This window comes from Lissotriton helveticus, chromosome 1_1, assembly GCF_964261635.1.
Source record: "Lissotriton helveticus chromosome 1_1, aLisHel1.1, whole genome shotgun sequence".
NCBI classification, from domain to species: Eukaryota; Metazoa; Chordata; class Amphibia; order Caudata; family Salamandridae; genus Lissotriton; species Lissotriton helveticus.
Window position 1 is genome coordinate 509777380 of NC_136057.1, and position 144179 is coordinate 509921558.

The 144179-nt window shown below is 45.9% G+C and overlaps 1 protein-coding gene across 1 annotated transcript; it reads right to left on the minus strand.

Annotated features, from left to right (window-relative positions):
- Nucleotides 1–11733: 11733 nt before the first annotated feature.
- On the minus strand, nucleotides 11734–119009 carry FGF6 (fibroblast growth factor 6). The gene is made up of 4 exons (XM_078673964.1): nucleotides 118667–119009; nucleotides 117913–118016; nucleotides 40755–40995; nucleotides 11734–14974 (listed from the first exon to the last, which is right to left on the minus strand). The coding sequence occupies exons 1-3, from the start codon at nucleotides 119007–119009 to the stop codon at nucleotides 40819–40821; spliced, it is 624 nt and encodes a 207-aa protein (XP_078530090.1). The 3' UTR covers nucleotides 11734–14974; nucleotides 40755–40818.
- Nucleotides 119010–144179: the final 25170 nt, after the last annotated feature.

The window sequence follows — 144179 nt, forward strand, 5'->3', positions numbered from 1 at the left end:
GGGCTTGAGGGATGGTGCGTCTGATGGAGACTGGGAGCAATCTGAAGACCTTTCGGAGCATGTGAAGCGTGAGGAAGCAGACTAAGGAGACTATGGTGGGTTTGCTGTCCACGATGATGGAGAGTTTTCAGGCGTGGTCCATGGAGGTGGGGGAGGTCCCAATTCAGCAGGCCATCAGGGTTTGTTCCATGGGAAGGAGTTGTTCCCCAAGATCAGTACTTCTGTCTTGTCTGTTGGAATGTGGTTTATTAGTAGGAGTGCCTACCACTATTAATAAGGCCACAATATAGCGTCCAATCAAGGTCTCAATAAGTTATTCCCTTGCTCAACCCTTGGTAGCTGGCAGCCAGCAGGCAGGATTAACTTAGGAGATGGGTGTATTAAGCATTTAAAAACACCAAAACATTTAATAAGTAAGACACAATACACAAAAAAGTCCAACACCAATTTAGAAAAATAGGAAATATTGTATGATTAAAATGACACCAAAACGATAAAAATCCAATGTAGAGGATTGTAGGTATGACTTGTTTAAGAATAAACACTTTCTAGTGCCAAAAAGACTTAAACGCCACTTTGGGACATCTGGCTGCGCTCAACTGGGACAAAGTCAAAGTTTAAGGCCGACAGTGAAGGAGCGTGGTGGGATACAGCTCGCGGTAGGCCCGGTCAAGTTTATACCATCTGACAGTCACTTATTTGGACCTTTTTCTCTCAACGTCGAGCTAGGCTCCTCGTTAGGCCGACTTTGGGTTCGACAACAGAGGCGTGGCTCCAGACAATGCTTCGGTGAACTCCTGGAAGTCTTGTTGATGACAAAAAGCTGTGGAGTTTCAGCTGTGCATATTTGAATCCTAGGCTGAGTCGCAGTTCTACATCACCGGCTTGACTCTCGATGACAGATCGGTCAACTTAGGGAGCTTTTTGACAAAAAATGTCCAAATCTTCTCAAACTTCCAGATCTTTTTGTATCAAGTCCTTTGGGGTTCCAAAGTGTTCACAACACCAATACAAAGACCAGAAGCTCTAGGTTGCTCCTTGGGATATTGGGACTACGTCTCCCCCAATGTACCTAGCTAAATCCTTTAAAGTCCAGCTGAAGGTGGTCAGCTGGTTTCTTCTTGCTGGAGATGATGCAGGTGCAACTGCTTCAACCAGTTGATTTCAGGGAGTCTCCTACTTCACTATACAAAGTATTTAGGGCTGTAGTGTGCAGTCCTTTAGTGTAAAATCCTCTCTTGAGCAGGCCAGGGTTCCATCAGGGATTTCCTTCTTCTTCTTGTAGTTACAGGCAGTGATCTGAGTTGCAGGGCAGCTCTCCCATATTTATAGAGTGTTCTTGGGTGACAAGCAGGGGTGCACCCCTGACCACCCAGGGGGCCACCCTCAGGTATAACAACTTCCTCCAAAGTGTTGCATGATCTTGTCCCAGAAAGCACTGTTCTTTCAAAATCCAAAATGGAGAAACTCTCTCCTGGAGGTTAAGCTCTGGCTAAGCCAACCCACTGGTGTGGTTAAGTTTCCCTAACACTCCCCTTCCAACTTCTCTGCTTATTCAATGACTGAGGCTACTGTCTGGCTGTGGGTGCAGGATGTGGGGGTGAGCCTGTGTCCTGTCCCATAATTCTCTCTTTGAAGACCAGTTTGGCTACTTCACCCCTATCCTGCCTTTTGCTCTGAAGCTGCAGATCTTCTCCCACCATATGTACTTTGTCCTAATTACAATTAAGTTTCTGATCTCCTCACTCTAATCTATCCCTCTTTCCTCCACTACTCCTAGTTCGGCAAAACTCATGTAGGGTCTCCGTGCGCTTTATATATCCAAATTACAATTACAATTGTCTCTGTGCAAGCCACTTCATACCTGATCAGAACAGTTTGGCTCAGCCTGGCGTAGGCTGGCCCTTCAGAAGAGGCTGCTTGAAAGCTGGGTTTTGTCAAATCAGAAAAGCACCTTCTGTAACTTCATTTCTGGGATAATTGTGATAAAACTAACCTTGGCAAGTTGCTGGATTTATTCTAACTATCATTTTTAATACTTTGAAGTATATTTTGAGTTCACTCCTGTCAGTAGTTATACTTTAAATAAAACATCTTTTAAAACGTACCTGTTTATTTCTACATGGCACCCTAATCTGGGGGCACTTAGGGAAAAACTTAGGGGGGCCTCACATGTAAGAATGAGGTAAAGAATTTGGAAGTACCTTTCATTTCAAAATCGAATTTGCATACAATTGAATTATAAAAGCAGCCTTCTAAGCAGCGCTAACTTTTAAAATGACAGCAGGCCGCACAGCATTGCGCACTTACGTGCATTCAATCAACTGGGCCTCTAAAACTACATGCCTTACCATATACTAGGCTCTTACTGGTAGGTTGTTAGTATAATTTGTAATTATACCTAATTACCATGTACTTTTAATCATCTAGTAGTTAACATGGAGACAAAAAGTGGGGGACACTGCAAAAACCCAGGCTTCTCACATCTGTGTTGAGCTTGAGGCAGTTGCTTTGCATCCAGTCAGCTACGCTATTTATGCATAGGAGGTAGTTGGCCCTTGTGGTGGATGGGTCTTCGGAAAGAGAGAGGATGAGCTGAGTGTCGTCAGCGTAGGAGATGATGTTCAGTCCATGGTTTCTGGTGCTGTGGTTTGCACTGATTCAGGATTGGGGTGCATACAGGAAATTGTTTTTCTTGAGGTATTACTTGGATTGGTGGTTGATGGCCTTTTCAAGGACTTTGGCAGGAAACGGTGATGGATGTGTTGAAGATGTTTGTGAACTTGTTGCGGATGGTCCAGTTGCCGAGGTTGAACACGTGCTGGGGACAGGGGTCCATGGAGCCTCCTGAATGGACAGAATGCATGATGTCTGGGGTGCTCTGCCTAATGAGCTGGTCCTCAGCGGTTATCGGATGGTTAGAGAATGCGACTATGGGACAGAGGATGTTAAGGGTATTAGCAGTGGGGGGTTGGTGTTCAAGTTGTTTGTAGATGGTGGAGATCTTGTCATGGAAGAAGTCCACCAAGGTGTTTCAGAGTTCTGGGGAGGGAGTAATGAAGTTCTCATTTGCTGAGGGGTTGGAGTACTCCTTAATGACGCTGAAGAATTATTTGCTTTTGTTGGAGCTGGCTCCAATGTGGTTGGCTAGCTTCTTTAAGGAGTCTGTGGTAGTGGTTGAGTGATGTCTTAAATGTGGTCAGGTCAGTGTGCTCCACACTAGTGTACCGTTTCCCTTCCAGTTTCTTGCAGTTGCCTTTTGTGGTTCACAGTTCCAGGGTGTACCAGCTAGCATGTTTGGTAGTTCTCTTGAGTTTGGTGGGTTTGATGGGAGCAACTCTGTTGGTGCAGTAGGAGATCCAAGTTGTGAAGTTCTTGACAGCCTGTTCAAGGTTGGTAGTGGTATCATGGTGGGAGGTGTGGAGGGCATCTGTCAATTGGCCTAATACTATTTACAATTACCTCCTTAAGAGGCTTTCCTTGGGACATTGTCGAATAATCACTAATTGTTTTAATGACTTTAGTTGCCAGGATTTCTACTTTGTCATTGTTAGTTGTACTTTGAGGAATAGGTTTCATGTCTCTAGTCAGTCTACAGATACCAGTGGGGATTCTACATTAACTTCATTTGACCCTGAAGCGGTTAAAGGGCTTGGCTTGAACTGAATATTTGAAGTTGGTGGTGAACAAGTACGGGGTGTATATTGTCAAGAGCCCCTTGGATAGTGTTGTGGTTTTCTAGATTAACTTAATTTAATTAGTGTTATCTTGTGGTGATGAATGGCATGTAGCCAGGGCCAGACTGGGAACCAGAACCGGCCCTGGCAAAGTGACCGGCCGTGCGCCCCCCCACCCCCGGGCGGGTTGTGGGTGCCGCTGAGCTCTTCGCTGCAAAAACGGCCCTGTAACAAAAACGGCCCCCAGGGGCCCCTGACCGCTCCCCCCCCCACCCGTGCCGCACACCGGGGGATTGCCCGGTGACCGCTATGGCCAGTCCGGCCCTGCATGTAGCTTTAAGAACATCAGGACAAAGCACAACCTTGCGTTTGAGCATTTCTCTAATTCAATGAACCGCTTTGTTGATCAAGGAATCCTCACTTTTTGGGACAGGGGAGGAAGCTTCTGAACACCTATCATATAAACTATTCCCAGGAGGATAGAATTTAACCTATTTCTGCCATTCTTGAGTTTACCCTGCAGGTAGGTTGCAGAAGGAATATGTTATGGTGACCTCCAGTTTTGCTTTTGCAGATGCGGGGAGTGTGCCCGAGTGAGGGTGAGGCGCAGTGCAGGTTTCTGGTGGGTTGGTGAAATTGTATATACTGGTCCTGTGTAAGTAAGTCTTTATATGCATGCATGAGAAGTTTGAATTAGCTGCACTTGTGAACAGGGAGCTAATGAAACCTCCTGAGGTGTGCTGTGGTGCGGCGTGGGAGGTCAAGTATGAGTCTTGCAGCATTGTTCTGTATGTTCTGGAGATTGTGTAGGAAGTAATTGAAGATTCCGGCGTGGAGAGTTTTGCCGTATTCCAGCCTGCTAGTGATGAATGCTTGTATGACGGTCTGTCCGTAATCGAGGCACCTATTTGAAAATCTTTCGCTGTATGTGTAGGATGTAGAAGCACGAGGTGCATACTCTGTTGACTTGAGCTGTCATGTTGAGCTTGTTGTCTAGGACGAGCCCTAGATTTCTTGTGTGGTGTGTGTGTGTGTGGGTGTGTGTGGGTGTGTTGGTCCTTGTTCTGATGGCCACCAGGTAGAACCCTATGGCAAGTTCTTTCTGCCAAAGACCAGGCATTAAGATGCTTTGCAGCCCCTGTGATCTGCAATGTTACTACTACTTTCTTGGGGAATCGTGGGTTAAGTGATTTCATTCTGATAACCTCATTTTTCAAATCGCTTTGCAATCTCATTTTTTGTTTTAGTGTTTTGAGCAATTTTAGACATCATTATTTAGTATTTGTTTGGCCTCTTCAATTAGGTTATTGATTTCACATAAGGTGCAGTTGTTCTGTAGACGATTGGTGGAATTTTTTTAAACGGGTCCTGTCGCTGGTTTGTCGCTTAGCTTCCCTTTGCCCATTTTCTTCTATTGGCTAGATTCACAACAAATCAGTATTTCTGGATTGGTACAATTGACTGCTAGCTCGTGTACAGGCAGTACAGTACCACACAGTCTACTTCTGAGTATAGATACAACTTCCGGGCTATTGAAAAAAAACATTTGGCTATGGGCATTTAGTTAGTTTGTCAGTTATCATGATACAACACAAAACAATCACAATACAATCATTAAAATAAAGTAACATCTAACGAAAATGTTAAAATACACTAGTCCAGGACAGAAAGTTCTATTATTTAAAAATATATAGTTATTACCTAAAGAAATGTAGTGATTGCTACTTCGCTAATTGTCCATTAAGTCATAACTAAAACGAATTGCTGGTTGTATATTTGAGCTTCTATAAGGCTCTCTGACCCTAGTTGCATTAGCAACCTAGGAAAACAGCATGTGTTTCCTTGCTCGTTCAACCATGCTCAGTGGTAATTAAGAGATTATCAATAACCCCAAAAGCAAAGTAAAGAAGTAAAACACGCAACCTATACAATATTTTAAAAATAAATAGATCGGTTTTTTGCATTGGGCATATGAACCAATTAATTGCACCACAGGACAGAAAGTACCTCAAAATTATTTTCCCAGTTCCGGGAGAAGCAAGGACTAAAGAGAAGGGGCCCAGCCCATCCTGCAGAGGCTGCACTGCAGGAGACACCAGCAATGATTTAATTGTGCCCAAGTAGTGCCTCTTGTCCTGGAGCTATTGCTCCTTGCAGTGAGCTCCTGCTGCAGCCCTGCGCTGCCGGGAGGAGCCAACATTGATTTTATATGTGCCCAAGTGGGGCAAAATAGCAGGGCTGTCTCTTTACCCGGAACTGTTGGTCCTTCTTGAGCTCCTTCCTTACATGCCCCCGCTGTAGCCACACCCTGCTAAGAAGTCAGAAGAGTTAGCAAACTGTAGACTCCACTGCGGGAACAAGCTGCACCGGATTAATGCCGGGCTACCTCCGTTCTCAATGGGGAAACGCCGGGCACCTACTGCACCAACTGCTCGACTGCACTTGGCTGCACAGCCAAAGCTTTTTTTGCCAAACAGCACTGCCTACAACTCCAATTGTCACTGGTCGTGGCCTGCATGACTTGTGGGTAGGGAGGTGGGGCGAGGGGATGTGTGTGGGGGGGTTAATTTAAAAAAATCCATTTAAACTTACCTCTGTCTCCAGTCCTGCATCTGGTCTCCTCTCTGCGCCTAACCCCTACAGGAAGCAGGCAGCCTCCCTCTCCTCACCTAAGCCAATCACAATGCTGCTATAGCAGTGTAGTGATTGGCTAGGACACTGACCCCACAGGTGTCTACGGGGAGGCCATTTTCTCTATGGTGGCTACCTAAGAGGCACAGGGTCAAGACTGATTTGCATATGGCCATGTCTGGACTGGGGTGGCGTGGTGAGCAAAATAACGATGGATTAAACCCAGATCTGTGACTGGTGGTGAATGTTTTGCCAATGTGCAACATTCCGTCCATCACCTTGTGTGTTTTGCTGTTCGCCCTATGTGGGAAAGGTATGCCCAGACGTTGGTCCCGTGCTCACTACGCCACAGGAGTCAAGCTATCCTGGCTGATGACGGATGATAGCCAGAAACCAGTGCTAGGATGCTTGATTACGGTCCAGGGAAAACATGGCTTGACAGTTTGGACTGGACTGTTCCCATGAGGCACAGGGTTAAGACTGATTTGCATATGGCCATGTCTGAACTGGGGTGGCGTGGTGAGCAAAATACTGATGGCTTAAACCCAGACTGAGCATGAATGTTTTGCCAATGTGCAACACTCCGTCCATCACCTTGTGTGTTTTGCTACATGCAGCCTACGTAGAGAAAATGCAGAGTGTTCATGACTGGTTTGAAACAGCCAGCGCCCAGAACAGTGGTCAAGCCACTCCTCCACTGCCTGGAGCAAAAACCCCCACCCGGCCTCCCCCACCAGGCATACCCTTCTGCTTTCTTGCAGTGTAAGAAGCAGAAACATAAAATGCCATTTAAAATACCATTTTATGTTTCTGCTTCTCAAACTGCGAGAAAGCTGTGGCGCGACGCTCCTCTGTCCATGTGGAGGAGACCCCCCTGATTGTCACTGCTGCCAGAACTCGAGCTGGATAACCATGTCTAATGGCTTGCGGCCCCACAAGTCACTCTCTGTAGGACGGCACCACAGGCTGCAACAAATCACTTTCGGCCATGGTGCTACCCTTTTCACAAGTCAAAATGTGCCAAGGGCAGGGCACAATAGACTAGGGGGTGACCTGGCCCTGGGGCACTAGCCACCCGACTTTGTGGGGAGCGAAGGACAGCCACCTTGTGCCCCCCTTCGAGTGGCTGCTCACCTCTAGGACACACTTCTCCAGTGGCGGCTGCGATTGCTGACGGGCTCGACGGGTGCTTGTGAAAGAGTCTGGGCCCCTTCTCTGGATGGCAGGAGTGACCTGTGCTGGATGCACCAAACCCTCGGGCTACAACAACCTTGTGGGTTCACCGACCATCCATCAGGGCCGAGGTGCCATTGGGTTACGGTGTCACATGAACGGTCATGACCAACTCCACATTGGGAGGAGAAGGTTTCCTCCCTTTAGTGGAGCAGGAACGCTGAGTCGAGATCTGCTACCAGGGGGCCAAAATCACTTCTAGCTGAGTCCAGCTGGGTCATTACAGTAATCCAGCAGGCACTGCACCGTTCCTCCGCTCTTTCACTCCCCCTTTTTTAGCCTCCGGGTGCTATCACTCCACTTTCTTTCTCCTGTCCACTAGGTCTGATTCTCTCTGAGCCGTCACTCATGGCTCTCGCACAGCTCCTGCGGCTACTGTGTCTTGCCTGCCTCCTTTTTCGGTCCGATCTCTGTACTCCCTTCAATATCTCCTTGATCTTTGCTCTAGGAGGCACGGCACGTAAATGAGGAACCCCAAGTCAGCCCCAGGTCAATAATGTCAGGTATTTTGTTGCCATGGTGTCCTTGACAGATTTTAATAACAGTATTCCAGCTTCCAGCTATAAAGTTAAAGATAAGAAAAAAGGTCTGTAGGAAGTCTTGTTATAAATTTGATCATGTATCCAGGAGCTCTGTCTCTGAACTGTCATCTCATGACCTGTATATTTGTGTCTTCAATATATTTATAACCGCTTAAAAATGTAAAGCTTTTTTAGTTATTTTAATAGTTTTACATAACACCCATAGCACAATGTAGTTAAGTGAGATGACAAAGTAATGCCATATACTTAACAGAAGATAGAAACAGATTGGAGTAAGAGAGCTGCAAGGGAACAGAAATCAATGCAGCTTATGAGCAGATCATTGACATTCCATAATTAAATTAAAAAAGTGGATAAGCTGGGTTTATCTGTTTTTGGAACTATCAGTTTTGAGATCATTAATTAGGGAAGTTCACTTACACTGTAGTACTTGTGGGTAGTGAGAATGAATTCTGTTTTTGGGATTTGAGAATTTGAAAGCACCTGGATACCCTCACTGGTGAAAAGACCTATTGTTTTTAAGAAGCTGCGTGGGACGTTACCTAGGATATATAGTACATCTGGCTTCTGGGCAGGGGAGCATATCAATTTCACGAACACTGAGGCAAAGTAGTTGACAGCTACTCCATTCTGCCAAGTAGTCAGAGCTGTAGTTTTTATAACAAACTTTTCTTGAGAAAGTTAAAACAAATTCAGCATAAAATCAGACCTTTACTCCAGGAAGTGCCATTGCTTGGTTTGGTGTAAATCCATGCAGTAGTTTTTGAGAAATTAGCATGTAAAAAGTGTTCCTATTTGGACATGAAGAGGTAAAATTCGAGAGCTGTCTGGATTATTATTGCATGGATCCTCCATGGATTTGCAAATCCATGGAGGAATAATAAAGTCACACCATTGAAATAGGGAGCTTTTTCTCCCATTCTCATTTGCAGATTCATGAATTTGCCACACTCTGGTTGGCTGACTGTCACACAAATTTGTATTTGCCATTTTCTAAACAATTATATGTCCTTATATCAGTGAATTGTATTTCACAATTTGCATATGTGTATATCTGAATGCATTTCACAAGGGATTGGAGTCTGTCTGTGTCACAAGCTCTTGTGTATCTTGATGCTGTGTTGTTGTTAGATGATGGCACAGATTACACAGTGGAGGCTCCTCCGCTAAGGCGGAGGAGCGTAGCCCCACTGTTCAAAAGGAAAACAAAATGATAATAACATATTGTTATTATTATTTTAGTTTTCCTTTTGCAGTCAGTGGCTCTTGGGGTGGGGCTGGCCAGAGCAGGAGGGGAACTGCTTGCACTCCCTCAGTGCACACAACTGCTTGGCCGGCCCTCTTGAGCCAGCTAAACAGTCATGCGCACTTCGCATCTTCCCCTTGCATCTTCCCCACCAGGTTGTAATACACAGCCTGGTGAGGAACATGCCCAGCCTCCCAGTCTGCATCTGAGCGCCGATACACAGCCCTTAGACCAATCACAACGTTGCATTGCTGCATTGCGATTGGCTCAGGGGAGCCTGGGAGCCCTGGTGCTTCCTGCTGCCAGACCGGATACAGAAAGAAAAGGACAAAGGAGAGGCAGTCGGCAGCCGTTTTCCGGTAATTGTTTTTTTTCCCTCCCCTTTTACCCCCGCTGCACCACCCGGATCCTGTAGCAGCCGCTAATGAGATTACAAGTTGTATCGAGTCGAGTTCCTGTTTGAAATTCCACTCTCTCTGAACATTTATAAGTTGGCATTTGTTCAGGCTCACAGATGTCTTGAGCATGGGAACACAAGACCTGATTTTAATGGCCCTAAATTTCCTGCTGACAACATAACTTTTTATAGCCCTGGACAATTTCCCGTCCTTTATCCGACCTTTAACCAAGGTATGCTGGAACATGTAAAGCCAACCCTGTTCAAGTAACATGTTCCCCTTCCCTTTCACCCTCCCAACTCTCCTTCCATCCCCGCCTACTTCGCACTGCAGCTCCCACAGCCATTACTTGGGGGTCATACGTGTATGTTATTGTGTTTTTTATCTTACTTAATGTTGGTTATTTTGGTCTGGAAACTCATATTTTATTCTCCATTCCTTTGCTAATTCCCCTCATATTCAGTGATTGTTCAGAAAAGTCTTTTGCTAATTTCCCACCTTGTTTCCGGAGTCCACTATGATGATGTTGAGATGATCCATGATATTTATGTCCTCCAAGTATCGCAGTGTTCTCTTACCTTGTCTGCCCCAGTGATAATTGTCCCAGCTTTTATTAGTTCCGTAATTGGTCTTAACATTGACCTAATTGCCTTAAGAGTGCATTTGTATGCTGGAGTGAACAATAGAGTGCTGCTCCAGCTTTTCCTGGTTTTGATTTTTTATACAGTATCTACGTAAGAAGATACTTGGAGACGCAGCTGTATTGAAGGATAATGCAGTTAATGTGAGTGATTATGTGCTATTCTTTGGACTTTTTTTGCCTGATTTGATATGATTTGGTTTCGATAATGACTCTGTGCTACTGTTTTGTCAGCTCAGAAAGCACTTAGCTGAGTTAATATCATGTTGATCCAGAAGCATTTCAATCTCAAAGACCCACATTTTTTGGGCTCACCTAGTTGGCCAGTAGGATACTGAGAAATTATATTATGATTCTTAACTCTCACTCATCCTCACTGCAGGTCCACCACAGGTGTGAGAATAAACTTGGTTGAAACCTGCAAATTAGCAGGAACTTACCATGCCCTTTTGTTTTGATTCTCTGCGTGAACACGGAGGTTGAGTTGTGGCCACCGATTAAGACACCAAATCTAAGCTCACACTCGCAACTTGGAAGGATAACATGCACTTTGATACCAGTGTTAAAATGACAGACATCTATTATAGCCTTATAGCTGCCATAGCGGGCAACACCGGCCATTAAAGACCCTCTACAGAGTTCGGCTCTGGTCTTTAACCAGGGAGCAGGACTTTAATGCCTGTATAGCCTAGCTACAGAGGGCTATAAGGTTATTAGAACATTCCGCAATTAGAGGGCAGAATGTTCTGACAAATAATACAAAGGCCTCACAGAGCCCAAGGGGAATGAAATCCTCATGGGTTCAGTGAGGACTTTGTTCAAAGCATCGGCTGTGAACAACAACATTGAAATGTTGGAGCTCCAGGCTTCTACCGGCCATTAGAACCCCGAGATCTCCATTGTTTTCAATAGAGTGCTAAACATTCCAATGTTCTAATATTTGTTCTTTACATATTTACATCTCTTAGCATTTAGGAACGTTAGGTCTAGCTATGAGGATACTAATGTTGTGCAAATAAGATAATATGAAAGCATGCAATGTAGGCAGTAAGAACACTTATGGAAAATTTGCAACATGTTGTCATATTCTGGATAAACATGGCTCCCAGTGAAGGAAGTGACTGTCTCTTATATCACCACTGTCTTAGGGGTATCTTTTTAAATAGTTGTGGATATATGAACAGTGTGTCGCTTTAACTATATGATTGTCTCCAGTCTCTTGTTACCCCTTATTATAGCTGTTTTTGTTTCTTCTGTTACCATATTTACCTGTCCTAAAGACATTTTGATGGATAAATCATTAACATTCATGGTCATGATTTTGAACTGGATAGCATGAATAAAATAAAAGGAGCTGTATAAAAAAGGTTTTATTTTACAAGTACATTACACAGTTGTGCACAGCACATACGTATAAAAATAGAAGCATTACATTTTAGAAACAAATATTTGGATAGTTTCAGTTTCCAACAAATTTACAATCTCAATTACAATTGTACTGATGCAGAATATGAGGTATATGTTCACTAAAAAAGATAACGAAATAAAGGCACAGCTTATTTGCAAGACAGATTATTGGAATTTACACAGTTGATGAGGTATACCAAGATTGCTCTGCTTCATTTGTGAGGGGGCCGCATATTCAGTATTCAGGGAACCCGTTTAGTAAATGTATCATTGAAACCAGACATTACACATATTCAACTAAGCCACATCATTTAATACTGTACACAAACGAATGCTATATTATTAATTTTAGCATGTGCAATTTTGACAAGTCAAAGTCAAAATTTGAAACATCTCAACAGTTGGTAATATTTGAAAGCTATACAAATGGATATATTCTGCTGTGAGTAACTAAATCCCTCGCAACATGCACAGAGATTTACGACACTTGTTTAAATCATTTCATAACATATAGTGATTGGACAAGCCCACGAGGAGAGTGATGATTTTCCAGAAGCGTGAATATAGAAGCCAGCATAACAACATGGCATATTCAGAGTTAATGTCTTTGTGGAAGGGATGCCAAACGTTACACTGTTCATGCCATTAAATGTTGTCTCTACCCAATGTTCCTAAAAAACTGTTTGTAGGGGGAATTAAAAGTATATTGTTCTTAATCCTAAATTAAGGCAAAGTTGAATTGAAACTTTGATAGCAGGCTTCAAGATTAATTTCACTCAAAGCAGAAACCAAAGAGATCTTCCTTACCAACACCATACGTAGTCTTAGGCCATATTTTCATCTAATGATTCCCACACATTTTTGTCTTGGATTTTCATGTTGAACATTCTGGGCATGTAACCTGGTCACAGCCATTGAGGATTGGAGTTGGACACCGCTGCTGGTAGTATGTAGGTCCAATGCACAAAATGGAGGCTGTTACGAGAAGAATGGTGAGTATCCTTCGAATCCACACTTTATCCTCTCTAGAAATCAATGTTTTCTATTGCATGAATATGAGTAAAAGTTACAAGCCTGTTCAGGGCCGGCTTTAGGCCAGTGCGACCGGTGCAGCCGCACTGGGCACTGACCTGTTAAGGGGGCGCTGACCTCGGGAGGTGGGTCGCTTATGATTGGAGAGATAAAGGGCACTTTTCCCGATAGTAGTGAGGGAATCTGAGGAGATGATCATGAGGTGTGTGGGCGCTCAAAATGATTGTCGCACCGGGTACCACCAGTGCTAAAGCCGGCCCTGAGCCTGTGTGAAAATACACAGATGAGGCACCCATTCAATAGCAAGACGTAGCATGGATCAATGTCACAACTTCAATACTATTCTCAATATCTATATAACATAACATGTGTATTTGTAAAGCGCATATTCACCCGGAGGTATCTTGGCACTGAATAAGAGATGTTTATTGTTATCCAACTCAATGGTACTCATTTTGTCGACATCAGATGGATGAAAGTCTGAGTAGTACGGCAGGATTTGAAACTGTGACCATGAGGTTGAACTCAGGCTCCTGTAGTGGATGCATTAATTCACTGAGCCATCAGACCTGGAACAAAGCTTTGAGTTGACTATAAGATGTTTCAACAAATGTATGTTCAGAAGTGCTAGGTGATAAAGTGAACAACTCTACATCCAGCCATGGGGATGAGGTTTATCAGAAATTCAGCCCACTTCTTCTGTCTTGAAATGCAGCCTCTCAAAAAATGCCTGTATTCATGGTGATCTTTTTAATTTCAGCAAAGTTAAGAGGTTATCAGCATCATGCTCAAACTTTCCTTTCACCCATACTTTATTCATGTCTTGTGTATGTTCGTTTCTCAAATGAAAAAAGTCCACCAGTATGATACGGCCCTTCCTTACCCACACTTTGCATCCAAAATCACGTGAAAACTTGCTTATTCACCAACTCTTTAAATTGTAAATGTCCTACACACAGTATTTTCATGTAAGAATGTCAACGTTTAATTCTTTCGTGAGCTAAAAATGCAGACACAGCACGTATTCCTTCCATTTAAGCACTGCTAACTTTATACCTTTATGTTTCCAACATCACACTGACCATCAGATATTGTGTTATGTTTATGTCGTGCGGTATTTCACGAAACTCCAAATCGTGTACCCTTTGCAGATCATTTACAATGACACTTTCTTCATATTTTGTATGTATTCTTTTCTGTTGTTTGTAGGTACATGCTACTCTACTGTGCCCCAAATTCCACTCTGCATCATTTGCTCATATGACTCACCCAAGACAAACACAGGTTTTATATTCTCACTACATGGCATCAGATTTAACAGAGCTCGTCATCTTTTTACAAAATGTGCTACATTTATGAATTCGCTTTCATGACTCCTTTCATATCTCTCTCAATTCTTCCTATTCAAGCAACAACAAAATTAAAACATTAAGGTCTGTCTTCGTGCGAGGTGAAATAAAGTAAAAATGCTTATTCCAGTTCTTTTGCTGCTCTTCCTTTGTGAAATTATGTTTATAGTTTAAAAATAATCCACACACTGTAATCCCACCTCTCTGACTTCAAAAACAAAGTATACTATTACACAGCACAGATCATATTTCAGAATCTTTGAGCTGACTTTACGTGTCTGAATCAGACTATAAGAAAGTGCTGAAACAATATGCTTTAGTTGGTGAAGTTGGGATTGGAGATTCTAAACACTCTTTAAATAGAGGTGCGATTTCCTCACTATTAAAACGTGTAAATTGCGGTGTTGGGGATAGAAAATAACAGAGTTTTACTTTAGCGGCATACACCTGTCACATTCTCAAAATGCAACTTTAGACAACTGCACCAAACCCATTAGTTAAGTGGCATTCCCAAGTGTCTACATTGGATTTTTGAGTGAACTGTTTGCACCCTGTAAAAACAGTACAGTGTGTGAACGCTGGAGACAATTTAGAGAGCTTCCTTGCACGTGGCATGAAATATCTCGCAGTCCATGACATAAATAAACGTGTGCTGGTACATGGTTTCCATGCTGACAATGTATGCGCTCTGACATACCGAACCTGGTTTCAAATTTAGGCGCATTCCCCATCCGGGCTGGCATCTGTGATCTTCTGGCAACTACTTATTGGCTTGGGGTCCCAAAATACTTTTAAAGGGGCACTGGCATGAGTGGCCTTCTGGAAAAGAAAAGGTCAAACAAACAATTGGAGGCTGAGTTGTTTCATTCCTTGCACAGGAGGCATGTGCAGCTCTGTTGCATGGCATGTGGAGAGCAGCCTGGTGTTCTTTGCAAACAGTCAGCTCTCTTTTAACCTCTTAAGAACTGGAATTTGGGCCTGTAGACCTGAAGACATATTCCGATTCTGTGCAGCAGGATTTTACCGATGCTGTGATGTGTGGTTCTACAGCTAATAAAGTGTTCTCTAATATGGGAGCTGATTTACTTTGATAATGCCTGGCTGGCCCTTTTGACATGCCATTATGTTACAAAATTTAAACATACTACTGTATGTCAAAAGTTGCTTATTGTGTGTTTTGCCTAAATCCCTGTTTGCTTTAAAGACCGTATAAGGCAAATAAATTCCAGTTCTCAGAAAGGCACATAATTAGATGTAAAACGTGTACAACTTTTTCAATAGTACCGTAGTACCGAATTGAACAATTCTAGAGGAGTGTATCTCGCTTTCATAGTGCAAAACAAAGCTGTCATATTTTGTAATTGCCATCAGGGAATGATACTCACACTGATACGAGCAGGTGCGACAATTACGTTAACATGCACTAGGACATTTCCCCTATCCCACGTAATAAACTTCAGCCCATATTTTCGAGGGCCTTACGTCATGCTTGCACCACGCACATTGCATGACGCAAAGCTCCAACTCATATTTATGGAGCCATGCAAAGCCACTTTGCGCGGTTTTCAATGTCTTCATAAATATGGAGTGATGGAACGCAGTGGAAAACGCAGCGTTGCATTATACTGCGCAGGAGGCATTCCATGGGCTTTGATGTGAGTGTTCCTATGCAAATTCCAGGGATCTTGATGCATTCCCAGATTTACCGAGAGATATGCCTCCCAGGTGAGCCATAACGAGGATAAATATATTTCTTCTCTTTCTATCTGTGCTGCTTTCAAAAAATGCCTCTATGGATTGTTTTCATGCAGAAAAGTGCCCATTCCTGCACAAAAACAATCCTGCCTACAACACAGGAACCCTTCCACCATGGTGCAGTGGTGCCTGCATTGGCACTAGGCTGCTGAAAAGGATCCAGGGCTGGGGTAAGGGACAGGAATGCACCGTATTGAATAAATACTGTGCAGTCATGCCCATTTCCTTCTGGCCCTGTGCCGCAGGGCAGTGCAGCAAGTTGCTGAGCTGCCCTGCGGCACAATTCCTATAAATGTACCCCTTCCTTTCTTATGAAATGGATGCACTTGATTTAGTTGGCTCATCGGCTGGCATTACTGCGATGTAAGGTACATGTTCTGAAATATTCATGCTTTGTTCAGATATCCACTCTCAGTCTGCTTGTCAAATTATTCTCACACCTTTAAAATAAAATAAAACATTTTTTTAAATTAAATATACAACTCCCTATAGAACACCCAATCTGATGACATTCCAGTTTCGCTAGGGTTTACTGAAGTCTGTGCAAAGAACCCGAATTTCAATTCATGATCGCCTTCAGTTGGAGGTCGTTTTCTTGCTTGCCACATTACTTTGTGGTGCTGTTTTACACTCATATTGCGAAAAATACAGATTTAAACTTTTCTACCAGTAAAAGAACAAAAAAAGTGCCAGAAACATCTGATTCAAGAATAAAACATAAATACTTACTATCAAACTGCATCATTATTTGGCCCTTTCTGCTACCCAAATTCGAGCCCCCACATGGGATTGGCTAGTTCACATTGAAAGCTGTTTCTTCAAACTCATATTTCCCACGCGTAATCCTTTCCCTACATTAGCCCGCCTTGCCAGGAAAATGACCTTGGCACAGAGCTGTGACGTCACAAATTCTAAGACAGATGATCTATCTGTAATACTTTGATCAGGCCAAATAACGTACCTGTTGATCAAATTTTTATTCTGGACCCACACAAGATGCAGTATCTCACTACTACAGTAAGTATTGTAGAGGGGCTAATGGCAAAATCTAATTACCCCGCATAGTTTACCCATACCTAATACACGACAAAGGTGTGTAAAAGAAATGAAATACAGTTGGGCATGCCAGATATTTGAGGAGGTGATATGTGCAGTATGCACAACACCACATCTGAACTACGCGTGGATTTAAAAACTCTGTCAAATGGTCAGATGATGTTTTCTTCTTCAAGTGAGCAGTCTGCGGTATGGTCGGGGCTGAGGCCAGCATGTGGTTGTTCCACTGAACTGTGGTCCCAGAAGTCAGACCACATTTCTGCATTTAGGCAGAAATGGTTAATGGTTATAATAAATTAATCAAATAGTAAGTTGTCACGTGTAATCTTGCTCATTGCCTAGGAGTTTCCTTTTATATTACTAAACTACTGTAAAAAAATGAATACATAATAGATGTTAATAAAATGTTGGCAGTAAGAAAAATAACATACAGTGATGTCCAATATTTTAAGTACAAGACATCCTTAAATTCCCGACTTGTGTTCTCCACATGCACTCAAGACATTGCATAAGACCATGGTCCTCTGAAATAGAGGTGTTGCGCTGTTGGTCTCTAACGATAAATATTTGGGGGAGTATTTGTGAGCCCCTTTGCTTCGCTCCTGCACCATGCAACGTGGTGCAAGAGCCACGTAAATGTAAAATGAGATTTATGAAACCACCCAGGCCACCTTGCGTTGCTTCATGAATCTCAAATTATGTAACACAGCACAAATTGCTGCATTACATTACTCTGCACCATGGAGCCATTTCTATTGGTGTTACGGGGGTGCTCCCACAAAACATCCATGAATCTTGACACATTCCCAGATTTACAAGAACAGATCAACCTGGGAATGAGCTAAAAAGATACGCCTCCCCAGGAGAGGTGTAACGAGGAGAAGTATCATTATTGCTACTCATTCTTTTCCTTTTTCTTTGTGTTTTGCATTCTGCAGCACACATAGAAATAGGAAAAAGGCTCTCAGGAATGTTTATGTGCAGGAAGGTGCTCCTTTCTGCACAAAAACAATCCTGCCTAAAACTTAGGCACCCTTTCACCATGGTGCAAGAGTGCCTGCATTGGCACTAGGCTGCCAAAACGGCGCTAGCATAAGGGAAAAGGACGGGAATACACCGTATTGGATAAATACAGCAATTTCCTGCCCTTTAGCTGTCACTCTGGGCAGCACAGTAAGGTGTTCACTTCTGCCTCTTCGTCTCTGTAAGCTAGCTTCTTGTTACCACTTTGGGCCTGATTACGATGGCGGTCAGACAAATGTACCACCGCCATCGCTGCAGGCATGCCACCACCCACCCTATTACGATACAACCACCATGCAGGCTGTAGTAAAATGCCGTGCCTGGAAAAGAGCCGCAGCTCAAGAGGCAGTAGACAATACACTATACAAACATCCATGCACACAGTGCATGGATGTATAGGGGCGCTGTTAGATCTGGGGGTCTCTAGTTGGCAGAGGTAGGTACCACTGTCCAAATAGGGACCCTTGCTTCTAGTCAGGGCAAGGAGATAACCCTCTGAGATAACCCCTGCTCACCCTCTAGGTAGCTTGGCACGAGCAGTCTAGGCTAACCAGAGGCAATGCGTAAAGTATTTGTACCAACACTCACAGTAACACAGTGAAAACACCACAAACTGACTCCACAACAGTTTAGAAAAATAAAGGTATTTTTAATCTAAACTACACAAGACCAAAACGACAAAAATCCAACATACACAGTTCAAGAATATGGTTTCAAAAAGAGTTCTTAAGGTTGCGTTAGAATTCTCTACGTTGCGATAGAATTCTCTACTGATGCGTGAAAAGTTCACAGTTGCGTCAGGTTTACTCACAGTACCTTTTAGTTGCAACAAAGTTCCAAAAGCAGAAGCTGGTGCGGTGGAAAACAAGCGATGCGTTGCTCCTGAGACCCTGGGGAGGCGATGCGACAGCCCCGCTGCAGCAGCGGGCATGTTGCGACGAATCCGGTCTGTATGGGGAGGAAGGCCACTTGTGTGGATTCCGGTGCGTAGGTTCCGTAGGAAGTCTGTTCTCGCAAAGGCACGATGCGACGATCTCGTAGGGGCTGCGACGATCTCCGGGGCGACGATGCGCGGTCCAGCGGGGATCCTCTCTCTCGCAGCTCCTCGATGCGTTGATTCTGCGACGATGCTCGCAGCGACGTGATGCGGTCCGCAAGCAAGCGGTGCGGCGTTCTCACCCAGCGTCGACAGGCTCTGCGACGATACTCGCAGCGATGTTCGACTCTCCCGCACCGGTCTGGTGCGTCCCGCAAACGAAGGATGCGACGTCTCTGGCAGCGGGGTCAGGCGCTGCGACGATCTCGACCTCCGTAGCGGCGGGAAACTTCTCGCACTGTCGGGGATGCGCTCCGCAAGCGAGCGATGGGACACTTTTCAGTTTCAAAAGTCACTCAAGCTTAGTTTCAAGCTTCCCAGCTCAGGTCCAACCTCCAGAGGCCCCACAACTGGATCAAGCACTCTAGGAGGGACAGAACTCTCTCAGCAGAGTTCAGGGAAGCTGGGGGTGAAGTCCTTTTGTTCCTGGGACTTCAAAACAGGGAGCCAGCTCTTCTCAGGCCCTTGGAGATTCCTTCAAGACAGGGGACACAGCTCAGCAGCAAAGTCCTTCCCCTCTCCTTGGCAGCAAAGCAACAGGTCAGTCCAGCAGAGCAACAGCAGGACAATCTTCCTTCTTCAGTTTCAGCTTTCTCCTTGGCAGAGGTTCCTTCTTGATTTCCAGGATTATCTAATTTTCTGTTGTCAGGGGTCCTGTACTTATTCCCCTAAAGTCTTTGTTCTCTTGGTGCATGTGGGCCCTGAGCCCGGTCTAAACCAGTTCTGGGTGGATCCTGAGCACTTTGTTTTGCTGGCTGCATCTTTCCTTTCAGAGTGAGGGGCAGGGTCCTCAGCCGCCCAGCAGGGGGGTGGAGCCAGCATTGTGGAAGGCAGGCACAGCCCTATTCAGCCCAGGTGCTAACTCCTCCCACTACTCCAGTTGCAAATGCAGTCATTCAGCCTAGTGCTGACTCATCCAGGGGAATTCCCTCCTGGGGAATTCCCCAGCCCCTGTCACTCTCAAACCAGACAGTCAATACACAAACAGGCCCAGGCACACAGAAGGGTCAGACAAGAGAACAGCAACTTTCTAAAAGTGCTGTTCTCAAATACAGGATTTAAAAACAACCTTTCCCAAAATATGTGTTATTAAATTCTGAGTTCAGGGATACTAGATACTTATGTCCTATCTTGTTCCTATGGGAAGAAATGCTGTTAACCACTGTAGCCAGCATCCCCCATGTTAACCTATGGAGCAAGATAGCCTTACAGTAGTGAAAAACGAAAATGGCTGCCATTCACTACCAGAGCATGTCACCTGCACTAGTACATGCTCTACCTTTTACATACACTGCACCCTGCTCAGGGGGGTACCTTGGGCCTTCCATAGGGGTGACTGATGTGCACAAAAAGGGAAGGGTTAGGCCTGGTCAGTGGGGACATTGACCAGGAGGACATGGCAGTTCTAAACTGCCCATAGGCACTGCAGTGGCAGGCCTGAGACACCATTTTAGAGCTACTCCTGTGGGTGGCACAATCAGTGCTGCAGGCCCACTAGTAGCATTTGTCATCACCAGCCCTGGCACACCCAGTGCACTTTACTAGGGACTTCATGGTGATACAAATATGCCAAACATGTATATCCAATCAGAATAACAATTTAAACAGAGAGTATATGCACTTTAGCACTGATCAGCAGTGGTAAAGTGCGCAGAGTCCTATTGCCAACAGCCACGGGTCAGGAAAAATAAGGGAGGAAGAAGCAAAAAGTTTGAGGATGACCCTGCAAGAAGGGCCAGTTCCAACACAACCCCCTTCCAGCCTAAAGCCAGGGTAGACCAAACAATACCTCGATGGGATTCCCTGCTTAAGGCGATAGAACACGGAAACTGGCCCACACAGCAGGGCAGTCCTGTTCTACGCCATCCTAAACCCAGTTGGATCACTCTATCCATACTCTCAGGGTCCACAATGCCAATCCATGTATAAACCTTCTCTTCACCTGTGGACACCACCTGTGCAGCACCTAACTTTAATTTCCTCACAGGTGTGTCCCAACAGACCAACAGCAAGCCACAGTGACCACCAACAGAGATCAGGGATGAGACCCAGGCCTCATGCCTCTCAGGGTGCTCAAACCTCTGTGGCATCAGTGGGTGGGGGGCAGTAGCCCCAGGTGCTTGGCACCCTTTGTCCACTCCCTCTCTTGTCAGGTCAGGTCTGACACTCTGGCACTGACCCACCAGTCCTGGACCTGTATCCAGCAGCTGGACAGGAGGCTGAGGTGGGCTTCTCCACACCCGGTCCTCCTCTTCCTTGGGGCTCTGTACCCTCCAACCTGGAGCGGTACCCCCTTCTAGAATAGTCAGGGCACCTGTGGCAGTTGTCCTGTACCATTCACCCACCAGTTCAGGGGTTCTATCCTGCAACTGGTATTCCAGGTCAGGGGGGACACCCCGGACCTGGCCCTCAAACCTAGGCTCCAAAGCCTCCAAGTCAGACAACACCTGAACCTGGCATCCCCACCCAGGGACCAACCCCTGCGGTGGAACACTTGCCTGGCGCACCAGGACTTCCCTCTCGGATGTGCCCACACTAGTAGACAGTACCCACCTGGCCAACACAACGGTGTGGCCCAGTCCACCCCCATGGTGAGACTCTTGCCCTCCTTCCAGGGGCAACCCTGTCCACCAAGACAACCAAGAACACAACTTTCCTACCAGTTCAGGACCTCCCTCCAGCAACTGGTCTCCCAACCTAGGGTTTAACCCCTCAGGTTGTACCGGGGTCAGAGGCGAGGACTCCCTCCCTCTGCACCCCCTTCCAGAGCGCTCCACCCTCCCTACTGGAGGGGTACCCCTGGGAACCATATTGGTCAGGACACTGGTTACAGATGTCCTTCCTTCCAGGTCAGGCAAATCCTGAACCTGGTCTCCCAACCCAGGGACCAAAATCTGCGGTTGTGCATTTGCCTGGCACGCCAGGACTTCTGGGGATTCACATGGTACCCCCTTGAGGGTGACACATAACTCATGTGTCCTGTGACAGTCTGCCTGGTGCAGATCTCCCGACCCCTGTCCACCTGACAGTGCGGGAAGATCCACCAGGACAGAAGTGAGGTCACCATGGTCACTCACTGGGGACTCAGCCCTTCTGACTGGTCCCTGACCCACTGGTTCTCCCACTGGGGACTCCTTCCCCCTCTCACCCCTCAGTCTGGACTTCTGTACGCTCCCAAATGGAGCGGCACTGCCAGACACCAGAACCGATGGAGGTCTGTTTACAGGCACTCCCCGTTCACCAGACACTAGGAGATCCTCCTCAAATGGCCTACAAGTACAGTCTAGGTCCCCAACCTGGTGTTCCCTTAAGGAACCCTCCAGGCCCTGAGACTGGGTTTCAGGCACCGTGAGACACACCGTCCCATACTCACTCCTTCTCCACTGAGACCGGACATGAGCCCCTACACCCCTCCCACTACACTGCGAACTAACTGGGCTACACTGAACCGCTTCCACCTCACAGGTCTGGAAGATATCTAAGCCACTCCTTTTGGGATCACTCCCCAATGCCTCTTCAGACCCTTTGGAATCCACCAAGAGGTCTGCCTCCAATGCAAGCTCTCTGGGGTCAGAGAACTCACACTCCACCGGGTGTTGGCATAGCTCTGGAAAACAGGGACTTAAAATATGCTCTCCAACAAATGAATCACACAGCCCCCCACAGTTGTTAACCAAGCTACCCTTTGCCTCACCCTCCAGTGCCTCACACAAGTACCCCACACCACTCTCCTGATACTGGCAAGACAGTATCTGACTGTCTCTGTCACACAACCCACACTCTTCTGGCTGATCTTCACACACACACACCAAGGTTTCTACCATGGGGGAACCCCTCTCCCTGTACCTCTCATCTAGAGTCAGTAGAGTGTCCCTCCCACCACTAGGAATATGGTCCCCTGTGCCAGTCCCCCAATCTACTTCAGGGACACTGCACTCCACTGGAACTACATCATAAACCTGAACCCCCTGGTGTATGTCGACCCCCTCCCTCAAGTCAGGCGCCACATCTCTGGGTGTTTGTACCTTTCTCTCAGCACTAGATATCATAAACATGCTGCCACTATCTGAGCTGGACTCCACCTCCAACTCAGCAAAGCTCCTTCCTTGAGCATCCCATTTTTATTTCTGGGCTAAGGCCCACCGGATCATACCTTCCTTGTTTTGCCGGTCTAATTCTCTGCACCTTTGCTCAGCAGCAAGGAGCCACTCATCTTTCTCTTCCTCACTATCAGAGAAGTCCTCCTCCTCAGAATCATCTGCTAATGTTGCTTCCCAAATTCTGACCTCATGGGAATACAGGCATGCCTCAAGATCCCTCCTTGTGGAACCTTTCTCCACAGGCAGCCCCCTCTTCTTGCAAAAGGCTTTTATCTCCTCTTCTGTGTAGATGCACAGGTGGAAAAAGTTGACTTCCATTTTGGCAGGATTTTACAGGTGCAACACTAGCCAGAGTCTCAATATCCAAAAAATACTTTCAGGAGGACACCGGAAAAAACAAACAGTATGTGGTGGCGTAGTGGTCTGCACTCACTAGTGATGTACACCAATTACTGTGGGTCAAGTACAAATACAAGTTCAAATCCCACCGCCTGACCACCAATGCTAGATCTGGGGGTCTCTAGTTGGCAGAGGTAGGTACCACTGTCCAAATAGGGACCCTTGCTTCTAGTCAGGGCAAGGAGATAACCCTCTGAGATAACCCCTGCTCACCCTCTAGGTAGCTTGGCACGAGCAGTCTAGGCTAACCAGAGGCAATGCGTAAAGTATTTGTACCAACACTCACAGTAACACAGTGAAAACACCACAAACTGACTCCACAACAGTTTAGAAAAATAAAGGTATTTTTAATCTAAACTACACAAGACCAAAACGACAAAAATCCAACATACACAGTTCAAGAATATGGTTTCAAAAAGAGTTCTTAAGGTTGCGTTAGAATTCTCTACGTTGCGATAGAATTCTCTACTGATGCGTGAAAAGTTCACAGTTGCGTCACGTTTACTCACAGTACCTTTTAGTTGCAACAAAGTTCCAAAAGCAGAAGCTGGTGCGGTGGAAAACAAGCGATGCGTTGCTCCTGAGACCCTGGGGAGGCGATGCGACAGCCCCGCTGCAGCAGCGGGAGTGTTGCGATGAATCCGGTCTGTATGGGGAGGAAGGCCACTTGTGTGGATTCCAGTGCGTAGGTTCCGTAGGAAGTCTGTTCTCGCAAAGGCACGATGCGACGATCTCATAGGGGCTGCGACGATCTCCGGGGCGACGATGCGCGGTCCAGCGGGGATCCTCTCTCTCGCAGCTCCTCGATGCGTTGATTCTGCGACGATGCTCACAGCGACGTGATGCGGTCCGCAAGCAAGCGGTGCGGCGTTCTCACCCAGCGACGACAGGCTCTGCGACGATACTCGCAGCGATGTTCGAATCTCCCGCACCGGTCTGGTGCGTCCCGCAAACGAAGGATGCGACGTCTCTGGCAGCGGCGTCAGGCGCTGCGACGATCTCGACCTCCGTAGCGGCGGGAAACTTCTCGCACTGTCGGGGATGCGCTCCGCAAGCGAGCGATGCAACACTTTTCTGTTTCAAAAGTCACTCAAGCTTAGTTTCAAGCTTCCCAGCTCAGGTCCAACCTCCAGAGGCCCCACAACTGGATCAAGCACTCTAGGAGGGACAGAACTCTCTCAGCAGAGTTCAGGGAAGCTGGGGGTGAAGTCCTTTTGTTCCTGGGACTTCAAAACTGGGAGCCAGCTCTTCTCAGGCCCTTGGAGATTCCTTCAAGACAGGGGACACAGCTCAGCAGCAAAGTCCTTCCCCTCTCCTTGGCAGCAAAGCAACAGGTCAGTCCAGCAGAGCAACAGCAGGACAATCTTCCTTCTTCAGTTTCAGCTTTCTCCTTGGCAGAGGTTCCTTCTTGATTTCCAGGATTATCTAATTTTCTGTTGTCAGGGGTCCTGTACTTATACCCCTAAAGTCTTTGTTCTCTTGGTGCATGTGGGCCCTGAGCCCGGTCTAAACCAGTTCTGGGTGGATCCTGAGCACTTTGTTTTGCTGGCTGCATCTTTCCTTTCAGAGTGAGGGGCAGGGTCCTCAGCCGCCCAGCAGGGGGGTGGAGCCAGCATTGTGGAAGGCAGGCACAGCCCTATTCAGCCCAGGTGCTAACTCCTCCCACTACTCCAGTTGCAAATGCAGTCATTCAGCCTAGTGCTGACTCATCCAGGGGAATTCCCTCCTGGGGAACTCCCCAGCCCCTGTCACTCTCAAACCAGACAGTCAATACACAAACAGGCCCAGGCACACAGAAGGGTCAGACAAGAGAACAGCAACTTTCTAAAAGTGCTGTTCTCAGATACAGGATTTAAAAACAACCTTTCCCAAAAGATGTGTTATTAATTTTTGATTTCAGGGATACTAGATACTTATGTCCTATCTTGTTCCTATGGGAAGAAATGCTGTTAACCACTGTAGCCAGCATCCCCCATGTTAACCTATGGAGCAAGATAGCCTTACAGTAGTGAAAAACGAAAATGGCTGCCATTCACTACCAGAGCATGTCACCTGCACTAGTACATGCTCTACCTTTTACATACACTGCACCCTGCTCAGGGGGGTACCTTGGGCCTTCCATAGGGGTGACTGATGTGCACAAAAAGGGAAGGGTTAGGCCTGGTCAGTGGGGACACTGACCAGGAGGACATGGCAGTTCTAAACTGCCCATAGGCACTGCAGTGGCAGGCCTGAGACACCATTTTAGAGCTACTCCTGTGGGTGGCACAATCAGTGCTGCAGGCCCACTAGTAGCATTTGTCATCACCAGCCCTGGCACACCCAGTGCACTTTACTAGGGACTTCATGGTGATACAAATATGCCAAACATGTATATCCAATCAGAATAACAATTTAAACAGAGAGCATATGCACTTTAGCACTGATCAGCAGTGGTAAAGTGCGCAGAGTCCTATTGCCAACAGCCACGGGTCAGGAAAAATAAGGGAGGAAGAAGCAAAAAGTTTGAGAATGACCCTGCAAGAAGGGCCAGTTCCAACAGGCGCTCTACTGACATGTAAAGGAGAAAAATGTGTGGGGATTCTATGGTGATTCATGTTAGGATATTTGTCAATTGCTGATGGTTTAGCATTATAAAATATTATTACTACCATTTACAAGTCAGAGTGTTACTTGGAAGTAGGAAAACATCCGGACGGGTGCCTACCTGGAAAGGTTCCTGACTGGCTGGAAACGACTGAGGGTGGCTGACTTCTGCTTTTCCTTGAATTCTGACTCTCAGGGTTAGGAGAGCTGACTTCTTGCAGACCAACCAAATGGCTGCTCCAAGATCTTTTAAGAAAAAGCCTGTCTGCCGGGGGCCTAACCTTCTGGGAAGAAGAGCCTGGAAGGTTCCAGAAACAGAGCCTGTTGTACCTCCAGGGAACAAAAACCTGCAAGAACAGTTAAACTGGACTTCTGTCTGTGGTTCTGACTAGATGAAGGGAAATGTTTTTTTCTCACCACAATCTGTGGCCTAGCGTGAGAGTAGTATTCCTTTGGGGGGTGTTTGGAGCTTCAGAACATAACAGTTATTATATTCTTGGTACAAGTTCGGAAGACCTTGTCATTTCTTTTCACTTGTTACTTTAAAGAAAAAGACATTTGCAACTTGAAATGAATGAAGCGATGTTTCAAAAACATTCAGTGGGGGCACATTTCATAATTTCAGTGCTAAAGTTGGATAAACCACACCACCATAGTGGACGTTTCTTTGACAAGCCGGAGCGTTGGTGTGTTCACACATGTATTTTCCAGAGGCTTTACTTAATGCAAAAAACACCATTTTTTTTTTTGCTTTTTATTTTATTTTCCGGAGGGTACATTTAATGCAAAAATACCCCAGTTCCATTTCTTTTAAAAAAGCTTCTCTTTCAATAGTAAGAGCTACTTCATTTTGATCATATTAATAATTAAAATGGTTTCCTTTTAGCAATTTGATTTGGGAAACGTCTTATTTTTCGTAACTGTAATGTTTTTTGATGTTGCTATCCAACTATCACAGACAATTTTCTCTGAAAAAGCCATTGCTCCTTGGGTCAACATAGGAAAGCTATGCATGTGAATTCTCTGGAATACAGGTGCTAGATTGGATTAACAGCGTAGAAGCTCAGCCACAGCTCGTTTCAAGACTGAGGCCTTATTCACTTATAGTCTGATAATATTGGGGCATATTACCAAGGGCCATTATCGCCGCCTTAGCTGGACTTTTTCCCGCTAAAGCGGCGATAATTTTATCGCCCTATTACCTAGCTGTCGCTAACACCAGATAGCGACAGCTAGTAGGAGATAGCGATCATCTTGGGGCCCAGCTTGCATGTCAGCGATATTTATCGCTAATGACATGCAAAGTGGGCGTGCCAAGATGTTAGCGACTGGAAACAGTCGCTAATATCGCTATCTCCAATTATCAACAAAGCCTTACTTTTGGAAATATTCGCGCTAAGCGCGAATATCTCCAAAAGATAACGCCTAGCCAGAGCAGTTCTTAGCCATGTTATCCATTGGAAGGTGGATAACATGGCTAAGAGCATTGTCACGATAATGCATGAATATCGCTGATTTTTCAGCGATATTCATGCATTTCGCAGGATTTTTCCCGCTTTTGAGATAAACCTTGATAATATCAAGGTATCTCAGCGGTAAAAATCGTCAGAGCACGGCGATATTATTTTAGCCGCTAACCATGCATAGCGATAATTATCGCTATTGCTTGGTAATATGCCCCATAGTTTCTTGCAATCCCCTCAGCACACAATAACGCTAAAAACACATTGGGAGGTGGTGCATATTATATTGTCCTCAGCCTAAGAATTTAGACTACAATATACTAGACTCATCAAAATATACACTACATAACAAAATTCCATTTTTGAACATGTTTTTAGTTTTATATTTGTTAGAGTCCCTTAATGGACCCTGCAGTGAGGCACAGTCCTTCATTCCAAGTTTGAGGGTGGTAAGTCTGCGCGGAAAGGTCTCCTGCCATCTGGCCCCCTCCTTCAAGAGAAAAGAAGCAATGAACAGAGTTAAGGTGAGGATCTCTGACTAATTTAGTGGAAACTGGAATAGGGCCATGAACCCAATACTTGAGATCTGAACAGAGTCTCATTCAATACACCAAGGTGGGTATTCTCAAGAACGTGTGATAATTACCGCAAAATTAGCATAACACAACTTTGCACATCGCAGTCTATTGCAGGAAAAGAACACAAGTGTTAACATTGTATTCTCAACCTGGCGGCACCATGCGATAGTCTCACGATAATGAACCAAATGACCGCTTTAAAAGTGACGCAACGCTGAAAAAACGCGAAACATGAATGCGAATAAAGTTGCAATGTGGCCAATCGTGATACAAAAATCAGCAATAACCAGTGAAAGGCCTGCAATGCCCATGCGTCATGCGAGGAAATGCACTATAAAAGCACCAAAAAACACAAACAAAATAATTTAAACTGCGTAGCACCATGGAGGAAACCGGAGCAAGTACAGAGGACGACCAGAACCCCACAAGCCCTCAGGATGACCAGCTTGGGCCCTTGGGCTCACGGAAAGGCAAGGAGAAGAAGATGAGGAAGACGACGTTCAGTCCGCAAGAAAACAGGATCATCATCACGGAGGTGATAGAACACCCCCAACTACTGTTCGTCACCTCCAACGTGTCAACGGCAAATACAAATGCAATATGGCAGGCCATCCTGGACAAGGTGAATGCAGTCAGAGTGAGGAGGAGGACAATTGGAGAGGTCAAGAGGCGCTGGAATGATGCGAAGCTCAAAACCAAGAAGAAACTCGCGGACCACCATCAGGCAGCAATGCAGACTGGAGGTGGCAGTCCAGCAGAACACCAGGAGCTGGATTAGATGGAGGAAATGGTGTCCACAGTCATCAGTGGGGAGACGGTGGCAGGAGTTGGGGGTCCGGACACTGCTCGACATGACCTGACACAACAGCACCAGGGTGAGTACCGAACAGGGACTGAGGGGACGTGAGGAGATGGGCACAATGGCACACATGCACAATTAAGTAGAGCACACTGCACACCCACAATGGCTCTGGATCTTGTCCATAATCCCCTTGGCACACTGCAGCACACATACAAACAGCATGTAGGCCCACTTCCACGATGGGCACAAAGGGCTCCCTCCCCACACAGCTCCAATCTCACAACCAACCCATGCACACATGACCAAACCATCAAAGCTGCGTGTCTGTGAGCCACACTGACAATGCAAGTGACGCTGCATGACGAATAGCATGGCTGCAGTCCAATTATCATGACATGCTGCACGCCACAACACTGAGGTGGCTGAGTGTGGAACACATCCGGAAAGGAGCGGGTCACAGTCTGACACATCCACATGCACATACAACCCCTGATAGCAACAACACATCTGTGGATAAACCATGCCCAAGAGTCCCAACTCCCACCAAGAGCCAAAATTAGCCAAGTCTGCAACATCTCAGCACTGTAGAAGCACAGAAGTCAAAGGGACACCGCCTCAAAGGGATAAGGGGCAGCAAAATCACAGCTGCAGAGGCGGCCTACCCACAACGCAGCACACACACATAGCAACAATAGCACATCAACTTTGACGACAATGTGGTACAGAGTGCAACACTTTCACTACAGAACAGAGAACACAACTGGTTCCGCTTGTGCATAGAAACTGGACACTCACATCTGGCACAGCAGTAAACTGAGATGGGAATGTTTGTGTACAACCTCACATCTGTGATGCAGTTCAAATGTCCACTGTCCCGCATCAAATAGTCAGCTCCTCCCAAACACTCACAATGTACATTGTCATGCAGTCAGTCTGTAAACTTGAACAATACGTCAACATACATGTCAACACAATGTTAAAATGCACCTCCCCTTCACATTGCAGAGGGACAATCAACGAATTCTGCAGAGCAGACCAGACAATTCATCAGTGATGATGAAGAGGACCTTCACACCTTCGACACCGACACCCTACAACAGCTCATAGACAGCTACAGCAAACCACCTCCAGGAGCAGAGCAGCCCAGCTGCATCAAGAAGATCCCACCCCTGCACAGACCACACAGCAGGAAGCACCCATCCACCACGGCTGGCTCCCAGCACCTCACCGAGGAACACATTGCATTCCAAGGCCAGGTGTTAGACTGCCAGAAGGAGGTGGCTGAACAGGTGCGGGTGGGGTTCGACCACATGGCAGCCAAACTAGATGGCATACGTGGGTGGCTAAGTCACCTCAGGGACCACTTGCACTCCCTAACGGACACCCACAGTTCGCTTGATGATGTCCAACACCGCTGGAGTCATGCCTCTGAGAGGAGAACAACTGTCTAGTCATAGTGGTCTCAGTGATGTCAGCCGAGAGTTGGCACGGATGCTGAGGATAATGGAGAACATGGAGCGGATGCATGCGGAAAGAATGGCTGCCACGGATGCACATCAGCAAAAAGTCATTGGTATCTTCCATGCCCTGCAGATCCACATCATCGCATTGCTGCCATTAAGGCAGTCGCTGATGAATGCTGCTGGTACTTCCACACACACATCTCTGGCCCCTGATGTGTCAGTGGCACATAGTGCTGCAGACAAGCACCCACATGTCAGACAGATGACATAGAGGATGAAGATGCGGGAGATTCCACCTTTGTATTAAGAAGGAGCTAGTAGCAATCTTCTCCTCCATATGCCCTGTTTCCGCTTTGTTCTTCACCCTGCATCATGCCCTGTAACAACACCTCCCACTGTCCCCCGAAACACTCTGCGACACTCAGCTTTGTCCTCGACATGGACTGCCATATTCTGTTTGCTTAACAATGACACAGCAATCACACTGCGGACTGTGCTCTTCCTCTTCCGATGTACTTGTCAATCCCTATATGACTCTTGCTGGCCCTCCACTGGGCTACAATGGAATGTGGGGTTTGCATGACCATGTACTGCTCCAGCTCAGACAGTCCACCGAATGTGAATAAATCATTCAAATTTACACAGATGAGTCATGTCTATAATCGATCAAGTATGAAAGTATGGATGAATGTAAGGACATTGATTGCACAAAAAGGTACACCCTGGGAAATGAAAGCAATGCGCATGTGTGACTGTGACAAACATAAACAGTGAGATGACTGGGATGTGTGCACTGGCTGTGGCCTCATTGCTCTGAAACAACAATCACGCAATTTCACAACTTTGCCCAATGCAAAGTTTGGAAATAGGGCTGTGTATGAAATGTCAAAAGTCGTTAGCAGGCCTAAATTAGTGTCCCGCATCACATTTGGCAACAGAACATCTCTTTGCATACCTACTCACACTCAACTGGGTGGACACAGCCTGTAGTTATGGATCACATTGATCCACATTGCAAGAAGTTGGACTACATACTCGCATTGCTGAAGACCCGAAAGAGCACAGGTCTATCAGCAACTATCCCAACCACAATGTCTGGCTCACAGAGGTGGAGCTGGCAATAGGGACTCATCCCTAAGTGAAATGCGTCAGTCAGTCCCTCACTGAGTACGGACAATGCTCATTGAGACACACGATTTGTCATTCTAATCAACACTCATCACAGTTGAACACTAGTGAAGTTGCGTAGGCTTAAGTGGCATGTGTGTGTCAGTAAGGGCAAGTCAAGGGCCACAACATGCAGACCAATGCATCAGGCACTAACAGGAAGCATTTGGTCATGGTACAGTTCCACATGACAGGCGTTGTGCATGTGCCCGGGATGTTCTGCCATTGCGTTGGTGGTACTCGTAGAACCGGCCCTCTTCTGACCTGCGGCAGTTATGTAGATGATATGCCACAGCACAGAGCAATGATTCGTATGTGTGTGCAACGTTTGGACGTATGGGTTGTTGTGTACGTAAGTGTCAAGGGCATTCCTTGCAAGAGTACCTCTAGCAAGGACTTCTGTGTGTGGGGTGTGGATACGTTGCTCTTTCATTAGCACTGCGCATGGTGTGGGAGTTGTCATCTGCTATAGGATCTCTCTCAGGGGGTGCCTGCCGCATGCAAGACCAAGGTCGGAGGAGCCGATGTTCTTCCGCCTTATGTATTGATACAAAGGTGCTTGCATCCCTAATGTTAGTCTGACTACATTCTGGAAATGTGATGTGGCTTTTGTGCTGCAAATGAGGCTGGGCCTTAGGCTTGAGGTGCACCAATAGTGATACACACACAACAGTTGGCTTATATGAGCCAAGAGCACAGAGCGGTCTTGTGCTCTTTGTACAATCCCCTTGTGCGCGTTCTCCCTCCGGGTGCATGCAACACTGCAACATTGGGCCGTGTGTCGCCGAAACTGCGACAGTTGGTTTCCTGTCCAGCCCAGATATGAACCACGCCCAGAGCCCAGGGATAATTATTCACACCCCTACGTTGCCTGGCATATGCAGACCAAGCCCACTTGGCTTACGTATAAAGGGGGGGATGACGTCGCTACGTGTCCCAGTTCTTTCCCACTGCCGGAGGTGACATGGCGGCGACACCTGGCATATCACAAGACTCAATCATAAAGGGTCCATGACTTGCGTTGCACAGACTTGGTGGCACCGGATACACTGCAGCCGGAACAGGCCTACCGCCACGGGACGGGGACTTTCGGTGTACTGAGGTAGGGGCACCTTAAGTGCTGAGCGGGTGTGCAGCTTGCGATGATGGGTCGTCCAAGTGGTCCAGACTGGTAAGGATTTGTGTGGGCCCTTCTGGACCGCAGTGTAGGCCTGAGCCAGTGGGCAGCGCGCGCCTACCGCCATGTGGCGTTGCCTCGCGGTTCTCAGAGTTAGTGGCACCTAAAGATCTGGGCAGGTGTGCAGTCTGCGATGATGCCGTGTGCACTAATATGATCTCTGCCATTGTGAAATCAAGACCCAGAACCACGTGTGTTACCTTGTGGCCCGTGGTGCGGGGCTGCATGATGTAGAGGCTGCCAAGGTCGCGGGCCCCGGGCTTGGAGCTTGCGCCGGCACATGGTGTGCCCTCTTGGAGACAGGCCAGCGGCGGAACGTGAGCAGTGAGGCCTGGGTGCGCATGGGCGGGCAATCATCGCTGGGAGGCGGGAGGGGCTGGGGTGCAGCAGCCTGTGTGCTCAGGGGGGGCAAGCGATGATGGCATGTGCAATGATATAACATCTGCCATTCATTAATCTGGACTCTGTTTCAGATAAAGGAACTGGGGGACTGCAGTGTATACCACCACGGGGTTGGAGACACACCGTTGGCAGCAGGTGAGCGGTGAGACCTGGGTCCGCAATGTCGGCACTCTCTCTCCCTCTCCCTCTGCCCCTTTCACTGTCTCTGTCTTTCTCTCTCTGTATCTCTCTTTCTCTCTCCCTCTCTTCCTTTCACTGTCTCTCTCTTTCTATCTCTCTTCCTTTCACCCTCTCTCTTTCTCTCTCTCTCTTTCTTGCTCTCTCTCTTTCTCTCTCTCACTGTCCTTTGATGAGGGCATGACACACCTTCTTATCTTGAATTTTGTCTTGCAGGCAGTGACTTACAGATTGCCCAAAGAAGACCCGCCATGACTGTTCCAAATAGTTTTATTGAGTTTAATTTGAATAAAAAAATTGGTTTGGAAATCAAAAAATGGATGAATTATTCTCCTTTTTCTGTCCACACATGAATGTTAATTGCTGTAATTGTGCGACATCAGGTAAATTGTTTTGTTCATGATTTTGTGAAGTTGATTTGATATATCTTTGTCGGGTGGGGAGGTGCCTGGGGTAGGGCCCTGGGGGATCCTGGGGGTGGTGGTGGTGGGTGTTGTGGCCCTCTTGGGACTCCGAGCTGCATGATCAGTGGCTCCATGCCATCTGTTGTTCTTCAGGTGTGGCTCTGGGCTGGGCTCCCTTCTCTGGTGCAGGTTGTCGTCCGACTTAACACTAGGTAAGAGCAGGTGTTAAATCCCTGCTGCTAACAAACCTTATTGCATGTTTTGTGATCTTATCGCTGATCTGGCTGGTCATTGAGAATGTTGCGAAGTGGTGTTGTCACACCTACTCTGCATATCATTAGCGTTAGTTGCCGGTGTCATTTGTGGCGATGTTTTTTGCAGCTGCTATCGCAGGAAAACTGGCAATATCGGCTGTTACCACCAGCTTGTGAATAGGGCGATAAGTTTATCGCCACTTAGGCTGCAATAAAGTGCAGATAACTCGGCGATAAGTCCTTGAGAATATGCTCTGTTAGTAGAGATGCATCCTAACTTGTAGATGTAAGTGGATACGTTAAAAGTGTTTTTTCCGAAAAAGGTGTATTTTTAATACAGAAAAATATAACCACTATTGGCAGAGAAATGGAAGAAATATAGGGTAGCTCAAGGGTTATAACTTTGCTCCAGAATCTACACGGTGGGTAAAAAGGTAAAAGGAACTGATGGCTACACTATGTCTGTAAAATAAAATTCCAGGATATGACCAAAGTTCAAGCTACATTTTGTAAACTATAAAAACGCATATTTACCTCCATATTCCAGCTGGAAACTTTGGAGGCAATGGTGAATCTGGAAAGATTCATGAGCCTGGGAGTCAAGCCAAAAATAAAAAAAGCGAATACTTGAAAACTGTGATACATGCTTTTATTAAATTCGGGCTGCAAACTCCAAAAATGAAGAGGCCACTTGCAATTCAAAAAAATGATATTTATTTACCAGATAGGGGGAATAAGTAAGAAATCGAAGGTCTTAGAACTGTGCAGAAGGTCCTATGGGAACTGACCACTGTAGAGATGACATAGTTAAAAAGTGTCTCTCAATAAGGTAAGTAAATACATTAACTAGAAAAAAAAATGTCAATACATTAGCAATTAAACTTTAAAAGGATATAGGGCCAGATGTAAGGAGGGATTTAGCTTTCAAAAAGACGGCGATTCACTAAATCACTGGGTTTGCGACTGCTAAATGGATTTTAGTATAAACTAAACACATTTTGTCATTTGGTACTTACTAACTGGATTGTAAAATTGTTTAGAAAAGCATAGTAAAACGCAATTCGGAAGGGGCATACTTAGCGTAGGTCCCTTCCAAATTATGATTCGGATTGCTATGCATCAGTTATTTGCAACTGCAATTTCACTCGCAAACTATTGGTAGGTTAACAACTCCTCAAGAGAGAGGGTAACCCGTTCGCAAAGAGAAAGGGTTTTTTCAGCACTCCGAAGTATGCTAAGGATAATTCAAGATAGCCCAGGATACCTCCGGATAACTCGACTGTAAGTGAGAACAGGAAGCCTTCCTGGCCCATTTCATCATCATTGTTTTGTCTAAAAAACAGGTTTGAAAAACGATCTGTAACAAATGAAGGCAACTACATAGTTTGATTACTAAAAATATAATCAAAATAGTTCGAAATAAATTTGAGCCAGTGATATGAGGAATTTCAATAAAAGGAGTGCAACACCTAAAGTCCATTCCTTCCTCACCATGCGCCAATCACAGAGCCTGTTATTTAAGTTGCCTGACCTGGTTGCTACTTGTTACTTCTATATATTTGACATGGATGACTCTACTGCAGCTCTATGGTGAAGCCTATGAACCATCAGCACACAACAAACTATCAAGTATAAAGTGTTAAAATAATAGGTACTGTTATGATAATCTGCCCTCAATACTGTACAAAGCCCACTGCAGGTTTGCCCTACTCAGACAGTACTTCCGCAAGCTTAGGCGCAAGCAAACACTGTGAGTAATCAAACTCAGTCTCAACAAAGAACATACATTTAAATTCAAAGCTTAGGACTTGCCTTGATTCTGGCTGTGAACTGAGGGAGTCTGCATGGCATGTATATTATTTGTATTTGCATAGAATAAAAATCGAAGCATGGGCCTCTTGTTCAACTTTCGGCGACAATTCTACTTCTGCACACCAGTAAGAGGTGAGAATTTACAAAGTTAACAAGTTTGCATTACACTGATACTTTTGGACCTCTTGATATATTACAAACCCTGCTTTTGAGATGATAAGACTTTGCCGACATTATCTACTATTTACTGTCATTCAATCATAGTAAGAAGCAGAAAAGATTTAAAAACTAAGCGATACACTTTATTCTTTAAAAAAGGCAAGTAATGAGTGATTACAAAAACAAAACATGCGTGCTGAGGGGCATAACCTCATAACGACTAGGAAAATACACCTCATTTTGTATCCCTTTTCAAATGCTATTACGGCCTAGGGGCTAAAGATGGACCATAAAACTAGGGGTAGCGGAAGTGACATCATGCAGCTTTTGATCCCTGGTGACATCACCCGGCTGACACCTTATCGTTCTCTTACCCCTTCTGTTGGCTGATGAGGTGCTAGGTAAATGAGAAGATGTGCAAACTATAGCAGGCTTCCTTCTGTTCAAGGCACTGCCTTCTTGTCCTGTGAGATCAGACGTAGGAAGTACAATGCCAGGGGGCAACGGACAAGCAAAGGAATGAAGTTACTGCCTCTGCCCCTCCTCCCCCCACCCCCCCCAGTTGACTTCTTTGGGTCAATGGCTACTTGAAAATGTCTTCCTGTTATTTCTACGAAAGCATTGAATATCCTCAAACTTAATAAAAGTCTCTGGCAAGTGCATGGTTTTCTTACCTCTCTGTCACTGAGCATCAAAACCATACATATTTCTCAAAGACCCGCAAGAAAATAAGAGGATTTTCTGTCCTGCAAGGTTATGTCTGCAAATCACATCTTTTAACAATTCTCACCGCTCTTAGAATAATATTTAGAAATCTGATTTTATCATTTTACCCCTCTGTAATATCTTCTTCAGCAAATATCACCAAATCATAAACTAGACAGAAAGCTAGACGTATTTAGAAACACGGAAAAATCCATAGCAATGAAAGGATTTTGTGGCAACCTTTTCGACATAAAATGTATCATACAATTATTTTTAAAAGGGAAATCTAAAGTACTACTTCTCCAGTGGAAGCATGGACGTGGTACATCTTCCTAACTTTCCCAGAAAAAAAAAAGATTGGGCTTGCGTGAGCTTGCTTGACCTCTTTTTAGTTGAAATCTATTTTCTTCTTGAAAAGGGGAAAATTAGCATAAATGGGTTTACTACGTTAAATGTACCAATAAGAACAAAGCATTATAATTGACCACAGTTGGTGTGCATGTTTACAGTCAGAGTGGTGTAAAATCTCCCCAGAACCACAACAGGTCAGTAACGGTGAAGAAAAAATGAGTACTTCATGTATTTTAATAATACACAAAGGAATTGTTTCATTTTTCAGAGTAATGTATTTTGTTCGTGGTATTATAAATTTGTTAATTTTATGTTGGTGAGCCAGACTTATTTTGTAGCATATAGTGATATTGTGTTTGTTTCTTGCTGTTTTGCTTTGTTGGGTTGTTCCTCTGCTTCTCATGGTGTATGCAAAGGAAGATGGGTCAGTAAGTTTGGATTGATTAAGTCAGTTTCTGCTGGTTTCAAGGAGTAAAGGTTGTTATAAGATCTCAGTAAGTCACGACATCAGCCCAACAATTGTGGACCTGTTGTTTGTTTATTTTTGCAAATTGTTTGGATGGCTGCTGGGGTTCTTATGCAGAGAAAGTCATTCTTCAATTTGCATTTTGTGCGTGAGTTCCCCGTGGATAATTTGCTTTATGGGCATTTATCTTAGCTGGTTTATTGGAAATTCAATACTTGTCACAAATAGTTTGAAAGAAAACCTTTAGTATGTTCTGGCTACTGGAGAAACCAACAGGGAAGTTAAACACATAAACGTGTAGATATAGTATATCTTCTGATATGCCTTTCAATGCATCATCCCAGGCTTGCTGCAAAATTGGCTGTTGCAGAAAAGTCACTGCATTGTTCGAAGTAAGTTATGGCTAAACGTGTCCTCCTTCAGCATCAAATGAGTATTCAAAAGTAGCCTACAGTATATAAGAGATATCCATGGAATATTTAGACCTCTTGTGCAACAAATATTCAGAACACAACCAAAATATGTAAGAGATTTAAGCCATTATCTCTTCCAAGGTAGAAGTGGAAGTGCAGCACACAGAGAACTAACTATTCAATCAAAAGTGTTCTGTAATGTTAACACTAAATCGTGGTGCCCTATTGTTTATAAACTCAACCCTAACCAGCCAGACTCGGGATGTAGTAAATGCCTATACATGCCTAAATATAAATACACATACCTAGTAGATCAATAAATTTCTTTTAGCAAATGGTGCAGACCCAAGTCGAAACCTGCAATTTCTACAGTGAATTTGTAGAACAAGGTTTCAAACCACTTTTTAGCCTCTTCAGAGGGTCACTGAGGATCATCAGCCGATCCTCTACAAGTGTAATACATGTTTTATTGTCTATGCTGAAGAAGCATTGCCTGGGACTGACAAAGCCATACATCTTGGTGTCCTGAATAATCTATGGCAAAATCTTTCAAGGTCAGAAGCATCATCTGCTTAATAGACTCCTTCCTAACACTGAAACCAACAATTCGAATTTCTAAACCTCAGACTCCACTCTCAGGAATGTTTTTGCAGGACAACTAAAAGTAAAGTCACCCCTCTATCTTGTCGGATTCAAATCTTCCAGATTCTTTGGATAATGCCTGCCCTAACTTCCAAAACTATCTCTCAGCCATTGTCAATTGAATAAACAGTAACTTCCTTAATATCCAAGAGAAATAATTCTTCTAGGGAAGTCAACCGCTCCCTGGTTACTGATGACCAACAGCACTGGGCCCATTCACCACTCCAGCAACTAACATCAGAAAGTCGGGTGTCTGGCTGGTTGAAAACCTTACCTTATCCATTCAAGACATTACACTTTCTGGCAGGTCTTTTCACCAGCTTCGTTTGCTTAAAAAAATGTGCCAATTCCTAAGGCTTGATTATCCAAACCTTCGTTTTATCAAGGTCTGACTTTTGAAACACACTTAACTGGTATGCCCTCACAAATAATTTTCCCACATTCAACACATTCAAAACTCTGCAAAGCGACTTATCGATGTACCTCGAAATGTTGACATTTCCACTTTCAGGATTCCTTTTCACTGGCTAGCCATCTCAAAACCCATTCTTTTTAAAATCCCATCCATAGCACATCTTGCAGTTCCTGGGACTGGGCTTTTCTACCTTCACACTAAGTTGATTCTCTACAAATCCCAGAGACTTCTCACTATCCAGCTCCAAGTTCTTTGGGTTCACAGTCAAACAATGGACGGTCCCAATCTGTACAACACAGACACTATACAGTTATAACCTGATGTAATCAATATCAGCCTGGTTTACCTAAAACAATAAAAATTGGTTTAAAAATAAAAAACAATTGGCGTCATGCCTTCTCCTAAGTAACACCAAAATACTAGAATTCGGTACCTACATCTGTTTGGTTAATCTCCCTTTCATGAAAAACCCTCAAAAGGATTGGCTTCTCTCACATAATCTCTAATTATCTGGTCTTCTCTTCTTCTGCTGACAACTCAAGCATATCTTTAGCACCAGGACCATCTTCAGGGTAACAACTTGCGCTCTATAAATCCCTTTAGATTGGATTAAGTTTACCTCACATAAACCCTTTGTGTATACTTTCACTCAAAGTTAGATATGAATGTGATTATATAATTGATTAGCTCACATTTGTTCTGTGTCCTTGTATTTAGTGTTCAGTGCTTCTGTGTTGTTTGATCAGTTTGGGCAACAAGAGACTTTTGATACATAAATAAATATGTGCAAGCATAATTAAATCGCCTGCAGGCTCAGAAGGCAAGTGCATCCACTCAAGGGATCTATGTTTGACCTCATTGTCACAGGTTCAAATCCTGGTAGATGCACTCAGCCGTTGTTCACCCTGTCGAGGTCAACAAAATGTGTAACATTGAGTTGTACAACAAGCAACGTCTGTTATTTCAGTAGTAAGAGATCCTTTAGAGTGAGCATGAGCTTTACAAATACACTTGTTATATTTATGTTATAATGTTAAATTTCACTGAGGTTGAAAAGCTACACAATTTCTTTTTGACTATGCCTCACACAGATCCTCCTTCATGCATTAGGGACATGAATGTAAGTTTACTGTGTCTCCTTGACCATATATGGTTCACATATACATCAATGTTGCTGAAAATAAATATGATCTTATTAAATATATTCTACCAGATCTGATAAGTCCCTTATTTTATCATTAGAGCCAATATAACATAACATGTTTCTACCAACAGACAATATAACCTTACATTTATATCAACGATGTGAGAGTGGAGGCACATACTCAATGTCACAATAATCGTGATCCATGTACCTCTCCTTGTCATTGAAATAAAAGTGATTTTACATGGTCCATTGGTACGTACATTACATTTAAATGCAGGTAAATACATTCAAGTGCATATTTGTGTGCACCTGTATACATATGTATGCGCGTACATGCACATATAAAGTTGCTCAACAGAACAATAGATTGCAATTGTAATAAACTGTTGCATGTCTAAATGTGTAAAATGGTTCAGGAATATGACGGGTTACATCAGTACACCACCCTTAACAAGCAGTAATATAGCATTCATTTGTGCAGCTTGGATTACAACAAGCAGCAATATAGTACATAAGTAGTCAAATGTATCTTTTACAAATACTTCAATTCCAATATACATATATCTACAATATTTTAAATACTTTACCTGGGAGATTATTCACATGTGCAAAATTAAATATACATAATGCAGCACTATGCGCTACTCATTTTCATATTCTTGGCAGGAAATGAGTTACTGTCATGGCCGGCGAGATCTTGATTCCCTTTTTCACTCTGCCATATTTGCTTAATCCTAAATAAGCTCCTCGGTATGTTGTAGATTCATATGCATTATAGTTGTTTGCCAGTAAAATCTCGTTAAATTTGCATTCATCTTGAAAAGATTCCTGAAAAAGAAAATGATTGTTTTTTTACGCTGGAAAAAGGAAAGGAATAACAGTAAAATGTTGGTATGATAAACATATGAAAAGTCGACAGAAGGTCAGATCCATGATGCTAGTGGGTTACAATCGGATTCTAAGTCAGCTATGAATTCATTAATGAATCCATAAACTTCAGTCTGTACTTCACTCATCATGCAAAACAAGTGCAAATATCCCCTTGAACCAGCACACCACACTCAATTTTTCTTCTTTTTTTGTCTAATTTCTTTACTTCCGTTATGGAATGTCTCCACTTTAAAATAGATGTCCGGGTATCCAGAGATTTATGTAGTAGACCTGTAGGTTAATTAATGTTTCTAGCTCAGCTGGTGGCAGAGGTGACAATCCACCTTTAAAGTATTAGTATGGCACCCGTTTCCTCTGTAAAACTGTTGTTGTGCAAATGTCCTTGTTTGTTAATTGGGACCAGGGCTGTCTTTAGATGGTGGAGGTTGGGCATGAGCAGGACATGAATAGAATTTTAAGTGAAATGAGATGACATTTCCTTTTTTCCTTGTTGGACTTTTTTGGGCCAGACTCCCACTTCTTTCCTCCATCTTAGATTCCTTTTCAACAAGGCTGGTACGGGTTCTTGTATAATTGAGTTTGAGTGTGTCGATGCATGGACTGCCAGACGCCACATTAACCCATAGTTTACTTTTTCATTCAGGGTAAAACGTTTGGAGGATTCTGTTTTTGATGAGTCCTTGCTGGAAAACCTTACACAAAGTACAACCAACAACCTGAAATTCCATAGCTTGGGTAAGATACAATTATTTTAAATGATGTTATGAGATTATGGAATGGCCAAACCACAACCTGTCAGTTCTCTATAAGATGTCTGGCTATCTTATAGCTTGTTCATAATTGTTTATCATAGCTCAAGAAGACTTGTGCCAGATCTGTGCTAGTGAGTTGTGTAGAAACTATCCAGTATTTTCCCAGATCATCTTTTGTGAAATCTGAATACTAAAGAAGATATGAGCACATATCTTGGAAACAAACTTTTGAAGATGTATGCAGGTTCATATAACTTTCCTGAATAGTAAGATATCTCCATGTCCCTCATTTATTCCCTATCAAAGTATCTGTGGGAGCTAAGATTAAAAACATTTTAAAACACTATCATATGTTTGCGTGAGACACTTATAATATCAGGATTTGATTATGCTAGAACTATTTAGGCTGAAGGCAATACGTACCTAATAGTCTAAACTAATACTTATATTTCTCCTAACAAAGATGAATGAAGAATAAAGGGATCAGGGACTTTGCAAAAGTCATATAAAACGAAGATCAATTCCACACTTTTGTTCTCACTTTAAATTTGGTTTCCATATAAATAAAATTCTTCACAATCCACAATTTTTCTCATAAAAATACACCCACCCATTTTCAAACTTTCCATTCACACATCATCCATACCCTCCGCCCCTCCCCAACTGTATAACATCTAACTATCATTACACAGAGTTTGGTTTTCAATTCTGTTAAAAGTGCAATGGTCAAGTGCTATTTCAAAACATCAGCACAGCGTTTTGGTGGATTCATATTGTTGGCATCCACACTTATCAGTACACTCACAACATTTTGTCTCCTCCTTAAGGCGATAAATAAGTGAATATACTGGGGAGGGGAGAGCCATTGTTTTTAGAGTCTCAAGGTACACGTTGTTGTGATTTTATTGTTATAATCTTAGTTTTCTTCCTTCCTCTACAGGATCATATACTCATACTGAGTGCATTCACTTTCTATATTTAAACTCTTTAGAGCAAACGTAGAGCACATCACTTATATTCCTCTGTTAAGTTAGACTAAGCATCGACTCTTACAATCCTTCCTGTCAAAACCCATTTGAAAGGGCCACGTGGGGCAAGCAGGAGTAATGGAGCCCAACTGTGGAGGTTATGCTCTTTTCCGCTTGATGCCCATGGCCTGAGCTACTATGGATTCTGAGTAGGCTTGGCCGAAATTTAAATTACATTAGCATAATTCACATACATTTAGGTATTTCACTTTATGTATGCGAAATTCCTGAAATTATGCCATTTACAGCACTTTGCACAAGAACGTCCCATTAAGTGTAAAGATTTATAGTGAATGGCGCCTTAACACACGAGAACAGCAGATTGAATGTTGTTTGTGTTGCTTTTGTTTATGTGTATCTTCACACAGAGATACATTTCCAAAACTATTGCACTACATCTGAAACTAAAATGACATTCTATCTGGATTATTCCAGATTTGGAATTTATTAGGACATTTTTGAGGGATTGCTGTTATTTGATTCCGCAACATGAGAGTTCGTTTTTCGGTCCTTGGGTGCCAGAATTTGTTTGACTTCTGAACCTATTAAAAAGCTGATCTGACATGGATTAAGAATACTTTTGCTTCCCTCAGAAAGTCCAACAGAGAGGCCTTTGAAATGCCAAAAGGATCTATTTCTGTACATGCTATCCTTAAAACGACCTTGTTCATCGAACCATATATGAGTTTTTGTCAGCAATAGTTTTCATTGTTATCTTTTAATTAGGTTTAGGCTAGGCCGGGTACATCATTTGTTGTCTGTTCCCAAAGACCAGACCATGGTTGAAAACCTTGGATCCTGCAGCTGTGATATGTGTACGACCCAAGAGACTCTGCATTTTGGTTTGTTTTGTGATTTTTATTCTGATTTATGTCGCAAATTTCTTACCTTCCCACAATAACATGAATTTTACCCGGGCGAGCCCTGCTCTTATGTATTTTACCAATGCTGTCTTTTAAATGCTCTTTTTACCATATTGTAGGCTTTCAAAAGTGCGCGTTAAAGAAATGATTAAGGTTGGGAAATTATTTATTTGTAATCATCCCATTATGTGAGGAGTGACAGATATTTTATTTTTTTAAATATTTAAATTAGGACCCCAGTATTGCATTAACGTGAATGTAAATATAAACATAACTTTCAGTAAATACTAATCGTAAACACATCATACAAGTAATCTATAAATATTAATATACACACATATTTCATATTATGTAACTTAATAAATACATAGGACATAAGAAATAACCCAAAAAACTGTTATCAACCAAAGCGCCTGGGGCATACATACTATACATGCAGTTGACTTAAAGGCAGATAAGAAACAAAGAAGACTCATAAAGTGCTTAGCAACAAGATGCAAGAGAAGAGCTTAGATAATTTAATCGGCCCCTTTAAACTCATCCTCATTCTTCCGATATGAAATATTGCCCCCAGACTTTTTCACATTTCTTGACTCCCTACCCACGTTCGTATTGCATATAGCTGTTCGCAGGTTCTAACACTCCTCATTTTCTGTAGCCAGTCCTTCATTGTAGGAATCACCTGAGTCCGCACATTTTGAAGTACAAGAAACTGAGCTACAGCTGTTGCTATATATACTAATTGTACCCATCTGTTGGGCAGACCTAGTAATTAATTATACCCCAAGACTCTCATCCAAGTGGGTGAAGCCAAATTATTCTTCCATTCATTTACAAGATACTGAAATACTCAGCCCAGAATCCCTGAATGGATATGAGCAATGACTAATCACGTGTGTCCAGTTGGCTGGCGAATGACCTAAACATCGAAAACAATTTCCAATGAGACTTGGGTTAATATGTGTTAAAAAAGCCGGAGTTCTGTATAGAAGCTATTTAGGAAAAAAGCATGATCTTTTATTTCTGTTTTAGCTTTAAGTAGCTATGGTTTTGTTGTTGATTCTGTATTTATTGTGGATGTGTTTTTTAACCTTGTATACTGTTTTATGGAACTTCTTTTCCAAAATAAACTTATTTGACTGACTTACTGTGTCCTCATGCTAAAAACTGATGCAATACCCATTTTGTGTTAACAACCGATTTGCATTTATCGTAATTCTTTGTAATTTTTTTTATTTTGCCCATATTTTGCGTAATTACAAAAAATGTAATTACGCAGATTTCACATACCTGGGCCAAGTACTTTCAGCACTTGACTATCACTAGTAGCACAGATTGAGCAGTTTAAGGCTGTACTTGTGGAGGCAAGCACAAGGTATGCATAAGCTCATAGCTCAAAATACCCCCAGTGATCTCAATAATTTGATTTTTCAGTACAATACTTCCCGCAATAAAGCATAAATACATGCCAACACAACACACTAAATAAATCACACAGACGTCTCTCAAGGCTAGTGGCCTTGCATGAAACGATATTGTGTCTACCTCCCTTTCTCCTCACGCTAAACACTGCATCCTTGGTGGATTTTATAAAGTGACCCTAACTGCGGCCCACACTGGTGGTGTTCGTTAGAGTTTGACTTTTGCCTTGTAAGTTCTGGTCCCCAGTGGTTATCCGGCAAGCTCTCACAAGTCTACCTGTAGCAATGGTATTATTAAGGGTTCCCCCCTAGATACAAGCTGGGGTGGTTAGGAAATGTATCAATTGATAGGTAACTGTCAATCGTAATTAAGAGTATTTGTCACCATTGGCTCCTACTAAGATCAATATTTCGGTAAATTATACAACACGTAGATCAATTTCTTTCCTCAATATTGTTGGGGGGTCAGGGGTTAGTGGAGTCTCTTAGGGTGTAATTTCATGACACCCAGGAAGTTAGATGGGAGGGGTGAAATGTGGACAGCATGGGTCATAGGGTCTTTTCCACATTTCAAGGGGTGGGAAGGGTGGCACAGCAGGAAAAAGAGGACACAAGCAGAAGGTTCAGAAAGTCTAGGTAGGGCTCAAAGAAGGGTTTATTATGGAAACCAGTAAATGTAGGATCCTATCAGTCAACACTAATGGAATACTAAACAAAAGGAAATATGGCGCTCTTATTAGATGGTTATCCTCTTTAAATCCCCAAGTTCTGTTTTTACAGGCGACGCACTTGAAATCTAATTCTCCAAATTTTATAGCCAAGATTTTTTCTAAAGTATTTTTTGCATCTTCTGGTTTTGCGGTTAGAGGGATAGCAATCTACTTTTCTAGTAAACTTCCCTGGGAATTTAAACAAGTACACAGGGACATATATGGGTGATGGTTATGGGTATTAGCCAAGTTACAGGGGAAAACATTACATTTCATAAATTATTATGCTCTAGTCTCAGATGATATTGTACCCCTGACTCAGATTAATGATTTTTTGATAGGATCTCCCGGACATGTGGTAATTGGCGGAGACTTTAATTATGTACAGGATATAAGGAAAGATACTTTGAATAAAAATAAACAACAACTAAAACCAAATACAAAAAAAATAATGGGAACCATTATACAAGAACCATTATACAAGAATATCAATTGATGGACCCATGGCGGGAAGCCAATTTAGATAAGGAATTTTATACCTGCTACTCGCACCATTTTCGGACGGCATCTCGAATAGATTATTTTCTTACTTCCAGATCCCTTCGGGTTCACGATGCCAGCATGGGCTGTAACCCTTTTTCGGATCATGCCTATGTTGGGATACATTTGATGCTTGGGGGAAGAGATAGGGAACATCCCAGGTGGCAGCTGGATCGTCTCCTATTGCAAAATGAAGATTAGGTTCAGGGAGTTAGAAAATGGATTCTGGAATATTTTCTGACTAATGAGAGTACGGCTGTCCCTTTCTCCGTGTGGGGGGATTTAAGGCTGCAGCCCGTAGACAGATAATAGCTTACACGGTTGCCCAGTCCAGTACCCGGAAGACCAAGATAGCCCAATTGCAAACCTAAGTGGATCGAGAATACGCTCTCCAACTTCAGCTTCTCCCAAACTTATAGGAGCAGGCAGGAACATCACTGAGGTCTGCAACTTTCCAACAGAGGGTCTATGAAGAAAGCCAGTTAATTGGTAAATTTCGGGCAAATTCCACAAGGAAAAAAGAAGAATCAGCTACAATAACTAAAATTATGGACCCTTGGACTGATCAAGAAATAGTTGATAGTAGTAATATTTCACAGATTTTTGTGGACCACTTTCGTCAGCTATACTCTACTGAGTATTCAGTGGAGGAGGAGAAAATACAGGAATATTTTATAAATGTCAATGTCCCCAAGCTATCAGCTAATCGGATTGGCAAATTAGGAAGGGAATTAGAAGTTACAGAGATTTTAGCAGAGATTTTAGCAGCTATTAAATCAACACCCGGGTAAAAGCTTGTGGGCAAGACAGCGAAGTCCCAGATGTTTTTTAAGAAGCAATTAGTGTTTTTTTTGTTAAAAAGGATACAAACCCGGAAGATGTGAATTCATATAGGCCCATTAGTCTGTTGAACTCCGACTATAAAATTTTGATGAAGGTATGGGCAGAACGTTTTTTAGTTGTTGCCCAAGAAAAAATCCATAGAGCTCATACTGGCTTTGTTGCTGGGAGATCAATGGCGGCCAATACCCAGTTTTTAATACATGCACAGGATTATTTTAATACAAATTCCATCCCGGCTAGTATTGTAATGGTTGATGCGGAAAAAGCCTTAAATCTTTTGAATTGGAAAACTTTGTTTTTTACTCTGGGCCGGTTCGGGTTTCCTGCACAGGTAGTTAATATGTTACGTAACATCTACCAGGGGGCCACTGCCCAGGTTATAATTAACTATAACCGTGCAGGAGCCATAAATATAAATCGTGGAACTTGGCAGGGCTGCCCGCTTTCGCCATTACTTTTTACTTTTTTTATAGAACCTCTGGTTTTAAAGATCCAAAATAATGCTGCTATCCAACCCCCGATACCCGGTATGGCTAAATTAAAACTTTTCGCTGATGATATTATTTTATACCTGATTCCCGACAGAGAGAACCTCGAAACAGCTCTGAGGGAATTCTCGGAGTTTGAGCAAATAGGCGGATACAAAATAAATGCCAATAGAATCGAGGTTCTAGCTCTTAATGCTGATTTGAATTCTTTTCCTTCCTGCTTAAAGACACAAGCAACAAAAACAGATCCTATAAGATACCTCTGGATATATGTATCTAATCAGTTTCATCAGTTATTTGAGTTGAACTACTTAAAAATGAAGGGCAAGATTAAGAAGCTGCTGGAACAATAGACACTACTCCCCCTCTCGATCGTGGGTAGAGTTTCAATGATTAAAATGTCTGTTCTCCCGCTGCTTTTTTTTTCATTTTCTAACGTCCCGATTAAAATAAATCAGTCATATCTTAACGAAATTGATAATCGACTCAGGGAATACATCTGGGGTAAGAAAGCCCAGAGGGTTAAATTAAATGTAGTTCAATTACCCATAGCAAAAGGGGGCTTAGCGCTACCTCAATTGAGAACTTACTATGACGCTGCCTTTTTAGATTTAGTGTCTGGCTTGATAGGATCTAATTTTATTAGTGACAGTATTTTATAGATAAAATGACACAAGAAATTGGATCTCAAACCCGAGTGTTTTTAAAAACGTCTAAACTTCCTAAAAAACACGTTATAAGCCTTTAAAAGATTATTTTTTTAGACTCCAGTCTTTTTTTTAAAAAGATGGGCTCATCTGGTCTCCAATATTTAAAATTAAGAGAATGTACAAGTCTCGGCCTCCAGTTGCAATCGAGACATATAAGTATTTGGGAAGGCTGTGGATTCTCCGAGTTAAGGCATTTTATAGTTCAAAATAGGCCGATATCCTGGCAAGAAATTATGGCAAGGTCAGAAGGCCACCAGAAACCTGGGGTTTTTGTTTAACTGGTATGTTTTGTGATGTGAAAATTGAGAATTGCCCACGCCGCTTGTACAATTCGATTTGTCTTATGGATATACCACCTGCTTGCCTCCTAGATCGAGGAGAATCTTTGGAGCTGATCTATTAAGTGCCTCAACATTATGGTTTGAAATGTAAAGGATTATGGAAGACACCGCAATGTAAGCCCATTTTTACACTGATATAGGGCGTGCACTCTAATATGTAGATCTGACAGTGCGTAGGTTTACACCTTGTTTTTCTTTATTATTGTTTAATTTGTAGACACATTGAGGATTGACGGAACTAAAACAGTTTTTCTATCATGAGTAAGGTAAGAAGCGTGAGCGCCGTGGGGGTGCTTTTATGCTATTTGTTGACATTATGGTGTCGATTAGGATGGCGGACGGACCTGCGTCTGTCCGCCACCCCCGAGGTGGAGGGACCGTCCGCAGGGGCAGCGGCGTTCCCTCCATAGGAATTAGGATGTGACCGCCACCCTGGCGGTCACATCCTGTATATCTAACATTGCGGCGGATGCTGCTTAAAGCAGCACCCGCCGCAAAGTTAAAAATGCATGCTTTGCATGTGCATGTACAAAGCGGCAGGCACCGCGCGGTGCCTGCCGCTTTGTGCATGCACATGCAGGGGGTACCATAGGTACCCCCAATGTGCACCCCCCACCCCCCAACACCCTGGGGGACCCGCAAGGGGCCCCCAGAAGCAAAGGTCCACATGCTTTTCTTGCAGACACCGCCACCATATTGTGGTCCACACCCCGCGGATCAGCGGCGGACGGACCTGTCGTCCGCCGCTGATCCCAATGCCATCATAATCTGGCGGTGGGTGTTTTCAAGGACCGCGGCGGTGAATCTGCATCCTCCAGGCCGCCGGTGGCTTCAACTGGCCCGGAGCATGCGGATTCACCGCCATCATAATCGACCCCTAAGTTGCCTGAGTAGTAAGAGTATGTGTTTCTCTTTCTTTTATAGATTGTGATGGTCCTGAGGAGAAGAACCCTGTTAGTCAAAGGGTTCGAAACGCGTCGACCTTGCGCATTTTCTAATCAAACAAACATATTTAGAATTTAGTTGGTGTTTGTGATACACTGTAACATGATTCTTTATTTACTCTGTTGATGTTTTTGTGCATTGCTTTATTTAGATTGTTGTTTAAGTTTGATGTTGTTTGGCCGTGTGCGTTGTGTTCCCTATTGTGTTTTGCCTTTCCAAAAATTGTGTAATTCTGGGTTAACCCTTAGGTGAACTTGTGGGTATGTGGAGTTGGTTATGTGTCTGGAATGAATGTTGAATGGTTGAAGGAGAGCATTGAGTGATTGTGGTGTCTTTTTGTAAGTCGTGAAATTGGGAAAAAGTGTTTTTTGTATTTTTTGTTTTTGTTTCCTTGATCATTTCTTTGTATCTGTATGTATTTATTGGAAATATGTTAAAGATTTAAAATAAAAAGAAAACGTTTTTTGAATTGAGTTTCCATGGAACCTGTGACAGACTTACATTGGTACCAGTGAGCAAGTGGATGGTAAATAGTGTTCAGTATTGGCACTTGTTTTGGTTTTTAGTTTTCTAAAAGTGGCATTTTAAGAATTGTGACATCAAATCTGACTTTACCATTAAAGAGGATGCCATTTGGAGGTATGTACATGCATGGTGTGCATGCTTACAAAATGGACCAATAGGCTGTTTTTTATTTAGCCAGTCTGCGCAGCATCTGGGATGCTGTTAAGGATAGCTAAAAGCCTCAGGCAAGACCTATTGGCTTTGCTAATGCTTACTTATGTATGTACAATTTGCAACTTTGGAACCAATGACAATTTATACAAATTAAATAATAAGAGAAAGGCTGAGTGAGTAATGATGCAACGTCTTGAAAGTGTGTGAGTCTACATGAAAGCTACTGCTTCTGAGGGAGTTGCTTCAGTGAGAGCTTTTGATTCGGCTGTTTGATTTGTGGTAGCCGTGTCAGACAGAAAGACAGAAGCGTTGCTTGCCGATTACCAAGAAGAACTGTCCTTGAATGATAATTGATTGAAAATAAACAGAGAATGCGAAGGGAAATCTTTAGAGAGAAGAAATAACATATTTGTACAAAAATCTCTAGAGCAAGTTTAAGGATTTAAAAAACACAAGGAAAAATGAAACAAGGGAAAGTTACGATGACGATGCTAGCGAATGTTTTATTCTTAGAGCGCACCTATTTAAAGATATGTCGCCAGCTCAGAAAACGAGACATGATTAATAAGCATTGGCCAAGTCAACAGGTTTCACTGGCAGGACCTACTGGATTTGTCAATGGTTGTCAATTTATTCGGGAGATTTTGCTTCATAGCCTTCATACCATTTTCTTGAGCTGCATCGTGATCACACAGTGGCTCACCAACTGCGCAAATGACCTTGCACCACTGAAGAACCCTCCCAGCAGACTCGGCAGCAAGAAAGCCTCCTGGTTCACCGACGAACTCAAGAACTCCAAGAAGAACTGCCGCACCCTCGAGAAAGCCTGGCGCCATGACCAGACCACAGACAACATGACTGCCCTCAAGCACGCCACCCGCAAACACCACCAGCTGATCCGCACCACCAAGAAGACAGCATTCACAGAACGACTGGACAACAACGTCCACAACAGCAAGGAACTCTTCAGCATCATCAAAGAGTTCTCCAACCCCAGTGCCGGAAACAACGACATCACCCCCTCGCAAGACCTCTGCGACTCACTCGCCTCGTTCTTCCACCGCAAGATCGCCGATATACACAACAGCTTCGGCGCACCCACCACGCACCCAACCACCGAACCAACGCCCCCCCACCACCACCCTCTGCGCCTGGACCCCAGTCAGCACCGAAGACATCACCCTACGATGGACACCATCCATTCCGGATCACCAACCGACCCCTCCCCCACCACGTCTACAACAAGGCCAACTCCATCATCGCACCCCAACTCGGGGACGTCATCAACACCTCCTTCAACACCGCCACCTTCCCGGAGACCTGGAAGCACACCGAGCTCAGCGCCCTCCTGAAGAAACCAACTGCAGACCCCACCGACCTCAAGAACTACCGCCCCATCTCGCTCGTCCCTTTTCCTGCCAAAGTCATCGAGAAGACCGTCAATAGACAGCTTGCCGCCTTCCTCGAGACGAACGGATCCCTCGACCCTTCGTAGTCCAGCTTCCGAGCCAACCACAGCACCGAGACCGCCCTCATCGCAGCCACCAACGACATCAGATCCCTGCTCGACAACGGGGAAACAGCGGCCCTCATCCTCCTGGACCTCTCTGCAGGATTCGACACTGTGTGCCACCGCACCCTAGTGCAGCGCCTCAGCAACATCGGAGTCCAAGAGAAGGCACTGGAGTGGATCATCTTGTTCCTCGCCGGAAGAACCCAGAGAGTCCGCCTCCCCCCGTTCAGATCCGAGGCCACCGAATTCATCTGCGGCGTACCACAAGGATCATCACTCAGCCCAACCCTCTTCAACGTCTACATGAGCCCTCTCGCAGCCATCGCACGCAAACGCAACCTCAACATCATCTCCTACGCCGACGACACGCAGCTGATCCTCTCCCTCACCAACGACCCCGCCACCGCCAGAACCAGCCTGCACGAAGGGATGAAAGACGTCGCCGAGTGGATGAAGAACAGCCGCCTGAAACTGGACTCAGACAAGATGGAAGTCCTCATCCTGGGATCATCACCCTCCGCCTGGGACGACTCCTGGTGGCCCCCTGCCCTGGGCACCACTCCCAAGCCAACGGACCACGCACGCAACCTGGGCTTCATCCTGGACTCCTCCCTCTCGATGACCAGACAAGTCAACGCCGTCTCATCATCATGCTTTAACACCCTGCGCATGCTCCGTAAGATCTTCCGATGGATCCCCACCGAAACCAGGAAGACGGTCTCCCAGGCACTCGTCACCAGCCGGCTGGACTACGGAACCACAGCCAAACTTCAGAAAAGACTCCAGCGCATCCAGAATGCCTCCGCACGACTCGTCCTGGACGTCCCCCGACACAGCCACATCTCCGGCCACCTGAGAGACCTGCACTGGCTCCCCGTCAGCAAGAGGATCACGTTCAGGCTCCTCACCCACGCACACAAGGCCCTCCACGACCTGGGCTCCAAACACCTCAACAACCGCCTGACCTTCTACGCGCCCACCCACCGGCTACGATCGACCAGCCTCGCCCTCGCAGGAGTACCACGCATCCGCAAAGCCACCGCCGGAGGAAGATCCTTCTCCTACCTGGCAGCCAAGACATGGAACTCCCTCCCCATCCACCTTCGACTGACCCAGGATCACCTTTCCTTCAGGAAGCTCCTCAAGACCTGGCTCTTCGAGCAGTAGCAGATCCCCCCCCCCTGCCCCCACCCCCAGCGCCTTGAGACCCTACTGGGTGAGTAGCGGGCTATACAAATATCCATGATTGATAGATAGATTGATAGATTGATTGACTGATTGATTGATTGATTGATTGAATCTTAATTATTTGATGTGCAAACTATTTTAAATAGGAGACAGGTTCACTTTGTGAATGATGCATCCCAGGCTGATTTGGATGAGGGTCTGGTTTGGGACTATGAAAACAACCTTTCTTTTCTCTAATTGGCTAATGGCCTCGATAAATCATCACAACCAGGAACCATTCCTTTATTCTTTTTTAAGAGGAAAAACGTGACACAATTAACTTGGTAATTAAGCTCTGAGGAGACATCACCTAATACTTCTTGTGCAAACAATGGATGCATGCGTTTTAAAGTTTTGCTTGCTTACATAGTTTGGATTTTATTTTTGCTATGCTACATAAATACACTTGCTGTGGCATGTCAGACTTCAGAACTTCAACTGACTACAGAATTTCCGTATCAGCACTACCATGGACTATGACTGGGGCTAGCAGGGTCGAACTGGCTGTAGCGGGCACCGAGTGTTTTCCCAGTGGGCCGGAAAGGGGGGGGCTGTTTTGGGCTGTGGGAGGGCAGATTTGTTAGTGCAGGCTGGTTTTGCAGCAGTGTGCAATATCGCCCCCTGTAAAAAGTGTGAGCGCTGCCTCTCACTAGCACCCCCCTGCCACCCTCTTTCTACTGGTCCAGCAGAATGCCAGAGCTGGTTGCTGTTCGCAGTCTGGCCATGGGTCTGAACTGTGAACCCAAGAAAACAGAAGGATCGATTCAGACCCACAAGTACCAGACAGCAGATCAGCCACATGTTTTTCTGCTACAAACCCTCACGAAAACTCTACAGTCTTCATCAAAGTACCTGCTTCAGATTCCTAAAATAAGGAAAGTCTGTCAAGGGTATAGCTATTTCGCCTGTCAGATAGCAGCCCTTTGGAATGCTCCTTCTTTAAACGTGAACCACACCAACCTGTCTGAATTTAGGAAATTCCTCAAGACATGTCTGTTTACATCAAAGGCGAGCCAGGGTGTTAGAGCACTTTTTCAGTGCTAGGACTCCTTCATGTAATTGCATGCCCTAGAATTACTTAAAATAGAATAAAATTAATACATATGCATATTATGCTGACCTTATTAGCAGATTATTCTGTATCAATATTTTTCTTATTTGTTATTGGTGATTTGGCATCTACATTCCTACTTTTGTTTGTCTCATGGTGTGAAAATGGACTTACATATGAACGTACAATGCCTGCCTATTTGTGGTGCAACATGTGGAATTGTCTTGCTAAGGATATGCCCAAGCAAATGCTCACAAATTGCAAAGTTGTTATATATATATATAGATATATATATATATATATATATATATATATTCTGCAAATTGTCGCTTTGGTAAAGAAAAGTTCACCAACAGTGTCCAGCAACAAAGAGTCGACCCAGAAGTGCTGGTGCAAGGTGATATTTATTCACATAAAGCCAGCGCTGCCGCCATGACGCGTTTCGCCTCCAGGGAGGCTTGATCACATGACAAACTACACATGGTTAGCAAAGCTATTTAAAGTGACAGTGCAATCAAGTAAATCATAGGCATGGAAAAAATACTATACATTAAAGCGCTGCCCGTGTGCAAATAGTCAAAGAATGCCCAAAATAGAGCAATTATTTCAAAGAAAATAGCACAATCTATGAAATCATGTATATATATATATATACACACACAGTCTTACTTTCTTTTACTTCGGTGTCCATAACACTGATCTAGAGGTTACAAACATGATGTGGCCGCAAACTGCACCTTGCACAGACACCGTACTATCAATATTTACAACAATTGAAAACTTATGGTCCAGAAGAATGGCAATAATCTCATGCTATATTTGATCATTTCAACAAAATGTGCTAGATTAAAAACAAAATCATGTCCTCACAATTCCCAAATTTTTACAACTTCATCACTGAGAACCACCATACAAAAAAACAAGTACTTGAGATGCAATAGGTCTCCCTCTTACGCAACACCTACTGCATTGCAAATAGTAGGCATCACGGGCAATTGAAGAGGAGGCGGTAGTAAGTAGGGACTAACAAGCCCATTCACTAATCAGAAGCCAGCATTTAGAACAGTCAATTACACAAACAGCAGGCAAATATGGCCGGAGAGTGGGAGGGGTTTCTGTTCCCTACTCCACTACAATAAGTCTCTCAGAGCAGCGCATGTGTGCTGGCTCTAGGCTCGACCTAAAAACACATCAAGGACTGTATTACATAAACAAAGCTCTGAGGGGGACTGGTGTCATAAATAGAAGAGGTTGAGTAGTGCTGTTTCACTGCCTTAGACACTGGTAAATGGTTGCATGTCCCAGGAACTTAATAAGAACGTATTATTTTTGTCTCAAAATATAGCTTAATTTGTCAAATTGATTTTATACCTGCTTGAAGTACTCCCAAAGCCTTTGCCTAATTGAACATTAACATACACTTTAAACATACTGTCATCATGTATTCCAATGTTGTACACTCCACTCTTAAAGTAAGCATAGCCTCTCTTTGACGTTGGGATAGACATGTGAGACCTACAAGTTTATTAAAGTCAGCTTTCTACCATACCATATTGTATCAAGTCTTCAAGGTCTTTTAGCATTCATCCCATGAGAAGAGCAAGGCACCTGGTTATTAGCTGCTATTTAAAGTTTCAAATAATATCACATCCTCCACTTGCTGTATTATAGAAATTGTTAAAAGGAAATATGGAATTGAAGTGAATTTAGCACTGTGTGCTCAATTCAATTCAATAGAGACTTTATTTCGGTTTGATTCAACCATAAAAGTACACAAATCATAAAGTACAATTGTTTAAAAAGAGGCATAATCATCATTGGTAAAGTGCAAATATGGTGATATAATACCCTGTATACATTAATTCATTGGTGGTCTAATACATTAATACAGTAACATTCATTGGTCCAGGGAATTTCGCAGTCTAAGAACAATTTTAAAAATTCAGTCACTTGAAGAATACTGTTGGTATGCAATAATTGTAAGTATAACAAGGCTGGTCGGATCTGTTTAAAATTAAGTTTCTTTAAAAGGACAATCAGGTAGCGTTTTCGCGGGTATTCATAAAAACCACATAAAAACATAAAATGCAGCATATCCTGTGGAGACTTTCCGTCGCTGCCACAGGGTGCTGGGGTTTTACTAAAATAATCTTTCTTTGGACTGATTAGCAGATGATGGAACAGGTTTAACCTAAACCTTGTTAACAGGAACTTCTCATGAGTGCTCCATGTGCCAAGTAAGTAGGGCTCCATTGTTAAACAAGTTTTAATCATGACATATTTTCTTACACTTGTTTTCTGTAACTCTACCCCTTCCCTCTGGGTCTTCCTGTCCAAAAGGAAAGCTCGTTTAATTAGCTCAACATCCCCCTTAACAATTTTGTTTGGGTATTCAAAAAAATCTGGGCGGCCCAACCCAGAAAAGCATGATTTCAAATATTTTAACCAGGGAGTGCCCATTGCATTATCGTGAGACAGAAAATCATTTACAATCAGGTGTGTCAATGGAATATCTTGATTCAGCCACAGGTTTAACCAGCAGGTTAACGGGCGTAAGGAGAAGATATCGCTCAAATATTCCGCCCCCAACTCCTCGTGAACTACAAAGTTAGACGTGCCAGCCGGGACACACAGGAGGCGCTTCATAAAGGCATTTTCTGCGATCTGTAGTTGTTCGCCAGCCACATACCCCCATAATTCACTGCCATAGACTGCAGTTGCCACTGATTTTGCATCGTAAAGTTTCATCATGGCATGGGTGGGTTTTTTTCCCCAGTTTTGATGCAAAGTTAAAAATAGAGGCATTGACCCTGGTCACGTCACATCTCTTTTTGGCAAGTTGGGGTCCCCAAGTTAGGTTGGAGTCAAAGAGAACACCTAAATATGAAAATGTATTTGACAATGGAATCACTACATTGTCTAGTTTAAATGTGTAATTCCTTTTTGGGCGATTACCCACTTGCATGATAAATGATTTTGAGTTATTGACCAGTAGGTCTCTGTCTGTCATAAACAATTTAAAAGCGTTAAGCAAGGCTTGGAGACCCAACTCAGTTCTAGAGATTAAAACCGCATCATCTGCGTATAAAAGTACAGGAATACTCCGCCTGCCGACTCTGGGATAGTCAGCCTGCACATCCTGCAAAACGCTGTCTAACTCATTTATATAAAAATTAAAAAGAAAGGGGGCCAAGATACAGCCTTGGCGAACTCCCTTACCTATAGTAAAATCATCAGTTGTGCACAGATCCTGGGAATACCTTACATTGGCACTAGTGCTGCTATGTAGATCCACCATGAAATTAACAATCCCACTGTCTATACCCTTCTCCCTCATGGACTGCCAAAGCTTTCCTCTGTTCACACAATCAAAAGCAGAGGATAAGTCCATGAAGGCAAGATGGACAGTACCTTTTTGGGCAATGGTGTATTTGTTAAGGATTAAAAAGAGATTAATGCACTGCGTTATAGTTGATCTACCACTACAGAAACCATACTGGGAAATGGACATGATGTTATTGTCCAATACCCATTCTGAAAGTCTCTGTAGTATAATTCTCCCCACTATTTTGACCATGGAATCTATTAAAGAGATGGGCCTGTAGCAGAGTGGACTATCCCTATCCCCCTTCTTAGAAACCGGGACGATGGTAGAGACCCCCCAAGATGGTGGACAGCCAGCTGTAGCAGCCGCATTAATAACCGCCTCAAGAATCGGTGCCCAAATGTTCGGGTCAGATTTGTATAAGTCAGGGAGAATCCCGTCAGTTCCAGGCGCTTTCCCAGCTGTAAGCCCCTCTATCCCAACAGTAACCTCGCCTCTGTCAAACCTTATGGATCCTCCCCAGTTGTCGGGGAGGGGATTTATAGTGTTATTCAGCGTACAGCAATATAGTTGCTTGAAGTGAGCTTCCCACTCCTCCTTTGTTATAACGCTCTCCAGCCCATCTCCTGGGTCCTGGACCAAAAAAGGTTTCTTAACTACCGCCCAAAATCTGGAGCTATTGCTTAACGTATGAGGGTCCAGAATCTCATTCCAGGCTTCATTTCTTAAAAAATCTTTGCGGATGGCAGTGATTAGTTTGTACTCTTTACGACACCCTTGGACTGTCTCCTTAATTCTAGGTCTAGCTGCCAAGGCAATTCTTAGATTGCACGCGGCTTTGGAACAGTCCAGATTGAACCACCTAGGTCCCCCTCTCACACTCTTCTTAACTGGTGCTGTCAACAGATTAGAAACTTTAACTGATAGGCATTGAAAGGCAGTTAGGACCTGGATTGGATCAGAGCCCTCATCAGTGCAGCTCTTAATTTCGTCACTACAGGTGTCTTTGATGTTTTTATATAAGAGATCAGGGGTACACATGGACCATTTGGGGCGGCGTCTCCCGTCCGTTGCGCGTACCGTACCCACACTAAGATTACAACTTTCTTTGGCCACCCAGGGTCCCCTGAGATGGACAGTGAGCGGATTATGATCGCTGAATTCACTGTTTTCAATAACAAAGGAATCCGCAAAAGCCTGCATAGGCAAAGGGAGCAGTACATAATCAATAAACGTTCCTTTCCCATGGCCCTTAAAAGTTGGAATTACAAAACGCTTCTTTGGATCATACAAAGCCATTGACAGGGTTAGATCATGGTCACTTAAGAAATCATTAAAAAAGTTCTCCCTCCACTGTGTGTTCAAAGTGCAAACCCTCATACCGATCACAATGCATTTCCAACACATTTTTCATCAGAGGGTCGCCACAGGGGTGAACGTTAAAATCACCCATGATCATTAAATTATGTAAACATTCCTTCATTGAAGTGCTAATAAAGTCATTTAAAACTTTAAGTTGACTTGGAGCTGTACATAAATTTGCGAAATTATAAAAGTTAACCAGACCAGCTAAACAGTTTTCTCCAGCTAAGACTAAGCCTAGAATGCCAGAATTACCTGTTGCAACTCTGCGTATTGTACAAGACAAGGCTACAGAAATAAACGTGACCAAACCCCCCTTTGGTCTACCCCTACTGGCTGCTGTTGCAGGTACATAAAAAGCCTTATACCCTTCGATAAAAAGATCGCACTCCACTAACCAAGTCTCTTGTAGACAAATGATTTGGAATTGTTTAATATACTCGATCCAGTTACCATCTAACATCTTGATAGCCAGACCCGCAATGTTCCAACAAATGACATTATTTGTGTATATTTTGGGCTGGGTTACCTCTGTGTGACCCGCCACAGGTATGCATACATTACTCTGGCCCCCGGACTCCTCACGTCAATCACACGCCTCCAAGCCCGAGAACGCTTCATATCTATTCTGTGTTGGGACATTAAACCCATTCATACCCTTGCTCAGCGCATAGCTATTCTGAGCATCCATATGGAAACCTTTCATACCATGACTGGCAGTATTATACATGTATGGGGCAGCTAATGCAGGTGCCTGAATTTGAGACCCTAGTCTGAATCTTCTGGGGTCTTGAGAGACATTTAACACAGGTGCATAAAAATAACCTAGTGGGCGCACACAGACACTATTAGCATTGTACACTAACAAGGATGCTCTTAATAGGACTGTTGCAACATGTTGGGGATGTTTAAAATTGATAACAACACAGTCCCCACTCGTTGTCTTACGTAATGGACAAACCCAGTCAACCCTTTCTGTCGAAATGATCTGGTCATAATACTGAGAAGGGAATCCGCAGTTTTTGTTTAACCAAGCCACTGTTTTATTTTTTAATGATTCTTGAGACTCCCCGTAAGGTAGAGTGGGATGCTCTACAAAAGGTGGCACATTCGTCAGGACTGCCACATAAGGTACGCAGTCAGGAGGAAGAGTAATATGCCTGTTTTTACTTGATGGATTAGAGGCAGGCCTGCAGCCAAGTGCTGCAGGGGGCTGTTTATTCTGTTGAATTACTGGGGCTACTGGAGGCTGTTTATTATGTTTAATTACTGGTGAAGGTTTAGAAACAATATTAACACCAGCAGAGCCTTGACGACAAGGTTGCTGTGCATTCACAACTCTACCTCCCTTACCCTTTCAAGTATTATTGGAGTTGGTAGCCGAAGCAGAGGCAGAGGCCAGATGTGCCGACAACAGTCCACCCAGCCGATCCACTTCAGAGGCCACTGCGTCCAATCTGGTTAGCAGAGGATTAACTAGTTCTGTGATTTTCTCCTCCATCTTACTCACTATAGTGCTAATCAATAGCTCAAATTGCTTGATATCTAAGATTGGGCCTCCCTCCTTAATGCCCTCAGTGTTACCTTCGCCTATAGCAGAGCCATTAACATTCGACTGGGTGGTATCTGCTCTTTTTTTACTAGATTTTCCCCCCTCCTTTAACCTGTATCTTTCTGCACATTCTCACTGGTCTCGGTGTTGGTGGGGCCTGAACTATTTCTTCAATAGAGGTATTAGGTAAATCGACATGCATTTCCGCGTGGACCTGTGCCACAGCAACAAGCACGCCCTTATTGCTTGGATTTGGATTACCTTCTGTTGCTACCTCTGTTACTTCTGTCACTAAGATAGGCATGTTTTCAGATAGTGGAGGAGGGTTACTGAGGCCTAAAGAGGCCCTACGTTCATTATTAATTTGATTCACCTTTTTGATCAGAAAATTGCCCATGGTGACCAACCCAGAAAATGGCCTGTCCAGTTTCGCTCTAGACATAACACAAGGGTCTATGCTCAGCTAGATTAGCAATATGAGTTAGTAGTACAGACTGCCAGCAGTTGCAGCACTTTATACCAGTGAATCAGATATAGTATAAAATACTTATTAAACTTAATAAACAAATACAAAGTCTCACGTGAATCTAATGTTCATAAGGCAGAGCCAAGGTCCATGGCCCAGCCCGGCCTCTTCTGGCCACTGAGGGCCAAAGAGGGCCCGCCCTTTGCCCGGGCTTTGCCGGGTGCCATCCTGCGCGCGATCCCGCGACGAGGGGGCTGGCCTCTGAATATATGCGCCTCCGGGCGCGGAAAATGCCGGAAATGGCGCTGTCAGCGCTCAGGAGCCTGGACCAGGTAGTCCCCCACCTCCACACGATGGCCGCAAGAGATGGAGCTGCGGCGGCGGGAGGGGGGACCAGGACAGCAAGCAAACGTCAGGAACGAGGAGCAGGTACGTTTTTAAAATTAACAAGCCCCTTCAGGTATCCGGCTGAAAGTTTCCCCACTCTGCCGGGGCTGGCCTCTGAATATATGCGCCTGCGGGCGCGGAAAATGCCGGAAATGGCGCTGTCGGCGCTCAGGAGCCTGGACTAGGTAGTCCCCCACCTCCACACGGCGACCGCAAGAGATGGAGCTGCGGCGGCGGGAGGGGGGACCAGGACAGCAAGCAAACGTCAGGAACGAGGAGCAGGTACGTTTTTAAAATTAACAAGCCCCTTCAGGTATCCGGCTGAAAGTTTCCCCAAGCGGTCTGACAGAAAAGTGCTGGTCCATTGCTTTGCAAATTTGCACTTAGATTACTTTTACTGCTTGCTGGATGTTTTGGCAATAAACATATATTTTATTAGACTTCACTTTGTCTCTCAGAGTGTTGTGTTTGTTGCACACATTTGTTGCATACCTAAAGTAAACAACTAACAATAACTAACGAAGACATACAAAGCAACTTAACATAAATAAAGCCTAACAGGGCAAACAAAACAATAAAAAAAGAAAGCAACACGATTAACACAACATTACACAACAAAATCCAGTATAACACAACAAAAAATCACATTGCACTAATGCAGCACAAAAACACAACAGCACAAAAACAACAAACACATCACTACAGCAAACTACTACACACCAAATGTGCACAAATGTTCTGTCACACTTCCTGTTTTTTATAATACAGTGTTAAAAGGTGTTTGGACTGAGGAAATAAAATAGTGCTAGTAAAAAATGGTTTGTGATCCGACCCCTTTAGTCCTCTATCTCCACAGCAGAGATTCAATTATCTCTATGTAGCTCTGCCACTATGCAACTTTAAACAATTTCAGCTCTCCCATTGAAGGCAAACAATCAACGGAATCAGGAGCTATCAGCTAGATAATTCAGCTTACCACAAAGAGATTCATTCTACCTAAATTATTTACACCCCAAACTCTAGACTTTGGTAAGATTGCAAGATGCAAGAAAGGGGAGGAGGAGCTAAGCGCCTGATCAAGATGGCCGCGTGAGCTCTGGGCTCCGCCGAGGCGGTCCTCCAGCCCCAACATCCTGATGGTTATCCTGCCCTCCGAGCTCGGATATTTAGGTCACCCGGTGCCGACTCTGCCTCTCCGGAAACGTCAGGAGCCGGAGATACGGGCTGCGCGGACTTGGGCCTGCTCCGGGCCTGAGACAGGGGACTGTAGTCCAGGTGCGGCCGCCGTGCAGTTCAACAACAGCGGGGACCTGGACCGGAAGTCGTTGATTGGGTCTGCCATTGGGAGAAGGCATCACGAGTGGAGGCAGCGGAGGATGCAGTGGCACTTGTGGAGAAGTAGCCCCCCCTCCTTGCATTGGCATATAGCAGCTGCCGGGTGAGCTCTGGAAGCCCGTGAAACTGCCACAAAGGTGCAGGCGGCATAGATCGGCTGGTAGGTGGCAGAATAAGCCCCAGGAAAGAACCGGGGGTGAGCCAGGGTTCGAGATACATTCCCACCCCCCCTCCATTAACAACAAGGACTGCGGGGGTGCAAACGCCTGCAGTGCGGTTGGGGGAGCGGAAGGGGCCTTGTCGTGAGCCGGGATTCCCCCCGGGCAGCTTTTGGACATCCTGAAGGGTCACATTGACTGCCCTTAATTGGTGAGGGGCGGATCAGGAAGAGAGTCGTGGGACCGGCCTAGGCTCTGGGCACCAAGGGGAGTAAGCACCCTGCCCCCTACACCCTCTGGCTGGGACCTTTGGCGCTGGGATGTTGTCATGGCGGCAATAGACGGGGTCAAATCCTCCCTGCGACAACAAATGGAGGCGCTGGACACTAAGCTGGACACGGTATGAATAGAAGTTAATCTCATACGAGCAGACATTACTAAAGTCAATGAAAAGGTCAAGTCTCTGGATATCAAGACAGCCAGTCTGGTGGACAACGTGGTGCAGCTCCAGCAAGAAGTGCGCAAGCTCAAATCTTCCCATGAAATGGCTGAGCTTTAGCTGGATGAATATGAAGGGAGGGCTCAGCGCATTTTAGGTGTGCCCAAAAAATCTGAAGTCCCCCCCCGACTTGTTTGTTGAAGACCTCATCCTCACGCATCTCAAGCCCAAAGGAATAGGTACATTTTTCACCATTGAGCGCGCGCACAGGGTCCCAGGGGGGAGACCGAAGCCCAGTGTGCCCCAACGTCCTATGATCGCCAGGGTCCTGAATTTTAGGGACAGCGACGCTATCCTGCAGGCTACCCGGACGGAGGACCCCCTACAGTACGGGAATGCCACCCTCTCCTTCTTTCCCGACTTTACGCAGGCATTGCAGAAGCAACGACTGAACTTTCTCGCGGTCAAGAAGAAACTAAGGGACAAGGGGTTAAAATATGCCATGATGTTCCCAGCGCATCTGAGGTAGAGGCCGATGGAAGGGCGTGGTTCTTTGATAACCCGGACATTGTGTCTGACTGGATCGACAAATGTCCCCCCTGTGCTCGAGGTCTCGAGACTGAGGTGGTGAACAAGCAACCGGGAAACAAGAATAGGTCCGGCACCTATCCTCATGGACTATATGTACATTGTCAGAAATTGGGAGATGGCTGCTCCATCGGGCTGTCGACCTCTTCGCAGGGTGAATAGAACTGTAGTTTGTCATGTGAGCTCAGAGGGACAATTGTGTTTTACTAGATATGGGTTGGGGGGGGTGGGAACGGGATTCCGGTCTCCCTCCACTTTACTACCGTTAGTTGCATAGTAGTTGTTGTGTGTAGGGTGACAGGCACTCTGCTAGTTGGGGATGGGTGAACGCAGTGTGCAGGGGTGCAGGATTGAGCTTTATGTTTACATTTGTATTGTTTGGTTATTTGTTTTCTTCGACACTAAGGAGCAGCAAAGCAGGACTGGACACTCTTCAACAGGGGTGGGATGTCACTTGATAGAAGGAGATCAGGGGTCAAGGGGCTTAGCTGGAATGTGAATGGGCTGGGGGATAAACTGAAGCGGCATGGTCAACCAATTCATTAGACGACATGCTCCTGATGTGATCCTTTTACAGGAAACCAATCTGATTGGGAACAAATGTATGGCACTGCATAATGGAGGGTATAGATTGAACGCACACGCGGGTTTCAACTCAGGGTCCTAGCAGACCAAAACTACAAAGCACAGGTACAAGCAAGCCACCAACCATCACGACCTGCTACCGCAACAAGTACTCAGGCAGATCCCATTTTCACATTGTGTTCATGGAACATCAGCGGCCTCCAGCATAAAATAACCAACCTAGAGACACATTCCTTTATTTACGGGCACGCACTCATAGCCCTGCAAGAAACGTGGGCTATCCAAAGGAGTCGAGTCACGGGGTTCATCGAACTATGGAAACCAGGAATCAGAGACCACCGCTACGGCCACCCAAAAGGGGGCCTGTCAATCTACGTTTCAAATAACTTAAAAGGTCCAATTGTCCCGCTAAGTTTTGAGGAGGATTGGTTACTCGGTGTTAAAATTAAATCCTGGTCTAAGCAACGCTTGCTCCTACTTCTCAATGTTTACATCAATCCAAGTACACGCACAAAAAAGGCCCACCTGGCACGTTTATCTACAATCATGAGTGATCTCGCCGGGGACCATCCCGATTCGGACTGCATCGTGTCAGGGGACTTCAACACCAACCTCTTCCAGGGCAAGCCTGCTGACTACGACGGGCTTTCTCCACCTACACTATCAGAGGTGCCAACTCAATCTAAGCCCCCAAACCAGGCCTACTGCGCCCTGGGTGAACTCTGCGTGCTGCAATTCTATAGCTCCGGATACCTGGTAATGAACGGAAGATCGTCGGATGACATTCCACCAAAATGGACCTGGACAAATGGGCATAAGCAATCCTATCTGGACTATACCTTCTGTAATTCAGCCTTGCTCCACCATCTGGCCAGCTTTAGCATCCAACCGCGACAGGAAAGTGATCACCGTCCACAGGTTATCACCCTCAACATAAAACCAGAGTATCATATATCTGCTTTAACCACCTGTACTGGGATCTACACTGAGAACCTGAAGCGCCTAAGATGGAGCGACTATATACGCCCCAACATCACAAAGGCAAGCCTGGCTCTAATCAACGGCGACACAGATCAGACGGCCTCCCCGATTGCCGTATGGGCGACACTCTGCTCACAATTGGTCACACTTTTTCCCACCAAACAGAATCAGCACAATGCTAGCTCCATCTGGCAGTTTTCACTCTCAACCCATTCAAGGGCGCTGAAGAAAGCCAGGAACAACGCCTTGCGGGCACTTACAAAAAATCTAGGAAATAATGATCTCCGGCACGAGTACAAATCAGCGCAAAAACTATTCAGAATGGCCGCACAAAAAGACAAATGACGGCATCAAAATCATTTTTGGGCCAAACTTCTGGTAAAACAAAAAATGTAACACTGGAAAATTCTGGTCCTTAATCAATCGCTCTAATTCAGGGCCATCAAATGCCGGGTCGGCAAACATACAGGAATCAGACTGGGCCGCCTTTCTGACTGAACACTTCAGATCCCCGGAGAGCACAGCGCCAACAGGAAGCCGCTCCCTCATAGAGGCAGAAGCTCCCCCAAGCACCAGCATGCGCAAGAACAACTGTGTAGACTCTCGTAGCGAAGATCTCCAGATCACTCAAGAAATGGTCACCAAGGCAGAGTCGAAAGCAAGATCAGACGGGGCCCCGGGCCCGAACGGCTTACCCCAGAGTCTGTTTAAATCCAACATAGCTCTCTGGTCAGGGCACCTAACCAACTTGTTCAACTTTGCACTGAGAACTTCAACTGTTCGGGATTCCTGGCGCGGGGCAATAATTCACCCAATTTACAAATCAGGCTCCCGTGCCACCCCAAGCAATTACAGATTAATTGCCCTTCTTGACATCGAGGCCAAGCATTATGCAGGAATTCTACTGAAGGAGCTGAGGGCATGGGTGGACCTTCGCGAACGGATACCAATGAACCAAACAGGCTTTACGGCCAACTCAGGGACCATGACCAATTTATTCACATTGTCTTTAATCATTGAAAAATCGCTTTCATCATTTAGGTCTGTGTACTGTTGTTTTGTTGACTTCAAAGCCGCGTTTGATCGGGTCCCAACGGCAGCGCTATGGGAAAAACTAAAAAAATGGGGGATTCCAGAAAAACTTCTAGACGCGATAATCCAACTGTGGTCCAGGTGAAGTTGGGGTCTGGCACGCACCTCTCACGGAAAATTATGACAACCAGAGGTGTCAAACAGGGATGCGTGCTGGCCCCCCTGCTCTTCAACCTGTTTATAGCAGATCTGTCGGTCACACTTGACAAAATAAATAGTCACCCCCCTATGATCGGAGGCTCTGCAATAAGCAATCTTCTCTATGTAGACGACCTGGTTCTCTTCAGCCTTACAAGGGTCGGGCTTCAAAGGCTTTTGGACAGGCTGCTACACAGCTACACAATCAAGAACCAACTCGAGGTAAACTTAAAGAAAACCCAAGTCGTGACCTTTGGGAGAAAACGTAACTGCGGTGGTGTGTGGTCATATAACAACAAAAGCTTAACAACAGGACGCACATACAAATACCTGGGGGTTCATTTTGACTCTAGCGGTAACTTTTCCAAACAGAGGTGTCCGGCCCAACACTCTCATTCCTACTGGAAATCCTGAGAGCAAAAAGTGGGCCTACTTTAGCATATGGCATCGAGATATTTATCGTTTTGCCGGTTGCCGGCTGCCTCCGCTGCGGGGATTGTTTTTGCATTGTTTTTGCCTTGTTTTGTCAAACATTTGTGCCTGTTGTGCTTAACCTCTTTTTTTCCTTGTTTTGTCGATTTTTTGTGCCTGTGTTGCCGAATTTCATTTGGCCCGTGTTTTGACTTCCTTCCTTGTTGTCCGCCTACCTCGCCGCCCCCCGCCCTCCCTTCCCGCCACCGCCGCTTGTCCCCGCCCCTTTTTTCTCTTCTGTAACCCTCCCCGCTCCCGCCTCCCAGCTGCTCCGCCCACCCGCGCACTTGGCCTTAAATGGCGACCGTGCGAACGCGCAGCGTTGACGCGCAGCGGGCGCGCCGATTGTGCGCCGAAGGCGCGCCAAAGGTAAGCCCGTCTGCGCCCGTCCGCGACCGGATCGCGACCAGCGCCAGGACCCCTGGTCCCCACCGATGGAGGCCGACCCGACGAACCTACAGCGCCGCCGACCTCATCGCACTCAACACCGGCCGCATCCCAGGATGTCATCGAGCCGCCCCGAAGCACACCCACGGACCCTTCAGCTGCCACGACTGCAAGTTCACCTGCATCCGGACCTGCCTCGCGCCAGCACCCGCCAAGTCGACCACCAGCAGCACCCACCTCAAGTGCATCCTGCTCAACACCCGCTCCGTCCACAGACACGCCATCGAACTCTGGAACCTTCTAGACACCACAGCCCCTGACGTTGCCTTCCTCACGGAGACCTGGATGAACGCCTCTTCAGCTCCCGACATCGCCATCGCTATCCCAGAGGGCTACAAGATCGTCCGGAGGGACCGAAACGCCAACCAGATGGGAGGAGGCATCGCCATCGTCCACAGGAACACCATCCGTCTCACGACCAGCACCGACAACACCCTGACCAGCGCCGAACACCTGCATTTCCAGATCCACACCAACCCGAACACCACCCTCAGAGGCACCCTGATCTACCGACCCCCGGGACCACGCACGCTATTCAGCGAGGACATCGCCGACTTCGTCAGCCCGCATGCCCTCCCCTCCGCTGACTACATCCTCCTGGGAGACCACAACTTCCATCTGGAGAACAACAACGACCGCAACACCTGCACCCTGCTCGACAACCTCGCCAACCTGGGACTCAAGCAACTGGTGTCCACCCCCACCCACCTCGCCGGACACACACTCGACGCAGTCTTCTCTTCCAGCACGGACATCAACTTCAGCCACGCTTCAGCTTCAATGGACGGACCACAGCTGCGTCCACTTCACCTTCAAGAGAACGACGACCCACCACCACCAGAAACAGACCGCCCGCAGAAGCTGGAACAAGATCACAGCAGACCAGCTCGCCACCTCCCTGAGCCAGCACCCTCCTGCCAGCTCAGCGAACCCCAGCCAAGCCGCCGACAACCTCACGAAGTGGATCAGCAACTGCGCGGACGAACTCGCCCCACTGAGGACCCCGCCTAGCAGACCCGGCAGCAAGAAGGCCCCATGGTTCACCGACGAACTCAAGAGCTCCAAGAAGAACTGCCGAGCCCTCGAGAAAGTCTGGAGAAGGGAACCGACACCGGACAACAGGACCTCCGTCAAACTTGCCACCCGGAAACACCACCAGCTGATCCGCGCCGCCAAGAAAACAGCTTTCAAGGACCGGTTGGACAACAACGCACACAACTGCAAGGAACTCTTCAACATCGTGAAAGAGCTTTCCAACCCCAGCGCAGGAAACAACGACATCATCCCATCGCAAGACCTCTGCAACTCCCTCGCTTCATACTTCCACAACAAGATCGCGGACATACACAACAGCTTCAACAACCAACCTACGCACACCACGACCGAACAACCACCCCCCACCACCACCCTCCACGCCTGGACCTCGATCAGCACCGAAGACACCATCCGCACGATGAACTCCATCCACTCCGGATCACCGACCGACCCCTGCCCTCACCACGTCTTCAACAAGGCCGACGCTGTCATCGCACCCCACCTGCGAGACATCATCAACACATCCTTCGACACCGCCACCTTCCCCGAGAGCTGGAAGCACGCCGAACTCAGCGCTCTACTCAAGAAACCCACAGCGGACCCCACCGAACTCAAGAATTACCGCCCCATCTCGCTCCTCCCGTTTCCAGCCAAAGTCATCGAGAAGACCGTCAACAAGCAGATGGCCGCCTTCCTCGAGACGAACGGATCCCTCGACCCCTCACAGTCCGGCTTCCGAGCCAACCACAGCACCGAGACCGCCCTCATCGCCGCCACCGATGACATCCGAGCCCTGATGGACAATGGAGAAACAGCGGCCCTCATCCTCCTCGACCTCTCCGCGGCATTCGACACGGTCTGCCACCGCACCCTGGTACGGCGCCTCAGCAACATCGGCATCCAGGACAAGGCGCTGGAATGGATCACCTCCTTCCTCGACGGAAGAACACAGAGAGTCCGCCTACCACCGTACAAGTCAGAGGCCTCCGAAGTCATCTGCGGCGTCCCCCAAGGATCATCGCTGAGCCCCACCCTCTTCAACGTCTACATGAGCCCCCTCGCGGCCATCGTACGCAAACACAACCTCAGCATAATCTCCTACGCAGACGACACCCAGCTGATCCTCTCCCTGACCAACGACCCCGCCGCCGCCAGAGCCAACCTGCACGAAGGGATGAAAGAGGTAGCCGAGTGGATGACGACCAGCCGCCTGAAGCTGAACTCGGACAAGACGGAGGTCCTCATCCTGGGCTCCTCACCCTCCGCCTGGGACGACTCCTGGTGGCCTCCCGCCCTGGGCACCGCACCCAAACCGACAGACCATGCACGAAACCTGGGCGTCATCCTGGACTCCTCCCTCTCCATGACCAGACAAGTCAACGCCGTCTCCTCGTCATGCTTCAACATCCTACGCATGCTACGGAAGATCTTCTGGTGGATCCCCACCGAGACCAGAAAGACCGTCACCCAGGCCCTCGTCACCAGCCGGCTGGACTACGGCAACGCCCTCTACGCCGGCACCACCGCCAAGCTCCAGAAGAGACTCCAGCGGATTCAGAACGCCTCAGCCAGACTCATCCTCGACATCCCACGAACCAGCCACATCTCCGGACATCTGAGAGACCTTCACTGGCTCCCCGTCAACAAAAGAATCACCTTCCGCCTCCTCACCCACGCACACAAAGCCCTACACGACCAAGGCCCGAGCTACCTCAACAGCCGAGTCAACTTCTACGCTCCCAAACGCCACCTCCGATCAGCCAACCACGCCCTCGCCGCCGTCCCCCGCATCCGAAAAGCGACAACAGGAGGAAGGTCCTTCTCCTACCTGGCCGCCAAGACCTGGAACTCCCTCCCGACCGACCTGCGCCTGACCCAAGACCACCTCTCCTTCAGGAAGAAGCTGAAGACCTGGCTGTTCGAGCAGTAGCGGCACCCCCCCCCCCCCCAGCGCCTTGAGACCCTACGGGTATGTAGCGCGCTTTATAAGTGTCACTGATTGATTGATATTTAGGGGCAAACTAAATACAATCTTAAACCAACTTGTGACCAAGATCTATAAAAAAGTCCTCCACTTGCCCCAATCTGCCTCTGCAGCCCAGATCAGGCTAGAACTGGGCTTACTAAATTACGAAGCCTCCAATACTGGCACATTCTTAAATCTCTGTCACAAACTCAGAAAAGCAGATACAGGTACTTTAGAGTCCTTAGTTTGGTCTGAGATCAGCCAGAAAAATCCAGGGGGGTCGTACGGCCGCCTTTTCACAGACTCTATTCGTGAAATGTCAGCGGGCGACCTATGGGCCCTCAATCCTAGCACGACCGCATTCAAATCATGTATTAAAAAAAGTGTCAGAATGTGCTCACTTATTATTGACTAAGCGCACCTCTCTAAACGCAGTCACGCTTGGTCAGTCATGAATTCCTATGGGCGCATATCCCCCGCTACCTATCTCTCCTGCACCTATTCACTGCATTTAAAACGCAGTTTTCTGGCCATTAGATTGGGGGTTTGGCGATTCTTAAAAGATTTGCCCACACAGCTGTGTCCCACGGAAGATGTAACATGCAGAGGGTGCGGCAAGGCAACCGAAACACTAGAGCACGTGATCTGCTTATGTCCCGCCCTCATGTCCCAACGTAGACGCAATCTTAAAGCAGAGTGGAACAGGTTGGGCGTTCGGACTTGTAGACAGGCAATCATCACCTCCCTGTGCCCCGAAAATACAGCTCTAAATATTGCCTTCACAATCTACATTCGGCATGCATACAGCACCTGTGCGGTTAAGGCGGTAGGACCAGTAACCCCTGTTCTCCCCTATCTTTGGTGGATAGCTGGCGGATGCATATCCCTTGTAAAACCTGGGGAGGGGGATCTCTGATCACTCCCCCGTGTGGCTCCAAATGGAATGGGAGTATGCGAACGTAGGCTGAGTGGCCCCCATTAACCCATGGTATTTGAAGGACCCTAGAAAGACCCCAGAAACTTAGTCAAGGCCACTGACCATTAATTCCAGGAAAATAAGGATTCAGTGAAGTCCGCCCAGACTCTATGGGAGGCCTACAATACGGTGGTCTGGGGAGAGGCATTGTCTCTGATAGCTGGGAAAAAGAGAGGGTGGCTGAACTTGATAAAGCGGAGGAGGAAGTGATGAAAGCTGAGGAGGAACTGGCTCGTGTGAACACCCCGGAGGGCCTTCACCTTATGGGCTAAAGCAGGATGAGTTTCTCGGTATTGCTAGAGAGAGAGCCAGGGCACAGAGCAGAGAGGCTCAGTGCAGAATCTATGAACTTGGGGATAAGGCAGGAAGGCTGATAGCATGGCTGGACAAGCGGGAATGGTCGTCTCGAGTAGTACCTGAAGTAGAGGGGCAGGGTTCTGTTCCGGTCACAGACCCAGTGGCCATAGCGGATACATTTGCTGCCCACTACCGCTCCGTCTATACTGCAACCAGCAAGTTAACGGAAGCAGAAAGCGTGGAATTGCTAAGAGATGTACAGCTCCCGACCCTCTCCGATGAAAATAGAGAATACCTGGATTCCCCTATCACTGACGGTGAGGTGGCACAGGCAATATAGGGGAGTGAACTCAGGCAAAGCTACAGGGTCCAATGGGATCCCCGTCGAACTGTATAAACTAAACTCCAACAGACTGGCCCCCTACTTCTGATCTATGTTACTGGAAAGTAGGGAGAAGGGGCTGCTGCCATATGACCAACTGGTGGCGAATATAGTGGTAATATATAAGGATGGTAAGCTGAGAACTAGCTGCGCCTCATATCGGCCGATATCACTCTTAAATGTGGAGCCTAAGGTCCTCGCCAAGTTGTTGGCAACGCGAATGATCAAGGTAATCACCACTCTGATACACCCAGATCAATCAGGCTTTATGCCTCATCGAAATACTGCCCTCAACCTGAGAAGACTACACGGAGTATTGGGCAGAGCGTCCACTATATTGGAGCCGGCAGTAATAGTTTTGTTGGACGCCACAATGGCCTTTGATATGGTTGAGTGGCCCTATTTATTCGCGGTTTAGTCAAGTTATGTTTTGGAGAGGACTATTGTAGGTGGATTCGGCTTCTGTACTCAGGCCCGATGGCCCGGGTGGTGGTCAATAACCGCAAGTCCCTCGACTTTTGCCTTAGCAGGGGTACCAGGCAAGGGTGCCCCCTGTCTCCACTCCTGTTTGCCTTGGCAGTGGAAGCGCTGGCGGCTTGGATCAGGCAGGACCGATCCATTCGCGGAATGCGATGGTCGCAGGACTGGGAGGACAAGGTATCGCTATATGCGGATGACGTCCTGCTGTATCTCTCGAACCCTAGGGGCTCATTGAGCTGCCTCTTTGATGTGCTGGCTATCCATGGAAGGTACTCGGGATTTACCGTAACTTGGCTCAAGTCGTTGGTCTTCGTCGTACGTGGTGAACCAACAGTGATACCCAGCGGCTACCCAGTTCGAGTGGTGTCGGACGGGTTCCGCTACCTTGGAATATATGTGACTTTAGATTCTGCGCTTCGGTATGCGAGAAATCTGGATCCACCCTTGCAAAGGCTCATGAATGATGTCGCGCACTGGAGAGCTCTCCCTCTGTCCATGTTGGGCAGGGCTGTCCTATTCAAATGATGGCACTTCCACACTTTCTATATGCGCTTCAAAACACGATGGGCCCGGTACCCGCGTCCGATTTGAAAGAAATCAAGAGTCTCCAGAGGCAGCTCTTATGGGAAGGCAGGCCACGTATCGCATTCTCCAAACTGACCCTAAACTGGTATGATGGGGGAATTAGTCTGCCAGACTTAAAGAAGTACCACTGGGCGTCTTAATTGGCAGCGATTAATCACGGTATCTATGGGCAGCCAGATGACCCCGGTTATGCCATGGACAGGTGGATACTCCCTGTGGAGGACTATACTAGAGCGCTGTACGCAAAGCCTCGTAGGTACCCTCTGACTGGGCCCACCGTGCATGTCGTACAAGTATGGCTTGCAGCTACCAAGCACCTGCAATGGGAGAAGAAGCTGACACTTGCAACGCCACTGTGGAGTTCGGAGAGACTGGGTAACCTCTGGAAGTCCAAGCGGTTTGATAAATGGGACATCATAGGAATATCCCGGATCAAGGACGTCTGGGGGGAGGGTATGATACATTCGTTCTCAATATTGCAAGCACAATATAAATTGGCAGATACTGAACTTTTTCGTTACCTTCAAATCTGCTACGCATTATTAACTCAGATGCCCGGTGGCTCGTCACTCCCGGAAGCCTCCCTCCTTGAGTGCTAGGCGGGCATCTCCCTGAAAAAACTATATCTCTAATATATAAGAAGCGGATTAATAATATGGAGGATCCACTGTTGGCACTAAGAGGGAAGTGGACCAGGCACGTTCTAGAACTAGATGACGAGGACTGGCATGAGGCGATCTCCTCCCCACGAGTGGTCGCAATCCCGGCCATGCTGTGGCTAGTGCAGCTCAAGATCTTGCACAGGGTTTATGTTACAGGTCCGGGCCTGGTTTGTATGGGAAGGGCAGAGAGCGGTGAGTGCAGACGGGGGTGTGGGGAGGTGGGAACGTTCATGCACATTCTGTGGAACTGTCAACAGATAGAACGGTATTGGGCAGACATCCATGGCATATTGCGATCTGTGTTGGGGGTGAATCTGCAGCTGGAGGCTCAAAGATGTATATTGAATGTTTGGGAACCCTTAAATCTTAACGCATACACCACACAGTGGGCTACACTTGCATTTGTGATAGTGAAACGTAATATCGCACAACTGTGGGGAGACAGTCAGCCACCTCGGGTGGGGAAGTGGAAGGAAGATCTGAACTGGTGTATGTACAGAGAAAAGTTGGTCTTCATAGCAAGGGGAGGCCCGGGGAAGTGGAGCAGGGTCTGGGGAGCGTGGGACCGGTATAGTGGCGACATCTGTCTCCCACCCAGCTGTCAGAGGGACTCGGATGCACTTGATACCCCTTGATCTGTCTTATGTAATATCTGTGAATTATTTTGAATAAGTGATTTTTCTTTGTGATGGAAGCAACAGCCTGCTTGTATTTAATTTGCTGTGAATTGGTTGAATTGTTTAATAAAAAGAAATATATAAAAAAAAGTTACAGGAAAGGAGCAGCCTTATTCTCCTCCTTATACTATTCTGAAGTTTAACTATTTCATAACCCCAGTGGCAGCCGGCACGGCTTTCGGGTGGTAGGCGGGCTGGGGGGAGTGGCGGGAGAGGAGCTGCGGGGGGAGCACGCAGGGCACATTGTAAAATAAAAAATAAAAATACACTGATCATGCTAACGGCTCCCAGGTCTCCGCTCCGGCTCTCCTCCGTCTCGGACTCCAGGAAGCACAGCCAGGCTCCCCTGGACAATCACAACGCTGCAATGCAGCGTGGTTACCTGTCTAAGCACCGTGGTTCAGCGCTCAGCCAGGGACTGGGGGCCTGAACACGTTCTCTATGTAATGCAGCCTGCACGGAGAACAGGGTAAGTGCTCATGACTGTTTTGGGCTGCCCGAGAGACCCGGCTAAACAGTCATTTCACACTTAGCAGGGTTGTATCACTCCTCCCCTGCTTTGCAGCCCCACCTGCCCCATCACACAAAGCTGCCACATCAGGAGCACAAAATAAAATGACAATAATCTTACGTTATCATTTTTTTTTTTTACTGCTTCAAGGCAGTGGGGCAAAGCTCCTCCACCTTAGCGGATGATCCTCCAATGCATAAACCAACTCTCAAATGCTTCCCTAAGGGCATTTACACCTCCAAAATAACCCAATAATCCTAGATAAAATGTCCAATCTAACTTTAACCCTGGATGCTCTCTTGATTTCACTCATATCCTTAAAGTATCCCAAGCCTATTTATTGTGTCTCTCAAACAGCAAGGCTTTCCTCGGAGAAATGCATGTATACATGTGCAAAAACACCAAATCACCCCTACCCTAAAGAATGTACAGCTTCCAAATCAAGGGGCCTATTACGATGGAGGATTTTCCGCATTCTCCGGGCCGGCGGAAGCCACCGCCGGCCCGTAGGATGCTGAAAATCCTCTGCGGACCCACCAAAGACCCACCGCCACATTAGGATGGCTGGTGGGTCCTGGTTTCCGTCTGCCGCTTTTCCGCCGCGGTTGGCTTACAACCGCGGCGGAAAAGCTCTAATATGGTGACGGTGTCTCTCAGACACCGTCAGCCATATTAGGATGGCCTGTGAAAAATGCTTTTCGCGGAGGGTTTTCCACCGTGGAAAAGCATGTGTAACTTTACTGCGGGGGCCCGTTGCGGGCCCCCTGGGTGAAGGGGGGTGGTGGGTGCATATGGGGGGTACCTATGGTAGCCCCCTGCATTTGTATGTAGAAATCGGCAGGCACCGCACGGTGCCTGCCGCTTTCTGCATACAAATGCAATGTATGCATTTTTACCATTGTGGCGGATGCAGCTTGAAGCCGCACCCGCCGCAATGGTAAAAATAGAGGATGTGACCGCCAGGGTGGCGGTCACATCCTAATTGCACAGGAGGGAACTCCGCAGGCCATGCGGAGGTTCCCTCCTACTTTATGGTGGCGGACGGACTCAGGTCCGTCCGCCATCATAATCGGCCCCATGGTTAGATGGAAGAGGAAACATGAGTACAATGACCAAAATAAAAAAAAATGGACGAAGTGATAAGTAGTTCTGTCAAAAACAAAACCAGTTCCTTTCTATCCCAATCACGATGGACCACATCTGACTGCAAGATGAAGATTCATCCTGGCCAAACCATCTACCTTAAACATATCGGGTGGTTAAAAATCTTCAGTGTGGCAAGGCTTAAACCTGAAGGTAAGAAGGGTTCCATGAGACTGGATTGGAAAAGGCTCACAACTTTGTGGCAGTCCGCTAAGTCTCAACTTTTGCAAAATATCTCCTGTAGCACTGTAATCTTAATTAAATCTCTTAAAATCTTCAGGACATGTTCTTTCAACCCCAGTCCGTGGTTTCCAGATGCAGGGCACTTTGCACAACTCTCATACATACATACATCTCATACATTTCAGTTTTCCCTGCAGCAAAAGGACTACTGTCTACAATACATTCTGCACTCCTCAGCCATAGGAAGAACGTTCTGTAGAGACAATCATGAGGAATGTCCAGTTGTAAGTGATCCACAGGGTTTCCACCAAGCTGGCACACGACTTTCCCTGCTTCAGAAATTCCTGCATCCTGCAGCCACTGGATGGAAGGTCCACATGGGCAAGGACCATTATCCACTCAAGAGTCTACAAGAGATTAAGACCACCGGTCCTGGAACAGAACCCTAGTCCCTGAGATTCAAGACTGTGCCAGAGACATTTTTCTGTACAGTCCTCTTTGAGACAGGTAGCAACCATTCATTGCTGAATGGAGGTAAGGCTTATTATGACATTCCAGGTAGTTCACTCCTGGGTTATTGATGACATTTAAAGGGTAAAACAAATCTGATATTAGTGATGATGCCTCAGCAAATATGAATGAAGTTCTTGGTCTCACAACTTATTGATTTTGCATTAGTGTGATCTAGTTCCTGTTCCATGGCCTTTCATTCAGGAAGAAGCTAGCCCAAGTCTCTTTTACCACAAAAGCTAATATTGATTCTTTGTGTAGATCTTCCCTCACTACTCTAACTCCACCCCAGGCTGTAGAACTCTCCCACCGAGGTTTGAATATTATTTCTACCACTGACACCCCATCAACTCTAGGTCTGCTGTACTATGTTATATTTCTGCCCTACAACCTTAAAGGAGAAGGGTGCTGCAAGAGCTATTTAAAGACAGCCATGACCATGAAGGCCTTGGGCTGATTTTCCATTCACATTCCGGCCTTAAGTGCACCTTAACTTTGTTCTGTCCGCTGCTAACTTCAGCTGAGAAGGTGTATGAGGTTGATGCAAAGTGATAGCAATTCAAGCCAGAGATATGAATGTCTGTTGTTAAGCTCTCAGTTGCGTTTAGGCACATTATATTTAGTATTCACATACTAGTGGAACTATGTGCAATTCAAATCTGACCATGCCAGTGGAGATTTTAGAACAGATTACCTGTTTGCGTTACATTTGTTTTTTAAAGACCTTTCCAAATAACAATTACCAAAATAAGTGCTCAATCCACGTTTCATGTTGGTAACATGATATGCAGCTTCTCTGCATATAACATGCTTATTTAAAAGGTCATGTTACATTTTAAGGTGCATGTGGCAAATATATTTCCTTTATTCCTGCAACCTATATGTGAAGTCTATGTAGCTATTCTGAAACTTTTTGCTTAGAGATCTGGCGGAACAGATGAACAGCTATGGCAATCTAGAGTGAAACTGTTTTTCCTTTTGAACAACACACATGTGACCGAGGTTTAATCATACCTTTCGCCACTGTGGAAGTTAAAAAAACTTAAGCTTGATTCACAAAAATGGGGGTAAAGAATAAAAAAAATGTTTGTTACATTTAAACAATGTCAATCATCTGGGATCTTTTTTTCAGTGCCATTGAACTAAAAGCATAACTTCACCTTATTAGCCAACAGTTTAGAGCCTGGCCTCATGGGCCAGTCACTGCTTACCTGCCACATTTTTCTCCTGCTTTTCACTTGTTGGGTTGCCTAGCAACCGCTCAGAATCGGCAATCGCGTCTCGTTGACACCTACTTTTCTCACCACTGCTGCTCCCACCTTCCCTCCTCCATGCCAGCTGCTCCCAGGACTGTTAATGGAGGCCGCAGCATGGGGCAGCAAAGGAGCTGTGAACTCTTGGGCTTGTCACAACTCCCTTACCAAATTTTTCTCCCACCTGCCACTTGTAGTTGGGTTGCTTTGCAAGCACCCACATTCATCGATCACATCTTGTTGATGCCTTCTTTTCCCGCCATTGCCGCTCCCAACCTCCCACATCCCTGCTGGCCCCTCCCATGACAATTAATGGAAGCTGCAGCACACCCAAGCCACTGGCATGTGGAAGGCAAGCCCATATGCGCCCATCCATGCCTGGGCCTAGGCCACCACCAGGATCCCTATTCCTACCACCATCCTCTGATACGCCACTGAGGAGTTTCTGGCCCCGGACACCGGACACCACAAAACCAGCTGCTTCACGTCCTCCCCAAGATCAACCAAGGGAGCCTTCACCTGCCACCACTGCCGCTTCTCCTGCTCCACGGGGCCACCTGCCCGCACTGGTACCCACGTCGCCTCCGCACAGAAGACTACGAACAACCCAGAACCACTCCAATGCATCCTGCTCAACACCCGCTCCCTCTGAAAACATGCCACAGAAATCTGGGACACCATCACCACCCTCGCCCCTGACATAGCCTTCGTCACCGAAACATGGATCAACCCTTCCTCGAACCGCGACTTTGTTATCACCACCCTGGCTGCTACACTTAGACTGCACCAACAAACACAGTGGAGGTATTGCCATCATCTTCAAGGAAATCATCCAATGCACCATCACGAGCAATGACCCAATACCTCTCATTAAATACCTCAACCTCCAACTACAGACCAACACTAATACCACCATACGAGGCATCCATGCTTACAGACCCCCAGAACCCCAACCAACCTTCTGTGATACCTCATTGCCCGCTTGCCATCAATTCCCTCCACTACGTCCTACTCAGCAATATCAATTTTCACGTCGACGACCTCAACAATGCCAATTCCACCTCCCTTCTGGAGAACCTCAACAACTTGAGTTCACCCCACTGGTCACTGAACCCACACTAAAAGCCCAACACACATGTGATGCCATCTTCACCTCCAGCGACAGAATCAAATTCGCCCATGTCACAGAATTCACCTGGGCTGACCACGCCATCATTCACTTTACCGTCTCCGATGCCCAGCACACCATCTCCAAGCACCACAGTGCCACCCACCAAAACTGGGGCAAGGTAACCAAGACTCAATGGATGCAGGCTCTTTGCACCACAAAACCTGAAACCACAGCAGACCTTGACTAGGCTGTCCAAAACTTCACCCCTTCAGAGTCACCCCACTGAAACCAGCAAAAGACAACAACACCTCAAAACAAGCCAGATGGTACACTCCAGAGCTCAGAACTAGCAAACTCAACTGCTACTGACTTGCAAACCTATGGCACATTATTAAGACCCCTCTGATAGAGCCACTCACAGAGCGGCCCTTACCAATTACCACCTCTGCATCAAGGAAGCCAAGAGAGCAGAAATCACCGACTGCATCAACACCACAGCCAACCACATGAAAGAACTCCTCAAAATCGTCAAAGAATTCTACAACCCAACAGCCACAGAGAACATCGTCCACCCCTCTCAAGAACTCTATGACACCCTCTCAGACTGATTCCACAGCAGGATTGCCACCATCTACAACAACTTTGACTCCAAATTCACCACTCTCAACCTCGACAACCTCATTCAACTAGCGAACACCAGCACCAGCCACACAATAACCAGCTGGTCTCCACTCACCACTCAGTACAACTCAGCAATCATGTCGTTCAGCCACTCCAGGGCATCTGCCGATCTATGCCCTCTTCAAACTCAGAACCAACTGAATCAGCACAGCACTCCCCGGCATTCTCAACACCTCCATTTTCACGGCAACCTTCCCAGAGGGATGGGAACACGAAGAGGTCGGACCCCTCCTAAAGAACTCTGCTGACCCCAGCAAGCTCAAATATTACCAACTGATCTCCCTGCTCCCCTACCGAACCAAAGTACAAAGCCATCAACCAACAGCTCACTGAATACCTGGAATGAAACCACCTTCTCAACGCCTCACAATCATGGTTCTATGCCAACCACAGCACTGAGACTATGCTGAAGGCTGCCACATATTACATCAGAACCCTCCTTGACTGCAGAGAAACGGTAGCCCTGATCATCCTCGACCTCTCTGATGTGTTCAATACAGTCTCCCACCACACCCTCTCCAACAGACTCCACAACATTGACAGACAGCAAAACACCCTCAAGTGAATTGCTTCTTTCCTCTCAGGATTAACATAGAGCATCTGTCTGCCTCCCTTCACCTCTGCCCCCAAGGACATCATATGCGGTGTACCCCATGGATCTTCCGTAAGCCTCACACTGTTCAACATCTACATGACCCCCTTTCAGACATCGTCACATCCCCTGGATTCAACAAATTCTCCTACGAGGATGACACTCAACTAATCCTTTCACTCACCTTGGACCCCTCTATCGCCGAAACCAACTTCTGCAACACTATGAGTGATGTTACTAAATGGATGAGAAACAGCTGCCTCAAACTGAACTCCAACAAAACAGAAGTATTGATCTTCAGGAAAACACCTCCACATGGGACCACAGCTGGTGGCCAGCAGAACTTGGACCAACACTGCACCGACAGACCAGACACGCAACTTTGACATCATCCTCTAGAGCCAACTGACCATGAAATGACAAGTGAATGCAATTTCCTCCTCCTGCTTCCACACCCTCCACATGATCTGCCAAATCTTAAGATGGATCCCAACCAACACCAGAAAGACCGTAGCTAGACTCATCCTGAACCTCCCCAAATGGACCAGCATCACCCCACATTCAGAAACCTCCACTGACTACCCTTCCAGAAGAGGTGCCAGTTCAAGTCCTCATGCACATATACAAAACTCTACACAACCAAGGACCATCCTACATCAACCATTGGCTAAGCTTTCACCTGCCCCCAAGACACCAGCCCTCTGCCTCGTTTGCTCTTGCACACACCAGCCCTGTGCCTCGTTCTCCCTCGCGCACACCCCCCTCATCCATCGCAGCTGCAGCGGGCTGCTCCTTCTCCTACATCGCCACCAGGACCTGGAACAACCAGCACCTCCACCTCCGAACAGCACCATCCCTGGCGAACTTCAGGAAGAAACTCAAGACCAGGCTTTTTGACGGAGACACAGCACCCTCAGTGTCCAGATAATGTTAGGGGTGACAGTTTTGCACTATACAAATACTGTGTGATTTGATTTGATTTTAAAAGCTTTCCATGGTTCTTTTATGACGTAATCATGATTTTTTCCCCCGAGATGTTAAACCACCTTCTTCGATTGAGACCTAGTTGGATGGGGTTATATTTCTAAGATGGCTACCATCTGCAAATATAACATTCACCAATTAACTGTTTTCTGCACTGTTAATTCTATTTAATTGTTTAGGTTATCTTCATTCGTACCTCTATGCTATTTAATCATCTGAAAGTTTCAGATTTTGGTATTTTAATTTTAACCTGTTCCATGCACACTTGCGCAGCATGTGTGTGTGAGTTCTCCCTTTTTGATCTTTCATTCAGTAACAAACAATAGCAGATAGTTTTTTCCAAAGAAACTTATATTTCTCTTCTTATAAAAGCATTATGTTTTGTAAAATCAGACCGATAAATCCATATATTTTCCCAGCAATAACTGAAAATATCAAGTAAAGTCAATATCATGTACATTTGTTTAGTTACCTTGTTTAGATGCTCCCTTTATGCCAAGCGGTGTACATAATATCTAGAGAAGAGGGGCAAAATTATCAAGGGTGAAAGGAAGCTATTGCTAATGAACTGGATAAACCGAAGTATCCCAAGAATAAAATAGTTATTTCCATTACAATGTCAAAGTGAGCGTACATAAAGTTACGGTTTTAACCAAGTGAAGGCTTCATGCATTCCATGATGTACGACTAGTCCTTCTTGCTTAGTAAATATAGGAGAATACATTATTCAAACAAATGTGATATTATGTGCTAAAAACAGAATGATAGTTAATCCGCAAAATAGATAAACTGTTGGACACGGATTCCATAGAACATAATGTAGCCAGTCTCATTTTGGTGGCATTTTTTACCAAATTAAGTAAAGTGCAGCAAAGTTTCACTCAACTATTCCAAGGACACCCTTGGAAAACAAATTATGTTTACCAGCTAGGAACGATAATTCCTTGAGTGGCAGGCGGTGCCTCGGTGTCTTCGGCCAGCACTGAACCTCATTCCTTGGTGCAGCCTCTTTGAAGATCAGGGACCACCTGTTTTCACTGGGCTCACTGCCGCCCTACAGAATTTTAAAGCAACACTAAGGGGCATATGTACAAAAAAAAAAGAAATACAGCGCAGCAAGTCACCTTGCTGTGCTGTGCTGTGTGATAGGGGAAGGGCAGGAATGTGCCATATTTAAAATACTTTGTCCCTGCGCAGGTGCCGTTCTGGCTGCCTAGTGCCAATGCAGGCAGCCTTGCATGCAGGATTGTTATTGTGCAGGAACGGGCACCTTCTCCACAAAAGCTATCCTGAGAGGCATATTCCTCTTTCTGCAGCACAAACAGAAAAAGAAAGGAATGAGGAGAAATATTTCTCCTCGTTATGCCTCCCCTGAGTAGGCATATCTGTTTGGCGCATTCCCAGGTCTACCACTTATGGTAAATCTAGAAATGCATCGAAAACCATGGAAGTTGTGTGGGAACACCCACGTAAAGCCCATGGAACGCCCAGGGCAGATCAACACAATGCAGCGATATGAGTTAAGAGACAATGGGGTTTATTTAGGGTTTGGTGGACAAGTTTGTCCATCCCAAAAGCGACCGATATCACGTTTGCCTTATTTCAAAAGCTTTATATTCCATGGCACCTCTGATAAATCTAATCGGATATCCATCACATTTTTGATAGAGTCATCCACCCGCCAAACTTTAAGTTGGGGCCTATGTATTCTACATCTCAAAGGACCCCCTTAAAATGTTAGGACCTAAATATGGCCCATTTCATGGCCTATCTCCGGAGAGACATTTGCGAAGGAATACTTCGACAATCTAAATAATTGGTAGAGGGCCACTATTCAACAAAATTGTGCTACCTAGCTTGCTGTATGTGATACAAAACTATGCATATGAGATTCCACCAAATTTCTTTGAGGGATTGCATGCTCAAATATGTGGTGTTCTGTGGGCCGGCGGGAAGCCCACTCCCTCCTTTTAATAAATGTGTGTAGTCAGTATATGATGATGAATGAATGGAAGATGTCGAGCTTTATAACCGGACTGCACAACGGCAGCCCATCAGGGACTCGCTCTTTAGGGACAGGGAAGACCTGGTCTACCAACTCGAAGTTAAGTGGTTTAGGACACCAGAGGGGATGGTTTTCTGAATGGCGAGGCTCCACCCGTTCACTCCCTGGGATCACAAATGTCACCCTAGAATCCTCGTATGAATCGTTTAAGTGGATTAGGTGGTATTTTAGGCTCATAATGGAGACTCACTATTACAGTAGACATTAATCACCCACTTGGTGAAACTTGTTGGTTTCCAGCAGTGTGACCGGATCGGGATCTCCAAGATTGGAGATGTATAGTACAGGATTCATGTGAAATATTTCAAGGAGCTAAAGGATGAACTCCCAGTTTTACAATTCTCTGCAGATGCAACATGGACTAGAGGCCCATAGATTTGGCCACAGCCCCTACCTGAATTCAGTCCACTAGTAGACCAACCAACTACAGACTTAATTGGGTGGTGAAAGAGGTCTTATGAAATTACAAATCACTAGTCACCGTTCAGGACCGGGCACCAAGCTTAATTATTCAGTCCAGTAAGGACTCCAACAAAGCCCACTCCAGTCCACTGCTAAATGGCAATCTGGTTCTTCTACAGAGGATCCCCTTTCATCAGCAGTTATTATCCCTGAGTATGCAGATGGCCAGGCACACTGACACTGAGGGCACTCACAGAGCATGGGTTGAAAGAAAACTTGGGTTCCTCAGTCTTTCTCCAGGCAGGCCATCAGTTGGCAAGCATACATCCTCTTCTGGTCTCTCCCAAGTTCAGTTTTCTTTTGTTTAGATGGCAGTGGGAAGCTTTTCTTACAGGGTACACTATCTAGTGATTGCCAAGAAAATTCTCATGCTCAAACGAGCCAACATTTTAAACAGTTCCTGTTAATTTCAGGTAAACTATCCCATAAACACTCACTCTAAGGGCCTTCCAATATATCAGGACAATTGTGTCAGTGTGCAGACCACTGAATATTCACCTAGAAGAGATAAATCCCACTTAAAGAACAACACTGGCTGGTTCTGTGTTGAGGTCTCTTCCTCCTGGCAACATAGATAGGTTGGTTGTGAACAGACCAGCATCCAAGGCACAGAAATATAATATGGTCACTGTTTAGCTGCTTTGAATATGTATCGTTGATACAACCCTACTCTGAGTTTATGGAGGCGAAGGTTTTGTGACTGTCTAGCCATCTCAAGTTTGAGGTCAAATAATACTCAAAGAGAAAAGAAAGGTTTCTTTACAAAGCAAATTGCCTTGAAGAAGCGGTTTTGTTGAACACTGCAAAACACAACTTATTCAATTACCTATTCACTATGTAAGGTTTATGTACAATTCATGGATGGCAAAATGTTATTCAAGTATTTGAGAACATAACTAATTAAACAAAAGGCTGTTGCATGTATATTTGTTGAGGAAAAAGTGGTACCCACCAAACTACAGAACCAATGCAAGTGTGTGTTATTTGTGTAGATATTTCCAGTGTACTTAAAAATAATCTGCGTTTGACTCTGAATAAGATTGTTGATTAATATTCAGTGGGAGGATGTTTACTGTAGCATTTTCCTAGCCTGACTTGTAAAGCATATTACTTTTATTCACATGCAGTTTTTTACCACAGAAAAATGATCAGTGAAAAGGACTTTTGTGCCCTGTCAGTACAAGGATATGCCTGATCAATTATGAGGGACGTCCCACATTTGCCCATTAAGTACCCAGGCATGATGGGTGCCAAGGTAGAACTTAGGGGACTTAGCAAATGTCAAAAGTAGGTTGCTACACATGCAAAAACAGATTTTCGTGACATGGGCCTTCAGTGGGCTCTGCTCACATCAGTTCAGTGCTATTGTGGCATTCCTGAATTTATACCTTTACAGTCGTCACTTTGGGTGGTGTAAATATACACTGCACCCACAAGTGACATTTAGTTTTCTGCACTGGTGCATATCTTGCACTATATTGCTTTGGCCTTACTTAAAAGTTAAAATACTAATTAGGGCTAGCCAGCTTAACACCTCACTTACAGGTTCAGGGGTCATGTACTGGGAAGGTGGATAACACTGCTCGTAGTAAAAAATGCCCATACACCTAGTCTCAAAAAATCAAAGCATCTGGATCGCTCACATGACAAGGCAAATTAGTTTTTTCAAATTGCTACAGTTCTGTAAGTATTGAAAGACACTAGTGATTGCCATTGCCTACTTTTTTCTTTCTTCTGAGTTAGTTTCTGGAAAGTTTCAAATTCACCTACAAAGTTGGGCAACGTTTAAAAACTTTACCTTTCACAAAGGCGTGAGGTTTTCAAATGTCTTCCAAGTAGAAATTAGGCATACCTGGGCCACCAACAATGACAATTTCCTTCTGCAAAAAGTCCAACCCACAAAGGAAGGAAATTCTGACGCAAGAAATCAAGTTCATGCTGTGGCTAGATCTAATATTAATTTATTCATTTCAATAACCTGATAGAGACTTCTCGCTGCAGGTGGGGAGGGTTAACGCTCTAAAAATGTTAATGTTTCCAAGAGTGTTGTATCTGTTCAGGGCTATACCCCTATTTATAGAGGAAAAAATAATGAAACAGCTGGAGTCCGTTTTTATAAAGTTCATTTGGCAGTATGGTAAGGTTAGGCGATCCACGAGCCTTATGTCATTACCAAAGGAAAGGGGCAGGATGGCACTCCCAAATCTCAGATTGTACCACTGGTCTTGCCTCCTGATTCAAATGTCTATTTTCTTTCAATTTGATCTCGGATCTGGGGGGGAAAGTTTAAACGTAGGTACCCAGGGGCCTCCCCCCAATATTTAAGATGTTGATGGGGGGGAAAGCAACAGGCTTCTATAAGAAGGCCAGTTTTAAGACTCTACACGGGGCCTGGTTGGTTTGGAAAGCCATTTTGAAATTTCTCAACGCCCCTAAGGTAAACTCTTATTTTCACTTAGGAAATTCAAGTCTTTTTCCTCAGTTGAGGGCTGACAGGAATCTCCAGGGAGGGGCTGCTCGGTCACAAGATCGATCTATCCCCTACTCTGGTGTTAATGGGCACAGACTCTAATTTGGCTTTGGCAGAGGATGAGGAAGCCCTGGTTTTTATGTCGGTTGCCGTGCTTCGAATTTTAATTTCAGCAGGCAGGCTGGAAAGATGTTACCGCTCCCTGCTTCCAGATGTGGCTTTCCAGACTCTTGAGCATCCATAATATCGAGTCTTGTCTATATGAATTTAAAGGTTTTAAAAAACGAGAGATGGGAAGACGCATTTGGGCCCCTATTATGAATTGGATGGATGCCAGAATGTGAAACTGGAATAGTATTTTACCGACATATTTATTTGACTGTAAAATGTATTTTATCCCACATCATGAATTGTGCATCTAGTAATCTATTTATATATTGAATGTTTTCTCTATGATATTGTATTTTTGTATTAATTTGTATTGCTTCGTTTGTGTAAAGCTAAATTGATGTATCCTTTTTCTGCTCCATAACCTTCAATAAAAAAATTAAAAAAAAGACACTTCTAGCTGCAGATTCCTTACCTTTGAATTTCCCAGGCTTCAGGCTGGATCCAGAAACTTTTGCTGATCAGTACCCCCACGTGCAACGTTAGGTGGCTACATTCCGCTACGTGTGACGTCATTATTAGCATCAGTTATGACGTCACAGTGCCTATATACGCACTACCCAGTCGGGCTGATGTCATTTCTCTTTGCGCACCAGTTAAGCTCTTATCCAGGAAGAGCTACCTCTCTGCCGTTTTTTGGCAGGCTTTTTCTCGACTTTTGTTGATCTCTAGGATTTTTTCGGACTTCTCATGCGAGGGATGTCTTTGAGGAAGACAGGTTTCAAGCCGTGCGGGCTTGTTCCCACATGATGTTGGTCACCGATCCCCATTGCGTTTTTCTCTGGTGTCTCGAGCGCGACCACGATTCGAAGTTGTGCTTGGACTACTGGGCCATGGCTCCGAAGACGTTGAGGGAGTGGGCAATGAAGTTTCTTGCGGACCGGTAGTTGACACCACCCAGCAAGACTCCGCAGAGGTCCCAGTATTGATCAAAGAAGAGGAGGTTGTGGGACCGCTTCTGGGGCCCTAAGTCCTCATCCTCCCTCTCGAGGTCCTCAGGACACTCAGGGAGGAGGCATAAGAAGAAGAAGTCCAAGCGGACTTCATCTTCACCTCAACTAGCATCCGTTGTTGAAAGAGGTAAGGAGCACCAACGCTCTAGGCACTGTTCCGAGGAGCTGGAGCCACAGTTGACTTCGTGCCTCTCCCTTTCTGGGAGCCGGAGCGACTCCCTCTAGAAAAAAAGTTTTTCGAGGCCATGCAACACGTATATTTGAGCAGAACGCACCTGCTGGTGAGCCTTTGGGGCCCGCAGGGTCAGAAGGAGCCCCATTGGGTTCAATGCCATTGGCTCCAGTCAAGGCACCGGTGGGACCTCAGGGATCTGAACTCAGATCCCACTCGATACAGGTCATGCCATCGCAACTTCCCCGGGCGTTGGATCTGAAGTCGATCAATCAATCAATCAATCAATCATAAAAATTTGTATAGCGCGCTACTCACCCGTAAGGGTCTCAAGGTGCTGAGGGGGGGGGGTCGCTACTGCTCGAACCGCCAGGTCTTGAGTAATTTCCTGAAGGAGAGGTGATCCTGGGTCAGCCATGTCTTGGCTGCCAGGTAGGAGAAGGATCTTCCTCCGACGGTGGATTTCCGAATTCTAGGGTCGGAGGCGAGGGCGAGGCTGGCGGATCGGAGCTGGCGGGTGGGTGTGTAGAAAGTGCGGCGGCTGTTGAGGTACTTTGGGCCAAGTCGTGGAGAGCCTTGTGTGCGTGGGTGAGGAGTCTGAACGTGATCCTCTTGTTGACGGGGATCCAGTGCAGGTCTTTCAGGTGGGCGGAGATGTGGCTGGGGCGCGGGATGTCCAGGATGAGTCGTGCTGAGGCGTTCTGGATGCGCTGGAGTCTTTACTGGAGTTTGGCTGTGGTTCCAGCGTAGAGGGTGTCTCCATAGTCCAGACGGCTGGTGACGAGAGCCTGGGTGACCGTCTTCCTGGTTTCGGTGGGGATCCATCGGAAGATCTTTCGGAGCATGCGCAGGGTGTTGAAGCAGGATGATGAGACTGTGTTCACTTGCTTGGTCATCGTGAGGGAGGAGTCCAGGATGACGCCCAGGTTGCGTGCGTGGTCCGTTGGTTTGGGTGCGCTGCCCAGGGCTGGCGGCCACCAGGAGTCATCCCAGGCGGAGGGCGATGATCCCAGGATGAGGACTTCCGTCTTGTCTGAGTTCAGTTTCAGGCGGCTGTTCTTCATCCACTCGGCGACGTCATCGGGGTCGTTGGTGAGGGAGAGGATCAGCTGGGTGTCGTCGGCGTAGGAGATGATGTTGAGGTTGTGTTTGCGTGCGATGGCTGCGAGAGGGCTCATGTAGACGTTGAAGAGGGTTGGGCTGAGTGATGATCCTTGTGGTACGCCACAGATGACTTCGGTGGCCTCGGATCTGAACGGGGGGAGGCGGACTCTCTGGGTTCTTCCGGCGAGGAACGAGATGATCCACTCCAGTGCCTTCTCTTGGACTCCGATGTTGCTGAGGCGCTGCATTAGGGTGCGGTGGCAGACGGTGTAGAACGCTGCAGAGTGGTCCAGGAGGATGAGGGCCGCTGTTTCCCGTTGTCGAGCAGGGATCTGATGTCGTCAGTGGCTGCGATGAGGGCGGTCTCGGTGCTGTGGTTGGCTCGGAAACCGGACTGCGAGGGGTCGAGGGATCCGTTCGTCTCGAGGAAGGCGGCAAGCTGTCTGTTGACGGTCTTCTCGATGACTTTGGCAGGAAAAGGGAGGAGCGAGATGGGGCGGTAGTTCTTGAGGTCGGTGGGGTCTGCTGTTGGTTTCTTCAGAAGGGCGCTGAGCTCTGCGTGCTTCCAGATCTCCGGGAAGGTGGCGGTGTTGAAGGAGGTGTTGATGATGTCCCGGAGTTAGGGTGCGATGATGGAGTCAGCCTTGTTGAAGACGTGGTGGGGGCAGGGTCGGTTGGTGATCCGGAGTGGATGGTGTTCATCGTGCGGGTGGTGTCTTTGGTGCTGATCAGGGTCCAGGCGCAGAGGGTGGTGGTGGGGGGCGTTGGTTCGGTGGTTGGGTGTGTGGTAGGTGCGCCGAAGCTGTTGTGTATATCGGCGATCTTGCGGTGGAAGAACGAGGCGAGTGAGTCGCAGAGGTCTTGCGAGGGGGTGATGTCGTTGTTTCTGGCGCTGGGGTTGGAGAGCTCTTTGACGATGCTGAAGAGTTCCTTGCTGTTGTGGGCGTTGTTGTCCAGTCGTTCTGTGAATGCTGTCTTCTTGGTGGTGCGGATCAGCTGGTGGTGTTTGCGGGTGGCGTGCTTGAGGGCAGTCATGTTGTCTGTGGTCTGGTCGTGACGCCAGGCTTTCTCGAGGGTGCGGCAGTTCTTCTTGGAGTTCTTGAGTTCGTCGGTGAACCAGGAGGCTTTGTTGCTGCCGGGTCTGCTGGGAGGGTTCTTCAGTGGTGCGAGGTCATTTGCGCAGTTGGTGAGCCACTGTGTGAGGTTGCTGGCTGCTTCGTTGGGGTCCGTTGTGCTGGCGGGAGGGTTCTGGCGGAGGGAGGTGGTGAGCTGCTCGGTGGTGATCTTGCTCCAGCTCCTGCGAGGAATCTGTTGTGGGTGGTGGTGGGTTGTTGTTCTTCTGAAGCTGAAGTGGATGCAGCTGTAGTTAGTCCAGTGGAGTCCGGTGGAGTGGCTGAAGGAGATGTGCTTGCTGGAGGAGAAGATGGGGTCAAGCGTGTGGCCGGCGTAGTGGGTGGGGGTGTTCACCAGTTGCTTGAGTCCGAGGTTGGCGAGGTTGTCCAGCAGGGTGGTGGTGTTGGTGTCCTAATTGTTCTCCAGGTGGAAGTTGAGGTCCCCTAGGAGGATGTAGTCAGCGGAGGGGAGGGCGTGCGGGCTGATGAAGTCTGCGATGTCTTCGCTGAATTGTGTGCGTGGTCCTGGGGGCCTGTAGATGAGGGTGCCTCTGAGGGTGGTCTTGGGATCAGTGTGTATCTGGAAGTGGAGTTGTTCGGCGGCGGTGAAGGTGTCGTCGGGTTTGGTCGTGATGTGGATGGTGTTCTTGTGTACGATGGCGATGCCTCCTCCAGTCTGGTTTACCCGGTCCTTACGGGTGATCTTGTATCCGTCCGGGATGGCTATGGCGATGTCAGGCGCTGAGGAGGCGTTCATCCAGGTTTCTGTAAGGAAGGCGACGTCCGGTGATGTTGTGTCGAGCAGGTTCCAGAGTTCGACAGCGTGCCTGTGGACGGAGCAGGTGTTGAGCAGGATGCACTTGAGGTGGTTGCTGCTGGTGCTCGGCTTGTCGGGTGCGGTGCAGGTCCGGAGGCAGGTGAACTTGCAGGCTTGGCAGCTGAAGGCTCCGTGGGTGCGTTTCGGGGTGGCTCAGTAGCAGGCGGGGCTCCGGTCTGGATTGAGTACGTGGAGGGTGGCGGCGTCGTTGGTCCGTCGTGTGGGCTGGCAACGTCGGGGGCCAGGGGTCCTGGCGCTGGGCGCGGTCCAGGCATGGACGGGTGCAGACGGGCTTGCCTTTGGCGTACAACCGGCGCGCCCGCTGCGCGTACGCGCGGCGACCTCCATAAATGTCAAAGTGGGAGGGAGGAGCAGCTGGGAGCGGGGTGGCCAATGGGCGGTCGAGGAAGGGGTACAGAATACAAAAGGGGCGGGGCCACAGGGGAGCAGCGGCGGGGATCGGGGAGGGGAAGAAACGGTGGGAACAGACACGGGGAACAAGGGCTAAGCAAAAAATATGATAGAGCACAAAGGTACTGGCACAACAATAATGGGCACAACAATATCACACTGAACCTGAACCTGGCACTCAGATGGCGAGAGTGCGGGAGACACGGGCACAGGGGGGGTCAGTGCTGCTCTGGATCGTGACAGCGGCAGAGGGCTCACGGCAGCAGCGGAGGGGGCAGAAGTCTTGGGCACCCACGGGGGGAGCCGCGCGGTTTGTGAAGTGACCGGCCCTGCAAGCAGGGTCAAGGGTCACAGATCACCACCGCGCGGCGACCTCCATAAATGTCCAAGTTGGAGGGAGGAGCAGCTGGGAGGCGGGAGCGGGGTGGCCAATGGGCGGTCGAGGGAGGGGTACAGAATACAAAAGGGGCGGGGCCGCAGGGGTGCAGCGGCGGGGATCGGGGAGGGGAAGAAACGGCGGGAACAGACACAGGGAACAAGGGCTAAGCAAAAAATACGATAGAGCACAAAGGTACTGGCACAACAATAATGGGCACAACAATATCACACTGAACCTGAACCTGGCACTCAGATGGCGAGAGTGCGGGAGACACGGGCACAGGGGCGGTCAGCGCTGCTCTGGATCGAGACAGCGGCAAAGGGCTCACGGCAGCAGCGGAGGGGGCAGGAGTCTTGGGCACCCACGGGGGGGGGGAGCCGCACGGTGTGTGGAGCGACCGGCCCTGCAAGCAGGGTCAAGGGTCAATGCCTACGTTGTCGCCAATGCCCTTCGGTGGATCTAACCCCATCCTCATCCTCGATGACACAGAGCCAGAACGATGTCGCTTGATGCCGATTGCAATGACAAGAGAACCCAGATGTTATATGTTGTCGCCTGAGCACTTTGAAGATGTGCTAGGCTCAGGAGAGGACTGGGAAGGGTTTGGGGACCCTCTTGAAAACCAGGATGTATCTGAGGAGAATTTGGACTACTGGTATGGGAACTTGGGGAGGCCAGTGGACTAGATACTTCATAAGATACTGGCATGCTCTCTCCGCCAATAGTTGCTACGGGGGAGGGAACATCGTATGCCATTGTGGTAAAGGGGCAGCTGAAGTCCTTGGACTAGAGCTGCCCTCAGTGTAGGTGAGGACTAATCTTCTGACCGCAGTGCTTCAACCTGGTGCTTCCATGTCCAAACCCCTTTTGCCCTTTAATGAGGCACCTACGGACTTCCTTCTAGGTACATGATCCAAACCTAGCACAGGAGCCCTTGTGAATATCACGATTGCATGCTGCCATTGCCCAGCTCCGGGTGACCCAAAGTTGCTTTGCCAACACCCCACCCCAGAGAGTTTGGTGGTGCAGGCCCCTACATCAAAGGGCATGTTCCATTCCGATAGGGAATCAAAGAGGCTGAACTCATTCGGAAAGAAGTTCTTTTCTTCCTCCAGCTTGGCTTTACAGTCAGTGATTACTGCATGCTTATTTGAGCCGATTCTCCCATTCCCTTTGGGAGATGGTGGCAAAGTACTGCCACAAGTACCGGAGGAGGCCCGGGCTGTGCTCTCCCAAGCTGTCAAGGATGGGAGAGAGTTTTCTTCGCTTAGCTGTATCTCTCTGCGAGACGGAAACCAAACAGATTACCGAGCCGACGAACGAGTCCTGTGATATCCGATGATATTTATCTACCCTGAATTTCTTAGACTATACATTTCTGGCCTCGATAGATCAGGTTCTGTGCACCTATAGTGGATACGCTTTAGATATCGGCCTGATAACGGTCAATTGACTAGCCCTCGAGTGGACTGATTCTAGACACTCTACAGACTATTTTAGAAATTCATTAGATCTCTATGGTCTTTAAAAGGTTCCTAAAGACACAGTTTTATCCATGGTTCATTACCTGGAAGTTTTACTTATGAGACTTGGGATTTCATGAATTCCTAATTAATAAATATTTTTATGAATGTTTTAAATAAAATGTGGGCCTGTAAGAAGGTGACAAATATGTTCTGTTTCACCAAAACATCACATCAACACTTTTTTTGAACCAGCCAGTTCCACAGGAGTTCGCTGTTTTCTGCATATTCGTCCTTTTTAAACTTTTTTTGTATTGTTTATGTACCAAATAATACATGATTTGTGTTCATGATTGGTATAAATCCATAGATTTGATGTTTTACAGCATTATTATTATTATGCAAGAGTTTGTTTTCCTTTGCTTAGAAATTTCATTATATATTTGTAATAATTGTTTTATACTGTGGATTGATAAAATAGAATTGTGATTTTGGCTTATAACTTCGTGACATGATTTGTCCACTTTAGAGACTGGTCCAAAAACGCTGCAGATGACATTCTCTTTTTAAACAAAATGAATGGCTTTTTTTTTTCTTTTATGATAGTTGAAGGAAATATAGAATTACCTTATGTTCACCCATTGATGCATTCATTTGGAGCCTCCAAGGGCTGTATTATCTCCTGAAAGAGCAGTCCTATTTGTATATCCTCTTATGGGATAACACATACAATGATTAGTTCCCCTCCACATTATGGGTTCATAGTAAAGCAATTTCTGTTTATTTTCTAAAATATCAATTCATCATCTAGCAAAAAGGGAGTTCCCCCTGTTCAAGGATGGAAGAGATGCAGCAAAATTCACCATACAGTGTGGCCTAGATACGACTGATTTGCTGGGCAGATCGATTTCAACGACGGTGGCCTTGAGGCACCACGCCTGGCTTCAAACAAATGGCTTCTCGGGCAATGTCCAAGCCAATCTGATAGACATGTCCTTTGATGGAATCCTCCTTTTTGGGAAAAAGGTAGACTCAGCCCTGGTCAGGTTCAAGTACTCTTGAGATACAGGCAGATTCTTGGGCCTCTCCTCCACCCCACATGCCAGTTTTCCTTTTATGGCAACGGAAGTGGTTTCCAGCCACATCATCCCTATCCCAGGCACCGTCCAGCACAGACTGGCCAAGCCATGCAAGAACATGAATGCGGTGCATTCCGATGCCGGGACATAGGTCAGAAGTCATCGACCACACTGCCCCTGCCTCCAAGCACTCCTAGGCTGATTCTGCAGGATCACACTGTTCCAGTTGGTGGGAGAATTCATCATCATCTCCCCCACTGGAGATCCATAACATAAGACAAGTAGGTCTTGCAGATCGTCCAGGAGGGCTATTCTCTACCTTTTCTTTCTTTTCCTTCTCATATTCTGCCAAATCAGGAACGGCTGGTGGAGGATCATTTACAGTTGCTCCAAGAGGAAGTTACAGCTCTCTTGGCTAAGCCTGCTATAAAAAGGGTCTCAGTTTCAGAAGTAGGCCAGTTTCAGAAGTAAGCAGTGGCTGTTAGTCCCGCTATTTTCTGATTCTGAAGAAGAACAAGGGTCTATGGCCCATTTTGCAACTTTGGACCGTCAATCTCTTCCTCAAAAAGGAGAAATTTAAAATGATCACTCTCGCAAAGATCTTGTCTGCCCTAAACCAAAAAGTCTGGATGGTAGCGTAGAACCTGCAGGACGCGTATTTTCACATTCCTATCCTGTTGGGTTATGGTAGGCCAAGAGCACTTTCAGTTTACTGTGCTCCCCTTCGGCCATACTAGTGCTCCTCTGGTGTTCACCAAGGTGATGGCAGTGGCTGCAGCTTATCTGCGCTGGCTAGTGGTATCAGTCTTCCCTACCAATATGACTGACTGTTGAAGGCGTCCTCACCCCAGAAGTTGTCTCCCACCTTCAGACTACAGCAAATTTCCTGCATTGGTTGGGTTCTCTATAAATGTGCCGAAGTCACCACTGACTCCTTCTCAGATGCACCCTTTCATCAGAGCAGTTCTGAACACAGTGCAGTTTCCTGCCTATCCTCCCAAGCAGCGAGTCCAGGATATTCAGGCTATGATTCCGATATTTCAGCCTCTATCCTGGATTTAATTGGGACTGACACTGAGGCTGTTGAGCCTCATAGTGTCAGGCTTATTGGGATCATAGTCTCCTGTATCCTGTTGGTAAGACACACCAGGTGGTGTATGCAGGCTCTGCAGTGGGAATTGAAATTCTAATGGGCATAGTATTGGGAAAATCTCAACAGCGTGGTTCAGAACTCGAAAGGAATTGCACAATGATCTGCAGTGGTGATTAATAAAACGCAACCGGGTCAATGGCAGACCCCTCTCCCTTTCCAAACAGATCTCACAGTAGTGACAGATATGTCACTTGTGGGATGGGGAGGTGTTGGAAATGGGATCCCCGGCTGGCCAGGGCTTTCGCCAAAGTCAGTCAGAGACCACCACACCCAAGTCAGGGCAAGGGAGTTACACGCCAAGATAACCCCTACTCACCCTCTAGGTAACGTGGCACGAGCAGCAAGGCTAAACTTGGAGGCGATGTAGGTTAAGTATTTGCGCACGCACCCCAGCAACAACAACCAAAGGCCCACCACAAAGGAAACTCCACACAAGGTTATGTAAAAATAGCCTTTGTATTATAATAAATATACATCAGATAAAACACACATCTTGTTACACTGTGCCAACAGGCACGGTTGGTATTTACAAGGGATATTGCACAGGACAGGGCCACTTGGACCACTGTCAGGGGTATCAGCACTTTTAGAAATAATACTTTCAGAAATAGCACTTTAGAAAGTAACATCAGTGTAGCACACAATATGAAAATAGAGCACACAACCAGTAATCACTGGTAACAGGACCTCACTAGCACCACCTGTACTAGGGAGAAAAACAACCACCTACATGTCTCAATTCCTGTAGGGGTGTAAAAACAACACACATGATGCATTAACATTCAGAGGTGTAAAAGCACACAATTGTGCCAAACTCAGATAAGTCACCACCTGTGACAGTCTCTGTGTCCAAATGTCAGGGCCTAAACGTGGCAGCTGCCCACAAAGTGCTGGGCAGCTGAATCATCAATAATGGGCCAACGCTGGAGCCTCGCAGGCTCTGCCCAACTGACTGTCTCTCAAGAGCTTCACTAGGCTCTGAACCACAATTATGCCCCTGAGCCTCTCAGGGCTCGTGACACGACATCTGGGTGGGGGAGCCTCTCAGGCTCGTAAATCAAATGCAGGCTGGAGCCTCTCCCAAGCTCGTCACGCAAAAGGGCTGGAGCCTCTCTGGGCTCCTACACGAGGGGATGGCACCCTCAGAGCCTCTCTGGGCTCAACGAACAAAATGGCCCCCAGGAGCCTCTCCGGGCTCCTCAACAATGATGCGGGCGTTAGGGCCCCTCACGGGGGACCCTCAAACACGTGGGGGCGCTTGGAGTCCCCCCTCTGGGGACTCAGGATGAGAAATGCCCCCTAAGAGCCTCTCTGGCTCTATACACAAGGGCGCGAGGTCGCGCTGCTGAGGTGGGCAGGGGGGGGCGGACACCGACAACGTGTCCCGGCGCCCCTCCCCTCGCTTCTCGCAACACTCACCGGCTCTGGGCTGCAGGACGGCTCCTCTCGCCGCGGGGCTCCTTTCCCCTCGTCCCGGGGCTCCCCTCTCCACTCGGGGAGCCTCGGGGACCCGGCCGGCAGCTTCTCCCTCCCCGGCTCGGCTGAGGAGGCGGGACTTCCGGTCGGCCTTTCCTGGGCCGCGCTGGGATTGGCCGGGCCGCTTACCACTTCCGGGTCGCCGCGGGCAGCGCGGCGGCTCGCTTCTTAGGCGGCTTCCCAGGATCCGAGGAGTGGGCTCCCTCGTGAATCCAATAAAAACGGGCAAACAAAGCGGCAATGAGCGGGGTGGCACCCGCGCCGTCAAACCGCCACACAGGGCGATCAGATGCCGGGTGGGCACCGGCTGTGTTCTCAAGGCGCTAGAACGAAGGGTAGGCGCTCTCCAGCGCCACAGGATAAAAACACAGCGCTCACAGCGCTAGGGCCAAAATCCAGCACTTCCAAGCGCTAGGCAGGCGATTTCAGCGCTCTCAGCGCTGAAGGGCAGAGAGCAGTGCTCTCAGGCTGCAGGCAAGGAGTCCTCAGTGCTCCCCAGCACTGGAGGACAGGACAAGGCTCCAGCAGGGGCTGGAGGCAGGCAGAGGGGCAAGGCTGGGCCAGAGCCAGCACACTGGGTCTCCAGGCAGGGAGACACCCCAAGTGGCGGTCCTCCTGGCCCCAGCAGCAGCAACAGCCCCCTCTGGCAGGATCCAAAAGCAGAACATTTTCCAAGGGGACACAGCCCCTTCTTATAGTACCAAATCCTTTGTTTCAAGGTGCAGGGTGGGGGGAAAACCAGTTTCAGCTGGCTTTGGAGCACTCTTGATGGCCCAACCACCCATTTCTTTCACTGGGGAGGCTAGGGTCGTTAGACACACCACAGGGGGGCGGAGCCAGCATTGTGTGGGGAAAACCCAGCCCATCCAGGACACAGGTACACTCCTCCCACACATCACTCATGCTAATCTCCCACTCACCACCGGGCAGACCCATCCAGACTTCCTGGAGCCTGGCATGCCAGCCAGCTCCAGCCAATCACTCTCCAGCACCCTCACAGCACACGCACATCAATGTCCAGAAGTAGCACTTCCCTTCTAGACACATACATGCCGCATATACCATCTCGCAGCATTCACTCTCACGAGTTTACACATACTAAACTCGAGCCTGCACTCCCCATGCATCAGGAACTACTAGGGACACACACATTCCCCATGCATTCCTATGGGAGGGCAGGCCAGCCATGCTACACGCACGCACTTTCACTCTGGGACCCAGGGAAAAGTGCGCAGAGACCCAAAAATCACTGACACAGGGTCACACATAAGGCAAAAAGTTCAGGGGTGAACCAGCCCTGCGGGCCAAGTCCAACATAACCCCCTTCCAGCCAAAACGCAGGGGAGAACAATCACCACCGTGATGGACTTCCCTGCTTGGGGCGATAGAACACGGACGCAGGCCCGCCACTGCCGGGACACCCTCCTGTTCTATGCCACGGTGAACCCCTAGGGTTCCTTCTAAAGCTACTGTAAGGACCAGCTGGGCTACCCCACTGGTACTCCTCAGCTGTCCGCGGCAAGGACCAGGCCCTAGGCCACCCAGGTGCCACTGATTCCTGCCTACTCACGAAGTGGGGGGTAGTAACCCCAGGCACATAACAGCCATTCTCCACTCCTCCTGTCTGCAAGACAGGGCTAGACTGCCACTGGTTCTCCAGCCTAGGGTCTACAACCTCAGGTGGACCAGGAGTCTCAGGGAAGGCGCTCCTCCCCTTTCCTCTTCTTTTAGGGTTCCTACTCCCCGTGCGAGGGGGACACCTAGAACGCCATTCCAACCTAGGGTTTAACCCCTCAGGTTGCACCGGGGTCAGAGGTGGGCTCTCCCACCCTCTGCACCCCCTTCCAGAGGTCTGCCCTCTCCCACCTGGAGAAGTTCCTCTGGAGGAAGAACCGGTCAGGACACTGGTTACAGTCGTCCTACCCTTCAGGTCAGGCTGATCCTGAACCTGGCCATCCAACCTCCGGTCTAAAACCTTTGGTGGAACAACTGCCTGGCACTCCAGGACTTCTGGGGACTCACACACAATCCCCCTGAGGCTAACAACTGACACATCTGTTGTGTGACTGTCTGTCTGGCGCAGATCTCCCGCCCTCTGTCCACCTGACAGTGCGTGACGATCCCCCAGACCAGAAGTGGCACCACCCGGGTCCCTCCAAGAAGATCTAGCCCAACTGGCTAGTCTCTGGTCCACTGGTGCATCCACTGGGAAACTCATCCCCCAATCACTCCTCACGCTGGACTCCTGTACTCTCCCTACCGGAGCGGTACTGCCAGCCTCTAGAACCACAGGAGCTCTGGTTACAGACGCTCCAGGTCCTCTACTCACTAGGAGATCCTCCTCAAATGGGCTAACAGGACAGCCTAGGTCCCCAACCTGGTGTTCCCTCAAGAAACCACCCAGGCTCTGAGACAGGGCTTCGGGCCTCTGGGGGCTCTCAGCCACCCACTGACTCCTGCTCCACTGAGCCAGGCAGTCAGCCCCTACACCCTTCTCACTATACTGGGACCTAGCTGGGCTACACTGAGCCTCTTCCACCACGCTGGGCTGGAAGATCCCTGACCCACTACTTTCGGAGTCACTCACCAATGACTCTACAGAACCTCTGGCCCTTTCCCAGCGGTCTGCTTCCTCTGTCAGGTCACATGGTTCAGACAATCCACACCCTACTAGGTGTTGGCGCAACCCTGGTGAACAACAACTGAGCAACTGCTCTCTGAGAAACATATCGAACAATATGTCCCAATCACGTTTCATGGGCTCCCGTACCCAATCACACAGGGCTCCACAACAGTCATCCTCAAAGTCTACCCAAGACTGGTGAGACGGTTTCCTAAGGTTCCTAAACCTCAACCTATTCTCCTCCTCTGGGGAAACAGGAACCATACTCTGGGAACTGGGACTTTCTAGACTGGAATCTAAATAGCTGCCACCACTGGACTCAACCCTCCCTGGGGGATCCAGAAAATTATGACTGCGCTCAGGGGATAACCTACCCTCTAGGGCTATCTTCTCCCTGGCCAAGGCCCTCTCAGCCTCTGCAGTCCGCTCATTCACACCCAGCTGCGCCATCTCTCTGGCATACTCTAACCGGAGCTTCTCCATGGCCAGCTGGTGCTCCCTCTCTTCTCTCCTATCCAACCACTCCTCTGGGGACAGGGAAAGGGATGGGGTGCTACATCTGACACTGGACCCAGCAAGGGACTCCCTATCTAGGGGGTACTTGCTCTCTGCTGGCGCCCATCCACTGTCAAACTCACTCTCCACATCAGACTCTTCAGGGCTCCCCTCAGACCCACCACCCTCATGGTGTGCGGCCCGGGCCCTCTCTCTCTCACTGTGCTCACGCTCCCAGTCACTCTTCTGCCACAGGATCAGGTTATCCCTAAGCTTGGACTGGGTGTCTGACTCACTCACTGGGATGTCTCTCTCCTTACATAACCGTACCAACTCATGCACACTGTACTTAAACAGGCCACAGAGGTTAAAAGGAGATTCCATCTTGACAGGATGCTCACAGACACGTGCTACACACGGGACCTAGCAATCTGAAGTAAAAGTACACAATTCCAAAACTTCAACACTCTCCTTAAAAAAAGAACTCCCTCATGCGTCCAGGAAAACACACCATTCATCCACACACACCCTCCCCTCGGATCGGTAAGGCAGTTTCTACCACCCCTGACTTCTCAACCTGACCCAAAGCGACACAGGTACCAAACTCTGGAAGCAGGGCGGGGGACAAATGTACTGAACACAATTATAAAATGACACTCTTCAGGAGAAGAAACAATGGAATTTTACCAACAACAATAATCCCCAAAATGTGGTTATCTCAAAATGTAGAGCTTTGAAGTGTGGCCAGCCGCTACTGTGGTACAACGCAAACACAAATCCTTATCCCACTCGCTGCCGCCAATGTTGGAAATGGGATCCCCGGCTGGCCAGGGCTTTCGCCAAAGTCAGTCAGAGACCACCACACCCAAGTCAGGGCAAGGGAGTTACACGCCAAGATAACCCCTACTCACCCTCTAGGTAACGTGGCGCGAGCAGCAAGGCTAAACTTGGAGGCGATGTAGGTTAAGTATTTGCGCACGCACCCCAGCAACAACAACCAAAGGCCCACCACAAAGGAAACTCCACACAAGGTTATGTAAAAATAGCCTTTGTATTATAATAAATATACATCAGATAAAACACACATCTTGTTACACTGTGCCAACAGGCACGGGTGGTATTTACAAGGGATATTGCACAGGACAGGGCCACTTGGACCACTGTCAGGGGTATCAGCACTTTTAGAAATAATACTTTCAGAAATAGCACTTTAGAAAGTAACATCAGTGTAGCACACAATATGAAAATAGAGCACACAACCAGTAATCACTGGTAACAGGACCTCACTAGCACCACCTGTACTAGGGAGAAAAACAACCACCTACATGTCTCAATTCCTGTAGGGGTGTAAAAACAACACACATGATGCATTAACATTCAGAGGTGTAAAAGCACACAATTGTGCCAAACTCAGATAAGTCACCACCTGTGACAGTCTCTGTGTCCAAATGTCAGGGCCTAAACGTGGCAGCTGCCCACAAAGTGCTGGGCAGCTGAATCATCAATAATGGGCCAACGCTGGAGCCTCGCAGGCTCTGCCCAACTGACTGTCTCTCAAGAGCTTCACTAGGCTCTGAACCACAATTATGCCCCTGAGCCTCTCAGGGCTCGTGACACGACATCTGGGTGGGGGAGCCTCTCAGGCTCGTAAATCAAATGCAGGCTGGAGCCTCTCCCAAGCTCGTCACGCAAAAGGGCTGGAGCCTCTCTGGGCTCCTACACGAGGGGATGGCACCCTCAGAGCCTCTCTGGGCTCAACGAACAAAAAGGCCCCCAGGAGCCTCTCCGGGCTCCTCAACAATGATGCGGGCGTTAGGGCCCCTCACGGGGGACCCTCAAACACGTGGGGGCGCTTGGAGTCCCCCCTCTGGGGACTCAGGATGAGAAATGCCCCCTAAGAGCCTCTCTGGCTCTATACACAAGGGCGCGAGGTCGCGCTGCTGAGGTGGGCAGGGGGGGGCGGACACCGACAACGTGTCCCGGCGCCCCTCCCCTCGCTTCTCGCAACACTCACCGGCTCTGGGCTGCAGGACGGCTCCTCTCGCCGCGGGGCTCCTTTCCCCTCGTCCCGGGGCTCCCCTCTCCACTCGGGGAGCCTCGGGGACCCGGCCGGCAGCTTCTCCCTCCCCGGCTCGGCTGAGGAGGCGGGACTTCCGGTCGGCCTTTCCTGGGCCGCGCTGGGATTGGCCGGGCCGCTTACCACTTCCGGGTCGCCGCGGGCAGCGCGGCGGCTCGCTTCTTAGGCGGCTTCCCAGGATCCGAGGAGTGGGCTCCCTCGTGAATCCAATAAAAACGGGCAAACAAAGCGGCAATGAGCGGGGTGGCACCCGCGCCGTCAAACCGCCACACAGGGCGATCAGATGGCGGGTGGGCACCGGCTGTGTTCTCAAGGCGCTAGAACGAAGGGTAGGCGCTCTCCAGCGCCACAGGATGAAAACACAGCGCTCACAGCGCTAGGGCCAAAATCCAGCACTTCCAAGCGCTAGGCAGGCGATTTCAGCGCTCTCAGCGCTGAAGGGCAGAGAGCAGTGCTCTCAGGCTGCAGGCAAGGAGTCCTCAGTGCTCCCCAGCACTGGAGGACAGGACAAGGCTCCAGCAGGGGCTGGAGGCAGGCAGAGGGGCAAGGCTGGGCCAGAGCCAGCACACTGGGTCTCCAGGCAGGGAGACACCCCAAGTGGCGGTCCTCCTGGCCCCAGCAGCAGCAACAGCCCCCTCTGGCAGGATCCAAAAGCAGAACATTTTCCAAGGGGACACAGCCCCTTCTTATAGTACCAAATCCTTTGTTTCAAGGTGCAGGGTGGGGGGAAAACCAGTTTCAGCTGGCTTTGGAGCACTCTTGATGGCCCAACCACCCATTTCTTTCACTGGGGAGGCTAGGGTCGTTAGACACACCACAGGGGGGCGGAGCCAGCATTGTGTGGGGAAAACCCAGCCCATCCAGGACACAGGTACACTCCTCCCACACATCACTCATGCTAATCTCCCACTCACCACCGGGCAGACCCATCCAGACTTCCTGGAGCCTGGCATGCCAGCCAGCTCCAGCCAATCACTCTCCAGCACCCTCACAGCACACGCACATCAATGTCCAGAAGTAGCACTTCCCTTCTAGACACATACATGCCGCATATACCATCTCGCAGCATTCACTCTCACGAGTTTACACATACTAAACTCGAGCCTGCACTCCCCATGCATCAGGAACTACTAGGGACACACACATTCCCCATGCATTCCTATGGGAGGGCAGGCCAGCCATGCTACACGTACGCACTTTCACTCTGGGACCCAGGGAAAAGTGCGCAGAGACCCAAAAATCACTGACACAGGGTCACACATAAGGCAAAAAGTTCAGGGGTGAACCAGCCCTGCGGGCCAAGTCCAACAGGAGGCCACCTGGGAGAGGTGGAGATCAGAGGACATTGGCTCCGGTGGAGATGGGGCTCCACACAAATTTGTTGGTACTCTGGGCATTTCAGTTGGCATTGAGAGCATTTCTTCACTCAGTCAAGGAGACGTTAGTGCAAGTGTTCACAGACAACACCACCACCATGTGGTACTGCAACAAACAGGGAAGGGTGGGGTCATGGACCCTTTGTTGAGAGGCTCTTCATCTCTGGACATGACTGGAACAGCAGGGTATAACCATGGTGGTTCCACCCCTGGTAGGTTCTTTGAACGCCAGGGCAGACAAACTCAGCTGTCGATGGTTAGAAGATTAACGAATGGCATCTCCAGCGCAAAGGTGGTGCAAGGACTCTTTCAGCAGTGTGGACAACCTTTTATAGATTTGCTCCCCTCCGAAAGAGAAAATGCAGAGTCAGCGGTAATGCGTGCTGGAGTTTCCAAGGTGGCTATCGCTCGGTGACACTTTTCGTCGTGAGTGGAGATTAGGCCTTTTGTACACCTTTCTGCCCATACCACTCCTGCCCAGGCTTCTGAAGAAGATCAGGAGCGACCAGGCCCAAGTCATTCTTGTGGCTCTGGACTGGGCAAGGAGAGTCTGACATCCAGAGCCTCTGAGAATCAGTATCGATCCTCCGATCAGGCTGACCCTTCTGGAGGATCTTCTGTCACAGCAGCAGGGTAGGGTTCTCCATGCGTGGAGATTGAGCGTTGATAGCTTTCGAGCTTCCTCCCAAAGTCTGTAACGTTATTCTTGCAGGCAGGTAGCCCTCCACTAAGATGGTATATGCTTGCCATTGGCAGATATTTGTATTATACTGTATGTCCTTTTATTCTTTCTAACCCTTGCCCAGCAGTGCTCTGCCTTGGGAACTCTCAAGGGTTACCTTTCTGCTCTGTCTGTTTTTTTGCGGCTGCCAGACCAGCCCTCTCTCTTTTAGTCTGCTTTTGTAAATAGATTTCTAAAAGAGCTGGCTCACTTGTTTCCACCCACGCTCTTTGTTATGCCACAGTGGAACCTTAATTTGGTCCTTACCTATCTGATATGCGCTCCCTTTGAGCCTTTGTGCAATTGTCCCCTACGGCTGTTGACCATTAAAACAGCCTTAGTAGCGATTACTTCGGCCCGCGGGTGAGTGAGTTGCTGGCGTTATCTTGCTTGCCTCCTTATCTCTTGTTCTTTCCGTACAAGGTAGTGCTTCGCACCAGGGCATCCTTCATGCCAAAGGTTGTGATCCCATGCCATCTTGGTTACCCCATCACTTTGCCCACCTTCTGTGCTCCCCACATCCCTCTAAGGAAGAGGAGCCTCTCCACCAGCTGGATCCAAAAAGAGAGTTGCCGTTCTACCTTGACTGCACAAAAGAGTTTCCAGGGAATGACCAACTCTTTGTGGGGTAGGTAGGTGCAAAGAAGGAAAGGGCCGTGCAGAAAAGGACCATCTCTCGCTGGGTCGTTCTCTGCCTCAAGATCTGTTATGCCTTGGCAAAGAAGCAGCCCCCTGATGGATTAAGGGCCCATTCCAGCAGGGGAAAGGCTGCAACTACTGCCTTGGCTCGGGGTGTCCCAGTCCAAGATATTTGTCAGGCAGCAACGTGGGCATCTTTGCAGACGTTTGGAAAACATTACTGTCTGGATGGTCAAGTCAAGTCAAGTCAAGTCATAGGATTTGTATAGCGCACTACATACCCAGAGGGTTTCAAGGCGCTTAGGAAGGGGAGGAGGATTACTTGTCAAATATCCACGTTTTAAGTTGCTTTCTGAACGCTAGGTGGTTCTGGGTAAGGCGAAGGTAAGCGGGGAGTGAGTTCCATGTTTTAGCAGCCAGGTATGAAAAGGATCTGCCTCCCATGGTGGTCTTGTTGATGCGAGGTACAGTGGCGAGGGCTTGGTTGGAAGAACGTAGTTGGCGGGAGGGGGTGTAGAAGGACAGTCGTGAGTTGAGGCAATCTGGTCCGATGTCATAGAGTGATTTGTGTGCGTGGGTGAGCAGTCGGAAAGTGATCCTCTTATTGACGGGTAGCCAGTGGAGGTCTTTAAGGTGACCAGAGATGTGTTCGTTGCGTGGGAGGTCTAATATGAGCCTGGCTGAGGCGTTTTGGATTCGTTGGAGTTTCTTCTGGAGTTTTGCGGTGGTACCTGCGTAGAGGGTGTTTCCGTAGTCCAGTCGGCTCGTGATCAGAGCGTGGGTGACTGTTTTCCTTGTATCGGAGGGGATCCAGCGAAATGTTTTTCTGAGCATGCGAAGAATGTTGAAGCAGGAAGAGGAAACGGCGCTGACTTGTCTGTTCATTGAGAGTGAAGAATCCAGGATGACGCCTAGGTTCCGTGCGTGGTCTGTCGGGATGGGTGCTTTTCCGAGGGCTTCCGGCCACCAGGAGTCGTCCCATGCAGAGGGGGATGTACCTAAGATGAGGACTTCTGTTTTGTCTGAGTTGCGCAAGGATGGACATTATGCCCGTTTGGTCCTGCAAGACTTTTTAGTAGAGAATGTGAGTCCACAACCCACCGCAGGGATAATATGGCTCGGTTATCTGATTCAAAGGTAGGAAATCCTCAGCTAGAAGTCTCTATCAGATGAACAAGTTAATTACCTTTGGTAATGCATTAGCTGGTAGTGACTCTATCTAGCTGCAAAGTCCTTACAGCCCCACCCATGCCTCCCCGCCTTGCAGACTGATATTGTAAGGCTAGGGTTGTTCCTCCTTTCAGGGCCCTAGTTTTGCAGACAACCACATCAGTTACTTTGTGGCTCTGAGCTTCTGGCATGGAAAAAATAAAAAGTACTTACGTCTGCACGAATGGATGGCACCTAAGTAGGCACTGCAACATCATAACTGATGCTAACAACGCCAACGACGTGACGCGGGACGGATGGAGTCATCCGACATCGCTCAAAGGGGTATTGCTCAGCAAAATGTTCTGGATCCAGCCCGACATCTGGGAAATTCAAAGCTAAGTAATCTTCAGCTAGAGTCTCTACCAGATAATGCGTTACCAATGGTAAGTTACTTGTTCATTAATGTTACTGCAAGGCGGAGGGATTCGAGTATGGCACATATTCTGAACAGCGGCAACCTGCTAAAGAAAATGGCTGCTAAAGCTGCTCCCTTTTTTCTTTCTTAAAACTTACAGGCCCAAAATTACAAACGTGGTGGCTTTGCAACTTCCCACACACCTAGTTACATTGAAATGGTAGATAAATGGCCTCTTGGAAATTCAATCTGGGTTCTAAGCGCTCAGAAATGCATACGTTTCATCAGATATTTTATGTCTTGCAGCTGTTGCTTGGAAAATTGTTAAGTTAGAAATCAAGGCCTTTTTGCTATGTTTGTTTTTTGATCTTTTATATTTTAAAAAGAATATCATTATTGGCACAAAACGTCACTCATTTAACAATTTCTTCACAGAAGCCTCAAAATACCAGTATCGTCAGATAATACCTGAAATAGTAAAACGTCTAACTAGACATGTGAAGTTAGAGATTTAAATGTCCAGAAAAAAACACTATGCAATCCCAATGAATTCTATTGCACAAGGTAGCGTTTAAGAGGCCTACTTATTACTTTGAGGTCTGCCTTTGATACAGCTTTAGCTGTCTCACTAGAGTGTTGCTTTTTCATCAGCAGGCTTCATCCGTTGGTCTATTAAATTGTTATTCACATTTTGCTTCCACCCACCAAAACAAACAGTATGGGGCAATGGGTCACCGCACTTAATCCACTTTTAAGCTTTTCCCTTCACTTTGAGTGAATGCACAAAGCCTGTGTACATTGTTCAGGCCTACCAAAAAAAGTATAATTTATCTTCAGTGATAAACCTCCAAGTGTACGTTTTCATTTTAGTTATTTTTTTATATTTTAATTTTAAATAGAAGCTATTTATTTTCCCTGCACTTCGGGTGCCAGTTTAATGGGGATTCATTAACTATCCGCTTTCTGGAGATATACAATGTTTAGGTGGCATTGTGACATTGTAGCTGCCTGTGATGTGAGTGCTTGGTTAGCTAGGTATTTTTCTTGTTTCCTTCTTAAATATTATTATTAATAATAATAAAATGCATGGCATAACTGGAAGGCTAATATTTAAAAAATCTATAGTTAGAGAGCCACATCAGTGAATGTTTTTTAAATGTAAAATGTTGATGCATCCATGAGGTGTTTTGTATAGGTTTCTTTTTTTCGTGGCACATTCTTGGATTAAAAGTAAAAAAAAATATATACATAAACTATAGTACCAGCCCTCCAAAGCCAGACCTACTGGCTTAGCTAATGTTTCTTATTTATGTATAAAAGTTACTAGCTGAATTGGAAAGTAATATTCTTTCCCTCGTTATGAATATAATTCCAAACGTCGTGTGGTCAAGCTGCTGACGTCATCACGAACTTTTCTTGCAATAATTTGAGGGGCCTCATCTTGTAGTCTAGGGTCTCAGCTGCTGGCTTGGCACACACCATGAAGACACATGGGCCTGGAGAGTTGTTTAGTGTAACATGATCAAGATGGGAGCTGAGCGAGAGCGCCTGACGCAGGGTCGATGCATGGTGTATTTTCCATTTGGGAAAGCCAGAATTAGGAAGCAGTGTCAACACAGACTATGTGGCCCAAACTGGACAATACCAGCATCTGCACTACTCTTCATAGTTCAAATTCCAAGTGCATTCTTTTTTGTTTGTCAAGAGCTGAACCTCTGTGCATTTCCGTAAGTTTTAGAATTGTCTGCATTCTGTCAACAATGTGATGTTCTTTACCCAGTGACTGTGACAATACGCATTTATAATGCTTTACCTAGAGGTTGTTTATGAGAATTCTGTTTTGATTTAGCTGGTGTGTATGAAAGTAACTCTAGTAAGAAGGACGTGGGCTTTGATGAGTTCTTTTAAGATTAGAATTGCCATATAAATTAAGAAACTGTGCATGGTTTAAGAACAGAGCTCATTAGTGTTCTTGGGTCAAGAAGGTGAGATCTTAAACTCTCTCGTGTATAGAGTACGCAGGTTATTTAGTGAAGGGAATTTGGCTTTAGAAAGAATGTGATTCGCACAACATGTACATTATGTAAGCAGTGTTGAAAGATTGCCTGCCGGTGCTGCCTAGTTAGAACTGCATTACCTTTTCCAATATTGCAGCACAAACGTATTGCACTGAAATACCAGACCTCAGGGCTCCATAAATCATGTATGCAATGGATGTGACTGTGGCAATAGTCCCCACCACTATGACACCAGCTCCTCAGCAGCATCCCTCAAACCTGCAGCATTACCCTCCTGCAAAATGACACCCTCAGCAATCCGACAACCTCTACATCAGAGCAATACTAACCACTAGTGTAGTTCACACGGGTGGGTAATGAATGCTTTGTAGGAAATAGTCAGAACTTAATTTACAAGACAGGGCAGTGTTGGGTTATGCCAGACCGTGATCATCTCGAAAGAGTAGATCATTTAAATCGTCCCTTCCTGGTTTTATATTAATTAAGCAAAAGTAGAACATTTTACAGTTTAAATCATTCTGATTTTTAGTGCTATTATCAGAATTGTCTGGTTATTGTAGTCAATTGAACTACATTTAAAGAGAGTGTCAGGTTTGACAGAGAACTTTCTGCGAACCAGTATTTAAAAACCCCTTCCCTTCTTGTGGCTGACCATAAGGCTGTGCTGCCTGTGAATAGCTCATACTGGACAATCTTCTCACTTTCATGGTAATATAGAAGCACATCTTATAAACTGCGGCCATGGTTCTGACTATATTGTAAGCTGGACCTCAACTTTCTAAAATTTGGATATTCCATACCGTCTGGCACCACAAATATCTAAACAAAATGTTTTCCACTTCAGTGGCAGCTAGCAAGGCTGGTGGGCGGTGAGGCGGGCACGGGGGGAACAATGTATATATATATATATATATATATATATATATATATATATATACACATATATATATATATATATATATATATATATATATTAAATGAACACTTACAATGCAGCGTTGCAATTGGTATGAGCGTTGTGGTTCCACACTCAGCCAGGGAATGGGGCCTGGGCACCACTGCCAGAGTGCAGGCTAAACAGTCATGCGCACTTAGAAGTGGGCAAACCACTCTTCCCCTGCCCTGCGAGCAGAGCAGCCCCGCCCGCCTGCCCACAAAGCAGCACAGAAACATAAAATGAAAATAACTCAAAGTCATTTTCATTTTATGTTTCCTTTATTTGCACTGCTTAAAAGCAGTGAGGCGACACTCCTCCGCCATAGCAGAGGAGCCGCCACTGTTTCACTTAAAACAGATTGGGAAATATCAGATGTGATGCTGTCTACCAGTCAAAGCTCTGCTTCACTGCTTCATTTTTATCCCTACACCTCATCTTGCCACATATAGTTAAGGTTAACAACGAAGTTATACAGAAAGCTATATGAGCAATAGCTTTTCTCGTTAACTCAAGGAGCCTCTGAAGGACAAAGAGAGTGTGATCCCTTGGAAACCTTCGTTAAAAAGACATGAAGCCCCTGTGCAACCAAGAACCATCTGGGCACTGTGTGGGAGGTTTCAGAGTTGGAACTCCATAGGCACTCCTTGTCTTCAAAGAGATGCTCCCATGCAATAGAGGGAAGTATCGGTTATCAATGCAGAACATTTTCTGCTGCAATATCTACGTTTTGCATCATCTCAAGAGGCTGTGGGAGCATTAGGAGCCTGCCAGGAAGGTAGACTTGAGCTGAAGCCTTGGTTTGTGTAAGGGTAATTTCAAACTGCCTACTACCAGGAACCTTCAAGTCAACGGCGGCGTTGGGGGGCATCCGCTCTATCAGGCACATGCATCAATATTGCTTTTTGCGATTCCTTAATTGCGAAAAATAAGGAATCGCAATTAAGGAATTTCAAAATGCAATGCATCAAGAAATCGCTAAATAAATTGCGATTTCTTAATATTCCTTAATTGCGACTCGCAAATTGCGAGTCGCAATTAAGGAATACCTCCCCATTCATTCTTATGGGCCTAAAGGCCCATAGGAATGAATGGGAAGACATTCTCAATTTGCGATTAGCAATTATTTGTATTTATATTTGCATTTGTATTATGTATTTCTAAAGCGCAACTATCGCTCCGAAAGGAGCATTCTGGCGCTAAATAGACAGTGTGCAAAAGTTAGGATTAGGAGACTAGATGAAAGTCATTACATAATCATCTGGAAGGAAGTAGATCCATGTTTTGAGTTGCTTTCTGAACTGGTTTTCCTGAGTTAAGGATCTGAGATTATTGGGTATTGTATTCCAGGCTTTGGAAGACAAGAAGGATAAAGTCTTGCCTCCTTTAGTTTTGTAGGTGAATTTCGGCAGCTTAATCAAGTTTTGGCCTGAGGATCTTAAAGTCCTAGGAGGATTATAGTGAGGGAATCGTCTGATAAGGTAGGTCGGGCCTGTGCGATTGAATGCACGGAAGGCTATGACTAGGATTTTAAACAGTATTCTTTTGTGTAGTGGCAGCCAATGGAGGATTTTCAGGGCGGCCGGAGCTGACGATCTCCTGGGTAGCTTGAGAACAAGTCTGGCCGCTGCGTGCTGCACGCCTTGAAGCTTTTTGAGAGTGGCTTTTTTTTTTAACGCCTGCCATCAATCCATTGCAGTAGTCAAGACGTGCAAGAATTAAGGCCACTGCCACTGCCTTTCTTGAGTCTGTGGGGAGAAAGTCAAAAAACTTTTTCAAGGATTTGATAATGTTGAAACAGCTTCCTGCAACATTCCTAAGGTTCTGGTCGAAGGAAAATTCGGCGTCAAATAAGACGCCCAGATTTCTTGCTGATACCACAGCTTGAGGGGGTGCAGGTGAGTCCTCAGGCCACCATTTGCTGGGACAGAATTGGGGATTTTTCCCCATGGGAAGAATTTCTGTCTTATTGGTGTTACATTTAAGGTGGTTCCGATCCATCCAGCAGAAGACATCCCTCAAACACTTCCTTAAATTCTGCTCAGCATCTGTGGAGTTATTCTCCAGGGGGACAATAAGCTGAGTGTCATCGGCATATGATGTCACTAATATGCCGTATGACTCAATTAAGGAGAGGAGGGGGATCATGTAGATATTGAACAGTAACGGGCTTAATATTGAGCGCTGAGGGACTCCAGACTGTACCTTTTTTTCCTTAGAAAGGAAAGGGCCCAGGGAGACAGATTGGAATCTGTCTGTCAAAAAGGAGATTATCCAGTCTAGTGCTACGTCTGTAATTCCTATGTCTCTAAGTCTATCTATCAGTATGGGGTGGGAGATGGTATCGAACGCCGCCGTGAGATCTATTAAGATCAAGACGGCGTTCTTCCCTTCGTCCTGCAATAGTTTTATGGAATCGGTGAGTTCAATCAAAGCCGTTTCCGTAGAGTGGTGTGAACGGAAACCCGATTGCTGAGGATGGAGGATATGGTGCGTTTCTACTTAGCTTTTTAGTTCTCTGTGGACCATTTGTTCGGTGATCTTACCCAGGACCGGGAGGAGTGAGATCAGGCGTAAATTTGCAAGGTCTGTGGGAGATTTATTTGTTTTTTTCATGAGAGGTTTCACGATTGCTTGTTTACATTCACTAGGCACAACCCCTGAATTCAGGGAAGCATTTACAATCGCGTTATTGATGGGATTGACAACCTCAATTAATTGATGGAGGATTCGAGGGGGGCATGAATCAGAAGGGGCACCTGATTTACATGTCAGGATAGCTTCCCGAGTATGGAAAAGTGTAGCCGGAGTAAAGGCTCTAATACAACCCGTCGGATTCTCTCCACAGTCCGATGGGATGGAGGGCTGGGCTCGACATGGTGGTTGGAAGTCCTTTTGCATTAATGAGATTGTTTCCTCAAAGAAGTCCGCAATCCGGTTGCAGAGCTCTAAGGATGGTGGGATTTCCGGCTGTAAGACTCTTGGATGAGTAAATGACTTGACGATGGAGAACACCGTTTTTTGTTTTTGCTTGGCTGCATTGATGGCATTAATGTAGAAGTTCTTCGTAGCTATTTTGATGGCATTGAGGTAGGTTTTCCTCTGCTGAATGTATAGGCTTCTATCTGTGGGGTCATAAGTTTTACGCCAGCTACGTTCTCTTTTTTTGCATAGTAGGTGGACTTTTGCTAGCTCAGGTGTGAACCACGGGGCATTTATCTTCCCACTTTTCCCCTTTCCCTGGGGACGTTTAGGTGGTACCCGAGCCTTGATCTCCTGTCGTATCCAGGTGTGGAAACATTTGGAGTCCTGTACAACATCTCCAGACATATTAGGGATAAGTGCTTTAACGATAGGGTTGAGCTTAATGTTATCCTCTACTAGTGTCCAGTTGACATGGTTCACTAGATTTTGACTACGTTTTACTGGTAGTTGGGGCCGTGGAAACTTAATGTGAAAGGGAATCAAGCAATGGTCTGACCAGATTTGTGGGACGGGAGTCTGAGTCTCCAGAAGGGGGAGGTTAGTGCATATTCCGTCAAGGGTGTGACCAGCTTGATGGGTGGGCTGTGTAACTATTTGCTGGAGGTTAAAGATTTCTAGAGTCTGAAGAAAATTCAATGCATGTGTGTCAGATGTGGATTCCAGTTGTAAATTAAAATCACCCAGAAGTGTAAAGTGTGGGTAGCAGAGAGAGTCATTAAGTGAGTCTAAAAACACTGTAGCACTGCCTGAGGGGCGGTAAATCAAGCCTCCTGAAAAAGAGGAGGATTCATTTAACTTAATGGAGAAACCCAGTCCTTTTCCTCCTTTTAGTGAGCTAAGTTGAAGGTGTGGCATTTTATGTGGTTTTTAAGCACCAACGCTACTCCTCCACCCTTCCCTTTCAATCTATCCTGTCGGAAGACAGAATAGCTAGGTGGAAGAGCAACCGCTAGGTCAGGGTTACTGTTCTCTGTCAGCCATGTCTCGGTTATGAAGAGACAGTCTAACTTTAATTCTAAAATAAGGTCATTTATTTCCTGACTATGGCAGCCCATAGATCGAGCGTTGATCAATCCCCCATTAAAATGCGAAGCAGTGGCAATAGTATTAGTGGGAGGAGTTTGTATCTTAACTGGAGCCCAGGGCGAGTACCAGTGACAAGACCTGCATGAGAATGGTCCAATTAGCGAATCGCAAATTGAGAATGCGATTTCAAGGGTGCAGGGGTGTCCAAAGGACACCCTGTTGCACCCCTGAAATCAATCTGTACACATATGTTGTGCACACACATGCCCTAAGGGCATGTATGTGCACAACATGAAACTTTGAAAAATACACAAAAGTGCATTTTTCAAAGTTTTCGCAAATTACCATGAGGTTCAACCTCATGGTAATTTGCTCCCCCTAATTGCGAAATCGCAATTTTTTAAAGTTTCATGCATTGCATTTAAGTAATCGCAAAATGCGATTCCTTAAATGCAATCGCAATTTGATAATTCGCAAATATTTGCGAATTCTCAAATTGCGAGGGTCTTCACCCTTCATGCATTCCAAAAGCAGATGTTGCGATCGCAAACGGCCAATTTTTGCGATTCGCACCGTTTGCGATCGCAAAATCCTTTCATGCATGTGCCTGTATGTGACTGCACCTCCCGAGGGATTTTATTTTTACATCAGCCTGCTCCCTGATGAATCCAAAGAGAAGGGTGGGAACACAGTAAGGACCTGACGGTGCTTGTGCACACGGAAGCACATTGATGCAGTGTTAAAGTGTTCACCGACCTTTGGTCTCAGCATTGGCAGGCAGTACATTACTTGGCACACTCCATGACAGAGGGAAAAGGACAATAGAGGTTTGCATAGGACAAATATCTGGTGGTGCAGCATTTTATAATAATGCTCTTCTTGTGACATTTTCCAACAACAACTCTGGGCAGAAAAAGAAATCACACATACCCACAGGCCAGCACACTCTCGAAGCCTGCATGTCCGAGGCATGTTGCATGAGTGATTTTACGTGTGCACACAGATGCAGGCACGTGCACACTCTGAAGAAAGACACTATAATGCAGGTTGCCTCTGAATTCTAAGCCCCTTGCGACACAGCCAAATGGTATATACACATTCTCGAATTATCGGCTACAAAAATCTAACTTAACCTGCACCTCTAACATAAATAAAATAAAGAGAAACAAAGAATAGCGGAAATGTCACTGAAGAATCTGTGGTGTAGCCACCGTGGAAGACTAGTATGGTCGGAGCCACTTCTCGTGCGCAGAGCTTCAATTTAATGCCTTCTGTTTGCCCGTCACAATGCAAGTGGCCACAATAATATTCCCCTGAAGAAGCGGGCACTATAGCTAAAGGGCCACCCACCCACCTCTGAACCTTTGTCTGTACAAATAGTTATGTAAAACTGCCAATGACAGAATATCTAAAATCCCAACCATTGTATTAAAACATAAAATAATGTAAACTTCATCTAGCACTATCCGGCTTCTGAACATAAGATGTATAAACCAAATAAAATGAATTATACATGCATTCCATGATGACAAAAACCTCTCTCCGCTTAGCCATGATTGTTTAATTCTAAGGAAGCAGAAACCCATGCTTATTATTCACCAGATTCACATCCCTATGATTTATTGACTGTCATTTCGATTTATGTTCATTGGGATTGCTATATTCCCGACCAGTTGGAATCTTAGAAACATGTCAACATTGCAGTGAGAGAAATGTAGTCATGTGCTGTGTTTTCGCAAAGCATTGTCAATAAATGTACAGAAACCCTATCTGTTTTCGCCCCTTCTGCATTAATGGCAAAGCTAGCAGTATTTAGAATATCCCTGTGTGTCTGGGCATATTGATGGTCATACTTGGGGTTAAATATATGTATTTTTTTATTTATTTTCTTTCATATCAATAATGATATTAAAAGAGAGAGACTGAAAAAGACAAACAACCACTGGCAAAGCCAATCGTTTGTCTTTATGGTCCTAATTCATGTAAACACAGGGATTTACTAAAGCTGTTTAAATGTGTTACATTCACAAATGTGTTTTATCAGATGACATCCTGCCTGACTAGCTTTGCCATTTTCCTTGAAAAACAATGATTGCTTTAAATATAGAGTACATATAGGACATACACAATTGAATATGACAAACATTGTAAGAAACAAACATTGTAATGCTTAAGTGTACTTTTCAGAAGAAAATATTGTGTTGCGCATTCCAATGAAAACACTTCCTTGAAGGCAGAATAATAGTCCAAATAGCCACTATCACAATGTAGGAGAAGAATGCTCTTCCTGTCTAAACCAGTTCTGGGTGTCTCCCTGCCAGTGACATCTTATTCCTTTGATAGTGGGGGTCTGGATACTTAATCACTCAGCAGGGGATGGAGCCATTGTTTTATGGCTGCAGGCCAGGCCTCTTCACCTCCAGGGGCTACTCCCCCCCTCTACACTCCCCTGGGTCAAGACATCCCCCAGATCCTATCACTTTCAGATCCAGACAGTCAATTCCCAACCAGGCAGAGACACACAGAAATGTTAGATCACAAAAACCCAGCCACTTCTAAAAGAGTGGTTTCTAAACACACAATGCAAAAACCACCTTCACAAAAAGATGTGTAATTGAATTGTGAGTTCAGGCATACTAAACTTCACCTCTCCGTCTTAAGCCTTTGGGAAGATAGGCTGGAAACATAACACAGACTCCCCCATTCTGTCCTATGGGCAAGATGGCCTTTCAACAGTGAATAACTAAATGGAGAGTATTTCACTGTCAGGACATGGTACACACCTCAGTACATGTTCTACCTTTCACATACACTGCACCCTGCCCAGGGGGTACCTTGGGCCTACCATAGTGGTGTCTGATGTGTATAAAAAGGGAAGGGTAAAGTCTAACAAGTGGGTGCACTTGTCAGAACAACATGGCACAGGCACAGGCACTGCAGTGGCAGGCCTGAGTTCTTTCTTTAAGGCTACTTGTGTGGGTGGCACAATTAGTGCTGCAGGCCCAGTAGTAGCATTTGCATTACCAGCCCTGGCACACATAGTGCACTTTACTAGGGACTTTACTAGTAAGGCAATACCAATCATGGACAACCAATTACCATTACACTTTACACAGAGAGCACTTGCACTTTGGCACTGATTAGCATTGGCAAAGTGCCCAAAGCATCGAAGTTGGCAACACCATGCTAGAAAAAAGGTCTGGGGGGAAAAAAAGTGTACGGAATTTTAGCCAAAAAGGGCCAAGTCCAACAATGAGAAAGATATGCATGATGATGTTGGAAGGCATCTGGCCATTCATCTCTTTAGAATCATTCTCGTCTAAAATCCTTCTACTGAATGTAACCTAGGTAATCTCAGTGACAACTCTACAAGTACCAAAATGCAACGGGTGATAGGTTAAGAAAGCAAGATTGCCCAAATGTCATCAAACGTTGGTATGATAAATGACTGAAAACAAATGGTGCCTGAGTGAGGCGAGTGTGCTTGTATTATTTCTTTATTTTTTGCTACTTTATATAGCACAAACATGGCCCAAGGGCATTAGAGCAATTTACATGAGAACCAGGCCTCTATTGGGAAATTGAGTGGTTCACCTAGAACCACAAGATGCTGAGCCGAGGTCAGAACTCAAGCCTGGATCCCCACTTCTTAGGTCAGCAGCTATAGGCTGCAACCACTCCTGAAATCAGAACACATATTAGATTTGACATATTCCTTGGTATCTCAACCCTCGGGTTTTTGGGATTTACCAGGGAGAGATAAACTGTGAAGAATGTTGTCAAACCAGCCCCAATGTGCACCCAACAACACCCACTCTATGAGTGTTTGGAGACTGAGAGAATTATGGTTACTTCCACAAAATTATTATGAAAGAAAATAACAATCAGTGCGTTTTTGCTCCACGATTTTCCGCCATACACAAAGCATCATTCCCCTGTAACAGCAAAACCAACCAACAGGTTAACAGCCCAACAAGAAATCTGCAGACGTCCCTGTGCCACAGTTCAGTTTTGGCATTTGGGTCTTTGAGGTTTGGGAAAATGAGGCATGGCATTAATGCTGCTGCCTCGCATAATAAACCGATTGGGACCACTGATATTAGGAGGCCTCATTTGGATACAAAGTTGTAGGAGATAAATTGTGCAGTGCTTGTGTTACCACCCTAGAATATGTTTACATTGTTGGCAGCGCTATTTCAAATAGCGTAACAAAATCAAAATACCACAAACTCAAAACTTTTCACATGATCCAACAAATACCACCAAATAATTACTGAATACAAATAATCAGATCCCTATGTACTCAGTAGGGTTAAACTTGCAGTTCAATATGCGGCCACTGCGGGTTGCATGCCAGGAGAAAGGTACATGCATGCTGCGCTGAACAATATCTGCATTGCTTTGAAAGCTGTTACACGTTTTTATCAAACAGCACACAAGCTAAGCTCCCCACCTCTTTATAGTTTTCAATTGCACCACATTTTACTGCAGTAAATGTACTTAAATAAATGTACTAATCCGGCAGTTTACAATAAGAACTTTCTGCACAGTGAAATCACAACCATGCTAAGCATTGTAATGGCGAGACAAGCACACGGAAATAACATTTAATTTAAAAACTCGAAAAGAGGAATTGTATACTTACTGCGGCATATAATCTCCCTTTGTTGTTCATTGCTACAAAACGTTCACTTTTCACACCAAACAAACTAACAACACCTCGTTCTACGGTTGATATTTCTAACAGACCTAGGTAAAGAAAAGGCACATTTAATGTCATGCATTGCACCTTCACACGATGGCATTTCCTTTGAACATAGTCTTCAATGTGCCTACAGCACGTCATACAAGCCAGCTCATGCAAAACGGTAACTGGCTGCAGTGTGTGGTAACCTCCTCAACCCTGAAGCTATCACAGGCTTCTTAAAGCAACCATCGAACATTAGAAGCAATATTGAAGCAAAATCCTCAGTACGGCTCGTGCGTTAGACTAGACATGTGATACATCAATTAGTACCACGCAAAACAAATTCTTAAATTGCAAAGCCAACTATTTTGGGCCGGATGATAGCGACAACGGGTCATTCAACAAGAAAAGCACCTGGAATGTGCAAAACTGTGCCACAGAGAAACTTTGCAAACTGCTCCTGGATTATAGCACTGTAAAGGGCAGCCGTGTAAAAATAAGTTGGCATCTAATTCTGTCCAAGCATTCATGGCATGCCTCCCTCAGCCTGGATATTTCCAGTGCTCACAGATCTGAGGGCATTCCAAAAAACAAACAGATCTGGTGTCACTCAATGCCAAGAAGCTACGACATTTGTACCATCCATGCATTAAGGATCCCAGTTCTACTACTAGACAACATGGATGCTAGGGTATTTCTGGGTGGTACTCACTGTATTGGTTTTCGCTATGGACACCGCTGATCCTTCCATCTGGGAGGATCTGAAGGTGAAATCCAATGCCCACGTTGCAGTAAAGCCTCCGCATTCGCTTGATTCCCAGCAAATAGTCCTTCTCCCAGTTCACATCCGACTTCTCTGCGGCTGCCATCTCGGCAAGGGATCTGGAAAACATAGACCCCCATCCTCCATCTAGAAAGGTCCCATTAGCTCGACTCGGAAGCGGGTATGTCGAAACAATCCCAGCCAGAAAGCAGAGGAGAACAAAAGTGGGCAACGTCCAGTGAATGCTGGCTCCGCAGGACATAGTAATGAGTAGCCTTTGTGCAACGGCCATCCGGTTCACCTTCTGGGCACGTGGTCAGAATTAATGACCCTAAAAATACCGCCCTTCTTGTTTTCCTCCCTTCTGCATGGCGGCCTGGGCTTATTTTTGGAAGGCAGATAGGGATTGCTGACATGAAACTAAAGCCTGGGAGCAGTTTGGTGGAGAACAGAAAGAGACCAGCAAAGCTCCAAGTGCTGGGGACCATGTTTTGTAGCTCGTGCTCTCTCGTGGGCAGCCGGGATATATTTGTGTGATCTATCTATACAGTTGAAAAGCCGTCCCACTCCTTAGCATCATCCTGACACCAGTAACTTGCCAGAGGTACTTCAGCTGTGGAGCAAGAGCTGTAACACTAACCTGCTGTGTCAAGTTTGCTTGGAGCTGATGAATGCAGCCCTGCAAGACACGAGGAGTGAAGTTTCATTGGGCAGCGTGCAGTGACTACTGACAGGGGCCTCCCAGGGTCCAAATTGGTTGGACGGTCATATGCTTTGCAAGCAGCTTCCTTATTTAGAGTAGGAGGTGTAAAAAAAGTTCTGAGCCTCACCAGCGAGCTATGGTAATCCTGCTGGCCCTTCCTACGCAGCCTGCCGCTCAGAGAGCCTTCATTAGCTCGCATAGGCAGTACTGTTAAGGAATCGGGAATCATTTGGAACACTTGTGCAACTTTGTAATTCTTTAAAATATTATTCACTGCTGTTCAGATTCATGCCTAGCAAAACTCTACATTGGCGTACACCATAAAAAACAAATACAGACTCCAGGTATTACTTTCAAGTACGTCTTTTTTTCCTTTAGCCTATTTAAATCACATAATGTACAAATTCCCCATGCATCTAATTGCGCAATGTGTGTTTTGAAAAATACTGCACGTTTTCAGAAACACATGTATGCACTAATTTCTGATCACCCTTTGAGCTCCCGACTGCCTCTATGTTTTCAACTGGAATCCTCCCAATGTAACCGTGCTGGAGGGTTCATGACAGCAAACTGCAGTTTGCTCCGTGGACTGAGATTGCTGCCATCTGCAGTTTGCTCCGTGGACTGAGATTGCTGCCATAGCACAGGCTACCGAGAGGCCACCAGATTGAAAAAAAGCTTTTATTTAACTTTAGATAGCGCCCAGTTGGAATTTCCCAAATCGAGGGGGCTTTAAGCAGCCCCTTGAAGCAGCCCCTTGAAGCAACCAATTACAATTAGAACAAAAACCCATTGTAATAGACACATCACTAGTATGCTGTGCAAGTACTATGCATTTTGCTTCAAAACGCAATTCACGTTGCCCAGTTTAGGTATCAAAATCTAATTCTGTTTAAAGTTCTATATCCCCAGCGTTCAGGACTGACCACTTCCGCATTTAGGCCAATATCTGGGGAAATATTTCTTCTAGTTTACGTTACGGCTTGCTAGAGATATAGTTTGGGTCTAAATACACAGCTGAATCCCGAAGTGTTCAAATCCCTTGCCAGCCAATGGCTGTAAATATTTTAACATTACATTTTTTGTATAATGTCATCTGTGATTCAAGCTTCTTGTTTGTTGGGTTCTGTGTATTGTCTTCTGGAAAAAGGGCTCCTGAAATGACCCTTCAATTGCATGTTCAGATTTGGCAAATAACTGTAGAGAAATCAGCCGTTGCGTTATTACCCAAACTAATGACACTCAACAAAACAACCAACAACAAAACTTTCTGGGGATCTACACCTTTGGAAAAAGTCGAAGCATAAAATCGCAAACATTGTATCATTGCACTTCAACCAACAACAAGACTTCCTGGGGATGTAAACTTCTGGGAAAAGTCGAAGCATAAAATCGCAAACATTGTATCATATCCAACCCAGCTCTTAATAAGTACCACGCTGGGTCAGCCTCTTCACACTTTTGTTCCTGGTTGACAACAGCACAGCCCAGGCATATGATAGCGCCTTTACCACGTTTGTCAATTAAGACATTCAAAATGTGCTCCTTGAAAACTGATCATAGATGCAATACCCTCATGCAATAATGCCATTTATGATGAGCCCCCTAAGTATTAGATCAACCCCCTTAACATGTTCAAATAGTGACAGCGAATCTAGGAAAAACTAATGAGACAGCACTTCTGACGTTTTAGAAATCTACCTGTTGGGTTGATGCTCTGACTCAAGTTCTTAGGCCCTACACACAAATTTCAAACAAACATGAGAAGCCTATGTGGGTGAAAGAGCTCTCAAATCACACTCTAAAGTCTATCAGACCTTCGTATTAAAAACACCTGCATTAAAGCACACCAGCCCAGGAGAGAAAACTCCAACCTCTAGAATAAATGTACCTTATGTTTCTGGCTCTTATACAGTGCTAAACCCCAGACTGATCCAAGTGCTTTGAGATATTTGTTCTGTAGAACTAAATAAGGCTTGGACATTAAATAGAAGACTTTTCTATTTTATCTGATTTGGTTTCTATTCGCCAGCTCAGAGTCGAATATGCATCCTCAAAATTGAAAATGTGGAAAATTTGGAAATATGAGATCCTTGCAACAAGAATGCATTATCCTTAATTCTGCCTTATCATTGTTATTAGTAAGTAAATTGGCAATCATCTGGTCTAAAGGTCCCTGTGCACTCAATTTCGTTATCTTTCTCTTATCTGTACCACTAGAAGCAGGGGCCAACAACATGCAAATCAGTCTTGGACTCACATACTTCTGCACAGAAAGTTAGACTCCATCCTCTCTGAATGGGAGCACAAGCAACATAAGTCATTAAGGGTTCTATTACGAGTACGGGATCCCACAGGACTGCCGTACTTGTTGTGGTGGTCCAACCACTGCCACACTGCAGGCCCGCCCAAAGTATTACAAAGGTGGTGGTCGGACCGCTGCACCCGGGATCCTGCGGCGGGCGTGCAATGGTCAAAGGCAGAAATATGCTGGCAGCGCAGCAGCAGTACCACAGAGGATATTCCGAGTTGCCTCTCCACCAACCTTTTCATTGCGGTGACCCCACCATGAAAAGGGTGGCGTGGCGAAGAGGCAACAAAGTGGGCCCTAATAGGGCTCCCTACCTCTCCTGGGCCTGGTGGTGTTTGCAGGGAGGCATATGTAGTGCCCACCTCGATTTGCATCCCCAGTTCCTGCACTTATGGCATGTAGGCCACACTGTGCAGGAATGTCTGTCATCGCTCTGACATCGGCAGTCTGCATGTTAGGCTCTTCCTTGAACCTAACGCACCGCTGCTGCCATAATGCTGCAGCACTGCCCACCAGACCAGTATTTAATTCCTACGGCAGGATTACGACTGTGGCAGTCCTACAGCGGTGGCGCCAATGCGCCATCCACTTTAGGACTGCCAAAGCTGCGGTGCCCCCGCCTGCTAGATTAGTAATTAAATCCTGGTCTGGCGGGCGGTGCTGCGGTGGTCTGACACCGGCGGTCTGTTCAGCCTATAGAAGAGCCCAACATGCAGACTGCTGCAGACAGAGCACCAACTTCACCTTTCTGCATGGTGTGGTATACACTGAAATCCCTGCAGGCACTCCCAGGTCCAGGAGAGGCCCTTTCGTTGGCGGGGACACCTCCATGAAAAGGGCGGTGGAGAGGCAACTCGAAATATGCTTGGCGGTGACGCTGCAGCACCACCAGCGGCCACAGCTGTCATGTGGCAGCCTGCCTGCAACACTTGTAATACTGCGGGCGGACCTGCAGTTTGATTGTGGTAAGACCACCACTGCAAGAACGGAGGTCCTATGGACAGCCGTAATCGTAATAAGGCCCTTAAACTGGTGGGCAGGCACACCTTGGCTTTGGGGCTCCTATGGGTGGCGGCACACTTGCGCAACCACTGTAGGACCACCAACGTCCTAATAAGGCCCTTAGAGTGGCGTGTCGCCAGCATATTGGCGGAATCCTACATTGTGTTATCTCAGTGGGCAATGAAGATGTGTGGTAGAACTGCTTAATCATAGTGGGAGGAGGAGAGATCTCAGAAGTTCTCCATAGGTGAGTTCAGTTTCGTTTGTGAAAATATCTGAAACATTTCTACTTTTCAAAATTGGAGAATACAAAAATCAAAATTGGTAGGAGAACTGTATCCTGGTATCTTGGCCCTAAGCCTCGTAGACTGGCCTGTGAAACATGAAAGTTACAGAGTAAGGTTATATTTCCTTCCATTTTGAAAGATGCCCAGGACTCTCAGGTGAAATAAATGGGAGATCACTTGTTGAAGATAGGGAAGACCAACAAAGGAATGAAGACTGAAACTTGGCGACAGTTGCACTTACTCCAGTGAATCATTTGTTTACATCACCTCCTCGAAAGTCTTCTGCCCTCCAGAATAACTATTAAACCTAATTCTATTATTTTAGCTTGGAACGTAACTGGTTCACAGAAAAATATTGCAGACCCTGAAGCTTATCAGTGTACAGTCAAATATGATGTGATTTGCTTTCAATACTCATTGTGGCTAGATGGATACACAATAGAGAGAGGAGAAGGAGTTAACAAGCCAACTGTGAGAAAGTATGTCACTTTGTCCTTGAGCAAACAAGTTCATCTGTATGTACTCGTCGCTAGCAACGCTTTTCACCGCTTTGTGTTGACTAGATTCCGACTGCATTTGATCCCTTGGCTTCTGGCCTTGCCCCAAAGATTTACGAAATCTGGTACTCTAAAACCTTGTCCATGTGACAACTTCTCAGAGCAAGATACCTTACATTATATATTTTTTTTGTGATTTTTATCATTTATTGCGCAGAAGATTTATATACCCTCCCCTATGGTCTGTTTCAGGTTTGCAGGTTTTTTTAACAGGGGCTACAAGGCATAGGAAAAAGTTGTCTTTGCAGTAGCCAGCCTGTTCTTTCTTGCCTTGGGCCCAGGGCCCATTTTATGTAAGCATGTGCACTTTAGGATATACTATCCATTGAATTTGGTTTTTAGCACTCTGCACTTTACGTACTGTATCCTGTGTAACTTCATAACTTGAATCCTGGACTTTTTACTGATATAAATGATGCTCCTATTTTATCCTTTTATGTGACCAAGGTTTTATAAATCAAATCTATGTTGATGAAATGTATTTTTTTCAACATGCTTGCTTTTATGGCTTTTAGTTGGCGAATAAAGTACCTTTTGACTGACTTTTTGACTGATACACAATACAATGCTGTTGGGAATGATCCTCACTAGCTAAAAAAGTAAAGAAATATGTTCAGGCTTACAAGGTCAATCGGTCAAAGGTCTCCCTCCACAAATGTGCCACTCACATATATCTCTTCTGAAGTATTACGATAATACTTATATTTTAAACAAAACTCAAATTGATCTATAAAGGGCATTAGCAGAATTAGATAGTTACAACTTTTGCAATACATAAGTGGTGAATGTGAAAAAGTAATATCTTTTACTTTAGCATTGATACAACTAAGGTAGCCAATTTGCTCAGGGTGTAGTAGAGTGGGTGTTAAGTTACAGTTCATGCTTGCATATGATTTCATGAGCTTGGGAGGTGTAGTGTCTTTTCTCCACTCTGACACCCTAGACAGCCTCTATGCCAGGTGATTAATCCTTGGCTTTCTACAATCAAAGTCAAATTATGTGTGAATATGTAGCCAAAGCATTTCCAGAGAAACATGTTAACCGGCTCAGTCTGCTATACAGTGCAGTACATTAAGAGCAGTTTGCCTTCTTCAGATTCACATCCCCAGTCACAAATAAGACTGGTTTGTAATCTTTTAAAACAGGTGTTGGTACTCAATTTGTTAAGACATACTTCACAAACTAGCAGGACAATTCGGGCAGTCTTAAGGAAGCATTAACGTTTACCGATGCCACCTTTACGATTCCAATAGTACACAATCTTAAAATTGCACTCTTAAAACTGTGCGTATCGGATAGATGGGATTTTGGCTTTATGAATATATTATTTCAATTGTTGGTCTCTCGCATCTTTAGATTATAATCAATCAGAACAGATTTTTTGGGTATGCCAAGAAAACAATCTCTGGTCACGTTCTGCACACTTAAAAGGGCAACACTTTCCAATTCGTCCACCTCAATTCCAAATGTTATCAGAAAAAACATCACAAGATTAAGGTGTGGGCTGACTCCACTTGGTGACCGTAGGCATACCTCAAATAGTGTATATAACCATAAGGTTGCTTGCTGTCACTGGATTGCTCAGATGAAATCTCAAGTCCATTTGATTTGTATTGCCATGCCCTAGAAATACAACTTAGACACTGGTTGAAACTACCTAAATGTGGAGAGCATTTGCTTTTTACTTGAGGCAACAACATTCAGAGTGGTGCTGATTGGCAGCTACTAGCAATGGCCGTAAGGTTGCTACTCAGCAGGTGTTAAATCAAGTGACCCATACACATCCGGATGTATTATAGAATAATGTATAACTCTGGTATGATATTACTTCTGAAGAATACAGAAAACCTATTCATTAAGGTTGTATGTCATTTCATAGAACAACTATGTCATGGAATACCATTACAGAGAAACCATTTAATCAAAACTGTTTAAAGGAAATGTTTGAATGGCAATAACCTTTTTGTAGAAACCAGTTCATAGTCTGTTGTTTCGATTGAAATTGGCTTTTGAATGCTTATATTTTTAAGTGTAAATGCAACAATTGCAGGTCTTACTTTCAGAAAGTTTTGTCAGAGATATATTTTTTCAGTGCTTTACTTCACAGAACATTATTTCATATTTATATCTTTTTCATTGTCAAAAAATTACTTTGTATGCTTTTAATTTGCTGACCCATCTCCACCTGTAAACACCATCCATCATTTAATCCTCACAACTCCTAAACACCATCAATCCCTGCCCCCTAAAATCTCTCACCACACCTAAACTTCCCTATTCCCTGAAATATAAAAGCACCTTCTACCCCTTAAATCCAAAATACCTGAACTATAGAATCACTCACTACCCCTAACTTAACCCATTCCTGAATCCTAAAAAACACTTTCAATGCCTAGCCCCCACCCATCACATACCTCTTAAAGCATCTCAGCACACACAAACTTCACCCTTTCCTGAACTCTAAAAAAACACTCATCACCATTAAACACCAGCCATCCATGACCCATAACAACTCCTCATCTACCTAAACTACTCATCCCTAAACCCTAAAACCCCTTTCTACATCTGAACTCCACCCATCCCTGAATCCTTCAAACCCTTCACCACCTAGCCACTACACACGATTGAGCCTTACAAACCCTCACCAGCCCTAAACTCAGCCCACCCATGAACCCTAAAAAGCCTCAACACCCTTACACCCCACCCATCACTGAAACCTAAAAACACACACACACCTAAACACCACTCATCTGTGAACTCTAAAACTCCTCACCACCCCTACACTCAACACACCTCCAAACCATCAAAACCCCTTTTCATGCCTGAACATCAATTATTCCCAACCCTTAATAGCCCCTCATCACCATAAACATCACTCATCCCTGAACCCAAAAACCCCATAGTACTCCTAAACTCCACCCAATTGTATTGTAATTTTGGACTTTTCCTTAAACTTATTGTTACTTCAAAATGTTTTCCTTTTTTGTTTTTGTTTTTGTATTTCCTTAAAATTGTCTTTCCTTAAAATTGTCTTTTCATGATTTGGTTTCCTCCAATATGGTTTCAAAGTTTTTGTTTACCACTAATTCACACACATCAGTCGAGTAATGGTTCTGTCTGTTATATTATGCCCAGATGCCGGATAATGACACTTTTGTATCTTGTTGTTTAAGTTCAGGTGGTGGATTTAGCATTTCTGCAATTAGATGTTTTAAAAAATGTTCTTTCATTACTTTGTAAATTACGTATTAATGAATACCTGAATCTCTTGAATACAAATCACCACGTGGTACGTGTGTACAAACACATACTGTTTGCTTACAGTGAGGTGGCAGGAACATAATTACTCTATAACAATTGTAATTGAAACCAGCTAGTTAGTCTGAGGGAAGCCTTTTTATTAAGGAAATCTCCTCCATGGACTGTTAGTTTGATCCAACTCAGAGAGAGCTAATGTTGCTTGTAGTAAAGAATTGATAGCAGACCAAATTACATAGCAGCATCATCATCAATGAACACTTGGCGGCTCATTACAATGTCTGGTGGATATCCACCTCCCGACAGTTGAAATCTCTACGACTTCGTCTGAGCCCTTCTGACCGACTCGGTTGGTTTACATTCCGACCGCCCGATTACGATGTTTGCGGTCGGAATGTAAACCGCACGGTCATTCCGAATCTGTTCCGAGCGACATGCAAATTATTCCTGTCACTCGGAACCCCATTGTACACCCCTAAGGACAGCGTGTCCGCCCTCTGGATTACGATGTCGATTTTCACAAGCCTTTACACGTTGGCCTGTCCAACACGAAAAGACTATCGGAAAGTGACTTGGAGTCGCCTGGCAACTGCGGCCTACAGGGACCCCCTGTAAACGCTGCACTGTGTGGCAGGCACCATGGGGTGCATGCGACAGGGTGCAGGGGTGCAGGGCTTTACACACACATCCCATTCCTCCATAGGAGCCTGGTTATGGCTGGTTCGTGGGCGTAACACAAGCTCTCATAGGAAACAATGAGAATCTAGCCGAACAGTGTTCGGTCGTATTGTAATCCGGCAGTCAGGTGGAGGTTTTCCGCCCTACAGCGTAATGAGCCCCAAACTGTGAGCCACAATCAACTACATTTGCTTCATGAATAATTTGGAAACAGAGGTTTTCTGGCTCTCCTAATACTGAACTCGACTTACATGAAGGATATAATGAAGATCATCAGACTGGGGCTGCCGTCACTGATTGGACTTTTAGTTTTTTGCTTTCTGAAGTAATGGCAAAGTAACACACAGGACTGGACAAAACTTCACAATAACACTCACATGGGGTTCAATGTAGCAGTGCTAATTGGAAGAGAAATGTGATTGGACAGGATAGTCCTTTCAGCAGAAATAGAATATATGGTTTTGTTTTAAGGATTTTGTAAGCCCTGGCAAGACATATTTTGGGGGCCCCTTCTTGGAACAATCTAGAATTTTATTATTCATTGTCTGCTAATTCAAGTCCGAATAGTGCCAAGAAATAGTGAATTATATTAACAGTTTTAGAAACGGGGTCGCACAAATACAATTAAATATGTCTTGACTGATGGTCAAAAAACCTTAAAGTTGCCATAATTAAAGAGAGGGACAGAGTCAGGTGTGCATAAAACAGAAAAGAGAAAGAGGAGGAAAGGTTGAGGTACGGAAATTGACAAAGGTGAAGCAGAGAGAAATGTCACTTTCCTAAGGAGCAGCCTCGGAAGGTGGTGCCCTGCGCTCTTTGCTTATGCCTTAAAATGTCTCTGAGAATATTGGGTTAATGTCCATTAACCTGGCAGTCTTTATTACTGCCCCTTCTCTTTCAAGTGCATTTAGGCTCTCATTACTAGTGATGCTGCTAATTCAGATGGGGTCAGTCTCAACAGTTACTGGCCCCAACAGAATTATAAGTTATGCAGGAACCTTGCATGCTGGGCTATTTCACCCAGGAATGTCACCAGGTTACAAACCAGGGCAAAAGATCTGGGCATCAGAACAGTAAGTCCAATTCCAGCATTATAGTCCCCAAAATCTTTTACCGCCTGCTATTTTTCACACACTCCCTCAAAATCACCAGGAATCCAATAATGATAATTCCTGGGATGGGCATAATGTGCCAGCAGGCATTTAATCCATGCTTGTAGCATATTGTAATTGTTTTGTACTGTACTTCAGAGTGGACACATTGTGACAGATATCCGCATTTGCACCTATAAAATGAGTGAGTTATTTTTGCTCAAAACCGCCTCATTGGTGTCCCATATTGCACAACTTTTTATCCCCTTTTGGCTTACTACTGCTCTTTTCCTCTAGCTCGTAACATAGCATTTACACAATTTCATAATTCAATTCAATTTTATTTATTATGTTTTGGCTCTCAACCGAGGGCCACATAAAATGTACAGAATTAAGAACAAAACACATACATTACACAAACAAACTCTGCCTTATAAGATGAATACATTAGCTACAAAAGTGACATACAAGACGGAACTGTAGAACATTAGCCAGACATTGCATCTCCAAGAAATATTAATAAATAGCTAAAAAGCCTTTAAAAAATTTAAAAATGTGGAAGCAGAACATTTCATTAGGAGGGACATAAAGTGCATAGAGGAAATCATTCAAAGTGACAATGCCAAGACGGATACAGATAACTTTTAACCATCTAGAGCGCAACTTGCGAAGCGCAGGGCAGATCAATAAAACATGCATACAGTCCTGAATATTCAAATTACATAAATTACACATAGAAGAGGAACCGTACCATTTAGAAAGCAAAAGATTTAAGGGTATTAAGTCATAACGTAGAAGAAACCAGAATCTACGTATACCATGGGGGAGGGACCATGAAACATAAGGTTGTGGACGTTTCATCAGATATGAATCAAGGAGGTAGACTACCTTCCTTTTTTCACACATTAACTTCTTATCCGATTGAAAACTTAGGTCCCAGGAGGCTGCTTTTAAAACAAGTCTTAACTGTACAGGGGAATACAGAAACAGAGTAGTTTTGTCCAATTTTAAAAGCATTACGGCATTTCTAAAGTTATGGACAAGTATAGAAAATTCATTAAAATTACCCAATAATTCACTTTTAAGGAGGGCTCTCATTGTCCCAACTTCCGCTCTTGCAAGACAAGCCACCCATCTCACTAGGGCACATAGACCCTGCACCCAACTGCTCCTTAGACCGAAATCGAGCCTGCAAGCGGCCAAGGAACAGGAAGTATTCAGGGAAGATAGAGATCTTAAAAGTTTCCCCTCAATCTTATGGCAAAAATCCCACTTTTTGATCTCTATTAATTCAATACCATACAGTATTGTAGCGGGGATTTTAGATCTGTATACTTCCAATAAGATTGGAAAATGGCGTTTCCCCGTTGCTTGGTATAGCGCATTCAAACCATTGCCATGGGCAAGAGCTTTGCGAGAGCAATGCTCTATATGAAGCTTCTCACTCAGATTAGCCGTAATAATTTTCCCCAGAAAAATATAGGACTTTACAACCTCCAGTTTTTGACCCCCGATAAACCAACCAAAATCTGCAGATCGACACCTCTTCTTGCCAGCTATACACATGACTTTACTTTTTATTATGTTGATCTTCATGCAGTGGGCCACAGCGAAAATATGAAGAGCACGTAGCCGATTTGCGAGACCCTTCGGGGTTAGGTCAAGTATAAGGACATCATCAGCATACATCAGGCAAGATAAAGGGGTCCCCCCCACCACCGGGGCGATGCCCTCTGTGGCAGACAAGGCAGCGGGTAGGTCAGCTGTATATAAGGAAAAGAGAAGGGGAGCCAATAAACAGCCTTGTTTAAGGCCATTGCCAGATGGAATTGGATCAGATAGCCCCCTTTCACCCCCCAGCAGGACCCTACACCAGGTCTCTGTATGGAGAGCCCGCACCAACTCCAACAGATAAGGTGGGAGATCAAGCGCAGCCAATTTTCTCCACAGCGTTCCACGATCGACTTTATCGAACGCCTTGGAGAAATCTATAAAGGCGGCATACACTACCCCTCCTCTCACCTGTACATATTTATCTGTGACCACGTGAAGAGCGGTGAGGTTATCTAGCGTTCCGTGGTCCATACGGAAACCAGTCTGTTCACATGGCAAGATATTATTCTCCTCTACCCAAGCGGAAAGAGATCCTAAAAGACATTTTGCAAAGACCTTTCCGATTGAGTCGAGGAGAGCAATCAAACGATAATTACTAGGGCAATCCCTAGATCCCTTCTTAAAAATGGGGACCAAAATACTCCCCCTCCAAGAGTCAGGCACCATTTTAGATACAAAACAGGCTTTATATAAGGGAAACAAAATTTTGCTCCAACTTGCCGGATCCTGTTTCAGGACCGTCATGGGAAGTTCATCTGGGCCCATTGCCCCGGAGACACGCATATTTTTTATGGCCGTCTCAATTTCTTTTTCTGTTGGATAATTAATACAACCTTCCAGGGTTGGACAAATGATGGTATCATCACCTGGAATATAAACAGTGGCAGTAGTACCGGACGTACCATTCCCTGCATAGAGATCCTGAACATAAGTGATCCAAACCTCTTCTGCTATAGGGATAGGGGAGGGACTAACTCTGGACCCACACTCCTTCCCAATTATTGCCCAGAAATCTCTGATTCTACCGTGGACAACAGCTTCCCTTAAGTTGATCCAGGCGTTATCTTCCTTAACCTTTTTTATTTTTAGCTTAAGTCTAGATCTCTTTCTTTTTAGCCTGGAAATTTCTTTTCCACGTTCTGCATCTCTATCTAAATATTGATTACGGAGCAAATTATTGATCTCCTTATTCAAAGTACGCAGTGTATTGGGAACCTCTGCCCCTCTTCTAGGACGAGACGATTTATTAGCATAGGAGATGAGTTTACACACAAATTCTTCGAAGTATACTATTTCGTTCCCTCGCCACTCATTTAAAACTAAGAGGGTGTCGGAAATAAAGTCCTGCACCCCGTTAATGGCAGAAGAGTTCCAGAAGCACCTTCCCGAGGAAACATGGAAAGCAGCGTCACTGCCATTAAGAGTCCAAGAAACCGTGGACGGGGAATTTAGGGAGATATTTACCAATAATATACTGTGATCACTCAGAGGGGTAGGTATAATCTTGAGGTCCTGAATGAAAGGGAACAGTCCATAGTCAGCGATTGCATAATCCAAGATGGAAGACCCAAAGGGAGACTTATGGGTAAAATTTGCCGGCACGTCCGACGGAAATCTCCCATTTAGTACAAGTCCGTCAACGGCTGCTAATTCTTTTAACAAGATCTTCCCTCTTTTATTCGTCACTAACTTATCAGGAAAAAGAGCTTGGGGGACCAAGTATGCCTCTTCCTTAGTCCTATTCCTAAAAAGTTCCAGACTAACATTAGAAATTTTGCAATTCAGGTCACCCACGAGCAGAATTTCTGGAGGGGATGGGACATTTTTTATTTGATCTATATAACGAAATACCTGCTTCAATAACACATTAAAACACTCTTCTGGAGGAATATACACATTTAAAATCACAATGGGGGACTTTATGCTATTATTAAACAGATTTTCAATTGATATAGCATGAAAGAGTTTACTGGAATCGATGTAATGGGAGAATCTCCATTGCAATTTATTAGATAATAAACACGCGATTCCCCCCCTGGCGTGCCCTTTCTTGGAAGGAGCAGCAGGTACTTCCAAGACATAATAATCCTTGGAAACATTCAACATATTGACACACCAGGTTTCCTGTAGACAAATCACATTCGCTCCCAGGGAAAATAGGAAATCAAATTTCTCAGGGCTACTATGGATCCCTGCCGCATTCCAGGAGATAATTTTAAGAGGAGTGTTAAAGATACTGAAACAATCTGGGGTTATCTTTAGTTTTTGAAGATAAGGCACTATGCAGCCAATTCCACCGATCATCACCCTCTATAAGAGAGGCAGTCTGCATTAGCGGCGGTGGCTTTACTTGCATAACCGAGCCTTTTCCCTTAGAGACCCGAATCTTCAGATCCCCAAGGGAAGAGGCTACCCCCTTGATCTCATCTCTTCCAAGTACCTCCCCAGAGAAGTGGTTTATATTACTTAAGTTAAAAATCGGGAGAATATCAATACCTGTGCGTTGAAAAATCTCGGCTTGCTGCAGTATCAAGTTTACAATAATAGGGGAATAAAATTTGACCCTTATACTAGAAACCTTAACTTCACCAAACAGGGTAACTAACTCAATGTCCCTAGTTTGGATATGGCGGAGACTTTCACTCTCACTAAACCGCTTAAGTAGCCAGGCTCTATTTAAAGGAAGGTCAACATCGAATAAAGGAAAGAAGTCTAATACAAGAGTGTCCACTGGAGCTTTTAATGATGATTGGGTGCGATCCGATAGTTGGCCATCACCAATCTCTAAAACTGTGGAGAAAGGCGGCGCCAAGGGGTTAAGAGACCCAGATCGATAGTGGGCTGGAATTCCACTCACAGATGGTAAAGGGAGACTGGGAAGATGACACCCTAATTGGGACAAGACTTCCAATGATGTTGGAGGACACAATTCACTTTCGACCTTTAAGGGAGAAGGAATGGATGAATTCAATTCCGCTTCCACCTTTGCGGATAGAGAAGCGGATTCTGATTCAACATCATCATTATCCAATTCCGCCGAACAATTTTGGAAAATTATCCGACGCTGCCTTTTCTTCCTATATTTTCGAATTGGTTTCCTTTTATTCCCTTTATTGTTTCCGTATTTACCAGTTTTTACCTTTACCTTAGGTTGAGAATCAGCATCTTTTTTGTTCTCAGACGTAAAGATAGAGAATAGGTCCTGACCCCCTTTGGGGCCTGAGATAGATTTATTTTCCTCCTCAATCTCTAAAACTGAGTTCTTAATACAGTTCGGGGCTGCCGTTAAGGGAATAGCTACAGCGTGTGTTTTCGGAACCGCTGTCATATCCTTCATATTAGAAACCTCAGGAGGCACATTTATTTCCCCCGCTGACAGACTAAGCTCAGTCATGGGAGGTAAAACACATCTCGTATCAGAGGACTTTTGTAGCAAAGCCTTCAAAATTTGGGTAACAGAATCCAAGATACAGTCTGAGCTGCCAACAAATTTCCCCAAAAGAGATAAAATTGAAGCTAATAATTGTTCCAAGGCGATCATAGACTCGGAAATAGGTTTTTCACACGCCTCCAATGGATGACAGATACCCGATAGGTTAAAACCCAAAGACCCAGAAGCAGCTGGCTGATCAGACATATCCTGACCATTTAAGGAAGGGGTACTATTATATAACATAAATCCCAACGGGGAGGCACCCCCCGAAGGTGTAATGGGGGCCTGAGTCTCCACTTTGGCTATGTTTACAGATCGACCGCAGAGTTCAGGGTCTAGGGAAAGGGAAGACGCATCCCCACCCACCCTATCCTTCTGCGGGGAATGGAGCAAAGATGGAGATTCCCCAACCGGTCCGGGTAGATCCACCTTACTCTCACCCTTCCCTTCAGAGTGAACAAGGGGAGAGGACACCACTAGTACAGATTGTTGAACTGTGGCCTGCACCGGAATGACTAGGGGAGATTTAGTAACTTGAATATGCAACTCCTGAGCCATGACAACAGGGCCTTTTTTAATGGACATATTAATATTCATGGGAGGAGGCAAATCCCACAGATCAAACAATTGACATTGACCCTTCAAAGGGGGATTATTAACAGATTTATTTCTTGTACGGACAGGAACTTTATGTAAGCCCGGTATGCCTCCCACTTCCCTTCCTGAGCGCAATTTTTTAAACATGTTTTATGGAGTTGGACTCACCAAATTATGATGCACAAGTACTTAGCTTCCAGAAGAGTGATACCTAAAATATAAAAGTAATGCTCCAATAAAATCTATATACTCCAGGAGATGCAATGCAAACGAACCAAAAATACACTTTGAAGAAAATAAGAAGCTGTTTCAATAAATATACGTTTCACAGGCCATCCAACATATATCCAATAGTCTGGAGAAAACGCAATTTAGAGTGAGGCAGTCAAATGTAAATAACCGGGCCCAGCCCAGCCTACCTCGGCCACAGAGGGCCCGCCCTTTGCCCGGGCTTAGCCCGGCACACGCCCGCGCGCGTCCCGCGTCGCGGGATAGTGCTGGAGTAATAGGGAGGCAGGCGGGGGCGAGGTCACTGCGGGAAGAGGCGGCAGGTGTGCAGCGAATGGCCTGCTGGGCCTCGCAGTCCCGCAGCGTGAGAAGTTCAGCCCCAAGTAACCTGTGAAGGGGCCCCGCGGAGCGGCGGCCGTGAAAAGTTATTGTAAGCACCCTCAGCAATCCTCGTAGTCAGGAAACAAAAGCACAAGCTTTCCCGGTCAGCCGGGTGAACAAAATTCAAATGCGACGTCCGTGCAGCCAAAGCAGTCAGTTCAAGAGTGAGAGGCAGGCGGGGGCGAGGTCACTGCGGGAAGAGGCGGCAGGTGTGCAGCGAATGGCCTGCTGGGCCTCGCAGTCCCGCAGCGTGAGAAGTTCAGCCCCAAGTAACCTGTGAAGGGGCCCCGCGGAGCGGCGGCCGTGAAAAGTTATTGTAAGCACCCTCAGCAATCCTCGTAGTCAGGAAACAAAAGCACAAGCTTTCCCGGTCAGCCGGGTGAACAAAATTCAAATGCGACGTCCGTGCAGCCAAAGCAGTCAGTTCAAGAGTGAGAGGCAGGCGGGGGCGAGGTCACTGCGGGAAGAGGCGGCAGGTGTGCAGCGAATGGCCTGCTGGGCCTCGCAGTCCCGCAGCGTGAGAAGTTCAGCCCCAAGTAACCTGTGAAGGGGCCCCGCGGAGCGGCGGCCGTGAAAAGTTATTGTAAGCACCCTCAGCAATCCTCGTAGTCAGGAAACAAAAGCACAAGCTTTCCCGGTCAGCCGGGTGAACAAATTTCATAAGTTTTCAACGTCATCTCAAAATAAATAATTTCTCCTGAATGTAGTTTTTCCAAAACTGTGGCTCACGACTCACTGGTAGGTCGCAAGCTGAATTTTGGGGGTCTGGAAATGTCAAAGTGATAAATAAATGTCCATTTAAATTGTGTATTTATCTTGTCACATTTGCCACACATCAAATATAGAGGTAAAGTGGCAGGGTATACCTTCAGATAAATTTATGCTAATGTTTTTTAACATGGATGATTACAAACTCCACTTACTTTGCAGAAAGGTAAAGTGAATTATGTGACAATCTTGCTGTGGTAAAGAGAGTGCAAAGGAAAGTCTATAGAATGGAATTTGTTTGTAACACAACAAAATGGAAATACATTTAAATGAATTCTGCACCGTCAGCAGTAAGTAAAGCAAAAATTAAGCACTTTTTTTGTAATTCTTAAGTGTGATGGGAACAACACTTTTATTGGGATAGAAACAAATCGATACCTTTGGTGATGCACCTATGAGAAATATTCACCAAACCAGATGTGTACACATTTTCATTTGTGTGCTATTAGTTTTCTCAGTAAAACTCTGTCCGTATAAATTTAGTGGCAATTTCTTGTCCTTACCATTTAAAGTTAATGTTGAATATTTGTTCTACATTAGAGGGGTGATCCGTGATTTGTCCACCATCTATACATTTCAAGGAATTACCCCATTCCTCAGAGTGTTTAATTTTTTTCACATATTAATGAAGTGCCTCTGTTTGAAGGGCTGATTGGAAAGAATGACTCCTGTCCTGGACTGTCTGGCTATGTTTGGTGCTCGGCTGCTGCTCCCTAGCTGTCTCTCCACAATCTCTTAATACCATTCTTTCCTCTCTTCCTCCAATGGAATTACGCAGGAGCTCAGCCGCAGTAATTCCGAGGTAAATCTGTGGAGGGGGCCATAATGGGTATTATCCAGCCCTCTTATTTTTATTTATGCATATTTATGTAGCGTGGACATGACCCAAAGGTGCTAGAGCACTTTACAAGAGAAAGGGCAGTGGAGGCATCCAACAGATTGATTTCAATTAATAATTTAAAAAAGGTTTTCTTAAGGTAAATTTTCATGCACATGAAACGGACATTATGTACCACTGATGAAACAAGTAAAACTAATGACAACTAAAATAACATAATGAAAGTGATGAAACACAACGAGATTGTGTTTCATCACTGAACGAGATGCGATTGCTGGTTTTTCTTCCGTAGTTTCAGCCTATTGAAGGGGGGACACGTTGTAACAGAAGTCTGGATTTGCCCTTATGAAATTAGACCACACGAGAGTTTCCTTCTCGATCTTTACACTGTTCGCATACGCATGAAGGGATCACTCCTAGCCATAAAATGTATTCTCAGCAGGCCATATAAATACCAATGTATCTCTAGACGTCAATAAACAAGCCCCTGGTGGCACGTACTAGGCCACTCTGCCGTGTCATGCAAGGTTACTTACATTGCCCCTCATCCGTGCAGCCTGTTTAGTGTCATTCAACCTCCATTTTTTGCTTTTCTTATCCAGGGTTTATATGTTTGGAACACGAGCTGTTGATAACATGAGCGCAGCCGCTCAGAGGCTGAACGACACCAAGTAGTACACAGGCTGCTTGGAGAATTCCTTCTTTCATTGCCTTAGCAGCAAAAGCAGATATTTTACTCGTAAGCCAGGTATACACTAAGCTGAACGATCCTAACTCAGAAGCAGCAAACTAAGTCACAGTAACAAATACTTGTTGTAACAACGACAACGCAAAGATTTCCTGTGGGCAGGCCTGGATTGGCCGTAGCGGACACCAGGCGTTTCACCGGTGGGCCGGAGGGGTGGGGGCAGATTTTTTACCCGTGGGGGCCAGTTTTGTTACTGGGGCCCTGTTTTGCAGCAGAGCTGCAATACAGGCCTCCTATAACAACAAGCATTTGCAATGCAATCAGTCTTGCCTTTGGGACCTTATATGTATTTAGCTATGAAGCACATTAGCCTGGGTACTGGAACATCTACGGTTCTTTAACATGGAAGGAAAGTAAGCACCAAACTGTGTGACATGGCAGGTAAGGGAGCACACGGAGAGAAATATTGCCTTTCATCGGGAAATGGTATAGTCCAATGCTCTGTTTTTAATATAAAATCAGGGCCTTCGGTGGTCCTATCACTGAAAATACAAGGTTTGAAAAAAATATTATTGTCCACAGGTGCTTGTGGAAGACAATTTCTATGGACTGGAATCTAGAGAATGCTAAAGTGATTCTGGTATTTTACTGACCTCTGCTGGTCGTTTTTTATCAAGAAATGTAAATAGAGGCAGCTGCCAGAAAAAATAAAAAAAGAAAGTCTCTCAGTAGAAAGCAATTCTGGTATTTTACTGACCTTTACTGGTCGTTTTCTATCAAAACAGTTAAATAGAGGCAGTTGAACAAGCAGAAAGCAATTCTTGTATTTGACTGAGGTCTAGTGGTTGTTTTCTATCAAGACAGTTAAATAGAGGCAGTTTAACAGGAAAAAAAATCCCTAAGCGGAAGCAGACAAGTCCTATGACCGATCACCAGAGCCCACAAAGTACATACACATATAAGTATATACTAACGTATATACAAGAGTTCTCACATGCTCGACCTCAAAACGGGAGTGGTGCTTCTCACTTGCACCCCCAATTCCCCTCCACCCCCCTCAAGGGCCGATCCGAGCAACAATCTGCCAGGGCTTTTTGCTGTTATGAGTCCGGCCCTGCCTGTGGGAGAAACACACTACCAAACTGAGCACTGCTACTTTTAAACATGAATGTCATAATGAATTATCTCAGATGTGCACATTAAAGCCAGTTATTCCAACACCCTGGAGCAGAGGAATTTATATGCAATTTAGATACTCAACGTGTGTTTGACTGTCATATTTTGTGTGCATTCTATTAATCATTTGGAGTGAATGGCTATGTATTTGTTTAGGTGAGGACCACTGTATTTATAGTGAAACTATAATGAATGTATTTACCATGAGAGAGAGGTATATCTCTCCTAAATGTCATTGATATATTCATTTGCGTTAACTGTACTCGTTTAAAAACCTGTTTTGAATCTAATGTTTGTCCTAACTTGTAAGGAGACCCAATTTGCTAATCTTACATTTTCACAAAATGTTTTGCAAGGGCTTTGTGTTTGTCTCTCCTCTGCAGGTGTCTTATCAATACGCTTGGGAAGTTAGAATGGATATTGATCAGGTTGGTAGGCTAGAGGGGTCAGAACCTTTAAATAAGAAGCTCGGATATGAAGACTGAGATGGTAGGAGATATGCTCCTGTACCAGACATACTGGACTGATGTTACATCAAAGGTTATCTGGATTGTTACTCCTTTGACTGAGAGATGGAAAACCAGAGAGTCTTCTTGCTATCAGAGATCACTATTTTCAGATGGGTTCATTTGGTGAAAACGAAATAGGAAGAAGCCTTGCAGAATCTTCTTGCATACTTTATTTGTGCTCTTTAGAACAGCAGATCTAACCCTGTCCTGACTTCGCTGGGAGTAGACTTTTCGTTTCTACTGATTCTAAGTGCGCAGAGTGTTGAGCTTCATGCTTGAGCACTTGGATTTTCTAGTCAAACTTTAAACATGGTTCATCTAATAACGACACCTTCCTCATAGAATTCCCCCTTCCCACTTTATTCAGAATAGGGATGATCTTTTATGCAACCTGCTTGGTTGATATTTTGCTTGCTGTATGTTATTCTATTTTGCTTATTCTTTCTGATCCTATACAAATTCAGACGGCATAAAAATGTAAATCTGTATGCTCTTGCCATATATTTCCTTCAAATTTGCTCATGGATTTGATCTCTAATTTGATTTAAATTGTTAATAAATTCTCTCTTTCATTGTGGAAGCACATTGATTTCACTGTACTTGAAATGCATTGCCAATGTTAATTCCTTTCTTAAATTTCATGTTCAAAATCAAAGGTCCATACGACCTGATGATTTTACTAAGACATTGAGATTCAAGAAACCTTACTCCATCAACCTCAAGGATAACGAAACAGTACCCACAATAGGCCACAGGCCAAGTATAGGCGAATGTATTTCAACTGTGAGGGTTGGAGATGTTTAACCCTGATGTCCCAGGGTCCATCCTTCTAAGGCTCTTCAAACTGATCCAAGGACACCACTTTCAGCACTTGAATCCCAGAGAAGGAGTGTGGTGGGCCTTGAGCTCAGCACTCAACATACACACATCCATATAATAAAGGGTAGTTAAACCCAGTACATGACATTCAAACCGAGCAGTATGTTTATTACACACTAGAACTAAATACCACTCATGGATATATTCAGCATTCAATTTAGTGTCCTGGCACTAGAGTCTGTAGGCGCTTCTCCCTGCTATGGACACGGTTCCCCACAATACCTTTTAGCACTATGTAGCAAGAATTGGCTCAGTTACAGGTTTCCGTAATACTTTTTTGAATAGCACACACTTTCTCAGTCTTTGTACAGTTCAACCTCCAAAATCTGATGTAAGCTGCTAATTGGGCTGAGTCTTGGTGGCCATCTTGCTACCAGCTGAATGATGTTTTCACCGCTCTCCCGCTTCTGGGGCTTCAGAGGTTGTTAGTTATGCCACATGATAGATACACCTGGTTTCTACAGTGCTACAAAATGGCAGTCTCTCTATGAAATATAGGTGCCCAAATTTCTGGACCAAATTTTTATCACGGGTTTTTCTGCACTGTTAGGGCTGCACACAGATGGGATCTCTTTAATCTACACGCTGATACCACCCTTCCTCTGCCCTTCCAAATAAACTATATATGCATCTGCCACCACCTACTAACCTTCGTGCTGTACCTGCTCTGCTTCAACGGAATGTGCCAGCCTTGGCTGCAATGTCACTGCATATGCCATGAATCTGCGGCCACCCTTGGTCCTCCCCTCTCTTGCACACTGTGATAGGCTCATTGACCCATGGCACTCGTTCAGAATCTCCACAGGGTCCCATCTTTGGTACCTTCTTGGAGTGGCAGCTGGAATGGCCGCAGCGAGACCATTGTGTCTTCCTCACACTTCTTTTTCCAAAGGCAGAAATTCTGGTGGGGACTCCGCTGAGAAATACAGTAGTCCAATTTTCTCAGATTTGAGTACTCAAGACAACTGCTTTCAGAATGCGGTAGGGTCTTAAATTAAAGCCCAGAACTAGACATATAATGTTCACGGTTACATAGATCCTTCTGATATTGTTGCAGTTTATGGCTAGGAGGGCCGTGGAGGATTCTGTGAAGTGTTAGGCACCTCTTTCGTTAGGCTGCTTACAAGCCTGCTACATTGGTGTTTATAGTAACCAACTGAATGAGCGTGAAGGTCTGTAAACTTTTGTCTAAAGCAGTAAAGTCTGCATTGTCCATGCAGGCACTGGACGGTGCCAGCAAGCGTGGGAAGTGCCAGTGAGGGAAGTGGGATGCACCTGTGCAGGAAGTGGGCAGCAACTTCTGATGAAAAATCGTGGCTACCTGCGCTATTATGTATTTTTTTACTAAAGCACTGTCCAGTACAGTCAAAGTAAAAAAACACAGAAGCTTCCTTAAATCTACATAGAAGGTTCACCAAGAGCAGTGTTCATGTGCCCTCTTATATTGCATGTAATTAATACTAGGTTTATCATTGACACCACTTTCACACCAATGTATCTAAACTCTACATGCAATAGTCTAACTTAAGGTCCAATTTTTCCTTCACTTATTGTCTAAGCAAACAAACTATACTTGCTATTTCGGGGCGTGAACACATTCACTGGGAACTTGACAGAGACAATGACTGCTGTACAAATGTATTGTAATTCATTGTTGCGAAGGAGTGGCTACAGGCGCATGGAACCATCTCAGTCTGAGAAAACCACTAGCTTAGTGGACATCTGCTATATACTATGAATTAATGTGGCAAGCATGTGCTTTCTCTCAAGAACCTAAAAATACAAAAGATGGCAGGGGGAGGTTTGAAGAAAAGGCCTTGTGTGAAGAATCTGTCAATGTTCCCCCTGTTTACTTGATTTGAAACTCTGGACATTATAACTTTGATGTGAACCGAGTACTGTGAGACCTGTTTTCCACAGCAGTCTGCTAAACTTTCTCTTGCCATGTACTACCACTGTAGTCCTGGCTTTGCCCTGTCATTGTCAGAGATTACTCTCAAAACATGTATAACTAGCCCCAAGAAAGATCACAGCTATAATACATGGCAGCCTGTCCTCTGATGGGTCAGTCATGAAAACTCTAGAAATGGATAATTCATCCCTACAGGTTAAGAACACTTCTGAGTTAGCTTAGAGGGTAATTGACCTTTAACCACTGTCTTTCAGAAGCCATATCCCATTAAGATAAATGTTGCTTAATAATTAGTTTGGATCTAAAATACATTATATTGGATAAATATCAAAGTTACAGCTGCCTTGAAAATGCCAAATATGGCATTGAACTGAAAATACCAAATATGACATTGGGACCAAACATGAGGTCACACTTAAGCTACTTTTCCTCAGACATGAGATATGAAAAATGGCCCAGCCCGAACTGCCAAGCCATGTCTTCCCTGGACCGAAAACAAGCATCCTGGGACCAGTTTCTGGCTAATCAGCTATCATCAGCCAAGCTAGCTTGAATACAGTGGCAAAGGGAGCAAGGGATCCACGTCTGGGCATACCCTGCAAACTTAGGGCGAACTGGAATACAAGCCACTGGAATCAAGCTATCCTGGCTGATGAGGGCTGAAAGCCTGAAACCGGTCCTAGGATGCTTGTTTTCAGTCCAGGGAGGACCTGAATTGGCAGTTCGGGCTGGACTGTTCCCAAGGGGGCACAGGGCCAAGACGGATTTGCATATGGCTGGGTTTAAACTCGAATGGCATGGTGAGCAAAAAAAAGATGGATTTAGGCCCAGATCTCTGTACTGGGGTTAATGTATGACATTGTTCTGCATTCTGTCCATCAACTGTTGTTTTTGCATTTGTCACCCTGAGTGGGACGGGTATGCTCAGACGGGAGTTCCGTGCTCTCCATACCAGTGGAATCAAGCTATCCTGGCTTATGAGGGCTGAAAGCCCGAAACCGGTCCTAGGATGCTTGTTTCCAGTCCAGGGAGGACCTGGCTTGGCAGTTCCGGCTTGACTGTTCCCATGGGCCACAGGGTCTAGACTGATTTGCATATGGCTGGGTTCAAACTGGAATGGCATGGTGAGCAAAAAAACAATGGATTTAGGCCCAGATCTCTGTACTGGGGTGAATGTATGACATTGCTCTGCATCCTGTCCATCAACTGTTGTTTTTGCATTTGTCACCCGAGTGGGACAGATATGCTCAGACGTGAGACCCGTGCTCTCTCCATGCCACTGGAATCAAGCTATCCTGGCTGATGAGGGCTGAAAGCCCGAAACCAGTCCTAGGATGCTTGTTTCCAGTCCAGGGAGTACCTGGCTTGGCAGTTCGGGCTGGACTGTTCCCATGGGGCACAGGGTCAAGACTGATTTGCATATGGCTGGGTTTAAACGGTAATGGCATGGTGAGCAAAATAACGATGGATTTAGGCCCAGATCTCTGTACTGGGGTGAATGTATGACATTGTTCTGCATTCTGTCCATCAACTGTTGTTTTTGGCATTTGTCACCCCGAGTGGGACGGGTATGCTCAGACGTGAGTCCTGTGCTCTATATGCCACTGGAATCAAGCTATCCTGGCTGATGAGGGCTGAAAGCCTGAAACCGGTCCTAGGATGCTTGTTTCCAGTCCAGGGAGGACCTGGCTTGGCAGTTCGGCAGGACTGTTCCCATGGGGCACAGGGTCAAGACTGATTTGCATATGGCTGGGTTCCAACTGGAATGGCATGGTGAGCCAAAAAACAATGGATTTAGGCCCATATCTCTGTACTGGGGTGAATGTATGACATTTTTCTGCATTCTGTCCATCAACTGTTGTTTTTGCATTTGGAGTGGGACGGATATGCTCAGACGTGAGTCCCGTGCTCTCCATGTTACCGGAATCAAGCAATACTGGCTGATGATGGCTGAAAGCCCGAAACCGGCCATAGGATGCTTGTTTCCAGTCCAGGGAGGACCTGACTTGGCAGTTCGGGCTGGACTGTTCCCATGAGGCACAGGGTCAAGACTGATTTGCATATGGCAGGGTTCCAACTTGAATGGCATGGTGATCAAAAAAAGTGATGGATTTAGGCCCAGATATCTGTACTGGGGTGAATGTATGACATTGTTCTGCATTCTGTCCATCAACTGTTGTTTTTGCATTTGTCACCCCGAGTGGGACGGGTATGCTCAGACGTGAGTCCCGTGCTCTCCATGCCACCGGAATCAAGCTATCTTGGCTGATGAGGGCTGAAAGGCCGAAACCTGTCCTAGGATGCTTGTTTCCAGTCCAGGGAGGACCTGGCATGGCAGTTCGGGCTGGACTGTTCCCATGAGGCACAGGGTCAAGACTGATTTGCATATGGCAGGGTTCCAACTTGAATGGCATGGTGATCAAAAAAAGTGATGGATTTAGGCCCAGATCTCTGTACTAGGGTGAATGTATGACATTGTTCTGCATTCTGTCCATCAACTGTTGTTTTTGCATTTGTCAGCCCGAGTGGGACGGGTATGCTCAGACGTGAGT

Excerpts from the sequence above, each read along its gene's own strand:
- FGF6 (XM_078673964.1), bottom strand. The coding sequence starts at position 119,009 with ATGGCCGTTGCACAAAGGCTACTCATTACTATGTCCTGCGGAGCCAGC. Across the intron at positions 118,017-118,666 it reads CCATAGCGAAAACCAATACA|GTCTGTTAGAAATATCAACC; the intron begins GTGAGTACCACC and ends TTCTTTACCTAG. Across the intron at positions 40,996-117,912 it reads AAGGGAGATTATATGCCGCA|GAATCTTTTCAAGATGAATG; the intron begins GTAAGTATACAA and ends TTTCTTTTTCAG.